General features: G+C 45.6%; 1 pseudogene; it reads left to right on the forward strand.

The window, feature by feature from the left end:
• Positions 1–4,550: 4,550 nt before the first annotated feature.
• Positions 4,551–117,335, forward strand: LOC144148304 (uncharacterized; annotated as a pseudogene).
• The last annotated feature ends 26,844 nt before the right edge of the window (positions 117,336–144,179 follow it).

Below are 144,179 nucleotides of genomic sequence, written 5' to 3' on the forward strand. Positions count from 1 at the left end.
CTGTTTCTGTGTACATGACCTTGTTGCCTTGGTAAGACGTACCTGAATACTCAAGCATTAGTTGTCTGCTGGAGAGTTGGAGCATTACCAGTATTCAGGCAGGAATGCATCGCTTTAAAATTTTGATCAGGTTCACATGCACATTGTTGTATCCATGTTCATGGAAATAAACTGACTGACCATACCTTTTTAATGTTACGAGGGCCCCGTCACCAATGGGTTCTATCACTTCAAATGAGGTGGTCATGAATAATTCCCGGCATTTTATTGTGCTCAGGTAGAGTGCGAACAATAAACAAGCGAAATGGAGGTCACCGTGGAAGCGGTAGCAACTTTCCTACAGTGAATAAGAATCTGTTAACGGTGTTCCGTGACTCTGCGCTCCCGTTTCTCGAGTTGCTGCAATGGCATTAGAGGTCAGTGCTGTAAATACACTTAAAATCATTCAAACAAAAATTTAAATGCGTGTACATATAATAAATTTAAGAGAGGCATGCTTGTGAGTTATCCACATCATGTTCATATGACGGCACACAATGAAGGTACCAAGATCTCAGGCTAGAGAATGTGTAACGAAACGTAAACAGCAGATATCAACGGAATAGCTGCTTCATCTCGCGTCGCCAAAGAACAAACCGTTAGAACATGCCAACCTGCAATTTCCATAATCAGTAGCAGGAGCCCACTAGTTATTACCCAACAAGTGGAAGTTTGACCCTGCCCATTTGTAAAGCGAAAGCCTTCTTTGTGGGACAAATGGCCTGACAGGTGGCCTGTGGGACAGATGCGGCGTTGTGTATTTTTTTCTGTGGGCGAACAGGCTCCCAGACAAAACGGGTTGGCAGCTACGTCTCATCAGATTTCAACTCCTTGTTCACAGCAGAGTTTTATTAACCTTCTATAGGATGCATAACACCCTTCAGGTTGTTCCTAAATATGGCACGGTGGATGCGAACACGCTATTGCGAAATCGAAGACGTTATATTCAGTCCCTCACAAATCGGAATTAAAAAGAGCATTCATAATACAAACTCGGCGTGAATAGTCCAAACAATGTATTATCCTGCATTGGAAAACTCACGCAAAATTATTGCAAATACCAATCGTGAAGACGTTAGCTCATATGCATATTGTATTTGGGGCGGTCGATTAATAAACGCAGTGTATTAGCGTATATAACATTATCTTTAATAACCACACCCCTTATTGGTTCAGGCTATTGAAATACCTATGGCAAGCATATATTTCCCTTCTGTGAAACAGAATTCGCGAATAGAGGCCACAATTTTAGCCTTTTTGTTACCGTTCTGAGAGGTATCTCCAAGGTAACAAGTAGGATACGCAGAGTCTCCGAGACCGTCAGGGGCAATAATAAGATATAAGTGGTCATGAGAACGATTGTTTGCACTTTGAATTTCACCCTCTAGTCACAAGCGATTAGTATGATGAGTAGAGCAATGTCGTCCATGCAATAGTACACCCTTGTTTACCATGTGTTATCGTTTTTCAGGCGGTTGAGCGCCTGATTGGCGGGTAATTTTTTACGAGTGCTTTAGGCTCATCTTAGTTCTCGCTGATCTTAGTTCTCCCGTGTTCACGCGCACTAACCATCCACGCGATTTTGGGGGCTATGGACGTGCGCAGTCATCACTTCCTCCTAGACAGGATGCCTTCCAGCAATCTCGGCGCAACAACTCTCCGGCCTCTGAGATGAGTGCACACCCCCGACTTAGTGCGTACGGTGGTTCCCTCTCCACAACGTCGCTCGCCCCCGCCGGGAAACTAGCCGGCGAAGCCGATGGGGTTGAGGTCGCGGAACAGTCTTCTTCGGAAATACCTCTTCCTGTCTTAATTTAAAGAACAAAGTGGACTTTATAATTGATGGAATTCCCGTAAGCGCTTTAGTGGACATTGGGTCTACGGTTTCGGGTATGAGTTTGAGATTTAAATGGAGTTTAACGCCAAAGTTTATGTTTCATTGGGATCAACCGGTTACATTTCGTGGAGTTGGAGGCGAAGTGTTGTGTCCGCTTGGGACCTGTTTAGCAGGTGTGCATCTCGGTGGAAAGGTGTTCAAGGCAGATTTCACTGTACTTCCCCGTTCCATACAAGATATCATATTGGGTATTGACTTCCTCAAAGAGTGTAGCACTACTGGTGAGTGGGCGAATGGAGAAATTCACCGGCCAGACGATGTTCCTTCACCCCTGTGGACGACTGAACTGATATCGCCACTCTTTCTGGGTTGGAAGGCTATGCCATACTAGCGCTTTCGGAAATAATTATGGTTGTCACTTCGCCCACGATCCTTTCAGGCCCTTTCGAAACCTTGGTGCAGCCACTATATGAAAGCCGTGCCCAAATGAACCTACTGGTTCCGGGCAGTGTCGTCTCAGTTGCCGGTGGCCGTGCCAGATTTTGGATGGTGAACTGCTTGAACGAAACCACTGTGATTCCCCAGGCCATGAAAGTTGCTTGGTACGAAGAATATGCCAAACCGCAGTTTCTGCACTGACCGATGCCCTTCATTCTCTGAATCCTTCTCCCCATGAAGCAACGTTCATTGGAATGATTGATAAATCTCTCCACTCTGACGAACGCCGGTATCCCTAGAGGAGTCGTTGTCGGTACCCTGCTGTATTTCATTTTTCCCAGACCCGCTCCATGCTGTCGTTTCCTAAATCCCGGGCGCATCACGCAATAAATACCGCATCAGCAACACCAATTCGCCAGAAAACTTATCGAGTATCACCATCTGAGCAGAAAGTTAATAATGACCAAGTCGGCGAAATGTTGAAACAATGCGTAATTCTGGAGTCCTCGAATCCTTCGGGAGCCCCCGTTATTTTTTGAAGAAGAAAGACGTCTCCTGGCGGTTTTGTGTTGACTACCGCCTCCTGAATGCTGTCACAGAAAAGATGTATATCCTTTACCACGTGGTGACGACGCGGTTGACTGCCTCCACTAAGCTTCTTACTTGTATTCCTTCGACTTAAGATCCGGATACTGGCATATTCCCATGCATCCAAGCAGAAGAGAAAAGACGCCTTTCGTCACACCGGATGGGCTTTACGGATCTACTATTATGCCCTTTGGCTTGTGTTATGCGCCTGCGACCTTCGAACGGTTCATGGACACAGTTTTGCGTGGTCTGAAGTGGAACATACGCATTTGCTATCTGGATGAAGTCGTCATTTTCGGTCTCACTTTCGACGAGCGTAATGCTAGCCCAGCTGTTGTGCCTGACTACATACAGAACGCAGGCCTCGTATTGAACTAAAAAAATATCGCTCCAGCGAGTGTCAAGCCCTTGTTTTAGAGCTTTTGGTTGACAAGGATGGTGTGCGACCAGACCCGCACAAGACTGAGGCTGTCGTGTGCTTCAAAGAACCAGAGTCTGAAAGGGTTTAATTTCTTGGCCTCTGCTCGTATTTTCCACGCTGATGCCATGACGATGCCACTGTGGGCCACATGGAACTTGCACGGAGGCTTCACCGCACGGGGCAGCGCTTTTAGTGGCCCAAAATGCGTCAGGTGACGAAACAATACGTCGCGGGTTGCCCCGAATAAGAACAGCACAAGACTCCTGCACCAAGGCCACTTGGCCAACTGCAGCCGGTAAACCCACGGCACTCTCCATTTGAGAAAGTTGGTATCGACCTGCTCGGCCCATTCCCATGGTCATCGCACGGTAACCATTGGATAACTGTCTGCGTGGACCACCTTTCCCATAACACAGAGACAGCTGCTCTCCCATCTGCGACTACCACCGAGGTCTCATACTTTCTCTTGCACCGTATTCTGCTTCGCCATGGCCAGCCTCACGTCATCACGAGTTACCGTGCGTGGCAATTCACCGCTGATGTTGTCGAAGAACTACTGCGGCATTCTTTCTCGCAGCTTCGGCACTCAATCCCTTATCATCCGCGAACGAACGGCCTCACTGAGCGCACCAATCGTACACTTAAGAGCATCATAGCTATGTATATTGATTCCAAACACAAAAACTCGGACGTCATCTTGCCCTTCATTACGTACGCATATAATACCGCTCACCACGAGACAACAGGATACAGCCCTTTCTACCTGATTTGTGCGTGTCTACCGTCGACAACTTTGGGCAAGATTTGTGTGTTTTTTCTTAACGATGTCCCCAGCGTAGCCAAGGCTCTCGGCCTCCCTGAAGAAGCCCGTCGAATCGCTCGGTTACGTACACTGGCATCGCAAGACCGGTCGAAGTTGCGCTACGACAGCTGCCACCGAGGCAAGTCGTTCAGAAGAGGAGATTCTGTGTGGCTTTGGACCACCCTCCGCAGACGCGGTATTTTGTCAGAAGCTGCTGGCACACTACAGAGAGCCATTGGTGGTTCTGAAGCGTATAAGCGATATGAACTACGTCATCTCACGGCTTCTTAGAAATGGCAGACAAAGCAACAAGTCTCACACAGTTCACTTCTAACTTCTCAAATCCTACTAGTCTAGCGACATGCCTTGAGTGGCCCTGAGGGCAACGTCTCCACCGGGCGCAATGCTGTGTACTCACGGTCCGCATGGTCAAGGGACCCAAAGAATTGTCCAACAAGTTTGAGAAGCTGCTGTCAAGGCAGAGGAAGGTGAGGTTGCAAGCGTTCGCGGATGCAGTCGGAAATACTGAGTATGGCGGAAAAAGTTTTCTGAAAGATCGAACAAAATTGCTAGCAATATCTTTTGATAAAGCATAAGTAAATTGCGCGCACCAAGCAAAAGCCAGCCATCTGTAACAACATAAGAAGCCACCGCTTCGAGCACCTCTGTGCCGGCGACTCGCTGCCTTTGCGCTGCGAAGGCTATCGGGTTTCTGCAAACCACGAGGGGACACTCCAAACAGACGACGGCCGTTCCAATCACAACAAGGTGGGGGCTGGTGTTAGTCATGAATGTTGCTTCTTGTGAAAACTTTACCACTTAAACGCACCGTAAGGAAGTTTACAAATCGCTACCGAATCCAGACTACTCAACGTTCCAGAAACGTCAGTAGCCGAAACGACGACGCGAAAGCCTAGTTACGAAAAAACGTTACTTAACTTTTTGGCACGCCTACCAAAAGTGACAAGCAGTGGCCATGAAATATTGAAAAAATACAAAATTCAAACTGGGTCCTATGTGCCTTGACCTGGACAATGAAACGTGTGTAAAAATGCGCTTTCTTTGTGGGACCACGGTACTCATTGCGGCAACGCAAGTACTTAACATGTGCAATCGTTTTCATTTTTCGCCTGGATCCAAAAACGGCGTTCGCACTGGGAAACCGAATCCTGTCAATAAAGCATGTCAAATTTTCCGTACCATCCCGAATATCGGAGAACGGTTTTGGCGCGGGCTTCTTACTACGACGAAAAAGGCATAATTTTGTGGCTCTTACTAGTTGCCTGGAAAGACTAATTTATAGAGTTTGCCACCCCCCCCCCCTACCCTCGAAAAAATAACAAGAAATCCAGGTACTCGCCTATCCGTTCGTGTTCAACCGGGCTATGCGCGCAATAGACACACCAGCCCGATTGGCATGGCGCCGCTGCTTGGCTGGCCTTCCCGGTGGCCCTAATAAACCCATCGCATTCGCAGTTGCTTCCACTTTTACACCGACCTCGAACCACACATTTCATGTCAGCGGGAGCGAACGTGGTCAAGAAAGTGTGAACGCCCGGAACTGAGCATGAACTACACAGAGCAAAAGTCAAAGCGCGGGACCCTAACTTGCTACACGCTGAAATTCCTCCATCTGCGTACGTGCGCAATAGAGACAAATCACCGGACCACAACTCGCCGCGCGTAAACATTTTTCCACTCCTACTGCGCATGTGTGCGGAAGATGTTTTAAATGTTTTTTCGGCTTGCTCCGCGTCGTCGGGCGCGCAGCGTCGGCCACCGCGAACGAAGATCGCGGGCCATTGTGTAAGGAGCAATACGCGCACGCGCCGCAAGCCACTCATATCGCTCGGAGCTTCACGATTGCCTCCCTTTTTTACTGCAAAACAGCATAGGTCGAACCCACCTCTCTGCCCCCCCCCCCTCCCCCCAGCTTTTATTCCGGTGTCATCGATTTACTCGGCGCCGCTTCGGGGCTCCTCCTCACCATCGCTGGGACGTATTTCACAACTATTTTCCCCTCGGTTCCACCGATGCCCCTTTGGCAAGTTGCGCAGTCGTCAGAGCTAACGGCGGTATGCGGTTCAGATCATTGCGAAAACTAACGGAAGTACGGATGGGCGTGAAAATGCACTACACTCCCTAATATGAAATTTGTGTGCAGCGTGAGCTGCAGTCTTCTCCGTCACGCTGCATTTTTGCTGAGTCTCAGGAAGGGTTCGCGTGATCAGCGAACGTAAGGCGGCGTGCGCTACTCTGCTGATACTTCGCAGTGCACTACCACCGCGGGCCAGCATGGTGCAAATCGTATTTGAACCTCCCGCGCAAATGTCATGTGGTTGGAATTAGCCCCGCACAAGGGACATGTTGATTGATTGTAGGTTTTGACGCGCCGGCGCAATGCAGGCTATGAGTCGCGACGTAGTGAAGGGCTTCGGATTAATTCTCACCACCTGGGGATCTTTAACGTGCGCCGAAATCTCGAACATAAGGGCGTGTTTGCTTTTTACCTCCATCAGAAAATCGGCCACCGTGATCGGGAACCGAACCCGCACAAGAGACCAGCAAGCATGTTGTTGCATATCGTGTTTGAACCTCCCTCGCAAACGTCGCGTAGTTTGGATTGGCGCAGAATGAAACAGCGTCTGGGGAAAGTGTCAGGGGAGGGCACTCCTTGGTGGCAACACATCAAACATGTGTGAGGGAATGGCAGTGACAGAGATGACTCCGTAGCCGCAGATGTCGTACTCCACTTCATCCTTCGCTACAGGCTCCTCTCCACTTCCTTCCTTACGTCGCTGGTGCATTCCTCTCTCGGTAACGCGGTCATATAAAGACGATGCTCCCGCGAAGACGAGATAACTGCTGTCGAACGACTGCTCCCTTAAACAACCGAAAACCGCCGTCGCCCTTTCACTCAAATTCACTTCGCCAAGTAGCTGCGAATTCCTCCCGGTAGAAGAGAAACTTCTCTTGCTGGAACACCGGCTTGCACCCATATTTCTTTTTCAGATTGGAAGGCCTTCCGAGCGACATTTTCGCGGGTGTCTTTCTTGCCTAAGTATGCGCCATCATGGGTTGCCGGTTTATGCGCGCAGGGTTTGCGGGTACAAAAAAGGCGCGTGCACGCACAGCTAGCCTTCATGGACCAGATTTAGGGGAAATCCCCAAGGTGGAGTAAGTTTCTGTAAAGGAAAGTTTGACATCCACCTAAATGCAGCCATACGGCTACAAAGGAAAGCTATACAGCTTTCTCGGAAACTTCGCAGTTTAAGAAAAATTCGTCCTGGTCCCGCCACGGACAAAATGACAGTTGTGCTTGTATTTAGATGTCGAAATCACATGGCTCACTGCAGTTATTCACCTGTCCTCTTCAATCGAGTGGTTCGGGTGTGGGTCGAGGTGTTGCAGAGACATCTTACACACACAGTAAGCTGCATACGAGGTGGAGGGAAAACGGACAGCCACATGCTTGTACGCGAGAATTGACCTCAATGGCTTCCAGATTTTAAATCGGTATGGGATGGATGCTTGCCGTTCGTTTGGAGGAAGAAGATGAAGAATCGAAGCGTTTGCTCGAACACAAGCGCGAATGCGTGCAGAAACAACGGAAAGCTGCTGGCACCGCCGTTGCCGCCTGAAGTTCTGCCCGTGGAGTAGCGACGAATCATTCCCGGATGAACAGCAACTTGCCCGCAACTGTCTGCTTCCGCCCTTAGACAAACAGTAAGATATTTACGGCGCGGGAAGGACACAGGCAGTTCCATGTTATGGGCAAGAACAAAGCCTGGATCCGTCAGAGGTTCATTGAGCTAATTGGCTAGGAAATATGCTCCATCGCAAATTAATATAAACGTGTTTTGTTTCGTGCACTCTGTGGACTGGGTCAAGCTTTGCAGGTAATCTTTCTTGATAAAGTGGAAGGGCACTACTTTTTTCTTTATTTTCTGGCGTCAGGCTGCATGCTAGTTTATAGCCGTGACAGGGGTCGTTGGCGCACCCTATAAGCGTGCTGCAACCACCTGAGGTTTTGTTACGGTAAAGAAGTCTCTCAGGCCTTCTTATATCACCTTATTGAGACTGCCCACCACCTAAAAATAGGACGCCTTTCGGGATGCGACTCAGGGTGTACCGACGTGTGGGTTTGGGTGCCCTGAATTAAAAAAAAAGTGTTTTATAATGGCGAACGCGTCACGCCGTATTTACCTTCCAGCTTCTCGAATTCAAGTACTGAAGATAGGCTTATTAACACCTACTCGTTCACTCCCTTTGTCCTTCTTCAATTTCCTTCGCAATATGCAGGAGCCGAACCTCCGCACTCGTGGATTAAAATCGGCGAAACCTAATTTTCAGGTGACCCGTAGAAACACACCGCGTAAACTTTACTTAATGACTCAAATGTGAGCCGAAGCGTTGTTATGCTTCTTCACACTAGAGAGACGGTGAGTGTTTTTCTGTTTTTTTTTTTTTGGGGGGGGGGGTTGTACCGTGGCCCGCCTAAAGTGGGGCTAGGCTTTATGGTTACAGTTGGAAAAGCTGCTTCTTGTTAGGCAGCAAGAAGTGGGCTTCATACCTGGAATACTTGATAAGACCATGAAGTGGTATTGGATACGCGGCGTGCAACATTGCTGGCCAGAAGCATCGGTGTTGAAGAGAATCTCGTTTCTCTTGTCTATGAAGGGAAGAAATGAGCGTCAATGCCTTCTTCTTTTCAGTATTTAAAGGGGAGATGCTTTGGTATTAACGGCCTTGTTAGCTCTGTGCACATCTTTGTCCAAACGCCGCGCCTTCATTCCTCAGCGCGTACAAGAATTGTTGTAGTGGCTAAACTCAAATTCAATGTGTAGGCAAAAAAAAGCATTAAAGCCAACACCGAATAATGTAGTGCAATGTGAATCGGTAACGAAACGCATACATGTCCTAACAATAAAGGCGACCACAAATGCTTTTTCACCAACTTCGTCATTATAAAAGTAAACCAACGTAAAGGCCATCCTACCGCAGCAGTGAAGCTTGTTCCAAAAATAGTTTGAGTGCCATCAACTTGTTCTTGCATGGTGTCACAAACTTCTTTCCCTCTAAACCGACGGAGCCAGTGCGACTACAAAGTTCAAAACGCCAAAGTGCGTTGTGGCTTCCTTGTACCTTAGGCTTTTTGCATGTGTAGCGCCACCAACCTCCCTCCATTCCGTTCAGCGTTCCATCCGCCCTTGATAAGAAAAAGGGTTTTAAGGTCAGAACACTTTTGTTATCTGCAGGAAACTGACTTTCTCGTGGTGTTAAAGTGAACGTTCCTTCGAAGGAACAAAAGAAGTGAAAGCCATCAGGATACGTGTGCCCCCTTTAAGAAAGAGAATTACAACCCACCAAAAACATTTAAGTGTCTGGTGGGGCCGGTGGTGTAAAGGCAAAACACGATAGAACGGAAACGTAGATTGGCATACCCCTATACCTCCGCTACCACCCAAAAAAGGTGTACACGTCTGTTAAACCAAACTGGACACGCGTGGTGAACGATAACATTCACGTGTTTCTAAGATACCGTAATCGTGAATGCGTTTATGTGGCTTTTTTTCACTGGCTGTCACGCTCCATCATTTTTTATCATCACCCTCATTATCATCATCACCAGCAGCCTATCTACGCCCAATGCATGGAAAAGGCGTCTTCCATTATTCTCAAATTATCCCGGTACTAAGCTGATTGCGACCAATTTATCCTAGCAAACTTCTTCATCTTATCTGCCCATCTAACCTTCTGCCGCGCCCTGCAACGCTTGCCTTCTCTAAGGATCTATTCTGTTTCCCTTAATGACCAACAGTTATCTTGCCTTCGCAATACATGCCCTGCCCACGTTCATTTCTTCTTCTTAATTTCTACTGATATGTCCTTAACCCACGTTTGTTCACTTGCCCACAAGGCTTTCTTCTTGTCCCTTAATGTTAGACCTATCATCTGCCGTTCCATTGCTCGCTGTGTCGTGATCAATTTAATTTGAACCTTCTTAGTGAGCCTCCAAGTTTCTGTCTCGTAGGTGAGTACAGGTAAGATGCAGCTCTCGTACACTTTCTTCTTCTGGGACAATGGTAAGCTGCCATTCATTATCTGAGAATGCCTGCCGTATGCACTTCACCCCATTCTTGTCCTTCTAATTATCTCTCCCTCATGGTTGGGATCCGGGGTCACAGCTTGGCCCAAGTAGATATATTCGCTTATCACTTCCACTGCCTCGCCACCTATCACAAACCGCTCTGCTGTCCCGAGGTTACTGATCATTACTGAACTTTGCTTTTCTGCACATTAATATTGAGGCCCATGGTTCTACTCTAATTTGTCAGGTGCGGAAAGCATGCTTTGCAATTTGTTACCCGAGTTACTTAGCAAGGCCCGTCATTTTTAAAGTGTCGCAAACACGCCAATTTTTTACGGTGTAGAGAGTTAAGCATGGCATTCACCAAGCAACTACACGACCGCCATCGCCACTTAAAAGCACAAGCAGGCAAAAATGCAAACATGAACAATTCACTTCATTAGGCTCGGAACTATTGCAGTGACCCTAAAACAAACTTATTTTGCAGAAACACTACCTTTTGTGGAATCTTCCGTCTTCCCATTGTACGCATTCCCGTACATCGAAGCCAAGGACCACTAGCACCTCAAGGAGGTCCTATACGAGGCGCAGTCGATTGTTCTCTCAGTAACCTTGGGCAAGCGGGACTGGTATTGTGAAAAGAGGTAAAGACGGAAAAAAGCTAGTGACAAGACCTAAAGGCCAAACGCGTCAGTCTGACCACTTCTCCACAGGGAACGTGACGACATAAAGAATCGGTCGTCTGGCGCATTTTTCATGCTTTTCCCGCCTGCTACGGCCGAGCAGTCCCACAAGACCAGCTACTAACACTCCGGTGCCTTGCAGCGTTCTGTACACGCGGCTGCTAGAACAACACAGCTCCTCCTTCTGTCTGTTCGAACGCCACTCCGACGACATAACTCCACGGTACTCATTTTAGAGAAATATTGTTGCCAATTGCGTTGTTTACTTCTAACATTCGCCCACATTGTTTTTTGTGTGGATACAGAATTTTGGATTCCCTTCGTATCTTCAGGGGGTTGCTTCGTTGGTATAACGAAGAAAAAAGCGTCGCTTCTTCAATACTTCACAGGATTCTCCTGTAGGAAATTTTCTTGGTGTTTCTTCCTTTGTTAGGTTTACGGCAGTCCCTCGCGAAATACTTCGCAGGAGAAAGAAAAAAGAAGCTCGATAAACGGGTCCACGCTACACCGTCAGAATTCACAGAGCAAAACTTTCTTCGCAAATCACGGAACGGTCCCGAAACTTTGGAGTCGTATTTAAGCTTCTCTCGCTCCTCCGAGGCATTAAAACTTCGATAAGGCGTTCCATGCAATGCATTTCATGAAATCTTAAGTCACTGCTATGGTGTCCTTACAAAACATCGAAATTTTAAAAGGCTCCAGTATTCCCCACTGTTTCGCGTTCTTTGTTTCCTTTCTTTTGAGTTGCTCCTGCTGGAGGCGGTTTATCACAGCCCCTCCATTTCTTCTCATCTGACACACGCCGGCTCAGGAATTCAGGGCTTTTCTCCCCAAGTGCTACAACGTGAATACAAAGGTCAGCATAGTTTTTTGTACCACGCCTGTTATGCATAAGAGCCGCGCTTGTGGGTAATCGGCGTGTAACGCAGAAGTGAGAAGCGGAGTTTTGAAAATATTTTCTAGTCGTTTTTTTTTGCGAGGGGGGGGGTGTAGCTCCATGCAAAATGTTTTCTTTATGACGGGGGATTCAAAAAATGTTTCAAATACTGGAAATGTCACGCCGCTTGGAATTGTAAATTTCTTTGGCAGATCTGGAACAATCATAGTAGTTTCCAAAGTACCGTCTTAAGGAGGGTTTGATAGGTCGATCGTAATAAACAAACAAAATAACTAATATGTCACAATACCCCTAAATATTTCTCTACAGGTGCAAGCCAAATCGCTAAACAAAGATACGCTCTACATTCATTAAAAAATGTCAAGGACATAATAAATTGGAACAATAAAAATATTTAAAAGCTATCCAAACTGGAATACGGTGAGAGCTGGCGGCCTCGCTCCCGTTTTCGGAGGAGCGGCAGTTACGCCAAACATTTTTTCTGTTTTTTTCAGAACAAAACGGTAAATTCTCCATGGCTGGCAGGGACTTATCGCTTCTTCGGCAGGCTTTCACGCCTGTCACAAAGTGGACCGTCCCAGTCGAAAGACACAACAGGAATTTCTGTCGCACAACAGAAATTTCTGTCGCACGACAGAAATTTATGTCGCACGACAGGGATTTCTGTTGGGACTACAGAATGGTCTGTCGTGCGACAGGAAGTTCTGTAGTAAAACTACAGAAAATCTGTCGTACGACACGCATTTCTTTCGCACGACAGGAATTTCTGTTGGGACTACAGGGTGGCCTGTCGTGCGACAGAAATTTCTGTAGTACAACTACAGGAAATCTGCCGTACGACAGGCATTTCTGTCGTACAACAGGAATTTCTGTTGGGAATGCAGGATGGTCTGTTGTGAGACAGGAATCTCTGCAGAATGATGACAGAATTTCTGTCGCACGACAGAAATTTATGTAGTACAAGAGACATATCTATCATGCGACCGACATTCTGCAGTCCCCACTTCAAATACCTTTGTAATAGAACTACAAAATTTCTGTCGCATGAGACATTTCTTTTGTACTACAGTTATTGTGCAACACCCTGTAGGCACTACACAAACTTCTGTTGGCCCACAGACTGTCCTTCAGCCACTACATTCAGCATTCCGTAATTACCATTATTATCTGCCATGCGACAGATCATTTTCTAGTCCCTGCAGATTTTTATAGTGTGAAAGAGAAGTTTAGATCCATTGCGAAAGTGTCACATGACAGACCGTTCAGTATTGCTACAAAATCTCTTGCTTACCCTGTCGGAAAACCCCGCGTTTTCCGGCATTAGGAGAGCGATGGGATAGCCCGGAAAGAACGTAATACACAGGAAAACGCCGCGCTGAACGACAGCAACGCGGGGAGGTTGCTGGAGAGCATCGAATAACATGGGGACATTGCCTTTGGGGACAGGGCTTCAGCCAATGCGGAAGGGATAGCACGAACGGGATAGTACGGGATGGTATGGTGCCGCTGCTTGGCTGGACACGGGAATGCCGCGCGCGGCGATCGACGCAGATGCTCCGAAACTTGGTGTTTGCGGCCCGTGCGGTGCCGCAAAATCCCACTTTTTTAGCGTGCGCTGCACGGAAACAATGCTGCGTGCGAGTGACGGTCATCTCGTTCAATTGCATTGCAAGCGTCTGTTGTAATGAACGTTTGTTGCATTACGGCCATTAGCATTCCAGCCGTATTGGAAAAAACGTTCGCTACAAATTTGCAATTAAGAACACAACTTAGCACAAATCACACTAATGTTGGAGCATCTAAGCGTAGCCCCATAATGAAAAAAAATGGATACATAGAGAACTTCGGAAATTCCTTGGGTTCTTTGAGTGAATTGCAAGTGCAATAATTGTACTGTGGACAATGTTTGATAAAAGAATCAGGCAACAAGGGTAGCCCCTCGGCAAAACGGACGCATAAAAAACAAGCAAGATGTGCTTTTTGAAGACGTGGTGTAATAATTGCAGTGCACATTCTGACATGTATTTCTGGGTGTCTTTGAGAGCCCCATTGTTTCATTCTGCGTGCTGTTGTTTTATTTTTTTTAGCGAGCAATTTGTTTATTTTAACGCGAAACATGTGTCCAATCAAGCCGAACTAGTTAAAATAATATTTTAAAAACAGCCAACCAGTTGCCGCTACCTGTGTGAAAAAAAAAAAGAAAAAAAGAAACGGCGCCAGTGAACTCGCTGCATTACCGAGATGTGTTAAAAAAATCAATGTAGAAAGAAAGAAAACGCGCGCCTTCCCTCTAGCCCGGCCCTTCGGAAGAAGTTCGGGGAAGCATCGTCACCACTGAAGGCATGTCGCGGCGCGGCAGAACTCGCGGGACAGGGAGACCACAATACGAAGAATCGAGAGGGGTGCGGAGGGGTCGCGAAACAACTTCTCGTGATCGGCCGGTTCCCTCCTTACCCTTCCTTTGTTCCCTCCTGCTTTTCGTCTCCCGGTCAAAATTTGCGGTGGCTGCGTGACCCAGTGGCTCGGCCACATTTCACATCGGCGCTTTGCCTAGTTGAAGTTAGGCTTAACTTTTTTGTAAAAACGTGCATCTTATGTCTCCGCGGAGTGTCAGCAGCAACATTTGAAGCTTCGGAAGCTGTGGTAAAAGCAAGATCAGTGGTCCGGATTTCAAGCATCTCGATGTGAGGACTCCTCCAGGGACGACTAACCGGGGTGCTTGCGATAATTGGCACTTGAATATGAGTGAATGCGACGAATCTCGCAGGCAGCGTGATTTGGAATACGTGCGATGTGCTTCGACAATCGACTGAACTTGCCACGATCCCTGCGTGACTTCGGCAGGTATCGTGCGTGCATACTCTTCAAGATAGTGCAACACCACAGAGACGTGCGCTTTTCGCCACAGGATACCCTTCCACGCCTTGCTGTGCGAATGCAACGGAACAAGGTTCACAAAGGCAAGCATTCCAGCTAAAGATTGACTTTCCATTTTAATTTTCTCACGTTCGCTCACGTTTTGCAGTGTAAAAGAAATATTTGTTCACTTGTGTTTTCATGGCGCTGACTAATAGAAGGAACGAATTTTCGAACGGTTATTGTCGATGCTCGTTTAATATTTTTTTTTCTATAGAATAAATTAGCTTTTATGAACAGGTTGAGCGTCATTGATGGGACGCGATTTGGCCCTGCTTCCGAAGCACGGCCAAATCAGCTGAAAAGTGCCCAAATGAGTCTGGGTAAATTTTGTAGCGCTACTGAGGTTTCCCTGAAGGAATGACTTCTGTATTTCTTGTTAACAGCTACGCGGGTTTGCAATTACACGGCTATTAAAGAAAAAAAGGCCGGGCGTGTTCCAGCGTTACGTTCCAGCGGCTGCTAGATCCACGAGTTTCGCCGACCGGCGTGTACCAGCGTCCAGGTTCCCGTGAATTTGCAGCAGGCGCAGTTTCGCATGACGTGTGGATGAAAGCTGTTTTGTACTAAAAGAAATTATAGTTCTGACCGTTTCCAAGTCAGCACGATCATGGAGCATACAAATAACGCGCCCTATTTTGTTTTTATATTTGGCAATAAAATAAATATTATTTGTTTGGTTTATCAGCAACATAAGAGGGCAGTAAAAGCCTCTCCATGACAAAAAGTGAAGCCACGGTAGTGCCCAGGAACAGTGTTGTAAAAAGAGGAAAATAAAATGGATAAGCACCGCAAACTGCTTTTTCTTTCGGACTGTGATCAGGCATGTGCAGTCTGCGTAACATCAAACTTTTGTATTGCATGCATGAATGTACCACTAGTTGCATTGCTTAAATGCCTTTTGGTACAGCTTTCTGAAATCAGTTATTCACTGAAAACAATTTCAAGCTTGTACCAGAAAGGCAAGAATGACCCCAAATGCTTATGTTTGTTGGTCATATTTTAATTGAAATTGTTATTGAAATTTTGAAATTGAAATGAAATTTTATTGAAATCCTGCATACTTCAGGTACTTAATAGAAAAAAACATCGCGGGAAGTAAATTTCTTATGCCAAACAAGTTGAAATTGGAGACATGACAGGATTTACTACAGACTACAGAACAGGATTTACTACAGACTACAGGGCAGGGATTTACTACAGGACAGGATTTACGAGAGACTACAGGACAGGATTAACTACAGACTACAGGACAGGATTTACTACAGAATACAGGACAGGATTTACTACAGACTACAGGACAGGATTTACTACAGACTACAGGACAGGTTTACTACAGACTACAGGATGTCCCATTCCCTCACAGGATCATTCTGTCGTATTTTTCTGTTGTGTTTTTCGACTGGGGTGCTGGCATGCGCAGAACCCGCGTCCAAGTAAATGGCAAGCGCCGAGTTTTGCACCCAAAGACAATGATGTGCGCCAAGCATGCGATGACAGCTCTTTCACGTTCACGCCGGCTTCATATCCCAGTCGAAAAACACAACAGAAAAATACGACAGAATGATCCTGTGAGGGAATGGGACATCCTGTAGTCTGTAGTAAACCCTGTCCTGTAGTCTGTAGTAAAGCCTGTCCTGTATTCTGTAGTAAATCCTGTTCTGTATTCTGTAGTAAATCCTGTCCTGTAGTCTGTAGTTAATCCTGTCCTGTAGTCTGTCGTAAATCCTGTCCTGTAGTCTGTAGTAAATCCTGCCCTGTAGTCTGTAGTAAATCCTGTTCTGTAGTCTGTAGTAAATCCTGTTCTGTAGTAAATCCTGTCATGTCTGTTTTCGTAGTAAATCCTGTCATGTCTGCAATTTCAACTAGTTTGGCATAAGAAATTTACTTCCCGTGATGTTTTTTCTATTAATTACCTGAAGTATGCAGGATATGCATAACAATTTCAATAAAAATATGACCAACAAACATAAGCATTTGGGGTCATTCTTGCATTTCTGGTAAAAGCTTGAAATTGTTTTCAGTGAATAACTGATTTCAGAAAGCTGTACCAAAAGGCATTTAAGCAATGCAACTAGTGGTACATTCATGCATGCAATACAAAAGTTTGATGTTACGCAGACTGCACATGCCTGATCACAGTCCGAAAAAAAAAGCAGTTTGCGGTGCTTATTCATTTTATTTTCCTCTTTTTACAACACTGTTCCTGGGCACTACCGGGGCTTCACTTTTTGTCATGGAGAGGCTTTTACTGCCCTCTTATGTTGCTGTTACACCAAACAAATAATTTTTATTTCATTGCCAAATATAAAAACAAAATGTGGCGCGTTATTTGTATGCTCCATGATCGTGCTGACTTGGAAACGGTCAGAACTATAATTTCTTTTAGTACAAAACAGCTTTCATCCGCCCGTCATGCGAAACTGCGCCTGCTGCAAATTCACGGGAACCTGGACGCTGGTACACGCCGGACACGGAAACTCGTGGATCCAGCAGCCGCTGGAACGTAACGCTGGAACACGCCCGACACCACGCCGTGTCTAGCGAATAGCGTGGCCGATGCTCGCGCTCTGCGTTTTTTTTTAATAGCCGTGTAATTGCAAACCCGCGTAGCTGTTAACAAGAAATACAGAAGTCATTCCTTCAGGGAAACCTCAGTAGCGCTACAAAATTTAGCCAGACTCATTTGGGCACTTTTCAGCTGATTTGGCCGTGCTTCGGAAGCAGGGCCAAATCGCGTCCCATCATTGCGTTCCGTCAATGACGCTCAACCTGTTCATAAAAGCAAATTTATTCTCCCCGATAGAAAAAAAAATATTAAACGAGCATCGACAATAACCGTTCGATCCTTATTCGTTCCTTATATTAGTTAGGGCCATTAAAACACAAATGAACAAATATTTCTTTTACACTGCAAAACGTGAGAGAACGTGAGAAAATTAAAATGGAAAGTCAATCTTTAGCTGGAATGCTTGCCTTTGTGAACCTTGTTCCGTTGCATTCGCACAGCAAGGCGTGGAAGGGTATCCTGTGGCGAAAAGCGCACGTCTCTGTGGTGCTGCACTATCTTGAAGAGTACGCACACACGATAACTGCCGAAGTCACGCAGGGATCGTTGCAAGTTCAGTCGATTGTCGAAGCACATCGCACGTATTACAAATCACGCTGCCTGCGAGATTCGTCGCACCCCGGTTAGTCGTCGCTGGAGGAGTCCTCACATCGAGATGCTTGAAATCCGGACCACTGATCTTGCTTTTACCACAGCTTCCGAAGCTTCAAATGTTGCTGCTGACACTCCGCGGAGACATAAGATGCACGTTTTTACAAAAAAGTTAAGCCTAACTTCAACTAGGCAAAGCGCCGATGTGAAATGTGAACGAGCCACTGGGCCACGCAGCCACCGCAAATTTTGACCGGGAGACGAAAAGCAGGAAGGAACAAAGCACGAGGGAACAAAGGAAGGGTAAGGAGGGAACCGGCCGATCACGAGAAGTTGTTTCGCGACCCCTCCTGACCCCTCTCGATTCTTCGTATTGTGTTCTCCCCGTCCCGCGAGTTCTGTCGCGCCCCGACATGCCCTCAGTGGTGACGATGCTTCCCCGAACTTCTTCCAGAGGGCCGGGCTAGAGGGAAGGCGCGCGTTTTCTTTCTTTCTACATTTATTTTTTTAACACATCTCGGCAATGCAGCGAGTTCACTGGCGCCGTTTCTTTTTTTTTTTTTCACACAGGTAGCGGCAACTGGTTCGCTGTTTTTAAAATCTTATTTTAACTATTTCGCTTGATTGGACACATCTTTCGCGTTAAAATAAACAAATTGCTCGCTAAAAAAACAAAACAAAACAACAGCACGCAGATTGAAACAATGGGGCTCTCAAAGACACCCAGAAATACATGTCAGAATGTGCACTGCAATTATTACACCACGTCTTCAAAAAGCACATCCTGCTTGTTTTTTATGCGTCCGTTTTGCCGAGGGGCTACCCTTGTTGCCTGATTCTTTTATCAAACATTGTCCACAGTACAATATATGCAATTGCAATTCACTCGAAGAACCCGAGGAATTTCCGAAGTTCCCTATGTATCCATTTTTTTTATTATGGGGCTACGCTTAGATGCTCCAACATTAGTGTGATTTGTGCTAAGTTGCGTTGTTAATTGCAAATTTGTAGCGAAGGTTTTTTCCAACACGGCCGGAATGCTATTGGCCGCAATGCAACAAACGTTCATTACAACGGACGCTTGCAATGCAATTGAACGAGATGACCGTCACTCGCACGCAGCATTGTTTTCGTGCAGCGCACGCTAAAAAAGTGGGATTTTGCTGCACCGCACGGGCCGCAAACACCAAGTTTCGGAGCATCTGCGTCGATCGCGGCGCTGGAATACAACCAGTCCACCCCTAACCGGCGCGCGGTATTCCCGTGTCCAGCCAAGCAGCGGCACCATACCATCCCGTACTATAACGTTCGTGCTATCCCCTTCGCATTGGCTAAAGCCCTGTCCCCAAAGGCAATGTCCCCATGTTATTCGATGCTCTCCAGCAACCTCCCCGCGTTGCTGTCGTTCAGCGCGGCGTTTTCCTATGTATTCCGTTCTTTCCGGGCTATTCCATCGCTCTCCTAATGCTGGAAAACGCGGGGTTTTCCGACAGGGTAAGCAAGAAATTTTGTAGCAATACTGAACGGTCTGCCATGTGACACTTTCGCAATGGATCTAAACTTCTCTTTCACACTATAAAAATCAGCAGGGACTACAAAATGATGTCGCATGGCAGATAATAATGGTAATTACGGAATGCTGAATGTAGTGGCTGAAGGACAGTCTGTGGGCCAACAGAAGTTTGTGTAGTGCCTACAGGGTGTTGCACAAAAACTGTAGTACAACAGAAATGTCTCATGCGACAGAAATTTTGTAGTTCTATTACAAAGGTTTTTGTAGTGGGGACTGCAGAATGTCGGTCGCATGATAGATATGTCTGTTGTACTACATAAATTTCTGTCGTACGACAGACATTCTGTCATCATTCTGCAGAGATTCCTGTCTCACAACAGACCATCCTGCATTCCCAACAGAAATTCCTGTTGTGCGACAGAAATGCCTGTCGTACGGCAGATTTTCTGTAGTTGTACTACAGAAATTTCTGTCGCACGACAGGCCACCCTGTAGTCCCAACAGAAATTCCTGTCGTGCGACAGAAATGCCTGTAGTACGACAAATTTTCTCTAGTTGTACTACAGAACTTCCTGTCGCACGACAGACCATCCTGTAGTCCCAACAGAAATCCCTGTCGTGCGACAGAAATTTCTGTCGTGCGACAGAAATTTCTGTTGTGCGACAGAAATTCCTGTTGTGTTTTTCGACTGGGAAGGGATCCAGTTTTTATTCCGACAGCGTTAACCTTTTCTTCAATTGGTGGCTACTATTACTTTTCGCATCCACTGCTAACTCCATAGCCTTGACGCATTTTGGTTGGCAAATTGGGGTGATAGCCTGTCTCACAGCGCAGATGTTTTTCCCCGCGATTAGTCCTAGAGGCGCTGGCTACTACCCTAAACCGCAGGAAACAGGTACCCTAAATACATACCCCAGAAACTGGAGGGGAGAGAAGCCCCAAAGGCAGCGTAGTAGCCATCGTACCAGGCAGATATTCTGGAGGCCGTGGGTTCGAATCCTACCCACGGGTCATTTTTTCTCCACTTTTGTTCTGTCTTTCCAAATTGGTCATCTGTTTCGACGATAATAAGTAGCCTACAGCATTCTCGCCTTTTCTTTCTATGAGATTCTTGACGGTCAACGGTAATGCCAGTCTTAATTCAACGACTCCTCATTTCGAATTGGGATTCGGTGCATGCAAAGCGAGACTTTTTTGCTCTGGCAGTCTTGGTACCATAGGTAGCTCAGGAGGGTTCAAAGAGGGTCAACCCCTCTTGATATGTCGTAGGCGCTTGAGTCACGCCCCGAGGGTTAAAAAGGAGGTCCCCTTCACCGCAAGTAGTCCAAGTGGCACTGGCTACCACTCCCAAGCGCAGGAAATAAATTCCTTAACATGAATACCCAGAATGGGGAGGGTAGAACAGCCCTACCGTTAGCGTAGTGGTCTTCGCACTGAATTGCGTAATCTGGAGGTCGTGGGTTGGGATCCCATCTGGAGGGCATTTTTTCGGCACTTGCTGTTTTTCCTAACTCCTAATCTGTTTCAGCAATAATAAATAACCTGCCACATTTTCCAATTTGCTTTCCTTGGCTTTCTTGACTGCCCACCCTTATTTCTGCCTTCATTCAAAGAGCCTCTCATTCCTATTCTTATTCACTACATTCTGGCAGTTTTGGTGTCATGGGGAGCTTAAGAGGGTTCAACGATGGTCGAACACTCTCCACATGTCATAGACACTCGGGTCGCGGCCCGGGGGTTAAAAAGAAGGTCCTTTCCACCCCGAGTAGTCCGAGTGGCGCTTGCGACCACCCCCAAGTTGAGAAAAAAAAACCTTCACATAAATACTGAAAAAGTGGAGGGCAAATAGCCCTTTCGTAACGTAGTGGTCATCGCACCAGACGCGTATGCTGGATGTCGTGGGCTGGGATCCAACCTAACAGGCATATTTCTGCAATTTATTTCTGTCTTTCCTACTTGTTGATCTCTTTCAGCGATAATAAATAACCTACAGCGTTCTATTCTTTGCTTTATTCGGCATTCTCGACTACCCACCCTTATTTGGGCCCTAATTGAACAAGCCCCTCGTTTCCGATTCCCTACAAGCATTTCCATTCCATACAGGCATAGGGAGGGTCTTTGCCCTGGCAGTCTTGGTGCCATTGGTAGCTTAAAGGGACACTAAAGTGAATTTGTCAAACTCCCGGTTTTGCTTGCACTGCGTAGACTCGCACAAATTTACACACTTTTCATCGTTTATCCTGTTGACCAGTAGTTAATTTTTTTATAATGCTGGAAAGAATAAAAACTACCATGCGCGGTCTGTGGAGGTCGCGCCACCTAAAGGCTCTGACGACAGGAGGAGATGCACTTTGATTGGACGAGGTCGAAGGTTAGCATTCCATAAGGTTTCGGTTTCGGTTTCGTGAAACTGCATGCTTGACATCCGACGGCATCATTGGATAGGCATTCTCGATATCTCAGTAAACGTCGTAACGCGCTTCTGCCATGTTATCGGCTGTAAAATGCATACGATACGCCTCCCAGGGCGGCTTGGAATCGTAGCAATCACTAGCCGAAGCCTACACAGTGGATGAACGCGCAACGCATCCCCGCAGACGCTTTAATGCCATGCGCTTTTCGCGCATATTCGGAGCTTGCCTCACCTATGCCTGTATCGTAAAAAGCGTGTTGGCACCAGGCCAAGGGCCTGCTGATTTTGGCTTGTGCCCTCTTCCCGAAAGTAGTCGCTGCTTGTGGCAACAGTACGCCAACGAGGACTCGCTAACGCGTCAGTGTCCATCCGCGCGCGTTCGGCGAACTCGCTCGTGGAGCAGTGAACGTTACGGCCAAAAAATGGTATACTCAGTTTAGAAAACATGAGCGGCTGAAAAATCAACTTACCAAAAGAAAAAGCTTGTACCTTCGGGGATTCCAACTTGCGACTTGTAAAACAATATTCCCAGCGCTTCAGACCACTCGGCCACCAGCCAGCGCTGCCGTTGATGGATATCTAAGGTATATAATGTACAACCAGTTTACACTTTTATTTAGTGTTATCATTTCAAGTACCTTAGGTCACTATTTGTTGTATAGCGCTCGTGCAGTAAGCGTCCCCCGAAATCCCCCGATATCTCACGTCAAGCAATTTCATTTCTTAGACGGAAGAGCGTTCGCAGATGTGTGGTCGTGCTCCTTACCGCTGTGCTTGTTCACCCAGCGCAAAAAGTAATTCCTGTGCCCCAGTTTCCCGCTGTACAGTAAAGTTTTCAGTTGACTTTATTTCCTTAGTACCTATATTGAATCACTGACTATTCTTCCGCCTTCAACTGGCCTTAGATTTTCCTACTAGCGTACCAGTCAGCGAAGCGTCGCATGTATACTTCTGCAGAGGTTGTGTTGAGCGACACGGACTAGGAGCTTGATACAGTGTAAAAACTAACAAAGTAAAGAAAGGCACATTCTTTCGTTCACAAACGTGTTGTGGCTTGTTTTCAACTGGGCAAGCAAATTTCGACGACCTGTCGACGGCCGGTGGCCCAAAAGCTGGGGCGACTGACTATGTCGCAAGGCCGGCGAGCCGTGCGGTAGCGCAGCCAAATGCCAACTCATGTCCTCATGACGTCACATGAAAACGACACAGAAAATGGTTTAGGGTGCAGAGAGGAGGACAGCATTTTCACATTGAATTTTCTAGTAAATAAATTCGCGTAAATGCGTTAAGAGTGGTCGAAACATGGCCTATGGACTCCGGACTACAAATCGCGCTAGTAATCCCGCAATGTTTACAAATCAATTCAGTGTCCTTTTAAGAGGGTTCAACGCTGGTCGACTCCTCTCTACTTGTCGTAGACGCTTGAGTCATTGCGGGGGGGTTAAAAAGAAGGTCCCTTTCACCTCAAGTGAAGGGACCAAAACAGCTTTTTCACGGGGGTGCCCGCTGCTTAAGGTGTTATGCATAACTTCTGTGAGTGGTAATTCTGCTGGTGCGCGTCACGAAATGTCTAACGGAATTTTGTGCAGCAACAATGGATTGATATTTTCAGGGTTTAGCGCACCTAAGCTACACTGGAATATGAGGGCTGGATTACTGAAGAGTTCCAGAATATTTTCCACAAGCTGGAGATCTTCAACGTGTGTGGAAATATGTGCACACGGCAGTTTCCCTGTTTCGCTCAATCCGAAAAGAAGCCATGTCGGCTGGGATCAAGCCCCCATTCTTTGTCTTACACGCGCAAGGCCTTTCCAACAGGCCCAACACGACCTGCGCCCATAGCGGAGGGTACGCAAAATAACTGGGAGCTACTCAATTTTTTTGAAGGTAGACCACATACCGTCTTCGAAACTGCGCATGCCGACTTGCAATGCAATATTTGCGCTTGTAGTCAAAAGACAGTTCTTGATTCAAGGCCGGTCAATTCACCGCAACTCAGTACTCCTGGTTCATTTATTTTAAATAAGTTTTCCATGACCACACTGTATAATAAACCGGAACGTTGTAGTACACATATTCTTCTTTTGTTCGGCAGTCATGATTCAAAGCGCAGTCAAATGACTAAAACGGGATCTCGAAGCATTTTTTCACGGCTAAGACAAATAAAATCACAATATAAAGGTTCAAACGATGCTGTAAAAAATCTAACTTAGTCGTTTCACTTCTTTCGAAAGTTTACAGACTTCTGTGTCCCTTTCCATAACTCACAGTGCATACGGAAGTTTCAATGGGGCTCTATATTGTCACCATTGCAACTTCTCTGCCCTCTCACTAGGGTTTAACCAAAATTTCATATGTTACCACGTTTCTTGCTACCCATTATTCTCTCGCCGATGTTTCTTAGTCATTACACCAAGCACCGCAGGATACGACGTCAAAAAGACTATAATTACTGTGAATTGATTCGCGTCGTTTAGATAACCCCAAAAGTGATTTCAGCGGGATTTTTCTCCACTGACCCAATAGAAGCAGTTTCTCATTTTTCCATGGTCAACCTACCCACCTCTTGATGTAGCTCGCACGAAAAGGTATCAATCTACAATGTAATCTTCAGGATGCTGCTTGCAACATTTGCGATATAAAATAAGAACTGGTACGTTGGCCCGGACTTTACGTCACAATTTTTGTAGAGCGCTTCATTGGGTTAGTCCTCCCCAAAAACATTGCATCTTTCTTTACGATAAATATAATCCAGTTCCTAACATAGCCGCTACGTCCTCACCTCCACCTTCGTTCTGCTCCATGCATTGGGACTAGAAATTGCAGTCATGGAATTGAGAATATCCCAGAGTGGTGCTCTCTCACTGTCTTACTTTTGTCCGTTACAAGTTCGCTTTCTGTGAAGTACCGCTATCGTCTTGGTATTCGGGACGCCGACACAATTATTAATCGGAAATCCTTTTTTCAGTAAAGCTGTCTACATACCAAGAATGACGTGCCATCCACAAAGTATCACTTTTTCTAAAACTTAAATCAGGTTATGCGTGCCCGAAAGTGCTCAAAAAGGAAGAAGACTATCATATATACTTTTTCCACTCATAATTGTGCAATTTGCAGTGGTTCCCACTAGCGCGCCCGGAGACACCATTTTAGGACACACTACGTAATCCTAAGAGACGTGTACAAACCTTTTCCTGTATAACCGCACTTGATAAGTCGCACAACACTTGTACATTTTGGAGAATGGTTACTCTACAGTTCAAGTGTGTATTCTTTTAAGCTTAGAATATCAAACATATTTACAAATATGCCCAGTACCAGTGCGGTCAGCACACGTATACAACATTGCTTAACTTACAAGTAGCCATCACCAGCTTAATAGAGACGCCTTCCTGCTTGCTTGTATTTTATGGGGCGGCTGGTGTTAACGGAAACACAGTTAGCAAGGTCAAGTCGATAATTGCGACAGCAAAACGAATTCTGCATCATTGATTTTTTTCTTTTCCCTTACAGTTTGGACAGAAACCGACCGTGTGCGGCCAGCATTCTGTGCACTTTTCGTTTGATGAGTAGAAATGTCCCAAGCACACTTTCGAGGCTCCTTGTCTGTTGCAAGCGTGAAGTGCCCCTAAGAGCAAGGCGTTGCCACGCAGGTACTTCTACTCGGTAACAGCTAGATGTTGCGGTCAATGCAATAAAACGTCGATAAGGTAAGGCAACGGAGGAATGCAGCCAATAGAGCGAGCGGAACCGGCAGCGATATTTGCGATCGCCATCAACTTTACAAGGCATCGCGGTGAGAATGAGAAGCAGCTACACGCAAGCAAGGCGGGTCGAAGCCATTCGAAAGCGTTAGGCGGCAGCGTATCGGCAGTTCACCTTTCGCGTCGGTGGATCTTCTGTCTCGTTGTACATTCAGACTGGATTGGACTCCCTCTCGGTGTATCTTTCGTCTCGCCGTTCATGTGACGCATTGGACCTTCCGACTCGGTGGATCTTTCGTTTCGTTGGACATTCAGGCTACAAGCGTTCCAAAGAATTAGGCGGCAGCGCATTGGGTGAAGTGGCATAGGGTACGAAACTTGTTGGTAACATCCGCTGGTGTGTGAAGTGCCACAACCCATAATTTACGCTTTACTATTTTCCCATTCACGGTCCTCAAGCAATGCTTAGCCGCCCGCGTACTGTCCGGGCTTCACGGGTTCATTTAGATGACGCTACACTAGGGCTGTCGAGTGTGGCTCTTAACATTAGCAGGGTAGAGAAGTGGGCAACAGGGATAGATAGTAATGAAAGAGCATGGTACCAGCTGTCGTACTAGAACCTGTTAGGCTGATCGAGTGTGCGCCGTCCTTTCCTTTTTGAATTCAATGGGATATGTGTGGTGTGGCAAACAATTCGCTTACCATTCCACACCGACACGGCCCAACCGACCGCCCGGCGGTGTAGATGCATCGCTTTACATTATACAAGAATATTTGTGCAGTTTTGAGCACGCTGATTTGTGGGTATCCCTGTCGGGCGTTGGGACCGCTCTGAAATAGTGACGATGAACGCAGCCATAAAGCATTAGTTTCTTAAATGCCCCTTTATACCCTTTCTCTTCATTTACCTTCGCACGTCTCTATAGACGTGAAGTTTTATCGAACCGAAAACACAGGTCATTAGGAAAGGTTGTTTTTTCAACGTTGTGCGCACTGGACACTAAACTCGCAAAATAGAAATCCTCAAGTAATATTATTTTTCGTAAAAAGCAATATGCGCATCAATGACAACTTGACTATAGCAATTTGCATCACGGAATGATGCAGTTCAAAAGCGTACGAAATGCTATTTAGAAACATTAGGTTGTATAGGACACAGAAAATGCAAAATCTTCTCAAACGGTGTTGCAAAACATGTTACAAATATATATTTTTGAACTTTCGTTGAATAGCAAGTTTGTGTTTACATTTTATTTTATTTTCAGACTAAGCGAGAAATGTACTAACAAGCTTATGTTTAAAATTGTCTTCGGGAATTTTAAAAAGCTCAAACCGTTAGAGCTGTAGAGTGTGAGACTGCGGGACAGCTTCGAAAACATCGAACTAATGTCCAAAGTACAAAGACAGTTTTATAAGGTTGAGTGGAAAAAATAAATCGAATAGTTATTATCTCACACAAGCATTGAATAATTCTCTAAAAGTGCATGCCACATGCTAAACAAAGGTGTGCGCTACATTTACCCCGAAGATATACAGGAGATAATCAAATGGAATACTCAAGCCATTTATTGTATCAGAAGTAAAATAAAGCGAAGCATTGCAAAGAAAAAAATTGACGCAGCTTGCACAAATGCGATGAGGTTGGAGAAAAAGCAGAGCTGGCCAGCCCTCTCCCGTCGCCTTAGACGCGGCTGCTCCTCATTCCTTTTCCAGCAGATGCATCTGAAAGTTATGCATGACTGGCAGGCCCGGATCGTTTCGTCTGCAGGCTTTCACAGGTCTCTCAAAGTGGACCGTGTTTGCACGCGCAGAACCCGCGTCCAGTTCCACAGCCCAGCGCCGAGTTACAAATGCAAAGCTAATGTTGTTCGCCAGGAATGCGATGATAGCTCACATGGATAGACGCCGGTTTCGAAATGCACGGGATTCGGGTTTCATTCCGACCGCGGAAACCTTTCTTTTTCCCAAATGGCTCCGTAAGTTACTGTTCGCCGCCGCCGCTAAATCCGTTACCGCGGAGCTTGTGGGCATCAAAGTGGGTAGGTTGCCTGTTTAACGACGTATATCTCCCGGATTAAAAATTCCACGATCGTCTTAAGCGCATTTTTTTTCTGAAGGCACGCCCTCCCAGCCCCTGTTCGTGAGCTCTTTTCCCCTCGCCACTTTGCCTGGCACTTGGAGTTGCAACGAATGCATAATGTCCCGCTTGAGCAGCTCCGCTGTTAAATATTAAAAAATAATATGCAAAGAAAAATGTTAAGGCTATTAGATCTCATAGGCGAGTGTCCGCTGAAGCTCACCAAGCACAAACACCAAAATATGAAAACTACGTAAGCACAACCAATTGGTGAGCAAATTGGCGACATTGCGCGTGGTCTCATATATAAATTCAAATTTAAATTTATTCAGAAATATACAAGAGGGTAATTCCATTAGGGGAATTTACATGGACGCACCACCTCACCACAGATACTCTAGATGACCCCCCGCCTCCCACATACCATATTAAAAGGTACTTACTCCTTAAAACTGTTTTTTATGCAAACTGAAGTTCGTAGCATTAGAGGATTTTGCTATAACGAGGAAATCGTATTGTTATTAGAATTTGCCCTTACCTACCCAGGCAGCACACGACTGTTCGGCCTAACTCAAGCCGGTGTACTTCGGCCGGGGATTTTATGTCAGAAGAGAAAAGGTTTGGGCGTGTTGGTTCATCGTCAGACGGAAAACAAGCGCTAAATAAAACACAGGACGAGGAGTGGACGGGACAAGCGCTAACTTTCAACAAAAACTTTATTGCGGAACCAGCGCTTATAAACACGTCAGACAAACAAGTCAAAGAGTAACATTTATAAACACGTTATAAACACGTCAGACAGTAACATTTACCTGCAAAAGCAGGGTGTTTGTATTGGGTCGTGCATTGCACCAGTTTTAAGTGATTTTTTAGCCCGTTGTGACCATGCCCTCTTTCAGCAGCTAGGTGAGCTTAAAGGGTTTAAAATCTTCAGATACGTCGATTACTTTTTAATTGTTTTAGACACTTCATGTTTTATTGACCCTTCAGCCATGATCAGCTTTGATGCCGCTTTATCATCATTGTCTTACCCTGTTGCGTCGCGTATCTTAGCCGCTTTTAATGCCTGTTTTACGCCACTCATTTTTACGTGAGAATTGCCCGATCATGATAGAATCAGGGTTTTGGAATTGCAGCTGCGTTTTGAAGATGATCACGTGTGTTTGGTGTACGAGCCTACAGCCAACAAGCCGCCCCTGCCGTACAGCTCGGCACACTCTAAGCTGGTCAAGAGGAGTATTGTTTTGTCTTTCCTGTCTGGCGCTTTCAGCCAGTCATGCCAACACACGGTGGATGAAAGCCTTGGCAAGCAGGTGGTACGTTTGGAAGCCGCGGGTTTTCCAGGCAGGTTATTGCTCCCGTTGCGGTAGGCTTGCATCGCAAAAGAAAAATTCACCCTCGTTTGAGCGATGAGCAGAAGGCAGAAAACCAGAGTAAGGACAAAGAAAGAAGAGCCAAAGAAAAGATAGCTGTTATCCCATACTAACATAAAATCTCGCTTAATCTCAAGACAGTTGGCCAACGTTGAGGTGTCAAGGTCGTTTTCACGGCTCCTAACAAGCTTTTGGCTTTGAGCAGTTGAGCTGTCCCACGCGTGCGCGGAAGCCGATTTGCGCCATCAAGCACAGAGACGCCTTTGTGAAATGCTGACATAGCGTTGTGTAAAAAATTCCTCTGTCGTGTGGCAGACACTATATCGGCCAGACCGGCCGATGCTTAAACGTTCACCTCCAAGAGCACAACAACAAGGTCAGGAGCATTGCCACCGACGGCCAGCTGGCTGCCCACTGTAAAAAATGTGTCTCAGGAAACCTGTGTGATCCTCTGTGCGACCAAACAACCGTCTTGTATTTTCGACGCTCGAGCCTGACAAGAGAAATTGTGGAAGCGGCCGAGATAGCAAGGTTGGGGGATCAATGCGTCAGCAGGCCATCTGTAGCTTTATCGAAACTTGAATTGGATTTCTCGTCATAGGCGGCACGTCACGGTTTTTCTTGTTGTGCCCACCGTTTTTGATGTTTCCCTTTCCTTTCCCCTCTCTTCCTCCTGGCCAGACGTGTTTATAAGCGCTGGTGCTGCAATAAAATGTTTTTGTTGAAGGTTCGCGCTTGTCCCGTCCACTCCTCGTCCTGTGTTTTTATTCAGCGCTAGTTTTCCGTCAGACGGAAAACAAACCTTTTCATGTCAGGCCTTTTTCCGGTAGCAATGTTCGGCCCGTGTCCAAATGTGGGCCTTTAGTCCATATACGGCTGTACTCCCATTGCTTTTCAACAACCAGTGTCAGTCGGCAGTCGACCGGCTTACATTCATACGGCCACATTCAAGCCGTAGGGCTCCAGCCACTCCAAAGCCACCTGTGTGCGGCCGAAGTACGGCCACCGGAGGACAGCCGAGATGCGGTCGTCGGACTCTAGCCGGACTAAAGCTGCCGGAAATACGGCCGTGCTACGGGCATGGGAGTTCAGCCACAGTAGGTTAATTTTACTGAGGCCGGTCCCTGCATGCCGCCCAAGCAGATCACTCAGTTGCTCTGTGCAGCAGCGCGATTGGATCCCAGCATTTTTGGGTCCACTTTACCCACATCAACGTGAGCCCGCGCGCAACCACCAGCCATCCAGCCTTGAGCGCTGCCTTTTTTATTTATCAGCATCAGTTGACACCAAAATTCATTTATTATATAGTGCTCACAATTGGTCATTTCTTTCCCTGCTGTGCCTCTTTTACTGTCGAATACAGAAAATATTCAGTTTGTAGAGCTGGAATATATGTATTGTCCAGGTCCTGATATAAACTGTGGGGCGGCTTACCTGTAATAAACGGGGAAGGGTGGGGGGACGGAAGACTGTTGAATTTCACAAAGGTAAAGAGCTGCTTGTAGCCAATTTCATTTAGGACAATCTTCCGGAGCACTGTCATGCTCTGAATAAATCAACTATTTTTGCAACAGTTGCTTGACCAGTTTTGTTGTATATAAAACCCGCACGAATGTCTTTACGAAGCGTTTTGGTACTCCACAAAACACCGAAGAACATTCAATATAATTTCCTTTAAACAAAGTACGCCCAGTATTTCCCCATTTTTCTTGCAAAAAAAGTTTCTACTCGATCAACGTTTCTTATGATCTTTCACAGGGCTGATCCTAGGAGATATCGGACAAGTACTTTCATTTTCAATTTATTGTTTTATGTTTCCCGAGCATCCCACTTATTACCCCAAAGAACTTAATTTTCCTTTAAAGTCGAGCTACGTTAAAACAGTCTAGATTCGTTGCTAAAGAGACCCTGCTTCAGATGGCCGCAGTTGTTTCCCTCTGTGTTCACGCAAGGAAAGGCGTAAGACTAGAGTTTCATATTTTTGTTTGAAACCAATAACATAGCAATGGTAGTATTCATACAGCAAACCTTGCATACTGAAATGAATAAAACAATATATATTTCATTGGTGAAGTTTGAATGCGTAAGGTTCTGAACCCTTCGGAGGCGAACTTGCGGCTTCACAAGTTTATTTATTTATTTGTTTATTTACTTGATACCTGCTTTTCTTTGCATGCATTAAAGCAGGAAGATACATAACACTCAGTATCAAATATGACACCAAATAACAAAATATTTCTACAAAGCGTGGTGGAAACAGTCATTATAAACAGTGGATACAATACTACGTGGAAGGTAATTACACTCTCGTATTGAGCTCAGTAAAATGAATCGCACAAGGCGCCACATTTAGGGAAAGTTAATAATTTTCTGTAATGTAGCGGTCCCACTGTGGGATATGTAGAATGGCGCTTGAATATACTTCTCCCCTTCTATTCCAGTTTCGAATGATATAACGAAAAAATTTCAACCTGAGGTTTCGTCTGTGATCTTTCCCGTCTTACCATTTAGGTTTACTCTTACTTTCCTTCATGCTAAGTTGACAGTGCCAATTACCTAATACGAATCACAGTGCCCTATTCTGTATGTTTTCGAGCGTGTCAACCAGCTCTTTGGTGTACGGATACCAGAAAACACATGCATACTCCAACATTGCGCGCACATGAGTGAAATACGGTCGTTCTTTTAAGGTATATCGAGGTTCGCTGAAGTTTTACCTCAGAAAGCCAAAAACACGTGCAGCGGTAACTTTTGTGTTGTTAACGTGCCTATTTACTTCTAACCACTCGTTAAATAAACTCCAAGTTATTTATATTCCGCGGCCGTTCTTAAAGCAGTGTAATTTACGGTAAACGTATTCAACTGGAATGAAGGTTTTCTTTTAAAGGTGACGTTGACACACCTTTTAACATTCAACGACTTTTATGAGTCAGCACACCTGGATTGTATTCTAATCGAATCAAGCCGCAGGTATTCGGAATCACGTTCATTTGCTATAGTCCTGTAAACTACACAGTCATTCGCGAACATTTTGAACAAAGTTTTGAGAGCAATGTTAATGACTTTTTTATATAACAGAAACAAAACAGGGCCCCACACCTAGCCTTGGGGAAATCCTGTAGTCAAGTGAACATATCCGGACGAGCAACCATGGAGAGCGACCGACTGCTGTCTTAGAGATATTCTCGGCTATCCATGCAATAACCGATTCATTCCGTTTATAGCCCGCAATGTACTAAAAATAAAGTGATATGAAACACCGTCAAATGCCTTTTTTCAGTACAGAATACAGTCAACTACTTTAAGCTTATCTATTGGTAGAGCCAAATCGTGCGTGAACTCTAGAAGCTTCGTTGAGCAAGAAAAACCAGACGAAATCCGCGTTTGCTAGGCTGCTGGCCATTACGTTTAACCAAATGAGTCATATCCAAAGTGCAGCTAACATCACCTTAAACCACCGCAACTAAATTAACATCCAGGCTTCGTCATTCACAAGACTGTCTTGTTATTGCAAATTTAAAATAACAATTGTTTCTAAATAGGCAGTCATAAAATACAACGAAGAAGGGCAAGAAGTTTAGCCTACCAATGCATGAGCTTAGCCTGTTCTACATTTATCACCAAAGAAATAGCGCAACAATGTTTTCTGCAGTATTATTGTAAGAAGAATAGCCGCAAATTTGCGCTTTTGCGCGCCCTTGCCTTCCTTTGGTGGGGTGTACTTGACATGGCACTGGTTGAGCTCCTGCGTGGTGGCCGCTTTCTCGACGCCCTTTAAGGCCTCTGATTTTAGTGAACCACAGCCATCTCGGGTCGGACAACTCTGCAGGGTAGATGTCTCCAATGGTCTCCATTTCTTGAGGGGGCGAATAGCCTCGAGCTGATGCCTCGACGAAGCCGACGGGCGAGGCGTTGTAGTGGCTATGACTGTGGAGGCTTAGCTCACCCGTCGGTGTGGCACAGTCTTGTTGTAACAATATATGGTATTCCGATGGCATAAAGGCTTCCTGGTATTGTCAAGTGAGTCCTTGCACCTTGCCCGTTTACCTATAACCACTCATTACTGTTTGACAAACGAAGTTCGTTCATTCAAAACGTAGAAACACTGAGCCAATGAAAAACGCGTCTGCGTCATTCGGTTCCCTAACGGCTCTTTCTTCACCCAGGAAAAACCGGTCCTACACCGGTGGGTCTCCTTCTAAACACGTCTGTGCATGAATTCTCGGCGCCCAGACCCAGGCCGTTGTTCGGCTGTACGCCGCCTACCGAAAGAATGACGTATAAACTGAGACCATACGTAGGCTCGTGTCCTCTTGAACCCCGGTTGCCAAAAATTATGCGGCCGTTCGCCTGCAGTAATTCGGCTGAGGACTGCTCACCGAATAAAAAACGTACATTAATGGGGCCGTACGTGGGCTGGTCTTTTTTATTACACGGGTTGCCCGAAGAAAACTATTACTCTGCCGCCGGACGTGCGGTTCACCGTTGAAAAACCGAATGCGCAGCAGCAGCGCTCCGGCCGGTGTCCGTTCGAACACCAACTGCCACAAGATATGATACTCTGTGCCCGTGGATTGCCGTGCTTTTTCTGAACACCGCTTCCCGAAGGAAAAACGGGTGCCCTAAAGTCGTACTTCGGCGGTTCTCCTTCTTAACAATCAGCAGCCAAAAACTATCTGAATATCTGGCAGCCGGGTAGCTGCCGTTGTGCGTCTGAAAATGGGCGGCCGGAGAAATACCGAAGCGCTGGTTGCCGCATGTCGGCCGTGAATCGCATAATCAGTTGCTGTCAGAACCTGGATGCTGGCCGGACATGCCAGAAAGCGGGCATAGATGGGCCGGTTTTGGGACACTTTCTATGTCGCCTGGGTACTTTGAGAAGGTGCTACAGGTTCTTTGTTGTGAGGTAAAGCGTGGATTAGTGAAGTTTTGTGGACGTAAATCGACAAAGGTCTGAATAGAGAAGTAAACCTTAATCTGGGGATTAGAATTCATGCCCCGGGAATTATGTTTCATTCTATCAAGGGGAGTTGTGAAGACATTCGATATCCCGGCTTATAAAGAAGCATAACTTTTGAGATGCGAAGCAGCCTATGGTAGAGCCTGTTCCCTCCGCCGTTGCGTGGGCGCCGTTGTGCGGTGTCCACACCCCCACTGCGCATGCCCGGCCAGGCAGCGTTGATGGTTGTGGCAGGATGCCCCTAGGGATTAGCCAACCAAAGAATCCATCACGAGATAGCTTCGCGTTCAACCACCGTGGTCATCTTCAAGTAGGGGAACCCTGAGTAGTATGTGAGGCATTCCTCCTCTTCTCTCCGACGCTCCTCTCCTCTCCGGCATTCCTCCTCTCCTCTCCCAAGTTCCTCTCCTCTCCGGGATTGCGCAAGAAATGGCAACCCCTTCGGCTCCGCACGCGATAATGCGAAGCAGCTTAGGGTTAGAGACGCCACGGTAGCCGCTGCATACTACGCTGGGGGCGCCAGTGCAGCTCCGCGGTATAAATGACGCTCGCGTGCTGCGCTTCCCTCATTCTCCTGTCGCAACGCCGCGATCAAACTGAAAACTAATTGGGACTTGAGGCGCCGCCACGGCTGCTTCGCATACTACTCAGGGTTCCCCTAGGGGAAGATGGGGAAATTTCTTGGGAGAGTAATTTTTTTTCTCAATAATGTGCCCCTCCATCAATATAACCATGGAAAGGACAAGTTTCTTTCTGTTTATGACAAATGTTCTACAGGGTAAGACAAAAAACTCTATGGCGTTGCAGTTCTCGAAAACTGGCATTTACCACACGCCTTTTGCGGCCGACCAGCGGGGGTTCCAGCGCTTCGCGTAGGATCGGCACCGCGCACTCGAGGTATCTTCAAGCTTAAACTCAATGTTCTCAAATTTGGGCTCTCAGATGCGGGCAAGCACGTGATTCCGAACTCTTTCCGAAGCAAGGCAGGATTTGAGTTTACCTCAAATCTGCCTCGCGCACAATAAAGCGCGATTTCACACAAACCAAACTTTAATCTTGTTCGCAACTGCATACCATGTGTGAGAACCATCGCTGTAATATTTTTGTTAGAATATATGACGCAGCAACAACTGTTCGGTGAGAGTCACACAAAGTGCCATCTACATGCCTCCCAAAGGATTTCTGAGATAAACCGGTGGTATATTTTGAAAAGAGTTTCTCAAAGCCTGGAATGAAGTCAAGGGTTTGACGGACAACCGTCTGGTCGGGAGGGTACATTTGAAAGAGAAAGAGGGCACCGACCAAGCAACAAAAAAGAAAAACGTAAAAGCCGTTTCGGCTCCCGCACGGGAGCATTGTTCACATTGTGAACAAAGGAGCCTTGTTCATAGGCTCGTCTGAAATTCTCCCGTGAGGGAGCCGAAAGGTCTTTTAAGTTTTGATTTTTTGTTACTTGGTCGGTGCCCTCTTTCTCTCTCAAAAAGCCAGGAATAAGCAACATTGTTCGGGAGTTCAAACGTGGTGTTGACGGCGTGCTGACGTATTTATTAGCAATGCAGTCTAATCGCGATAGTTCAAACTCGAAGGGACCCCAGGATATTGTTTGAATTACCCGAAGTTTGAATAAACAGAAGTTCTCATATATATGACTCCGGGTAAGGTGACAGCTGACATAACGAATACGCGTTGTTTTAATGACATTTTTGTAACTCCTAAGCGTTTTTATACACTAACTGCTCAAAATAAACCGAAAGCAGGAGTGTAATATGCACAAGCGGAATGCCGTGCACGTCATTTTCGTAACCACCGCGTCGTTTTTTTTTTATTTTGCTGACCCGCCACTCGCCAATGAGTGATTGTGCGTTTTTCGTTTTCTTTTTGCGGCAGCGGCCCGCGTGCTTTTGGCCGCTTAGACAAGTGTAGGCAGTCAATCATGTTTGGACGTGCTCTGAGGGCTGTTCGGTGCTTTGATTTCTAATTCGCATCGTGAAAATGGTAAAGAAGGCTAGAAAACTGAGAAACGTCTTGGTCTAGCTTACTTGTGTTTCGTTTCAAACGTTTGTTCAATAGCGACGCTTTTTTTCTTAAGGACTTCAGGCGCTTATTTTTCATTTTTCGGCTGTTATGATAGATGTATAAACACCCAAATGTTCAAATAGTTGCGGGAAAGCAGTCGCTATTTTCCAATGTGGAGACGCAGAAAGTACGAATTAACCAAATGACGGAGTTTGAATTAAGCTGCTTTTCAATACAGTCAAAGGGTAGCGCGCCAAGCTAAAATTTTATTTTTGTTTGAATTAACCGAAAATACGAACTATCACAGTTTGAATTATCGCGAGTCTACTGTATTTCGGTTGAGCGATACAGCCAAATTTAAAATATATCCATTTAGACGGCTGTGGAACACTTCGTAAACTGGAGCATATATCCCTTTTTCTAACTATGCAGCGGCGTCGACAAGTGTAGGTGGCTGCACAAGTGCGCATGGGTATGCCTTCAAAGAATCTGGGGGGAGGGGGGGGTGGGACAGGAGGTAAAGAATAACGTAAGTTTGCGCCTTCGCATCCACCAGTAATTCCATATGCCCGACAACTCCCCGAAAACAGAGAATAAAGAGCCTTCTGAGCTATAGAGTCAACAGAGTTTTGTCCATAAAATTTCAAAGTGATTGGGTCCAAGTACACGCATGCTATATGTCTGCGAAATCAAGTTGATTGCTGCCTTTCGAACAACATTTTGCACACATGCTGGGTAAATGAAACATTAAGCAATGTCGATTCGATATAGAATGCTTTCCGCGAAGCGCATGAGCCTGGAGCTGCAGCGGAGTATCCCCTGTATGTACCTCTAGGGGACCTCGCAATCGTTTTGAGGGTTTCGCACATTTGGAGATTTTGATCGGTATGATAGAAACGATTCCCTCTAGTATTATAGCTACTTAATGCTTGTTCTACGACCTCACCTCGTCCGCATAGTAGCGGTTGCTTCACTAATTAGTCCCTATACTGTGAAATTGTGACCCAACGCACGTATTTAAAGGAGCCATGAAGAGAAAACACAAGTTTGGTTCATTCAAAAGAGTGTCTCGTTAGAATCATACTGACAACACTTTTAACGTAAACTTCGCTCGAATAAGCTACATAATTAGGAAAAACGGGAATGGTCATGTGACCCACCAGCTCATTTTCCGCAACAGAACCTATGATGTCACATGAGCTAAGCTCTGCGATTGGCGGAGGCTGGCAGAAGCAAACGCAAATTAGGTAGAGCTTACAAACTAGACGAACGAGCGATTTGCGCTTAAAGTTAGGGCACATTCTTTACAAAGCAATAAGAATGATGGGACAAACAGTGGAAGTTACGAAAGGACATGTAAACATAGAAGTACTGATGCGTTCTGCTGTTCGTACTGCGCACAGCATGCTTGGTTTAGCTGCACAGCATTAGGGGGCTTGGGGTTGTCTCAGACGACACTGGCCGATTGATGCAAGCAACGATGTCTTACGTGACCCCATTTGTCGAGCGAGCACTGTTTCAGGGAACGAATATTTTCTCCCAGAACAAAAACAAGCCAAGTTTAAATGCGGGCAAAAACAAACCAAACGCTTGCCACGGTATGGTGGCGCCATCTAGGTTCGGGTAACGTAAAGAAACGCGGTAACAAACCAACACAGCTGTACAGGGTGGAGACAACCTTTCAACGGTCCCGTGCAACCGCAATTAGGCCAACGGGCTCAACGCGTTATTCTTTTCGTTTCCCACGAGACCTAGCAACGAGAAACAGACAATACGATTCAAACTTCTTCAGTAAACCGCGTTGCGGTGATAATTTTAGCGCGTTTTTGACACAATGACTTGCTTCAGCGGCGAGCGAGCAACTAAAAATGGCGGCGCCAGCGTATACGTGTCTCTACCCTGTACGGCGGATGCGTGAATGAAGGTACTCTAGGCTGCAGAGCGGTCGGTTCCCGTGATGTCATTTGGGACCACGAAAACGCACGATTGAGCGGGAAAATCAAATTTTAACTTAAATTGTTTAATTTCTCAGTGAATAAAGCATCTTTTGTATCCGGACAAGCGCTGGGGGCACTATAAAACACGAAATCTTTCGAATAAAACCAACTTGCATTTTCTCTTCATGGCTCCTTTAAGCTCATACTAGTACCGAAGTAGGGAGTCTTTACAGTTCATTTTTTAAAGGAAAGTCACTACACCCGCTGCCACCGTATTTTTACGGCCGTCCATTTGACATCGCCACAAACCTCCGTAGCGTTGGTAGTACACACCGAAAGCTTCATCTGGACGGATAGCCCTGTGGGATGTACAGTTCTAGGAGTACGATTGAAATGTGACAGTTGCAGCTAGCCAGAAACAACTTTACCATAATGCCATCAATGCCATGGAGTTTCACTGCATTTCAAATATTGTGAATGGCGTGCTTTTGTGTGAGTAATATTTTTACCCTCTATGCACTTTAAGCTGTCCAAACTCCCGTACCAATTCACTCATATCTCGCTTCCCGACGTTTCGCCTGGATATGAGTCTCTGCTTCTGTTCTAGCCAACTCCCAACTTCATGATTCGCCTTAAGTGGTTCATACAATTAGCAAGTATAATTCAAGCAATCACATTCATGCATCATGCATTTATTGAAAATCAGCAAAGAATGCTTCTACAGAGGGACCTAAAATAGTGTGTATCCAAGTGATCATAAAATAGTCGTGAATGTCGTTGTTCATTAATAGACGGTGCGCTTAAGTGCATTTCACTTCTCTCTGGTTTCCCTCTTCATAGAGGCACATGTGCGAATTCAAGTGACATCGCATAAGCAATTGTATGTATCCTTTGGAGCATTGCCTTTCAACTACATGCACAGGGTGAATCGCTCCGCATTTTTTTATTCCCACAATGCGAATATGCTGGCTATAGAACGAGTTTAAAGGAGAGAAAGAGAGATAAAAAGGCGTAACATATCTACTTCCGTGTTCTGGACATGGAAGCATGGCGACACCTAACCACGTGCGCTGTAGACGGGGACGTCCACGTTCTAACCATACTATTGGTACATGCACCTTACTCAAGGGTTTCACACGCTAATAAAACTGCAATGCTATTTTGCCGTTTCGCTTATTTACTGTGTCAGCGCCATATGAATGTCCAACCACGCCTACCTTAATGACACCACATTGCACCTTTATTTTTCTTAATTCCCTTCATTTACCTCGATCCACAGTAGTCTCTACGCATCAAGCTTAATCTACTAAATCCCATTTCTACAAATTTAGCTTCATCAGCTGAATTAGAAAGCTCCGCTCCACATTCGACAGTACTCTCTCTTTAACCCCAATCATCATCAGTATTATCAACTAAATTATCAATCTTTTCATGTCCACTACAGTACAAAAGCCTCCCTCAAAAGCATCCCTGAAATGTTTTTAGCCACTTCTACTCAGAGTTCGCTTCGTGCAACATTTTCTTTTGAATTTTTTTTACTTAATATCCCGTCGCAACTTTATTATTTCAGTTTTTAATTTACAGTCCTTGGGAAGCATTCTGTTAAACAAATTGTAACCCCCTGTTGGCCCACACTCCCACTTTGTGACCTGCCCTATCCTTACTTAAAAGCATACCTTGAAAGGTAACCACAAATGAGGGCTCTGGCTTTTTATCTCTGAAAATTACAACAGCAATTTCATTCTCCATCGCTTGTTCAGCAGCTCCCCGTTTGCTCCCAACAGGCGAGTGAGACCCCGAGAGTCCACAGCACATATCATCAGATTAAGTACAGAGCGTTCCGGTCTCGCTGCCTTGAATAACAAAGGCTATGTACGTCCTAAAATTTCCGCCTGCATCACAAAAGCATCCCGCGTTTTTTTTTCTGGGGCATCCTACTCCATCTTAGTCTACTTCAATAGTTTTTTTTAATCGCCGATACTTACACATCAATACAGAAATTGGCCAAGCTTGCACTGAGTCACGCAATGCTTGAACCACAGCACAAATGGGCGATTTCTTTTATGTCAGCAGTAAAGGATACAACACAGCGCATTGCATTAGCTTTGAAATTGTTTAGGTAAATTTTCCGTCATCGATTTTCCCATAGGTAGTAGTTGTCAGCATTTTCCTCATGAGTGAGTGGTGGTCCCGTATCGTTTTGTCCGAAGCTTTCACATTTCTCCCAAAGACGAACGCGTCATCACGCACTAGAACCACCGTCAACCGGTTTACGAACTACACGTCTGCAGCGCGAGCTGTCTTGTGCGCTCTCTTGATACGAGCACACACGTGATCTGTTTTCTTTACAGTTTTGTTCAACAGCACGGCGCAAGCCTGGATGGTATTGGGCGCTGCTCGAGAGCCGTGTGCTCACGAGCGTCGTAAACGGCGGGAGTAACTATAACCCGGAATTTTCTGAAGACGCAGCGCACATTACGGCGAGCAACAACAGCTCCGCTTTTAAAATGGGCTGCTGTTAAATCAACAATTAAAATTGAGTTTATTCTACTATAATTCCTCGTAATCCGCCTTAATCTTGATTGTTAACCTCACTCCTTCCTTAGTGCGGATCAATATTATTCATGGATAACTGGTATCTAACACTACCAACAGTGACGTTGCCAGAAATATGTTTGGAGTGTGGGGTGTAATACGCCACCCAAAAATGGCGCCGGTGCCGGATGCCCCAACAATGTCATTTTTGTGCCTGCATAAATTTTCGGAGTTGTTATTAACCAAACCTCACCCCATTTCCATGACTGCGACGATAGCTCTCAACCATTAATCATCTCAAATACACGCTTGAACGCTTTATTGTGCCCCTGGCCTTTTTTTGGGCACGAGGCTGTTGCTATCATTTGAGTCCACGCTGGAATTTTTTGGGTTCATTTTCCGATTACACATGTGAGTCTTTCGCCGTAATTTTAAAGATCGAATGTGGGCTTCAATAAAGTTAAAAGAGATATGCCAGTGCAGGGTTCAGATCGTCCCCTACAATATTACCAAAAAGCGAAGGGCCGTGTGAACTAATATAATTTAACTATCCTAAGCTTTCACCAGCTTGCAACTCTAAACGACAAAAACTGTAAACATTAAAAATACGCCAACGCATGCGAGCCGGCCAAATGAAGTTTAAACCACCCGAAGAACCGAACCGATAAAAAGGAGGATTGCCTAATCTGGTAAATGGGAACCCGTCTTTTCGGCTGTAATCACCGGAACGGCATTTCTTTTTTGGAGATCCCAGAAAGTATTGGGTACACTTTTTGAGGGGAATATCACGAGATTTAAAGACGGGTGCCCGCATTCAAAATTTCAGTTATTGTTAATTCGCTGTCGATGAGTAGAGGCCAGGATTTGAGTGTTCTGTGGAAATGTCAACACCTCAGACTTTCGGGAAGAAAGCAGCAGGAGAGAGGGAATCGATTGCTGGGTTTTTACAGCAAATTAACATTTTCTTGTTCTGCACACGTCAATATAAGTCATCGTCGCTTCCATATATTGTGGTGAGGGATACTTGGGTTTATACACATTCAAAGAAATAATGATACATAATTAGTCATATGCCCTTCATTGCGGAGTGCGTATGTAAGCCAGATGATTCGCATATCCGTGCGGTAATCGGATCACCTCGTTTAAACATTCGACTATAAATCACGTATCGCATTCGCCTACCTGAGACAATAGGCGTCGATAAGTACGAAATGCCTACCAAGATATCGACCTGAGAAAAAATTCAGAAGTGGCGTTTGGGTAAGTGACAGTATTTTATAATGCCAGTAAAATTTCACTATCGGTTTAGTAATGGAGACTATATTTTTTCATGAATGCGCTAAGTACCAGTTAAAGTGCATACATTTGCAGATACTGATATGATATTCGGCTCATACTTGTCACACTATTTAAACTTTATCAAAATTCATGTTCCTTTCATCCATAAGAAAATAAACAAACATAAATTCACGTTTCTGTAGTCATGGCTGATAAAATTAAGTTTCTCCCCGTGTCTTTACTCCATTGATTGTTACTCTGCAGTGGCACATGTGCCTTCTGCTCTCCAGCTGACGTACGCTGGAAGACTACACCTGGCAATCCGAAAGGCGACACAGCCAAAGTTCATACTTCTTTGTCCGTATAGTCCTGTTCGTTGCTTTGTTTTTATGGCTCGTGACTTGTAGTTTGTTACTTGCCTTTAAAGCGTGCGCTTTATGGCAATAAATGTCCAGTGAATGCCTTTCAGCTGCTTAACCTCCGTAGGGTAAAAAATCGACACATAATTTATATTTGCGGTAGCTAGTGCAAGAGCACAAAAAATGAAACGAAGTCTACCACCTCCATAGCGTGATGTATTGCTCCCAATAAGCACGAGCATTTTCGGAGCCGTATGACATGGATAAGTTTAGGCCAACAGTGAGGCGAATACTGTTTGTGGTCTTCATAGTTCTTGTTCTTCCACGCGTGCCTATTTATATCGTATATTTTCTTTCCGATAAATTTATTACAGCGCTCATGTGAAACCAGCGCACGGCTGCCATCACAGACCCCTTCCTTCACAGAGCAAACTCTTTCCCAAGTCATTTACGCCTTGGAGGCGAGATAGAAACCCGGGTCGTGCATAATTGATGGGTTCTTGGATACTTTTCAATGAAACGACTGATGTTGAAGATCTTATGAATTTTATGGGCATAGTGGAAGCTGTGTAATGTGGGTTTTGGAGCATTCCGCACTATATTCTGCCGCCTTGCCGCAGCTCTCTAGAATGACACGGTTTCCCAGAAAACCACACGTTTATTAAGATCCGAGCCTGTCTTCACACGGCCGATTTTCACTCAATCGGTAATGCCCCCGCTTAATAACGCGAGAGACCCAGGTTCCATTCTGACCACGGAAAGCTTTTTTTTTTTTTCAATTTCCCGCACGTGTTATTGTTCCCCTCAGCTGCAAAGCCGGACGGACCCCTCCGACCTTTGGGGTCTGCCAGTGGTAAGGTTGCTTGTTTCATGCTATGAAGGAGCCAGTTGTGACACTGGAACCTCCCTAACCACGGTGTTTAAGACGGATGTATTTGCGCCGGTCTACACATCTCTGCTGTTAAAAGTCCCCTTACATGTTCTCAACGAAGGCCTCTAAAAGGTGTGTGCATGTTTCGCAAGATGTCAGTCTTGATATTATTGATATGAAGAAAATTATCACACAATTTGTATGGTACGAGCGTCAATTGGTAATTATAAGGTAACGACTAGCACTAAGCTTCTCCAGTCATTGGTACGACAAGTGTGCTACTAATTGGTTTTCGGTGATGACATATGGGGCAGGAACTCGGGCATCTCTAGGTACATTAAAAAGGAGCCTAAGTGAGCCACCTATCCCTGGGCAAAATGGTGCTCTAGCTAACACCTATGCATCATCTAACTGTGCTGCCACTTAGCAAGCAACCTAACAAACGGGGGTCAACGACGCTTTACGTCATGGTATGTGTAAGAAGTAACAGTAAGCAGGTAGAGTAACGGGACGAACGGATAACCATGCTTCATCCGTTTACACAAGAGGGTAACCAGGAACATAAAAGGAAGTAAAGGGCAATCGTGTCCTCTCGCTTCTATGCAATCGAACGTTTTTAAGTGCGAATGCACTTCTTAAGCGAGCCTGAAGCGTCCGCCGCCGTCCGCATAGCAACAGCTGCGGGTGCGCGCGCTCCTCGTCTTCCTTGGCAACGGGGGGAGATGGGCGCGCGCTGCCTGGCCGCTGACATGGCACATACCCACGTGGGGGATTGGCCAGGAATCTCCTCGTCTTCCTTGGCAACGGGGGGAGATGGGCGCGCGCTGTCTGGCCGCTGACATGGCACATACCCACGTGGGGGATTAGCCAGGAATCGGGCGTGAGGAGGGCTAATGCACCCGCTTAAAGGAGTACTGACACGAAATTTCAAAGCTGAGATCCGCTCTAGCAATCAAGTACAACGACAACACAAATTGGTGTCTGTGAATAAATGCATCGTTCTTTCTTTGTAGTTGTGTGTGTGTGTGTGTGATCTCTCTTTCGCGAACATTACCGAACCGCGCAAATTCAACTAGTGCATTCGCACTTTCACATTCTTCCCCTCGGGGAAATGCGGGGCATTTTTTTTAAGAGCAGGCATCACAGCCCTAAAAGCTAGTCTTAAGGAGCCGTTTTTTGCGCGAGGACGCAAAATCTTTTGCCTCAGCCAATTTCATAAAAATTTCAAAATCCATCCCTGCATAATGAGCTCGTTTTGCTTACACAGTATCAGCTGGTTCGGGTCATTGGAATAAATTAGGAGTGCAATTTGTGAGGGGCGGTTACGGTTGTGACGGCGACAACGGCGACAACATCGCGGATACATACCCGCGGAGTACTCGTGCGAGGGGTTATGTGGTTGCGCCGAGGCCTTCTCGAAAAAAACGGGCGCCACCGGCGCCTTACAGCTCCGCAGGGAATCCGTGGCGCCAGGAGCATTTCGTGGGCGAGGGGGTGGGCTACTGCGCATGCGCAGATTGCTTCGAGGGACAAGGGACAGGCAGCCCTGTAACCGCCAGAGCATTTCGCGCGGCGGTTTGCAAGCTGCGCATCAGGGCGCGGTCCGGCCAGAAGACACAACACCGGCTTCGAATCTTTTTGATGACAGCGTAGTGACATTCGTTTTATTTGTTCAGGTGAGTACTAAACCCATGTGGGGTGTTGTTTTTTAGGTTTTTGAATCAGTTTGTAGAATATTCAGTTTGTAGAGCTGGAATAGATGTATTGTCCAGGTCCTGATATACCCTGTGGGGTGGCTTACCTGTAATAAACGGGGAAGGATGCGGATACGGAACACTGTTGAATTTCACAAAGCTAAAGGGCCGCTTGTAGTCAATTTCATTTAGGACAATCTTCCTGGGCACTTTCATGCTCTGAATAAATCAGCTATTTTTAAAACAGTCGCTTGACCAGTTCTAAAAGCGCCGCGAGTGTCTTTACGAAGCGTTTTGGTATCAAACACCGAATAACAATCAATATAATTTCTTTCACACAAAGTATGCCCAGCATTTTCCCATTTTTCTTGCAAAAAAATTTTCTACTCAGTCAACTTTTCTGATCTTTCACGGGCTGATCCTAGGAGAGATCGGACAATTACTTTCATTTTCCATTTATTTTTTTATGCTTCACGAGCACCCCACTTAATACTCCAAAAGAACTTAATTTTCCTTTAAAGTCGTGCTACGTTAAAAATTCTAGACACGTTGCTAAAGAATGCCTACTTCGGTTGGCTGCAGTTGTATACATCTGTGTTAACGCAAGGAAAGGCGTAAGACTAGAGTTTCATATTTTTGTTTCAAACCAATAACATAGCAATGGTAGTATTCATACAGCAAACCTTGCATACTGCAATGAATAAAACAATTAATATTTCATTGGTGAAGTTTGAATGCGTAAGGTTTTGAACCTGTCGGAGGCCAACTTGCGGCTCTGCAAGTTTATTTATGTATTTATTTATTTACATGGTACCTGCTTTCTTTTGCATGCATTAAAGCAGGAAGATACATAACACTAAGCATCAAATATGATACCAAATAACAAAATATTTCTACAAAGCGCGGTGGAAACACTCATTATAAACAGTGTATATAATACTACGTTGGAGGTAAGTACACTCTCGTATTGAGCTAAGATAAAATGAATCGCACAAGGCGTCACATTTAGGGGAAACTTAATAATTTTCTGTAAGGTAGCGGTCCCACAGTGGGATATGTAGAATGGCGCTTGGATATACTTCTCCCCTTCTATTCCAGTTTCGAATGATATAACGAAAAAATTTCAACCGGAGGTTTTGTATGTGATCTTTCCCATCTTACCATTTAAGTTTACTTTTACTTTCCCTCATGCTACGTTGACAGTGCCAGTTCCCTAATACGAATCACAGCGGCTTATTCTGCATGTTTTCGAGCTTATCAACCAGCTCTATAGTGTAGGGATCCCAGAAAACACATGCGTACTCCAACGTTGCGCGCACATGAGTGAAATACGGTTGTTCTTTTAAGGTACATCGAGTTTCGCTGAAATTTTATTTCACAAAGCCGAAAACACGTGCAGCCGTCCCTTTTGTGTTGTGAACTCGCTTATTTACTTCTAACCACTCGTTAAATAAACTCCTAGTTATTTATATTCCCCAGCCGTTCTTAAAGCAGTGTAATTTACGGTATACGTATTCATTTGGAATAAAGGTTAACTTTTAAAGGTGACGTTAACATACTTTTTAACCTTCAACGACTTTTATGAGTCAGCACACCTGGATGTTATTCAATTCGAATCAAGCTGCAGGTATTCGGAATCACGTTCATTTGCTATAGTCCTGTAAACTACACAGTCATTCGCGAACATTTTGAACAAAGTTTTGAGACCAATGTTAATGACTTTTATATATAACAGTAACAAAACAGGGCCCCACACCTAGCCTTGGGGAAATCCTGAGGTCAAGGGAACATATCCGGACGCGCAACCATAGAGAGCGACCGACTGCTGTCTTAGAGATATTCTAGGCTATCCATGCAATAACCGATTCATTCCGTTTTAGCCCGCAATGTACTAAAAAGAAAGTGATATGAAACACCGTCAAATGCTGTTTTGCCGCACAAGAACATAGTCCGCTACTTTAAGCTTATCTATTGCTTGAGCCAAATCGTGCGTGAACTCAACAAGCTTCGTTGAGCAAAAAAAACCAGACAAAATCCGCGTTTGCTAGGCTGCTGGCCATTACGTTTAACCAAATGAGTCATATCCAAAGTGCAGCTAACCTCACCTTCAACCACCGCAACTAAATTAACATTCAGGCTTCGTCATTCACAAGGCTCTCTTGTTAGTGCAAATTTAAAATAACAATTATTTCTGAATAGGCAGTCATAAAATACCACGAAGCAGGGCAAGAGGTTTAGCCTGCCAATGCATGAGCTTAGCCTCTTCTACGTTTATCACCAACAAAATAGTGCAACATTGTTTTTCGCAATATTATTGTAAGAAGAATAGCTGGAAATTTGCGCTTTTGCGCGCCCTTGCCTTTCTTTGGTGGGCAGTCCTTGACATGGCACCGGTTGAGCTCCTGCGTGGTGGCCGCTTTCTCGACGCCCTTTAAGGCCAATGATTTTAGTGAACTACAGCCATCTCGGGTCGGACAACTCTGACGTTTAGATGTCTGCAATGGGCTCCATTTCTTGAGGGGGCGAATAGCCTCGAGCTGATACGTCGATGAAGCCGGCGGGCGAAGCGTGGTAGCGGCTATGACTGGCGAGGCTTAGCTCACCCGTCGGTGTGGCACAGTCTTCTTGTAGCAATAGAGTGTATTCCGATGGCCTAAAAGGTTTCCTGGTATTGTCCAGTGAGTCCTTGCACCTTGCCCGTTTACCTATAACCACTCATTACTGTATGACAAACGAAGTTCGTTCATTTAAAACGTAGAAACACTGAGCGGATGAAAAACGCATCTGCGTCATTCGGTTCCCTAACGGCTCTTCTTCACCCAGGAAAAAAACCGGTCCTCTTTGTTTTGCCTGACTGTTCTCGTTGTCTGATATGGCAATCCAGCGAGGTCTTATTTCTATAATCCAGATAGCGACGCCTTTTACGTTGGAATTTATATTCCAGCATTTTAACACTGAAGTATCAGCCTTGGCATTGTTGTGGCGCTCCTATTTACCCAATACGGAACAGAAAAACCGCACACATCAGAAATTTTAGGATGCAAACGTTTCCATGGATAGTGTGGCAAGTATTTTGTGGTCTGCCAACCAAACTCCACTGCACTGTCGTTTAGGGACAATATGAAATTAAACAGGCTCGGCTCCCTCACCTCTTTTTCACTCTAGAGAGCTTCTGGGGAGCGTATCATGTTTCAAACGGCCTGTGATTTCGGTGGTGGCCGAGCAGTCATGGCACACACTGCTCTGTTCGCTTTCCTCACTGAAGGATCAAGCTCGGTGTTGTGGCTCTGGAGCGGCACCACGCTTCGAAGGCCTCGAGAAATGATTTCTTCTGTTGGTTCAGCTTACTTACATGATAAAGTATTGAGTGCTTGAAAGACACATAAGCTATCTTTATATGCATTTCTGTGGTTGTGCAAAAACGACATGCGGTAACCTATGTTTATTGCGAACGCTGCTTCATAAAACCGCTGCAAGTTTTTTTTTTAGTATAATTTTTCAAAAACCATTTCACCACAAATGGCCGCCAAGGGGACTGAATCATTCGGATGAATTTAATTTATTTTTCTTGCCTTAGTACTTCACAGAGAAGATGAAAATGTTGCGAAATTCTTATAAGCTGCCAATAAACGCGATTTACTTGTAAGAAAGGAAACAAAGTTTATTCCAAACAATTTTACTTCTTTAAATTTTTTTAATAAACACAAAGCAGTATTTCCTAACATAAGCAGTTTTTTGAAACTAAAAACAATTCGCAGACCACACATGACAATGCAAAAGAGGCGTGCTTTATAAAATTTTATAGTTATGTATTTTAGTACATTGATGTAATTTTTAATGGTTTGTTAAGACACGCTGTTTAATTTAACATAATACAAATTAGGCGTTGTCATTGGTTACAAACATTAACTCCTCCTATATCACTCCTGTTTTTATCTATTCTCTACCTTGATGTCATTTCTAAATTTTTTGTAAACACAGTCTGTTAGGCTTTAAAAAAATACAAATTAGGCATTTTCATTGCTTGAACACATTAAGTACTCCTACATAACCCTCATTCCACTTTATTTCACGTGATGCCTCGTTTAGACATTTCTAGAATTATATCTAGATATGTTCTTTTTTTGCTGCCTATTTTTCCATTGCGGGGAACAACTTCATGTTTCCCTTACGTTCGGCGCCACAGAATTCCGAGCGTATACTTATCACTGTTATCCGGTATTTTTGTAGGTGTTCCACGGTTCAGTTACATTGTATCTTCGTGCGCGTATGAATCACCGCAAAAGTAGTATACTTGCCTGTCTTCTCTTATCGATCCTGTACACTACCCACTGTCGTTTCCATCATCAGTTTGGTGTATAAAAGTTGAAGCTTAGCAGTAGTTCATGTGCCCAACGTGATGCTTCAAAAAATTGGCAACTGAAGTCGGCTTTTGTCCTTGAAGACGGCTGCCAGCACCATTGCTTTAACGAGTAAGAGTAGCGAAATGCCTAATCTTTGAATACTGGAAAGAGGAATAGCTAGCGGGCTGTATTCTATGCGGCCATAACCTCCGTGCAAGCTGCCCGACTACGGCGTCGTCCTCATCTTGCTTGTTACCTTCGAAAGGTAAGGATAAGTAAGGTGAGGACGCCTTTCATGAGAACTGTCTTCATATAACAGAGCCCGGCGCGCCACTGCACCCGTGGCTAAATGGATGTACTCCAATATTAATGCTTTTTTCTGAAACGACTGACATGTGCTTGTTAGATTCATTTTACCTGCTTCGGTCTCACCGTTTCTCTTTCCTTTCGGCACGCGAGGCAGCCTTCTGTTTAGGCAGCGGGTACATTTATCTTGCTGTGTGTCTGGCGTCAAGGTAGGCCAACGCGCTGGCACTATGGCACGTTGTTCTCATTATACGCAGCAACACCTACTAGTGCACTTTCAAGATACCTGGCCGTACCCATTGGCACAATTGGAATGATCCATAAACTGGATATTTCGCATTCCAATAGCCTGATTTCACTCTGTAAGTCCTATCGAGCCCAAGTTGAAACCGTTTTTATATCAACTGCCCGTTAATATTTTACTGCTACCACGGAGCGTCATCTTTTGCAAGTGAACTCGAATTTATTCACCAATACACAGCAATACGTTGAGATCTCTGAAATAGTCGTTGAGTTCCTTATTGCGCCAAAATCAAAGTTTATGGGCCGCGTTACGTGTGTAATTATAAACTTGGCTCAACATTAGTGACGAGTAGTTCATGAGCGCGCAGTAGTTGCTGTATTCGAAGCACTGGGCCAGAAGCCAAGGAGCCACCCTTTAGTGCTGCTCGCTCGTCACTAGCCAGGTAAATATCCAGCCCCACCCTTACTCCTAACTCATGTGCTCCTACCACGAAGACCGCGAAGTATTCCATGAAGGCTATTTGCGGATCCACGTTGGTGAAGCGGATTATGTGCTCGTTCTCTAGAGTGTAGCCTAGCGCACTGAGCAGACATCAGCCAGATCGCCGACACTAAATATTGTGATTTTCAGAGTAGAGGGCAGGGCAATGAACGGGACCAAGCGAAGAAGAGACAAACACAAGCGCTTATTAACAACCAAATGATTTATTGCATCTGGGCAAAGCTTTATTCATGCTGGTCGTCCACTAAAAGCAAGAAGCACGAAATACGGTTGGTGGGGGTGAAGGAGCAAGTGAAAGCCGCACAAAAGTGATTCCAAAAAACGCACAGCAATTGTTACAGGATTTACGTGTCGTGTTTTGAGATAATCTCTTTCTCGATGAGCGAGCCCATCGGTGTACTAACACAGTCTAATCCACTTGTAGCAATATCCCAGTGCCAAGAAGATACCACAAGTTTTAACCGATGATTGGTATATGCAGGATGCTAAATACAAAGTTGGAGCAGAGCTCAAAATATTTTATTTGCATTTAAGCAAGGTTGTACTGCTCCCTATTTCTGGAAAACAAGCCGTACTCGGGCAGCTTTGTTCGCAGAACATGAAGTGCAGGTTCGCTCCAATAAACTTGTTTTCCCCGAAGACAACTGCGTCGTCTTTGGTTTCGGGACAATATTATTTGTGAATGGGGGACGAGTGTTCGCCAACCCATCCCTATTGTGCGGGGATTTCACTCTCGTGGTTGGGGTCAGCACTGGCCATCTGTCGAAGCTAATTGTATTATTTTACTTTTGTTTTGTTCCCGAAGCGTTTTGTTCCCGAAGTTGAACAGGAAGTTTTTTGCATGCTTATTCCTACTTGCTTTCGGTTTTTCATATTTATTTTTTGCCCCACGGCTGTGGTTTCTCTTTGCACCCTGTCCGAAATTCCACCACGCCGGGCATGGCGGAAGCCGCTGCCAGCCTGAATAGTTAATTGTTGTAGTGGAGTGCCACCATGCCAAATGGCGGGCATTATCGGGCGCGCTGCTATTGCGAGCAAGGTGTACAGCTGGAGGTATACCCGTCACAGTGAGAATGGTAAAGCAATAGCGGGCATACCGTCCCGGGACGATAATGGGTCATGACGTTTCCTGAAATGGCGGCCGTCTTGACAGAATATTCATGGATGCATGCGCGGCTGCCCAGATACTTTTGCTGCCAAATGTGCAAGAAGTAATGTCAAACCCAATGCTCTCGCCACAGCTTCATTTTACTGTGCAGAGACCCTCGTTTCATGGTGGCTCGCTTCTATAAATAATCACCACAGGTATTTGAGCTTATAGTTGACGCACGTTTCACCAGGCGAATTTGAATGTAAAAGGTAGACCACATATCTGATGAAGGAAACACAAAAAAGCAAGTCGCATTTGCTGCTTCACACCATTCATAAATAAATCAAGTGCCTTCGAAAAGGATGAAGCAATGAACACCATTGCCATGCAAAATATTAGGTGAAAATGTGATTCACCGGGCAAATTTTCCGCATTTAATTCACCCCGGCCACCTAGGGCCCGGAAGCACGCTCCTTCCAGAAACTGAGGAAACTACAGACCTTCCATTGCGCTTTTTTGCGCAACAAAAAGTTTTGCTTCCTTCTTATTAACATCTAAAGTCACCTCCCATTACTTAAATATGAACTCAGCCAGGCCTAAGGATTAAGCAATGAATACTATCATCATGTAAACACTACGTGCAATATTGTTCCCACCCAAAAACTTTTCCTGCATTAAATTAACGTCACTGATCGTTGGTCGACTTGGTAAAGCAACGCGATGAACGATAGAGCATGTTACAGAACGCGATAACAGAAAGAGGCCACACACAAATGCTAACTCACAAATAGTGCTTATTAGGAAACGCGAAGAAAAAATGCAATGGCGCACGTGCAAAGATGCAGAAAAAAATTGATAGAGCTCGGCTAAAAAAAATTCACCAAAAAACAAGAAAACGCTGAATAAGGCATGTGCAGAATGCCTGATAAATCTCTTGAGTACAATCTGGACTTTTTTGTGCAGCGTAACCAATGTATGTCTTACGCAGTCAGCGTTTAAAACATTATTGTAGGCGGTTTCGGGTATCCCTCTAGCCTTTCAATTTCTATGCTTGAAGTACCCTAGGGTATCATCGAAACAGGGTTGGCTTCCACATTTTACAAGTTGGGGGGAAATTTGCATACGTGCGATCTTCGATCGTCCCTGAGTGCTCTCCTAGTCTTATATTTAAGAATTGCCCCTTCTTCCCCATGTACACTCATTCACAACAGCGGTATCGGGTGGAAGACACACATTTTGCAAGGCACAAAAGCACACGTGTTTACACCAGATGTGTAATGGCTAACACGAGGTGGAAGTTCCTTTTTTTTTTGTCTACCAATGAACAATAAAATGCCTGCCTATAATATTTTCTGAGAAAAGGGCTGGCACATTATATTGGGAACCAATATATTTCAGCCTCTGTTCCCTCCTGTGCATGTCGGGCATGACAACCCAGGAAAAGAACTGGCTAAAAATGTGCGGTCATACCCTACATGCACAAGGAACATGGGCTGAAAAATGGGGGTCTCGATATGGTGTACAAGTTATTTCAGAGCTAAGAACAAAATGGGCAGGCATTTTTTATCGGTGAACAAAATGGAGCGTCCAAATTATTCCAGTTATACAACTTGCAGTGTACAACGCATGTTGCTTTACTGCCTTGTAAAATTTGTGTCGTTTACTGGATAGTGCTCTCTTCTGTAACAGTGTACGTGGGGCAGACGAGGTGCCACACGTATGCAAATTTACCTACACAGTTGAAAAAAGTGGGCATGCCAACCCCGATTCGGTGACACCAAGGTGCTCTTCGAGAATAGAAACCCGGTGCTTAAGAACATAGTACATGCCTTCTACATTAACCTTAAACACCAAAATATTCCGACACTGCCTGGGCTCCATCGTAAGGGTGCTTCCTGTGGGTACTGCGGACAGACCAAGCGCCGCCCCAGCCAGGTGACGCCGCTGACGTCGGAATGCTTTTTGTGCATTTAATAAGGCTAAAAAATGGGCCTTTGCATTTGATATGTCCTCATGCCACAGTTTACTTGCTTACCTGAAAGCACATTCAAGGAAAACAAGAACTAATTGTTTTGCCAGGCTTGACCACGCTGCACACAGATGCAGCATGTAAAGCGTGTCGCGCGTCGTGAATGCAGCGTGTCAAGCGTTGTTCTCGCCGCAATCACGAAAATGTGTGGTTTAGTTCTATAGTGCCAGCGTTTCTGAGGTCAAGGTATTTACGGCTTCGTGCCTCCTTTGCAATCCCCACGTTGTAGTCCCGTGCTCAGACTGAAATTCACATGTACGGAGGCTATCCGTTCGAGCATGACAGCGCGGCTGTTGACTGGACTAACAAGCAACGCAAGCTCAAGATATTTGTGCAAAAAATATTCCGGTGAAATAGGCGTATAGACATACAATGGCACAAGCACACACAAGCAGAAGAAAAAAAAAGAAACTCTGCGCTTGCTTATTTTCCTTCCTACAGTCCCACTGTGCAATGCCCTACTTTACTTACGCGTATACATATGTGAAGTCCCATCAACCTACACATTTTCGAGAGGCTCACAGTGGTGTGCAACTGGTCATCACTGCTGGACTGAAACACTTTAAATCAAGCAGTTTGGCACAAATAGTAAACAAAAAAAGTGTGGTTGCATGTTGCTTTTAGAAACCTGTTAATGACCCCCTGGACGTTGCTCATCGCAAACTTTGGTAATCAACAAGCGTGCTGTTCATCGTTCTCACGGATATTGTGGCCTTTTACGATCTAGTTTGCTACACTACCCTTTTGTGGTAGACTGAGGTACTTGACTTTCCTGTACCCAAGGAATTAGCTGCACACTCGCCCCTCTCAGATAGACTCGCTGCAACACAAGCAGAGGGTCCATTTGCGCTGTCCTTGGGCCCATGAAATGAACAGAGCTAATTCTAGAGAGCCCTAGTTTCTAATTGCAAGTGTAATGGTGGTCAATAAACGGGCTTCTTAAAGTGGCGTGCCATACCTTTTCTTTTTTTCTGCCCGCGCCAAGATGCGCGATAGAAAATACTTTCAGTTCAATTTGACGACCCATTTGCGCGGCGCTGCAAGCCCCCAGAAAATTTCTAGGGTGATTCGACTTCACACAGCTACACGCCTCTGTAAAGTAGTAAATTGGGGAAGTTGGTGTAAGTTCATTTGGTTCAACAGCGAAAACACAGAGACAGATGGTAGGAAGAGCTCGCAAGCATTCTGTTCCTTTTCTTTCTTATGCTTTTGTGAGTTGCACCATGGTACGATGTCTATCCGCCTATTTGTTCGGGATGGTTCTTACGTAAAGATCTTGCACCTGTGTTGGTTGTTAGTGCAGTCAACAGCACCAAATTCACTCTTGAACGAGAAGCTCCCATACATGGAAATTTCACGCAAGGCTTAGATTTAGGAAGAAAGCAATGAGCTGTAATAACCCGGGTAAAAGCGTAGACATAAAAAAGCCTGGCACTACAAGAAAAAAGCCTCACAAGTCATAATTTTGACGAAAACAATACCCCACAATCTGCATTTGCATTCTGTGTGCAGCATGTCCAGCCGGGCATAAGAATCAGTTCTCGCTTTTCTTGAATGTGTTCTGTGGTGAAGAAGTAAACTGCGGCATGGTACATCAAATGAGAAGGCGCTTACTAATTTTCAAGCCACATGAGACGCACGATATCCAGTCCAACAGGACCGGTGGCACACTGCTGGGGCAAATGCTGGTGTGCAGGCAGTTTCCCACGAAGCGCTTCCATGGCAGCGCCCTGGAAGAGCCACACTATGATGATCCATAAAGATGACTGCGTAATCCAGAGATAGATTTCGCCTCACACATACACAAAAAAGATAGTTGGCCGTGTGCTCATGTGAGTTGTCAGCCCCATTGCACACGCCTTTTCCTCCGATTCCTGGCCTTTTAGCGCATTATCGTATGTGAAACCGCATCAGCCTTGTCGTCTCACTCTGTACATGTGTGGTTTCAAGCTATATGCATATTCTTTCTGTTGCCTAATATACGCTAGTTGCGATTTAGCACTTGCGTTGTGCCCCTTTCGGTTGTCGTCTTCTTTTGAACCCTGTGTTTCCCTCAATGATAAATGTCTTAAGTCCCCTCCTATTTTTAACTATACACTACACCTCAGGCTGATCTAAGGATGAAGAGCTAGGAACGTGATTCTTTTGTAACTAATACGGCTCCCATGTAAAAGTACCAAACTCAAACTGATGTGTCAGCCAGTTTGAAACGTCATATATGCTCTAAATATCACATCAATCGACAATATATAGTTTACGTTTTTTAAAACACGCACGATACCAATATAAACGTTCACAAATTTTTTTCTAGTTCAAAATCGACCAAAGATGCTGTCTTCTTGTCGAAGGTCTTCCCTGTCACATCCTGTACAGCCGCTTCTAAAGGGTTGCCAGATCCAGGCATAATTCTCCATCGCATGTGTTTCGTATCAGCCACGTCCATTGTGCGTCTGCGTATGTTCTCCATATTTATAGTCGAGGAACATCTTTGCATCTTCATAGTAAAGGAACATCCGTATTACGACTTTTGATAATGTAACAGCGCCAAAAGTCTGGCGTGAAACAGAAAGCGTTGTTTCTGTGCGCTTTCCCCCAAGTACAATAACAATCATAATCACCATGTCGAGTGCCAGTTGCTAGCGCCACCCCAAAGCTGCAGTTTCATGTGCATTAGCCTTGCCAGCCGTGCCGATCAGGCCCATTATCTCTGTCATTCGTTTGTGTGTCAGTGCGTGGCCGGTCGGTGCGACGGTCACTCTTCACACTATTCATGTGTGTTGGCAGCAATTTCTTTGCTGTGAGGGATATCCGCGCAAAGTTTGTGCGAGATCTATCGTTTAATGCAGCTAGCGAAACAGCCACGAAGAAGCAAAAGAAATCACCATCTAGACGTCAACGAAAGCGTCCGGTGGTCACAGAACATAGAAGATCATATATTGTCGAAAATTAGTGTTTTTGTGCACATGAAAAAAGTCCACACTATAATCACTCAGTGAAATAATGTACCCTGTGAAGTATTGCGTCGAATGAGATTCGTCTAGAGGGCTGCACGTGCCGGAACAACATACTGATTTCTTGAAATAATGCTACTCTGAAGTGAATGCAACATTTTTATTTGGGTGTTTGCTCGTCTGCACACGCCTATACTCCCAGTATACTGCCAAATTTTCACTGCTAGGTTACTGCACTGAGTTACGGCCGCAAGGTTTTTATAACAGCTATATTTAAATAAGACGAACGATTTTGGACGGCTCGCGCATGATTAGTTACATCAATATTTGGCGGTAGTGTCTGTTTCTGAATGTTTTCTCTAAATATGTTCTTCGTTCTTCTTGCTGAGTGGCTTCATTCGCACCTCGGCAATGATTTCTTTGCGCATACTCGTGTTTGCTTCGCCAACCAGACAAGACAGTTGTAGGGACCGTGCATTTCTACTCGGCTCATTCAGCATTCAGTAATTACGTGCTGAAATTACTCATTTTGGTCTCAGTAAGTACGAACTAAGAAGCATTTCTGTGTCGAAGGCCTCAATAAATTTAATGGGGTCACCTTCCGTGAGGTCTATGTAGCGAACGAGCGGCGACGATGTGGCCATGGCATTCGTTTAGAATTCAAGCCAAATTCTTTTTGCACCGTGTTGGTTTCGACTGGTTTATGTTTTGTTTACGGCAGCTTTTCCGATCCCTTTGGAGTCGAACCTGGTATAGCTTTTCATATTAATGTGCCATTCTGAGTGCAATACGCTTGCCAGAGACGCTAGAGCATTGACGAAAAAAGTGATTTATTTGGCTGATAATAGGAAAAATGACCGACCTTCCTAACGAAAGTTGACAAGAGCGCGGACGCTGAGAGTGCGCACAACATTCAAAGAGGGTAGTTTCAAACGAAAAACCAGCCGATGCGAAAAATGTCTCACCCGCTAAGTAGAAGCATGCACGAGCTATCTAAATGTCTACCAATACGTAGTATATGAGATAAAAGTATGCTATCGCGCTTCATCCTCTTCATGATCGCTGCGTGGATTTTATGATCTAGAAGCGCTCTGTTTTCGAACTTTTCCAGCAAGCATTTTGACACAAAATGGAAGCCGGGTTTTATGCATTTGCCGGGGGTCCACATATCTGATCAGAGCTCATCAGCCGATTTTGTTCAACAACTGGCATAGGAAGTCCCTTGCCTCTGGCTTTGTAGAGGCTTTATCAGTTTGGATAATGCCGTCTGAACACCGATGTAGTGAAAACTTCCAACTTCAATTATTACAATTTATTGATAATTTGAACTTTACGAGTAGGTCCGGCTAAACCTCGATATGAGCCTGTACCTACGAATACCGTTATTTCGGTTAAAATTCAATTGAGGGCGACTCAGCGAGGAATGGAACGTAAGATGATAGCGGTAACATTAGGCGACAAGAAGAGAGAGCGGTTGGTCAGTGTATAAATGCGTGTGCAGGACATATTATTTGAAATTAAGAAGAAGAAATGGACCTGGGCAGATCCTGTAATGCGACGGCAACACAACCATTGATCATCAAGGGTCCCCCAGTGGATCCCAGAGGAGGCAAGCGTCGCAGGGGGCTTCAGGAAGTTCAATGGGAAGAGGAGATCAGGAAGTTTGCGGCGATCAATTGGGCGCAGTTACAATAGGACGGGGATAACTGTAGAATAATGGCAGATGCCTTTGCCTTTCAGATGGCGTAGATAGGCCTAGGACCGTTAATTGGAACCCAAGTAGGCTCTGCCACGCATAATTCAAACTACGCGCCAACTCGCCCGACCCTTGGCGCCTAGTACACAGCCAGAGAAACGCACTGTGTGACCACAAACGTGTCTGTATAAAACGGAGTAGGCAAAGTAGAGTAGAACCAGTTTAAATTTCACATGCCGGACTTTAGAAAAGACGCATTGTTAGCGAACTTGGCCAAAGGAAACATGAGTTCAGAAGTGTGTATGGTGCGCGGACGGTTGTTAGCGTCATTTCCATGGTCAACGTTGAGGACAGTTTGCTGCCAAAGACGGCAAATAGAACGAGGACGAAGAATAGTGTGGCCGTGCGCTAAAAACTCAGGGCCGGATGAAATGCCTTCCGTCTTTTATTCTGTTTTGAAGATGACAAAGATGGGGATTACCGCTACATTGGTTTCTTCGAGCAAAGCCTCCTGAATGGCGACTTTAAGGACAAAAGGCAAGCCGCAATACCACGCTTTTTCACCCATCAAAGTGTTGTCGTGCCCGACGGTTGACCAGTTGCAATATAACTGTTGTGTATCTACACTTTCGTTAGTTCAATCTTTCATACATTCCGAGCTAAGATGGTGTCCCCTAAGGGTACAAAAGTACCGAGCTTTTGGTGTATTCGCTTTTAATTACCGACAAGTCATAAACTTTTTATTGGTTTTACAATAACGCGTTTCTTACAGATGAATGAATATTTTGCCGATGCTTTCTTAGCAGTGTATTTTTCCCCATTAGGCATTACCAGAGCATTTTCTTCTAACGATTTCCGCTGCTGCCGTATACTAAATTTATGAGTGATTGATAGATAGGAAGCTACGAATTAGCGTATAGGGCACGCTGGTCATTGAAAAATCGAGCAGTTGGGATTCAACTGCCTATATACCCTTCAAATGCAGGAATATAATTTGGGATGGCACCAGCAGCACGAAGCTCACGCAGCTCGCTATAAGCAGTTGGTTACAAAGATCTGGTAGGGAATTACCGAAAGCAAAAATTGTCGAAGCTAGCACTAGTGGTACAAGAAGACATAAACCGCAGAGTTGGCGGCCAACCTCTTCTTCGGAGATATGGCTGAAGCATTTACATCGCCAACAGCAGCTCACTAGGTCCACTGCAGAGGGAAAAGCTCTCCCATCCACCTCCAACTCCACTGTCCCGGGTCACTCGAGTCCGTTTTTTGCCCCAATTTTCTTATTGCTTTCCTCCATGGAGTGATTGCCCTTCCTCTTTTTCTAGACTCGTCTTTACGTGTACACCCTGTCGCAGTGGTAGTCAAGCGATTGTGATTTCGCCTTATAACGTGTCCAGCCCAAATCCCTTTCGTTCTCTCCATTTCAACCATGATACCTTGTTCTCTAGTTTGCTTTCAAATACGGAAGCTTTTTACGGTCTGCAAGTTTTATGCCGAACATTTGTCCTGCAATGGCCCGTTGAGAAGAAACAATTAGGCTTTCAAGGCGTTAACTAAGGAGCCTAGTTTCCGCTCCACATGTCATAACCTCACATTGAATTCTGGACTTGCCGCTGAATGTTCGCAAAGACTGGCAGGTGGCGATGGTTTTTTGCCATGACTTTTATGTCTTTCCCAAAAATGAACCACGATGTCATGCGCTAGATCCCATGACTAAGTTCGCAGTCAACGCCCGCGCAATGAACCCCAATGAAATGCTATGCGCCAGGAATACCATGATAGCTCAGTTGAATGCATGCGGTTTTATACCGCGAGGGACTTAGGCACGATTCCCACCGCGGAAGCATTTTTGATGCCTATCCTTCCTTGCCGAGCACCACCACAATCAGGACTATGTTCCGCTCTCCACTTCCACGAAAATGCTGATTTGGTGAGAGTAACACCTGTAATCGCAATAATAGCATAATCGGACATATAGTTTCAAAACGAAAAAAAAAACGAGGACACTAGAAAAAGTTACTACAAAGTCCAACTGCGTCTTGCCTGCATTTGCACGCAAATGCCGATTTGGCGAACAAAAAAACCGGTAACAGTTACTGTATCATAGGTAGAAATAATTCGTACAAGAGAATGTTGCAAAGGGCAAAAATTATCAAAATGGAGAAAAATATTGAAAATTGCGAAGTGTGTAACTCCAGCTTTTCCACAAAAATGCGGATTCCGCGAAAGTAGCACCTGTAAACGTTGTGATAGTGTAATTAGAGATAATTTGCCCTAGAGAATTTTGAAAAGCCAATAAAAAGGAGTGTAAAAAAACCTGGTAGCTTTGACTCACAGTCAAGTGTTGAATAGCGAAAATGTTGAGTGTGAGCATTGCCAAACCCATTGCCAAGTGTTAGTATCCGATCTACTTTGCATAGTTTCGGTGCTAGAAATCGTCATAGTATGTATCGAAGATGTCTTCGCCTTCGCCGCGGCGATTGATGGATGCCGTTACTCAGCATTTTAGAATTCCACGAGCTCTTTTTCAATGACTCGAGGTAGCAGTAGCGCGATCTGCAAGTTGTCTCGGGCAGGAGCGGCACTATGTAGCCACGAATTCAGTTGTCCTAACTGGCTTTTCAAAATTTGGCCCCGGTGATCTCTGTCAAGCGGGATGATATTTCACCTTTAGCATTAGCTCTCGGGTGAGAGGGACAGACTGATAGAGAGAGAGAGAGAGAGTCACACTTTACTTAGATTTCTGTGGTCTAAGGTGCTGTTGTGGCGCCAAGCTTGTGCCGTTTGGCGCCTTCGGTGACTCTATTGAACATAGCGGTTTGGACCAGGTGCGTAGAGAGTGGGGCGGGAGGTGCGGCCTTACGAGGCTTCTGCCGCCCCCCCCCCCCCCCCCCCCCCCAAATTCTGCTGCGCTCTCATGCAAGACGAAAAAGGCAACCATTTGCGGTGGAAACTACTGTAGCATTTTGTCAAGAGCCCAAGGAATCCTGTCTAGACAGCGCACCTACTCTTCATTGGTGCTCCGTTTCCCTCTTGCATGCATAACCCCCTTGCAAGGCCTTCATCAACGGGGGTGTTCGGCGAGCGCGCGCTCCGTCACACGACGGCGACTCGGTGCTTATAAGAGAAGATTCGCGGGCGAAACCGCAGTCCCGGCTGTTTCCATACCTCCATGCGATGAGGGCTGCTGCCGGAACGGAGTGCTCTAACGACTCGGAACTTCGCCACACTCCCCTGCATGTTTCAAATTTACCTGAGAATTTGGTTCTGCTGCAGAGTTTGTGCGGCCGAACGCTGTATTGCCATCGCTGCAAAAACAGATAGTTTTGGCGCACGAGCGGCGCCACAGCAGCGCATTCGCTGGTTTTTTCATGCCATGTCGAACGGTCTCGTGGCAACCGTCTCAATGGTGTTGCATCAAGACCGCCATGGGAGCAGTCGTAGTTGATTTCACCCGATCGTAGCAACTGCTGCTGCTCTTCTTGAGGTGAAATTCTGTTTTGAAAGGCTTGAAATTACAAACACACCATTCGGGTAAGTTGAAGAGGATCCAAGAACGAAAATCTGGTGTGACATAATGTTCTCAGCAAGGGTGGAATTAGTGGTTCATCATGGCCGCGATTGGAGCAGTCAAAGTTGATTTCACTCACCCTGACCAACTGCTTCCGCTCAATGACTAGCCACAGTCACTGTTTATTATTGATAGGGACCCTGGCAACTCAGTGAGCGGTAGCGGTTTGGCCAGTTAGGTAAACATCAAGGCACAATGCTCCCATTCAGTACAGCAATCCTCGCTTTTGTCGTTTCTCAACTGCAAGTCACCACTGCGTCTTGATTTTACCCAGCCGGCCAAACCTGTTCCGGCACGGACAGCTACTATAACAGCTACTCTGGCTTGACAGTGAACAGAAGCGGTTTGTCCGGTTAGGTGAAATCAACTACGATTGCTCACACCGCTGCCATGCTGCAACACTAATTGACCATTGTCCGGGCTTCCTGTATAAACGAACACTCTGTTCCACGTGACAGTTTTGTTGCCCTGATCAAAAAATAATCTTCTGGCTTTTTTCACCACTACTGGGCATTTTAAGGTATTTATTGTGGTTAATGTCGGTGCAGTTATGTGTAGCACGCTATGCTTAACGGGCTGGGAGGACGCAATATAGTGCCAAAAAAAAAATTAAAAATGTCCCTGACGATGGTGAAAATGCTAACTTAAAAATAAATTTTTCTTTAAAACATTTCTTGTTTTATTGTTTACGACGCTTCTCTGCGTTTTTTGGTTTTAAAATACGTAGTTGAATTTTGTAGTGCTTGTAAAATTGAACGTTTTTTAGCTTATAAACTTATATTTTTTTTGCATTTTTAAACTTTCTTGGGTGTTGTGTTTTTTTGTCATAACAAAAGAAAATCCATAATGCAATAAAGCAAATAAGGGCACTACCGTTCCCCTCCGGATTAGTTTCTTGGTAGGTGTTTATTGTAAGGATGTAACCCTACCTTAGAGTTTCACATTTCACCGAGTTACAAATCTTTCCGTAACTAATGGATATCCCCTCCAGAGGGAAGAAATACCCGATTAAAAGTCATACTCAGATGACGGAAAGAATGATTCCTGTTGCCAAGAATGGGCGATGTTGTGTGACGGATGTTTGTTTTTTGTATTCGGTTCGCCTGCAAATAAATTTGACTAAAGAAGAAAACAGAGCCAGCATGTGCTGACCTAAGATGGTTGCCAGGTGAGTCCGAAGCAGGGCTGAAACCAGGTATACAACCATGGTTTTATTCGTGGGGTTGGAAATGCTCTCCAAAAAAAGTTATTGGGAAAGCCCGGAAGCCAAGAAAAACACTAAATAACAATTCAAAAAACAAACATCTCTGAAAATCTAGGGTGCCTGATTATGAAAGAAACCATAGTCGAATAATACTGTCCGTTGTCTTGAAAGAACTAAACATGGTGGTCAAGCTGATTATTTATTTTGTTTCTCTTTTATGTTTCTGAACAGCTTTCATACTAATAGAGAAAGCGGTGTTCAAAATGTCATTACTTTGTGCTGCCTAACTCAGCGAAAGTTATATCGATATCTTTTACTTTAAAGAGGGACCTTAATTCGATTTGGTTATTACGTCATTGTGACTCAGGATACACTATATGGCAACAAAAGCACATCTCACGCTTTCATGAGATAGCTCGGTTGCATCACATGTGTGGTGTGCATTTAAATATAACAAGTTGTTCCAGGACAATCCCATCGAACTCGTGCTTGCTGACTCCTTCTTAATTTTACAGATTGAGTGGTGTAAAAATTTCTTTTGTTATGTGGTCATCATGTCGGCGAAGAAAATGGCTTTGCAGAAGTAGAGCGTACATTGCCTGCACAACTGTGTATTCCGGAATTAACCATCTGGCGGTTGTACACAACGCAACCCCATTCCCGAAATATTGTTTTGAGGCCAACATACGTCCTGCGACATATCAAAGTTTCAAACATACGTCCTGAGACACTACTGACATTGAGAGTAGCCATAACTTGGATATTGTGCCTAATGACAAACTTAGTAGCTCTTTTCTCAGAAAGGAATGTCTATTTGCACAGGTTTCCTATTTCTTGAAGGTTGAAAGTTGCAACTTACATGCATGGGAATCACGTATTTGGTTATCATCGGGGCCACATAATGTATGGGAGGTTGCACATTATTTCCATTTTTTTTGTCCTTATGTCCTCACTGCTGTTCCGACCGAGAGCTTGATTTAGCTATCTCAAAATTCGCCCCTCCAGTGACGTCACCACGGGGAATGGATTGGAGGACATTTCCATCCACGTTCCTTGTGTATAAACAGTATCTCAGATCCAGCATCCACCTGAGTTCTTAGGGGTGTAGAGAAAGCACACCTTCGATATCGCTTTTATTTACAAGCTTGCAGTGGCCGGAAGATAACCAAAACACTTTTTTATGGGTGGTTCCTACAGTCAGCAAGCCAGGTTACCGCGAAAGAGATTGCTTAGTTGCAGCAGCAGGAAGGGATTTTTTGTGTTATAATTTCTGTGTCAACGTAAACGCATCAAACACTTCCGGAACACATTTAGCTGCGAATATGCTCACTGGTGAACGCGAATGTCTAAGGAGTCTAGAATCCCCAAACAAATGCTGCACTACAAAGCAAATTTTGGACTCCACCTTCTTAGGCATTTGCTTCCCGAGATTGTGCAACAACACGGCAGTGAGTGCAAGGGCTCTAGGAATTGCGCCTAATTTGAAGGTGGCATTTTCAAGTCTACGTAGCGAACGTATACAACAAAAAGAAAACGGGGAAGCGCAAAAAATAACTTTACCAAGACATTTGCCTCATTTGTAAACACTTTATCTCATTCAGTGTTGTATTCCCTTTCAGTAAGTTATATCAAACTGCCACAAAGTAGACATGGTGAAGCGGGAAGCGACCTTCAGGCCTAATCATTAGAGATATTATTAAGGAAATGCAAAAGCAAAACTTCGCACGCATGCATAAGCCCACCTTCAAAAATGTGTATAATCCAAGCACTCACTCAATTAAACAGCAGAGATAAATATCATGTAACCTTGCTATCTCGTAAAATTTTAGGAGTGTTTGAGGTAGCATAGATTGGAATTACTTTGAACATTTTAGCGCTTTTTGTTTTAATAAATCCCGTTGGCTGGCTGTGTTGTTGTGTCGGCTCGTCATGTCTTCAGAATGAAATCTGGTTCCGAGTTCACGGTAGTCCATTGTGCCTATCTTTCCAAATGCGGTTTTCTACTCCGTGTTAATCATGGATTGGCTAATAAACGTGCTACTTTGAGCGCATTCGTAATTCATTGAATTATGTTTTACAGCGCGAACAATTAAACGAAGGACGAAGAGAGTGGCTAGAGAGACAAGCGCTCTCCGTGTAGCCGCTCTGTTTGTCCTCGGTTTAATTGTTCGCCTTGTGAACAATATTTCAATCAATTCGAAACTAGCCTAAAGCAACTCTGTACCCAGTGATGTCAAAATGTCCATCTGTATTAGTGGGAGGAAACAATCGGAGTCAATTTTTTTTTCATTTTTGGCGTGTCGTGGCTAACTCTGTTAGTCGTACGTGTTGTGGCTAAGGCGTTGCGCTGCTGAGCACGAGGTCGCAGGTTCGATGCGCGGCATCAGCGGCCGCTTTTCTGATGAAGGCGAAAAGAAAAAAAAACACCCGTGTGTACAAGATTTCGGCGGACGAAAAGATCCACAGGTGTTTGAAATTAATCCGCAGCGTTTCACTACGGCGCTCTTTATTGCCTGCGTTGTGTCGGTGCGTTAAACACTAGAATCAATCAATCAATCAATCAATCAATCAATCAATCAATACTCGTATACGTTGCCGGCTCATTGACACGACACTTACGCTCAACATGATGTAGATTAAACCGCTGCGTTTACACCATTTGTTTGGTTAATAAGTCTTCCCCAGCATTTCGGCTCACGCCTAGTTCAGCCATCGGTCACCACGCGTTCAGGAACGAGGGCAACTCTATAGGCGTCATTTGTTTCGGCAGTATTGCTTACTACTTTGGAAAATATCTGCGATATTTTTATGAAGTTATCTTGGGAGTGAATACTACCAGTGTATAAAACATGGCTTTTGAATATTGGTTCCACAAGGTTCCTGAAGTGCTTAATGTGTGAGTATTGCGGATAATCTTCAGGCATTGCGGTAAAGCTACTCCTGTCCCTGGAGCTGGCCACGTGTTGATCACTCGGTGGGGGCTCTTACTCATCCTTGTAACACTCCGGGTTCCAAATGAGTCCAATTTCTTTCATGCCTAGGCGCGTTACAGGTGCGTTGTTTATGTAAGGGTTAAGCAAAGCGGTCGTGCGAGTTTTCAGTGCTGTTACAAATCGTCGGTGTGTAAGTGCGCGCTTGTGTGCGTGCGTAAGTTTGCGCCTGTGTGTGTGTGTGTGTGATCGTTTGTTCGTGCATGCGTGTGTGTGTGTGTGTGCGTGCGTGTGTGCGTTCGTGCCTGCGTGCGTGCGTGCGTGCATGCATCCGAGTGCGTGCATGGGCCGGCGTGGGCGTGCATGCCTGCATGTGCTTAATTTCATCCCTGGCTACGTTTGGTAGACCACGGAAAGTAAAGACGGCAGTGGAGCAGCGAGAAGAAGTAGAAGAACATGAAGCGCCTGTGAATGTCGTTGTGCAGTAATAGAAAGTTTCATTAAGTATATTATTCTTGTCTCTCCTTTCACACTTTGTACAGCCCCGTGTGCAAATTCAAGTGACGTCATATTGATATTCGTTGTGGGTTTTGCTTACAGCTTCGCCGTCCAACCACTTTCCAGAGTGGATTGGCGAAAACACTTTGTGTATTTTGCCTAATTCGATAATTAGTGTATATTATTTAGCAAACTTCGAAAGCAGCAAAGCTATAGTCAAAATTCAGATTAGAAGGTTGCAGAGCGGTTTGCAAAACTTCCGAATAGATTCTGTAGCATTTTCCTCCTTACTCACGCATGATATACAAAAACACTACGTGACATGCCCGCTTGCGCGCCATGATTGCAGTGCTCCAAACGTTAGGTGCACAAACAGTCACAGGCGTGTAGCCGCTTAAAAACCGACAAGTCAGCGACGCAAACGATAACCGTTGCCTGTGTCTATAGCTATAACGATTCGACGCGAGGGGAGCACATCGCTGGCATAAATGCACAGCGAAGGCCTACATCGCTGAACTGTTGCCTTTCAAGCGGCAGCACGCCGGTGGCTGTTTGTGCGCGAAACATTAGGGAGCCCTGCATTAAGGTCGCGCAAGCCGCCACGCACGTCATTTTGTTTATTTTTGTACTAAGCAGAAAACCACCGTTACTGATTATTATAGAAAGACTGCAACTGTTAATTCGGGCATCCTGCAAACCACTCTGCAATTAACTTTCAAATGGAACTTTTTGTTGCGTAGATCCGTTCCTTCAGAAGTTGGCTAAATAAGTATGACTGACTATCTGATTAGTAAAGGTGCAAAAAATAGGGTGATACAATACATATAAAATAGAGCAACACGTCTTGGTCGCGTCGTTTGAGAGTGTATCGGCATATGTTTAAATCAGGCTGAAGTTAGCTGAAACCCACGAAAATAAAGCACTGGATTGAACAATGTGCTTGATTTGAGGATTGATTAGTGATTAAAAAGCTGGGTTACTGACTGAATGACTGGTTGGATTTATGGATATAATAATGTGACAATGCACAGGGACATTATTTTGTTGCGAATATTATGAACTATTTCCTTTTTGCGGTCATATTTATATAGCGCCGGAAAGAGCCTTTAGATATGCCACCCATTTGGGTTGTTCCACTAGAGAAATGGCACCGTGCGTGTTTTTCGGCATACCGCCATTGGCGCAGCCGTTCTAATATGGTCGCAAATGTCCAAGATGTCTTCCGACATCGGGTAGGTAAAGCATAGGGTGAAAGTCTACCAAAAACTATGAGAATAGAATTTCGAGTGATTGATTGATTGATTGATTTTATGGTTTAACGCCCCGGCACAACGTAGGCGATTAGGCGCGCCGTAGTAAAGGGCTCCGGATTAATTTTGACCACCTGGCGATCATTAACGTGCGCCGAAATCTCGTACACGGGGGCGTTTCTGCTTTTCGCCTCCACCAGAAAAGCGGCCGCCGTGGCCGGAAATCGAACCCCCGTCCTCGTGATTAGCAGCACAACGCCTTTGTCACTGAGCCACCGCGGTGGGTGAGAACACGATTTCAAAATTATGTTAGCACTACACTGATTGTGGGGTGACCAAAAGTACGAAAAAGAAATTGTCGTAGTTAACTGTTCCGGCAAATCTTTCCGACTGCTTGATTACCCTGCATGCTGGAACGAAGAAGCCTATGTTGGAGCAAATCTCTCCACATACCGACTAGATCAAGTATCGAATATACGTGTGAACATAATTACATAATCTCACAGTACATTAGACTATTGGCTACAGCCAGAACGCCTAAAAACTTCGGTAAGATTCTCCTATCCGCAATAGTTAACAATACCTGGACACCTGTGAAGAAGGGTCAGGAAAAGAACGAAACGCCGAAGTAGTGGCACGTGAACTCACAAACCTTGGCTCTCGCGACTATGATTACCGCACTAATCGTGGTCGCGAGGAGCCATCGCTTATACTCAGCTGTTCCCAAAAAACTCTAAGTACATTTCCGCATCCTACTCTATAAATACGAACCTTGCGCGGGCAACAAGGGGTCTCGATACTGACGAATCCGAAAGTCTGTAGCTGACAAACCAACACAAGCATCTACAAAAATAAAACATAATAAATGAAATACTAGTCTTCATATCTGCTAAATTCGAGGACACATCCATCGTCGTCCGTGCAACCTAGCCATTTCCCAGTGAAGGCTATGGGGACAACAACTAAACCGCATAAACGTGTTTTCTAAGCACCCCTTTTTTTTCAAGATCATGATTCCCAGAGTGAGAGATGTGGTATAATTAGAAAAATCTAGATTTACTCCTTCTCCTGGCGCTCCCTTTCTTGTGGCCGCTCCCTTTTTTGTTGCCGAGGTATAATATTTTATTCAACAAATATTCAACTGAAAACTGGCTTCAGTGAAACCGCCACTTCTGAATGGCACCAGCTCATCTTCGCTACCATTCGAGTGGGTTGTGCCGCTTCGGCCGCCGCTTTCAGAGTTTCCCTGCAAATCGTCTTCTGTTCCGTTGAATTGATTTGTAATTTAAAGCTTCATAAATTAATTGGCCACTACATCGAATCCCTTCCGCTTCCACTCGAAATCCCCTTCTGATGCGTGATTAAAACAGGGGGCGCTTAGATTTGTATGCAAAGTTTTTCCCCAAAATATTTCCCAGAAATAAAGGAGGGTGCTTAGAGTCGTGTACACTCGGTATATTCCTCTCCTATCAATACATGGAAGGCAGCTTGCACTATCACGTTACCTCAAGGTAACCGCGAGCTGACTGAGAAGGCCTAAAGAGGAGCTTATGTTCCACCTTTGAGCTCTCTACCATCGGTTTACCGTATTTTCCTATGCTCTAACAAATTCTTCCACAATCAACATCTTCCCCCTCTCCCTATGCAAAACGGCATGGCTCAGTCCAGCCTAGACAAGGTGGCATAACACTACAAAACACTGACAATGTCGCTTTTTCCCTCAAACTGACCACTACCCAGATTTTCTCTTTATATTGACCACCACCCCGCAACAACAATATTATAACGGGGGAGCTGTAAAAATGTTTTTCCTTTCGTGTGGATGTGGCGAGGCACCCACAAGCAGGTGTCGAGAGCGCTTGCTTCAAGAAAAAAGTGTGGTTGGGGAGATGCGGGTAATTGAACCAGGCCCTTCGCGCCCTCAATCCGGCAACCTTGCCGCCGGCAAACCCCAGAGGGCCGAGGGGCATGGGGTTACTTGTGGCAGCTAAGAATAACATGTGTAGCCAATTGGAAAGAAAAAAAAATTCCGCTCGTAGTCGGATTCTAACTAGAGTCTCTCGTGTTAGGAAAGCGGCGGCTATACGATTGCACTCCCATCGCACTGGGACCGCAACGCCGTTCTTCGCGGTCATGGCGCATGCGTTAGCTCTGGTATTTGGCGTAGGTTAAGGGGCCTTTGGTTTCGGACTTTACCAGTTTGTGTTTTTAAATTTAGGATGGTGGTTTGTGGAATTGTGGATTGTGAAAGCGCGACCTGCATTAGTTTGAAGCGCTGGTCATACAGGGGCGTTGAGTTTGGGTACATAGCTTGTTTCGAGAATGGTACCCTGGTTACAGCTGTGCTTGGGGTAAACATGGAGAAGTCTTTGTGTGTAAGCGATAGTGCGACCTGCATGTGTGTTTTACCCTCCAAATGTGGCTGAATCGGTGTATCATTTTTCATTGCTCTGTCTCTTTGCGCATCATTGGTTGTTTGTGCAACTTAGTCCTGACACCGAGGAAAACCCTGGTCCTAACACTAAGCTGAAAGAGATACTCTTAGTTGTCACCAATCAAATCTTCCCAAAAAACTCTACACACTGGTCTACAGACTGCGGATACCGAAATTCCGCCCATAGAGGAAACTTTTGCCACACTAACAAGACCACGATAAGCAAGAGGATCACTGTGTCGAAGCAACAACTGCAGTTTCTTGTGAAGTCATGGAGAAGAATTAAGAAAAATTTGATGATTTAAATAATCCTAGTCGCCGGAACAACCTAGTAGTGTATTTGTGCTGTGGAGCAACGAGACGGGGGTTCGAGTCCGGGCTGCGGCGGCCCCTTTTCTGAGGAAGGCGACAAGCAAAAACGCCGTGTGTTCGATATTTCGGCGCCGGTTAAAGATTCCAAGGTTGTCGAAATTATTTCGAAGCCCTCAACAATGGCACGCAGCATGGCCCGTTGAGCGTTGGTGCGTTAAACTATACAATCAATCAACCAACCTAGTTGTGTACGGCGTAAATGAAAATGAGGATGAAGCTCGTGGCACTCTTGTGGGAAGTGCCGTGACAAACATCTTTGCGGGCGGGTTAAGGGTGAAAGTGACGTCGGTCGAGCGCATAGAATGCGTTGTCAAGAACAAAATGCCATGAGAGAGTGCCGTGTTGTGAATCGATTTTATGACTTCCCAGAAAAAATGGCAGGGCTACGGAACTGTTTCAAGCTGAAGGGTTCAACTATACCTGTTTCGGTATTTCCACTGGCTGTCCGAAGCTGAAGCTGAAGCTGAAGACTGAAGCTGTGGCAATTGCCAAATGTTAACCCTGCCAACAGCGATAAAGGCACTCTGGTGTCATCATCACCATCATCAGCCTCTTACGCCCACTGCAGGGCAAAGGCCTCCTCCATTATTCTCCAATTACCTCGGTCCTGTGCCAACTGTGTCCAATTTATCCCCGCAAACTTCTTGATCTCATGTGCCCATCTAAATTTCTGCCACCCCCTGCAACACTTGCCTTCTCTAGAGATCCACTCTGTTACCCTTAATGACCAGCGGTTATCTTGACTTCGCATAACATGCCCTGCCCACTTAATGTGCACTAATATGTCCTTAATACGTAATTGTTCCCTGACTCACTCCGCTCTCGTCTTTTCCCTTAACGCTACACCTGTCAATTTCCGCTCCATTGCATGCTGAGTAAATCTCAATTTAAGTTTCACCCTCTTAGTAAGCCTCCAGGCTTCTGCCCCGTAGGTGAGTACCAGTAAGATGCAGCTGTCATACATTTTGTTCTTCAGCGACAATGGTAGGCTGCTATTCATTATCTGAGAATGTCTGATCTATGCACTCCATCCCATTCTTATCCTTCTAATTATCTCTGCCTCATGGTTGGGATATGGGGTCTGTTACGAATCGGCCAGCGCTGCAGTACTTCTCGGCTGTGCGGCGAAGCCACTGTGCGCCTTTCTGCCGTCAAGCGCCTTCATGTCGGTGACAAGTTGCGTCAAGCCGCGTCAGACGCTTCGCTCTCGGCGCATTTCAAAACTTCGGCGGCTGGCGGTGAGGCTCGTTTCCACGCTATTCAAGGACACCGAGGCCCCGTGAACTCAGCGGAGTCCTCCTCTCTCCCCTCTCCCGGACTCGACGTGCGGCGAGGCTATGAACGGCTTACGAACTCTGGAAAGAGCGTTGTGTGTGTCGGTGACGTTCGTGGCGTGTTCCAGATCGTTTGCGTTTTGACCGTTACCGCTTTTGGGTATAAATAGACCCCCGCAAGCGTTGTAAACCATTCCTGTTAGAGCAGCGAATCGATGCTGTCGCTCTGCTTGAGTCCTGTATTGTAACCTCGCCCGTCGGGGCATTGTTCTTTGGCTTCGGCTCACCTCTCGCTATGAAGTAAACAGTCACGTTAGCCTACGGCTTCTGGACTTCTTCACAGCTGCAACAGCGGCTGGCCGCTCGCATCATACACGCTACCACTCGTATGTCGGAGGCCACGGAGCTCGGATCGGGTGCCCCCACTCGGTCGCAACAGGTCACAACTTGGCTATATTCTCTTACCACTTCCACTGCCTCGCAGCCTATCTCAAACCGCTGTGCTGTCCCGAGGTTATTGATCATTACTTTAGTTTTCTGCATATTAATTTTCAGGCCCACGGTTCTACTCTGCCTGTCCAGTGCGGTAAGCATGCTTTGCAATTCGTCCCCCGAGTTACTTAGCAAGGCAACGTCATCAGCAAATCCAAGGTTACTGAGGTATTCTGCATAAACCCTTACTCCCACCTGTTACCAATCCAACGTTCTAAATACTTCTTGTAAACAAGCTGTGAATAACATTGTAGAGAGTGTGTCTCCTTGCCTGACACCCTTTCTTATAGGTATTTTACTGCTCTCCTTATGGAGGATGTGGGAGCTCGGGACCCATTGTAGATATCCTCTAGTATTCTTACATAATGCTCAACTGCCCCCTGGTTCCGTAATACCTGAATGACTGCTAGGGTTTCGACCGAGTCAAATGCTTTCTCATAATCTATGAAGGCTATATATAGGGGTTCAGTATACTCAGCGCAGTTCTACATCACCTGATTGATCGTGTGAATATGGTCCATTGTTGAATAATCTTTACGGAACCCTGCTTGTTCTTTAGGTTAACTGAAATCTAACGTTGCAGAAATTCTGTTAGCGATTACTTTGGTAAGTACCTTGTAGACAACTGACAGTAAGCTGATCGGCCTGTAATTTTTCAAGTGCTTCATGTCGCCTTTCTTAAGAATTAGGATGATGTTCGCGTTTTTCCGAGATTCCGGTACACTTGCGGTCATTAGGCATTCCGTATACAGGTTTGCCTGTTTTTAAAGTACAATTTCTCCGCCATCCTTCAAGAGGTCTGCTGTTATCTCATCCTCACCAGGTGCTTTGCCCCCTTTCATTTCTTTCAAAACCTTCCTTACGTCTTCGGTCGTTACTGGAGGGGTGTCTATCTCCTCTGAACTGCTGTGTCGTTCGGCATTATCCTGTATGTCCCGGCTACTGTACAGGTCCCTACAGAGCTCCTCTGCCACTGTGACTATTTTGTCCCTATTTGTGATAACATTGGCTTGTTTTCTTTAAGCGCATACATCTGATTTTTCCCCGCGCCAAGACGCCTCTTCACTGCATTCAGGCTACCCCCGTTCTTTACAGCGTATTCGATCCTCTCCATATTACACATCCGTATGTCAGCGGTCTTACGCTTATTAACTTCGAAAGCTCCGCTACTTCTATTCTGTCAGCTGCGGTAGAGATTGTCATGGTTTGCCGTTTCCTAATTAGATCTTTCGTCTCCTGTGAAAGTTTACCGGTATCCTGTCTAGCCATAGTGCCACCGACTTCTGCTGCACACTCCATGGAAATGTGTGTATGTTGTCGCTGGCTTCCTGTGTCGTAAGCTCGGCTTCATCGGTGAGAGCTGAATATCGGTTCTGCAGCTCGATCCTGAATTCTTCTGCTTTACGTCTTACTGTTAGCTCATTTATTGGCTTCTTTCGTACTAGCTTGTTGCGGTCCCTCCTCAAATCTAGCCTAATTTGAGATCTTACCATACGGTGGTCACTACACCTTACCCTTCCGAGCACTTCCACATTCTGCAAGACGCCAGGGTTATCGCATAATATGAGGTATATTTCACTTTTATGCTCCCCATTTGGGCTCCTCCTGGTCCACTTCCGACTCTCCCGTTTACAGAAGAAATTATTCCTTATGCGTAGTTTATTCCGTTCTGCAAACTCAATTGGTAGGTCCCCCCTGCTATTTCTACAGCCCAGACCATAGTCCCAACTGCCTTGTCTCCAGCCTGATTCTTGCCTACTTTAGCATTGAGGTCCGACATAACTACGGTATAGTGTGTTTTTACTTTAGCCATTGCCGATTCCACATCGTCATAGAGGCGTTCCACTACTTGGTCGTCGTGGCTGGATGTGGTCGCGTAGCCCTGCACCACCTTGAGCTTGTACCTCTTATTGAGCCTAATTGCAAGACCTGCTGCCCTTTCGCTAATGCTATAGTGTTCTATGTTGCCAGCTATGCTTTTATTGACTAGAAATCCTGCGCCCAGTTCTCTTCTGTCCTCTAGACCGCGGTAACATAGGACGTATCCATTTTTCAGCACCGCAAATGCTTCACCTGCCCTCCTAACCTCGCTAAGCCCTATTGCATCCCATTTAATGCCCTCTAATTCCTCGAGCAACACCACTAGACTCCCTTCGCTAGATAAGGTTCGCGCGTTAAACGTTGATAGGTTCAGATTCCATTGGCGGCCTGTCCGGATCCAGGGATTCTTAGCAACCTCTGCTGCGTCACAGGTCTGACCGCCGCCGCGGTCAGTTGCTTCGCAGCCGCTGGGGACTTAGGGCCGAGGGTTATAATGCCTATTCATGGGAGGCTGTGGCCGTTACTACACCAGGGTGGCCAATCCTGCTCTGGTGAGGGAGTGCATAACCGGCCATAGTCGTTGGGGTGAGGCCACACTCCAAGCGCCTTTGTGTAATTAATTCAATGCGCGGATTTTTTTTAATCCGGTGGGAATTGTCCGGCACCGAGATTCGAGCCACGGTCCTTCTGCCCGTGAGGCGGATGCTCTACCTCTACGCCATCGCTGCATCGTGGTATATAGGCACCTAAACTAGAAAGCTCGTAGGTTTAGGTCCACGAGCAGAATTAGTTGGGGTTAACAAAAGAACCCCATTATGTTGTTTCTGCAGATGCCAGGAATTCCGACGCCAGACGCATCAGGAATGCTCCGCTTTCATTACTGTGTTTCAATGCGAGAAGTGTCGTCAACAGAAAAAGTAGAATAGTTTTTGCTGTACTCCCCTGTTATGGTTGTTATAACAGAAACATGCCTCAATAGTGGCTGCTTCTCAGAGGGCATGGGTGATACCACAATGACCCAGGTTGTGTCGCTTCTCTCATAAAAAAACTGGAATGGGTTGCAAGAAAGCGCGTCGCCGTCACGCGCGCGGCGCGTTGGCTGCCTCCGGTGATTGACGCGTTTCTCCCGACGTACACAAAGAGGGAGGGGCGCCGGTGGCAGTTGGTCGAGAGCGGCCAAAGCATCTGCGCCGGCCGGATTATGTTGGCACAGCGGGCGATTTTCGATTATCGCCGTTGTTAGAGACGCGTCCAGCAGTCTGCCGCGAAATTCATATAATTCGTTCCTTTCTACCATGTAGCACTTAGCTTGCGTAAATCCAAACATAGTGACGAGTGGTTGCGAGTTTATGTTGCCGCCGGCTGGCGCTGGTTCGGAACCGCTGATTAGCCATGTTTATCAGCGCGAAGAGTGGAAGCGAGCAAGTGGTCAAGGTCGAACCCGAGCGGCTGAGGGACGAACTGGTTGTTCCGAGGGAGAAACTGCCCGGCTCGAGATACGAACCGCGAAAGTTTCTCCCTTTTGCTACTTTTTTTTTCTTGGAGTGCACAAGTGTGAAGATACATGCAGAGAGAGTGGGAGAGCGAAAAAAAAGTGTGTGTGTGTGTGTCTGTGGGTGTGTGTGCGCGCGTACGTGCGCGTGTGTGGGTGCGCGTGCGTGCTTGTGTACGCGCGCGCGTGGGTATGTGGGTGTGTGTGTTTGTTTGTTTAAAACCTGATTCAAACAAAGTAACGTAATTTGCTAAGTCAAGTGAATAGTTTGTCCCCAAAAATTGTGAACCTATCCAGGTATTTAGAAAAAAACAATGTGAAATAATTCAAATTGGACTACAGGACGAAGGAATCAGATATTTGCGTTCAATTCAACTTGCGACGAAGCATCTCAAAACACTTTCAGTGGTAATTCTACAGAAGCCCTCCAATAGACAAATGTTAACATATATTAGTTACACTTTCTATATACCACCGTCAACAGACAAATGTCAACGTAAATTAAGCAGACTTTCCATGTAGAACAGTCAGCAGACGAATGCCAACATATATTCAATACGCATTTTATAGACAACTGTCAATAGAACGCAAGAGTATGTAGGATAGCAATTAAGTTGTAGGATTTCAGTAGAACATCTACAAAATGTAAAGAAGCATTTTTGTAAGGGTTGCGCTAAAAGTTTACACCAGCAATTCATCCCACCTTTTACCATGCAGAGATAAGAAATCAGCGCGTGGCACTCAGCTTATGCGTCCGGCGACAAAATCCTCCGGCCCAGTAAGCTGATCGGGCAAACGACTTCACTAGTGTCTTGCGGCAGGTTGGCGGTCGAATGCTGCGCAAATTACTTCAGCTACGCAGGATACCAGAGTAATGCGAAATACTGCTGCGGCTGCCCGCCCAAACAGTGCAGAAACTGCCCCAGTGAGGCGGTCACTTTAATCCCAGGGCAAACACACACGCGCTTTTAAGTTTGCGCCGTAGTTGAGATTGAATTGCGGTATTAGTTGTCACACCAATAACCAAACACACACGCTGGTCACTTAACGGACGAGAACGCGGTAAGCCCTACGTTATGAGATTAGTCTAACACACATGTACAGAAAAAGTGACCGTGTTGCGGGCACCCCGGCACACATGGCTGAGTCCCACGATCCTGCGCTGCGCACGGTTCGTACGCATGACGTCGTTGTAGCAACACGTACCGCAAATGCGGAAAATCCGCAGACGGGGGCGCAAACACAGTTGCCAACTTGCGCGCCACGGCAGTTAATGGTCAACTTCTCGGTAAGAGTGTTTTTTTTTTTTGCTAGATTCCACGTTTGGTTTTTACGCGATTTCCTACATGTTCAACCCACACGCCTGAAGCGACGGCTTGATAAGCTTGAAGCCTGACAAGTGCCACTTCCTCACTGCTAGCAAAGCATCAGCAAGAAACTCACCTAAAGGGTTCGTGTTACCACTGCTTTTATTTGGCCATCGTTTGTAAAAAAAGAATTGGCTGCGTATCTGCTCCTTTCGTTGCAAGTGCCTTCAAAAGACGATAGTCTTTATCGGCTTTTGCGAAGTAAATGTGCTTTAGCGCTCACCTCTCATGTTCCTCTTGCGTCGCGCTCCTCCCAAGGTAAACGCCAAATGTTTGCTTAAATCATTTCAAATTTCCCGCGTTTCACTGCTCCAAACCGGGTGTATCGATGCGAACGCTGCCGTACGGCGAAGACGCGCGTTAATCGAGGCACCCTACTTCAACGTTTATAGAACCGCGTTTCCCTACTCCACGAACGTTTCAAGCAGAACGTGGAAACTATCTAGTGGAACCTTGCGTAACTGTTGCCGGTTGATTTCTTAAAATGGCACCAGAAGCTATAGTGGCGCGGGCGACCGCAGGCGTCGGCGGAGGGAATTCTTTTTCTGCAGTTGATAAAGTATTTAATTTCGCAAAAGTCAAGCATGTTTGAATTTTTATAAAGGAACGCTGCAAATATCACTTCTTTATTGATTTGTTGTCTCACATTTGCGTAATCTCTTGTTCTTCTTCAACAATGTTGACAAGTATGAACATTACACCGGACATAGGCGGGTAGATTTAGCTGTGACTATAGAAGACTATTGCGCAGGCATTGTTTTGCTTTGGCCGGGTAGCTGAATCGAGTCACAGACAGACAGACGGATAGACAGACATACAGACAGACCAAAATTTGTGGGTTTAAGTAGCCCAAGAAAGACTATCGTTATTAAAAACATTCTTGCCGCTAGAAAAGACTAAATTTCTTGAATAGCTGCGGGCAGTGTATGTGCATCATATTTGTCCTTATTTTGATAAGTAATAACTAATGTTTTGCAATAAAAACACCTAACCTATTTGTAAATAGCAGCTGTCAAGACTTACTATATTCTTTATATAAAAAAATGTAAATAAACGTTTGTAAAGGCAAGCCTAACAATTTTAAATAAACAAAAAATAAGTAAAAATGTTTTGGATTTATTTTGCTGCTTTCTAGTTAACGTTTTCAGCCTAATGGCATAAGTTAAGCATTAACCCCAATCATACAGAAACGTAAATAATGCCTCCACGACTTGCACATAAATTTAGGTTGTGAAATTGCTCCCTGATTCATTCCATTTGTAGCCGTGAAGAAATTTATACTTCGTATAACGTATCCAAACCGGAAAAGCTGAAAGCTTGGAGATCACAATGTATAATTAGTAAAATCAGTGACTGCTCGAAATATTACCGTCGCAAATAATAACGAAACCAAAAAGCGGCGATAACATAATGACGAGTAACGGAATTACGTTAAATTGAAGGCGCCAACAAAAGAATATAGCAAGCTGAACGAAGGCTTTCGAGTAGGGTGTCATACAGATCCGCGTTATATCAAACTAGATTTTCGTTAGCAGGTACGTAGTGACAGGCAGATAAAGACGGTAACCAGAATTTGACTCCTGCTTAATAAAGAAATTTTAACTCATTTGGCAGCTTCATCCTCAACAGGATCAACAATTATTGCGCCTTATGACACGTCCTGCCGAAGCTAATTGAACATCTCTATTAAGTCAAATGAAGTGTTCAATAATTGGACATCGGTCCCAAGGTATCCGTTTGGCATTCGGAGATAAGTCGATTTTAGGAGAATTTCAAACGAAATGTTGTGTCCTCGTTCAACCGCCTTAGCTGCGTTGGCCTCGCGACTGAATCAACCGGTTACGACCATAGATGGGGCGCGTCTTGCACGCAGCCAGTGCAAAACCCTTGAACTTCTAATCATGCAAAATTATTCACGTTTTTATTATTTAATACTTGTAGTAGTGTCGTAGCAGTCTCACTCCGCTTTTGTCACGTGTGACTCCAGCAACAACCTTTCGAAGGTGTTATATTAGGTTCTATATTCATTTTTGAGGCAATGTTTTCTGGAGCAACTGAGCCGAGGTTTGCTCGAAGTGTTTTTCCATTATCGTGCGCTTCGCTGCCTGCGTGGCGTCGGTCAATTAAATCACATCTTAAATACGTCAACACTATTTAGATGCTCCCTTTGTTTTTTGTTTATTCTTGGGACACTGTTTACACAAAACGTTTTGTTTGGAGAATCTTCTACTTGCTTTTTCAATTCGCTACAACCGAGTCCATACTGCTCTCTTTTCTGTGGCACATACGTTATTCCTTGTCAGCTGTACATGTTGGGTTGTTCACGGAGCGTTGTTAGGAGGGCAGTTTCCTAGTATTCTTTAAATGCTTTTCCTCAGTGCGCGTTCCAGCTTCCTTTTATTCCAATTTATATTTAATTCCATGCCGGGATATTTAACAACCTCGAAGCCATAGAGTACTCGATTTTTTTTATTGATCGCTCACAATGACGCGAGGTAACGTTTACATAGAACAATAATGCGGGACGGCAACCAGGGACAGGTACGGGGTTTTGTTGGTAATTTGAAGGGTAATCAATTGATTCAATAGGTTAACACTTATTGAGAAGGGGCAGAAGTCAGTTGACAAAAAAGAACAAAAATGTGTCAATGAATAGGCTCCCGCCGCGGTGGCTGCGTGGTTAAGGCGTTGTCCTGCTGGGCCCAACGATGCGGGTTTCATAGAGGACCCTGTCACTGCTCTTCTGATCAATGCGAAAAGCGAATACCCCGTGTTTCTTGATTTCGATTCACTTTGGGAATCCCAAAGTGGTCAAAACAAATCGCAGGACTTCTACTACGGAGCGCCTCGAAGCCCCGGTGTTGCGTCAGGACGTGAACACCACTGTCCAGAAATAATAAAAAAAGGATATTGAACTTATACGTGGAGACATGCAGCTGTGAGGGAGGGTGATCTCCCCAGTCAGGGAAACCGAGGTCCACCATTCCAATCCGGGTCCTGCTCATGAGATTCGCTGGTCGGATGCGTCGGAACTTGTCTTCCACGCCACCACGTCTTATAACGGTGTTTGGGCTGAGGTGGTGGTTCGGGGTTTAAGAGCAATCGCGTGTATTAACATACCATACTCTAGAGGTTTCTGGGGGACGTGCAGGGCACACCGCAAGTAGTAATACTCTGTTAGGGTAGGATTTGTGTGCTCTTAGCGGAGAGTAGATGCTTCATCTCCTTGAGACCAGGATGTCGTGGCACAGTTTTATATCGTGGTTATGAAGTATTGAAGGGGGATGTAGCGCAGTCCGTCGAAGTTAAGGAAACAATATTCTATTCTGGTTTGCCAACCCTGCACCAAAATCTATCACGCAAATTCGTTTTACAACAACGTACATTACACAACTAACAGCTTTTATAAGCACATAATGTAAAATAACGCGAAAGTATTTAGTTATGCCCATGAGTGCACACATACTGAACCAGCCAGATTGGTAAGATCAGCGTGAAGAAAAATTTTTATATACAAAAATGATTATGCAAACTTCGAAGTCTAAGGGGCTTTTACGGTGTGTTAAGTAGGGAAGGAGATTGCTCATAGACTTTTTTCAAAGTGTTCTTTCCCTATACCCTATGCGAGGATATAACTCCCCTCTTTAGGCGGATGAATATAACTGGCTTTCCGACAGCAGGTTTATCTATTTTGTGTGATTACTGACCATGTATATTTAATTAGGGCTAACAAGCGCAGCGCGTTGTTCATGTAGCAAAACCGGAACCATCTACCTGGTTCAAAGTGCTGCGCGTGACAGCCGGAAGATAGCACTTATCTTTCTTTACCTTCAGCAACTAGAGCCAAATGTCGTGGCACAAACGCCACCAGCAATGCTGTGGAAGCGGGGCGTATAAAATAAATTTTCTCCATTACCGGCTTCAGTGATGCACATGTTAGTCAAGCCAAGTGCGCCATGCTCCTACAATTATGCACAGCAATTTCCATCTCAATTGCTTACTTCCTCAGCTAACGTTTTTATCATATGGTGTATGACTAGGACTTCGTATACTCGCGGTCTTGAAAAATGGGATAACGTATGTACTGTGCTGTAGTGGATTAACTAATTGTGAGAGGTTTACTATGGGCTATGCGGGAACAGGCAACTCCGGTGTGCCGGTTCGTGCTGGTGTAGAATATTGAAGCTTAACTATAGTTGTACGCCAATGGGTCTTCCCCGAAAGCGTTTTTGTTTAGTTTGCAGATATCGAGCAATTACGGGTTTAAGTCGTAAATGCGAGATTTTGGAGCCTACAGGAACCAGATGTAACTATCAATATTCGCACATGCCAATCCTAATCTTTTATTCAAAAATTTATTTATTTAGATAGTTGAAACTGTTAAAAGTTCACAAGAATCGAATCGATCTTCGCAAAGAAGTCGCATGATTTTTTTTGGATGGAAATTCACTGGCGTAGCGCAGTAGTCTTGAAATATCTTAAAACACATGACCGGTTGATCATTTAGAAAGGGGGAATACTTGCTGAATAAATAACCCGTTGTGTAAATGTTGTGTCGATACAACCATTTTTCCCTAATCCAGGACATGTAACTGTAGTTGCGATTGTAAAGTTCAAAAGCGACATTGAGTATTTGAGCCGTCTTGTGACACTGTCCTAGAGTCCTAGGTGCCTACATGGCTGTAATTCTACTAATACACCTGGAGTTCTTGAACTTATGTAAAAAGGTTTTAGGAAGGCTTGCCCAGCGTTCATGTGAGTTTTTGGTGCTGGCATGGTGTGATATGGAGGACCAGAACAAATTCAGTCAGAAAAATATCTTCAGCTTGCCCCATGGCTGAAGGAGATGTTTGATAGGTCAATCGATAAAACAAAGCAGTTAAAAGTCGTGGGAATAATGACTTTAAAAAACTGCGAAGTATTATTATTACATGTGATATGATCACCTTTTTATTGTTAACGCACCTGATGATTAAGGGACTGGGGCAAAACGATGTTTTTGTGACCGCCCGTGGACGTTTCCTTAGCTTTTACGGCTTGATAAGGCACCCTATGGCTTTAAACTCAAAAGTTCGTGAAAATTCGTGAGCTTTAGGAATGCGCTTTTTTATAATTTTGGCGAAGGTAGTGTCACCATTTTGTTAAGCTTACAACTTGATCAAGCTCGGAAGACCTATTTTCTTTCGTGTATGATTTATAAGATTTCAATAAACATAATACGAACTTTTAGAATCGGGAATGGGTTCGTGCATGTGTTACATTCTTAGTGTTGAATGCAAACAAATTTCTTTATTTGAAAATCCACTGCACGATGTTGCACTAAAAAGAAAACGCCTGCCTTAGCACATTTATGGTAAGCTCCTCAATGTAGGGTCGGGATCAGACGTAGACCACTGACAAATATATTCTGAAAGCATAAGTGAACTATTGGCCGAACACGAGGCACCCAAGGCGCACAAAATGGCTGCCTCAAGGCGCGTAAAAGGTGGTATGCCCGGACCACAGAAAGCAGGCAACTGAATATTCCGATTGACGATATATTTTCTGGAAAACCTTCTTACCCAAAGAAACTAATTGAGTTAAAAAAAACAATAAATAAGTGGTGCACATAATGGCTACCTGAGGGCGCACACACGCACACACACGCACACACGCGCACACATATACGAGCACACGAAGACATGTACACACGCACACACACGCACACACGCACACGCAGGTATGCGCACACGCGCGCACGAACAAAACCAAACACACCCATACACACGCGCCTACACGTACACACGCAGACACGCACAGTCATTCGCGCACCCACGCACACACGCACACACACACACGCGCATACACGCACACACGCGCGCGCACACACATGCGCACACGAAGACACCCACGCACACCCGCACACAAGCACGCACACACGCACACACGCGCACGCATTTACGCACGCACGCACACAAACGCGCACACTCACACAGGCGCACACACGCTCACACACACACACATTCCGACAGGCACACACCCACGCAGGCACACAGAAGCATACACAGGCATGCACACAGTGATAGGCACAAACACATACGCGATGCGCACGGCCGACCCGAGCCCTCACGCACAATGTAGGCGCACCATTAATGTAGTACTGACTGTACAGATCCTCTGGCGACAGCGTTGTCAACGTGACCCCGGGAGATCAACGTGACCCCGTTTCAGATTCACCTGGATAACAAGTCACTACCACCATGAATGGATGGGTCAGGACTCTGCTTCCCAAGCGTTACAAATTCGTGCCATCTACTAGTTTAACTATACGCCCGTTTGTAAAAACTATTATGCTTGCCTTTTTTGGTCACGGTCTATGTGTAGGCGCGCATAACTGTTTAATGGCGATGATTAGTGTAATTGTTTACAAGAATGCTTCACGGCTTTATAACTCTCTTGATTGGAGGGACCTTATGATGAATGTGCTAGATTATGTTTTTTTCTGCCGCGAGTCTGTGATTGCATTGTGTACTGAAATTTCATTTTACACTGCTCTGCTACAGTCTTCCAAGGCACGATACAGAAAATGTACGTTGCTACTGAGACAGGAAAGTGAAGTGGGTCGGCGAACAAAACCGGAGTTCTTGGCTGCACTAACGTGGTCACTGGACTGGTGTGCGCCACTAAATTGGTAGCAGCGTTTTTCTTTGTCGAAACATCACTGGATTTAGTTGTCCTCAGTTTAGTAAGCAAAAGCTACACCTGCGCAATGAGGCGTGCTGTAGTAGGGGCTTCGGATTAATTTCGATCAGCTGTGGATCATAAAAGTGTGTGGAAATCTGTACAAACGGTCGATGGCACTTTTGCCTCTATCTAAATAAGCCGCTACCGCGGCCGGCATTTTCTTCACGTCCCTTGGCTTAACAACGCAACGTTTGACCACAGCGCCACTCCGGCCGGTGGTCATACAAGCGCGTTGCAAATTAACTGGGGCCTTATCCACCTTTTATAAGGTAGTCCACATACATTTGTCGGAACCCCGCATGGCAATAGAAGATGTATGCACGTAACCAAATGCGGTTTTAGATTTGAATGCGAACCGCACACCGCAATCCAGCTGCCATTGTTGAGATATTTGAATTAGTTTTTCACGAATACACTCTACAATAAATAGTACCGGTGCAATGCCTTGGTAATAGTGCTGTTTTGGTAAGACGACACGAACCAAACGCAGTCAAAGCACGAAGAGTAGTAACTTGGAGCATTTTTTGCGGTAAAAGATAGAGTATCATAAGAAGAAATACAAAGGCAGAAACTATTCTGTAAATGTTCTGCACTAGTCGTTTTATTTTTCTTTTGTGTAGGAACAGACGTCCGTGTCTTTTTTTATACCGCACAGTGATTCTACAAATTTTAATTGTGCGTTATGTGTTCAGCATTGCAATTTTTTCGTCCCCGCATTCCGTTTTAACTCAAATATTTTGCGTTGTTGCAGCGTTTATCGATACCAATCATTCCACGCAGATGTTTCTACTCTTTATCCAGAGCACGTCAACATATAACGCCGGACATCATGCACTTAAGACGAATATAATCACGTCATTTAGCTAACTCCCAATGAGCTTTTTGTGCGCACTTTTATGTTGAACCAGGGTAAAACTTTTACTCTTAAACGGACCACCTTCAACTTCTTGATGTACCTTGCTCTAGGAGTTTTTCTTCAACTATATAATCCCAGGGATGTTGTTTGCATAACCTGGGGTCATAAATAACAACAGGTACATTGGCACGGACCTCCGCGCCACAGATTTTTACAGCATCAAAATGGTTTTTATGCACGAGAAAACGCTGCATCATTTCTGAGAAAAACTATTTTCCTTCCGATGACCTAACCTCATTCCCTACCTCAGCCGTATGTTTTTGACCCATCTCGCCTAAGTCATTGCTTGAAGTACAGGGACTAGAAAGTACTATAAAGACTAATTTAGAGTAATACCTTCTTATTGTTAGTTTGACATTCCAGAAAACCCTTCCTACTCTGTGAAATACCCCGTTCGTCCTTGGTGTCCGTACACCAGCAACAATCGGAAATCCTTTTGTTGCTCCAGGAGAACCGTGCTGCGCGTAAGCGAGGAGCAGTGACGTCACATGGCGCCTGGAACGTTGATCGCTACCCGGCATCTCCAACAGACACCCAACGCTCCCAGCGTCTTCGCTGACCTCGGTTCCGCACGTTGTGGTCCGGTCCACTTGATGATCATGCAATGGTTGGCCGAATGTGGAACCGATGGCTCGAGCATCGCAGCAACACCGCCGTGCGCTTCTGGATCCAGCTTAGCTTGGGGCGGTTGGTCGCGTTGCGCCGGAGCTGCTTGATAAATATACATGTGTCACATAATGCGAATACCGTGTGCCTGTCATTGAAGCAGCAATAAGCACTACACTCAAGGTAATCCTAGACAACTACGAAAGCTAAGAATAACCAGGTGAACCTTAGCTCAGGCATTGTACATCCTGCCATATCCCAGCTAAGCCACTACTATTTTTTTCCTTTACTATTCGCATAACAAGAGTGACTCTTCGTCCGCGTATGCATTATTTGTATGGGAAATAAAGTGGCGGTGTGCATACACCAAATTAGTGGAAAATAGGTACGCAATCATAAAAGCTCTCACCCGTCACACTTCCACCGTACTCAATGGTGGCCGAATGTACGATTGGCGTGCCCATAGCTGGCATTTTGAAATGTGCTGCATATTCTTTGAAAGAGATGTATACTCAACGTATCGTTTAAACTAAAACTTGATAAGTCTACCAAGACGACTTACCCATTTTCTAGTACTTTTATTTCACAACTCAATCATATTATTTTTACGCCGGAGATATCCTTAAAGCGTTTAGAAATACTTTAATTACCCTGCTGTCAGTCCACTTTTTTATCATATCGCTTCATGTAGCAATAGCCATTTGTAGACGTATCAAGACGCGTTCTTCTTATTTTAAATTTAGGGGGGCTGCTGGGGTAGTCGCAAACTCATTTATCACCAGTAAGTCGATAATGCGGCTACAAACTTCAGCGTTGTTTTCCTTTCTCTGATATTTTAATGGGGAGCTGTGTGTGCTTAGTGTTCCATATATCGTTCGTTCCATGTCCAAAAAAAATAACCAGGGATAACAGTTCGAGCCTAACCTTGTCTTTTAGGCGCGACGCACTCCGTAGTGTAGGCACTCCACATGCAGGCGCGTCAACTAAGCGGTAGCAAAATGTGGCTGTCAGGCATAATAAAACGCATATAAGGTAAGGCAGAACATAGGCGCAGTTAAGTGACCGAACAGACCGGCGCCGAAATCAATAAGCGTCATTACCTCTACGATGCAGGGCGGCAAACGGCAGAAGCCATTAGAAAGCGTTAGGAGGAAGGACGTTGTGACAATGGGCAAGAGTACGAAGCTTTTCGAGAACGCCCGATAGTGTAACTTAGTCACAAGGCTTAATATAGGCTTTAATTCTTTCGCATCTAAAATCTTTAAGAAGTTACCAGCTGACCTCGCACTGTCCTCGCTCCATGGGCTTGCTTGGATGGCCCTAGTCTAGGAGTTATAGCCCGTTTTTTTATGTCGACGGAGTTGAGAGCTAAGCAGTTGGAATGTAATGTTAGTGAAACAGCCCGGGAAAAGAGCTTATAATGTGTCGTCGTTGTCTGGTCATATGTGCGCTGCCCATACTTTTAAATTGCATGGGAAGTGCACTGATCGAATGGATGCGGTTGAAGGGTCTCGTGTCGGAAACGCTTATATATCCGTCCCACACATCCAGCTCAAGCGAGTGGTCGCCGATTACGTGCAGCGATTGCACATGATCTAAAAATGGGTGTGCAGTTTTGAGTGGGCTGATAAGTGTACATCACAATAAAGCGTTGTTACCGCCCCGAGGCGGTTAGGTCGCCATGAGTGACGCAATAACAGCATTACAAATTTCCCTACTATACTTCTATACGTTTGTTTTTTATTGACATTCGCAGGGATGGATAGCCTTCGAATTGTATAGTAGTGAAAACGCAAGGTTGGAAGCAAAGTAGTTTTTCAAATTTGGCGCAGCCCATTGTGTTTGCAGAAGCAAACGCATATCCTGGTCTACAAAAGTGACGTTAGAACACTCTACAGGGGAATTGCTAGCATATATTAACCAACTCAACCCATTCTCAACGAACTAACAAAGTGCATCACAACCTCAATAGAAATATTCTTTTAACACGCTAGTCCGGCTCTGGATATCAAAAAAGGAAAAGCGTTTTCAAGACTTCTCCTAAAAATAATTTTTACTCAAATTTCTTGAGCACAATTAAAATGACAGTTTACGTGTTCGCGTAAGTTCATATCGAACTATGTGGTGTAGGTTTTTACTACAACATAATCACTATAAGTGTCTTAAAAATAGTCACGGTCTTGCTGCTAAATATTACATAGACGCTCCTAGGGGCTCGGGTTGTGGCGCCTTCTGTCGTCGTCGTCGTATCTTGTATCATGTTGACACAGTACTAAAACACCTGGATATACGATTTCCGCATGCTCGCGCTAAATGTGTGCGGGTACTAAAAAGCACACCGTGATACTCGTTATCCGACGCCTCGCCCGAGAACGCCTGTTCTCTGTGGCCTAAAACGTGCACTAAAACAGACAGGGGCTATCGTTCACGAACGCATCACGCTAGAACGCTTCGGGCTTCAAAGGCACCGGACTTTTATAGCAAAGCTGTATACATCTTCCCCGTCCGGTTTCATCGCCTTTGGCAAAACCTCCAAGCCACCCAAAATACACTTACAGAATGCCCACTTCCCCCCACCCCAGATTTCACGTTAGTGGAGATGGCCCGAAATGTTTTTGTAAAATTGCGTGATCGCTCTGGCACCATTATATAACTCCCATTTTGAAAATCTTTAAACCTGCTTTAGTAGTAGTGCGTAAGGAAATAAACTCAATAGCTAATAGGTCACATAGCCACTCAAGAATGCTCGACAGGGGCAGGCTACTGATTAAAAATTTGCGCGATACATTTAGAACTTTCCAACTAATTATTTATACGTAGGGAACTAAGGCAAGCCATGAATAAAAAGGATAAGAGAAAACAAGGTTTAAACTTATAATTTCGGTGACCACCTGTCCGAAGAAGCTCCCAAAGCACATCGACCCTCATCTCAAACTACTACAAACACAACAAACTTCTACAAACACCACACGGGGCATGTCACTTACCAAACAAGGGCCGTCTTCCCAATGTATAAGCTCCCCGATTTGTACACAGTCACACTATCACCCTTCAGGCACTCGATAGGCGTGGCTGCAGATCTTTGGGAGAGACCATCATCTGCAGTGGACATACCCAGGGAGAAAATAGAGATAAACCATCATACCTATTTCACGGCATATAATCGGAGGAGTGAAAGTTCGTTTCTCAGTTTTCGCTGCCCTAGCATCAAAATGTTTGTGCGAACGACATATTTTTTTCTGTTTATTACAAGGGTTCTTCGGGAAAAAACAACATTCGCCCGGTCATAACATTTCTCCAAGGACGGCTATTAACCATACGCTATGTTGTGGCCAAGATTCCTAAGTCCTAAGCGAACTTCAGATTTAGCAAGTACCAACATCTGCCTTGCGCACAATATACTGCAATGTGCAATAAAAAATATTCTACCACAGTATCCTAACTGCCGGCCCTCTATGACGACCACCGTTTTATATCTTATGCGAGCATCAGATCATAGCAACAAGATTGATAGAAAAAGGAAATAGTTTCAACTCGGCAAATAAATACGCACCACGTTCTGAAATACAATGCGGGGATATTTTTGGCAATAGGTTTTAAATGCGGGGATCCAACAGCATGGTTCGGCAGTTCGAACTTGACGATGACTGCACGATATCCTTTTGTAAACAAAGTATTCTGTTTAGCAATCGACCCCTTTGTAAAATTCCTCCAGTTAGAGAGCTGCGAAACCGATGATAAGCCAGACCTAATATCCGTAAGGATATCTAGTAATTTAAAAAAGCGCTCGTGGCGCTACATCGGCACTTACTTTTTGTGCTGGATGAAGTTCAAGGGTAGCTAAGTCCAATTGCACTGTTCTGGGGTTGCAATCACTAGTACTTGCGTAAGTCCGACTTCTCTTTGACCACAGGAAAAAAGGATCCCGTTAAAGTGGCAGTCAATAGTCTTTCGCTCTTTAACATATCTGAGGGATTTGGCACCACTGCGCTGCTGCTATATTCATGTGGAACTAAGTTGATTCCATCCATTCTAACCGCATTTAGATATAATCTGGGTGAACAAAATATTCCCAAATACCGAATCGAAACGAGTCAGCCTTCCACTACGCCCGTGATCTTGGGGCTGTTGTGGAGTATCCACTGTAGTATCTCCACATGATTTTCTATAATTGTTGGCGGATTCCCGGAATTGGAGATTCATCCCTATTATTGCGACCGTTGGCTCGATTTATATGTGTACTTGGTGGTTGCTGTACGATCAATCCGCGTTCCTACCATAGTCTTTACTGTTTGCGTTACCGCCTATACTGACACATCTGAGAGCTAATGCAGGTACCTAGAGTTCACTAGTAGCAATTGCATCCCTCTTCACACTTCAGTTTTAAAATAAGTCCCTTTTTTTAACAGCTTGGTCATCTGCGCGAGTAGTACCCTTCGCAAAACCGATCGTACGTGATTCTTCAGATAGAACTACGTGGCCATTCTTGCACCCACCTTGTTTGAACGGCCGTGTATTTGACAAAGTCACAACCAGCCACAGGCTGTTGGTAGTACTCACCAAACTATCTGAGCGGACGGATATCCCAGTGGGCTGTACGCCTTCACAAAGATGCTTTAAATTGTATATTTGGATCTGGCCAGAAACAATCTGACGCCAGTGACGTCTCTCTTCTCCGGTTTCGTCATATTGCCTCCATCCTGACTGCAGACTCTGTTTTGTGACATGTTTTGTGACAGAATCGTATTGTATGTCGCCTCTCTAATCCGTTTCCTCACAATGTAGGCACTCGTTTGCCAGCTTTGTGGTGCTTACAAACCATGTGACATTTTATTTGTATAAACCTGTTTAGGCACAGCGGAGGGACATCGCTGCCCTGAGCAACCTTGTGCGCTGGCCAAAATTACTTGTTCGGTTGCTACCACTGCACAAGAACTCACCTACTTTACCTTAGTCTTGATAATTTTAATTCGCGGAGTGCCTTGAGAGCTCCTACAAACAACCAAGACAAGGCTTCAGTAATAATTTCAGGCTGCCCGTTTTATTCCCAATGGCATTAATCTGTCAGAGCCACACATCTGTCACAGCCACACGCTCGCATTTCGTAGGCATTTCTTCATCTCTGTTATTCTTTAGTTGGCGATTAGTGTAGTGAACAGCGTGTCCCCGTACAGATAGCAGCAATTCGCACCACCGCACTATAGCTTACTGCAGACAAAAACGTTGGAGGAACGCGCAGTGCCCCGATCAGGGTATTATGCTTGATTTCGGGCGCTTCGGCTGTGCATTGGATGATTGGGGTAGTTTGCACCTCGATAGCGTAGTGAATCATCACCGTCACCATCATCATCTTTAGCATACTGGTGTCCACTGCAGGAAAAGGGACTATGAAGTCAGTTTAGTCAATGAAGTCGACAGAATAACGCAATGTCGTCGGGGAAACGTAATCCGATTGTGTCTCGTTAGTTAGTGGTAACGTCGGGCGGGCGCAAGAGCGAATTGACAACATCCGGCACCCCACGCAACAAACAAGGACGTTTCATTTTCGTCATCTAGAAGAACGAACCACCAATGTAGTCGCTAATATGCCTCTCTTAAAACCGGAAAGTTTCAACAATCTGAAGCCCGAGTTTTGGCTTACACCTCTCGATATATCCTTAATACCACCACAAGAGCAGAGTGCATTGGAAGAACTGTAAAATTGGACTTACAAAATCCTGACCGGTGACATTTTTACGACTTCCAAGAATCAGGAAAATTTATAATACCAGAAGGGGGCAAAGTTAATAAAAAACAACTATTTGGAAAACAATGGAAGAGAGGATGCGACGGTACGGGAAAACTAAAGTTGTTAACCAAAGGGGAGTCCTTTTGGCTACCCAAGCATGGAAAGCGGGAAAGAGGTTTTTCTAGAGAAAGAAAATGTGCATACAAAGGTGGCCAATTGAGCCTGTGGAGCGACAAAAAAGTCAGTAAAGGAAACTACAAAGAAAAAACCACGGACGTCAAGAATGCCTAAAACGGGACCAGTAAAATAGTCAAATGTGTGATGAGAAATCAAAAAGCTTCAGCATCACAGACCCATGTAAATCTCTGTTGTGCAGAAATTGTTTCCTAAGGCATCACTTACTGCATAGGCAACATGGATTCTTAACAGATGAAACGAAAGAAATGCCATTCACCGACTGATCACATTGATGCATTTAACCAAGCAATTCATAAATCCCTAGGGCACTCTAAACCCCGTTACACTGAATGTTTTTGCAATGGTACGTTTCAAGTAATTTTATACGGCCTGACTAATGAAAGAAGTAGGAAACCGATACTAGAAGGCAGTCGCCGAGAGTTTTGGGCGGACATTTACGAAGCATTTATTCACCATAACTCTGCCTAGGAGCAGTGGGAAGGAACTATGACCCGGATGGTAAACAAGAAAATGATGATGATGGTTTGAGTTTTTTGGCGCAAGGCCAGCTGGGGCAAAGAGCGCCAAACAAAAGTATCTAAAAAAAATAGTGGCTACTAAAGCCAGAATAATAAAATCTATTACGGCAATGGTGAAAGGTGGTGTATAGGGCCAGATTTGATTATGCGTGATAGGAAATGAGGTTTAAAAACTTAATGTCTGACAAATACTCAAACACACGTTTGACGGAAACAATGGCATCGTCACCTAGAAACAGCAATGGATGTAGTGGGATATGTTGTCTGTAGAGTTCTCTGAAGTGTTTGTGTCGTGTTGCGTGAAGTGCCTTGCCTGTGATTAGTATATGCACCACGGATAGGGCCTCTCCGCACCTGCTGCACTGGGGTCTAGAAAATCCCGTCAGCAGATACGAGTGTGTTGCATGGGTGTGCCCTATCCGCAGCCTACGGAAGGCGACTTCCGTGTGTCTGTTGTGTGAGTCAGCTGAGTACCGTCCCAAGTGTGGCTTTATTACATGTAGTTTGTTGTCTGTCTGTTCATCCCAGTGTGTTTGCCTTGTTCTGCGCAGGTGTTGTCTTATGTGTGGCTTGAGGTCTGTGTAGGGTATCGTTGTAATGTCTACAGTGTTCCTGAGTGCAGCTGCAGCGGCCCTCACGTCTGCCAACTCGTTACCAGCGATCCCTGCGTGTCCTGGGAGCCAGCAGAGGAGCAGCTCATGGTTTTATGCATACACGGACATAATAGTGTTGAATGCAAGATTAACTATGTGGTTTTTGGAGGGCTTGTACGATGACAGTGCGCGAACAACACTCAAAGAATCTGTATAGATGAAGGAATTGGGAATCTTGTTCTCAAGAATGTGTTGTACAGTAAGTAAAATTCCATACACTTCTGCTGAAAAAATTGTTGTGTGCACGCTCTTGGTTCTGGCTGCATTAAAATTTGGACCATGAGCAGCGCACGACACCATAGTGCAGGTTTTAGAAGCGTCACTGTAGAATTCTGCACGTGGGTATTTAAACTGCAAAGAAAGAAAGTGCTGCAGTATTGCAGCTCGCGGTACCCGATTTTTGTGAAGTTTTGTAAAAGAAAGGTCACAGGACACAGGGCGAACTTGCCAAGGCGGTAAACTGTTTAAAAAGGATGACCTCTACACATCTAAAAACGAAGCGCTGAGATCCGAGGCTCGCTCTCTCACTCGAAGTGAAAAGGGCAGAGGAGCGGACGGGCGATTTACAAACAGCACAGATGTGGATGTATTGTTAAAGACAGGATAAACAGGATGGTTATTCAGCGATGAAATTTTAAAAGCATAAATTAAGTCCACGTACGTTCGCTGGTTCTCAAGGCTCTACTATATACATTCGACATACAGACTCTCGACAGGGCTAGTGCGAAAGGCACCCGACGCAAGCCGTAGCCCCAAGTGTAGCACTGGGTCAAGCATTCGCAACGCTGTTTTAGTCGACGACCCATATACCACACTGCCATAGTCTAAACGAGAACCAACCAAAGCAGTATAGAGCCGTAGTAGGAGTTCTTTGTCAGCCCCACAGGATTGGTGAGAGAGAACCTTAAGGATATTCATTGTTTTCATACATTTATGCCCAAGTTTCTTGATATGTGGGATGAATGTGAGTTTGTGGTCAAACACAACACCAAAAAACTTGTGCTCCTTGTTCACAGGAAGTTACAAGCCATTAAGAGTAATGTCTGGGTTATTATGGACCCCGCACTTCCTACAGAACACAATGCAGGAGCTTTTTACAGGATTCAACTTAAAACCATTCTTGTCTGCCCAGCTGGCAAGTTTCTTGACGCCAAGCTGGACTTGGCGTTCGCATATTGACATATTACATGATTTAAAAGATATCTGCACGTCATCTACATACATGGAGTAAGAAATTGTAGGCGGCAGTGCCTTCCCAAGGGAGGAGTTCATCTTTACTATGAAGAGAGTGCAGCTAAGAACTCCGCCTTGCGGCACGCCATTTTCTTGCACGTGTACCTTTGAAAGTGCAGAACAAACTCTGACGCGAAAGGTTCTCTCCAACAAATAACTAGCAAGTGTGTTAAACATATTACCAGAAACACCGAACGATTTGAGGTCAGTAAGGATCCCATAACGCCAAGCGGTGTCATGGCCCTTTTCTAGGTCAAAAAACACAGTTAAACAGAACTGTTTGTGAATGAAGGCATCCTTAATGTATGACTCTAGTGCAACAAGTTGAATGTTTGTGGATTTCCCCGCCCTGAAGCCTGCCTGGCAGCTCTCGAGAAGAGCGTTGTACTCCAAAAAGTACACAAGCCTCCGGTTTATCATTTTCTCGAGAAGCTTGTACAGACAGCTGGTCAGGGCAATGGGTCGATAGCTAGCGGGAGAAGAAGGGTCCTTCCCTTCTTTCAAGAATGCTACAACTATGGCATCCCTCCAAGATTTTGAAATGTGCCCCGAAAGCCATATCTTGTAGAAAAGGTGAATAAGTGTTACAAGATTGTCTGTGTGTAAGTTCTGTATCATTGTATATGTAATCTTGTCTGGGCCTGGAGCTGAGGGTTTACACGTGCTCAGAGCACCCCTCAGCTCATGAAGTGTGAACTCAGAGTTATAAGAAGTGGCTGACCTGTCATTGTCATGTAAAGGCTTCTTTTCGGCCACGAGTTTGTGTTTCATAAAAGTGCCTGTGTAGTGTGCTGAACTGGAAACTGTTGGAAGGGTTGTGCGAGTGTGTCAGCCTGGTCTTCGAGTGTATCCCCTGTTGTGCTGACCAGAGGCAGGCTGTGTGTTTGTTGTCGTTCGAGTTTGCGTATTCTCGTCCATACTTTCCGAGTGTCTGTGTAGGAGTTTATTGATGTTATGAAGGAACGCCAACTCTCTCGTTTTGCCTCACGCCGCACACGTTTTCCTAACGCCTTGGCCCGTTTGGACAAAATGAGGTTACCCGACGTGGGGTACCGACGAAGAATACCCCACGCCTTGTTCTGGGCCTCTCGCGCCCGCCTACAGTCCTCATTCCACCACGGCCTCCGCTGGTTGCGTGGGGCACCAGATGCGTGGGGAAAGGACTTTTCGGCGTCGTCGAGGATGTGCGCCGTGAGGAGTGGGTAGCTTCTTTAACGTATAGGTGTCCTATGGATGTGTGGTGTGGTTTGGATGTCTCTGTAAATGTATTCCAGTTAGCTCGTGCTTCAGTGAACCTATTATGGGAAGATGATCTGCTTGGACCTTTACCTATATATGTAAGTCAGGTGGGGAAGTGGTCACTGCCATATGGGTCAGTTCCTACACCCCATTCGAGAAGAGGAAAGAGAACTGCGGAGCCAATAGCCAAGTCCAGAGATGAGTATGTGTTGTGTGCTATGTTATGATATGTAGGCTATTTATTGTTGAAAAGGTATGCTCCAGAGGATGTAAGAAACCTCTCTATCAGGCGACCCCGGGAATTCGTAAAAGAAGAGCCCCGAAGAGAATTGTGCGCATTAAGGTCGCCTGTTAGAATGTACGGTTCGGGCAGCTGGTCAACCAGTGCCAGAGCTCAAAACTGTAACATCAGGAGGGATGTATATGGAGCATAGGGTTATCAACCTATTAAATATTATTAAGCGTATTGCTATAGCCTCAAGGACGGTGTTCAAGGTGACAGGTTGGCATGCTAAGGAATTGCGGGCGGTTATGGCCACACCGCCAGTAGAGTGTGTGCAGCCAACCCTGTCCTTTCTGTATATCATTTACTATTCAAGAAATTTGTGTGCTTGGAATTCAGATGTGTTTCCTGAACACACATTACACTTGGCTTATTGGCATGCAGAATCTCATGCACATCGTCAAGATTATTCAGAAGGCCTCTGCAGTTTCATTGAACAATGTTTTCTCTTCCCATTATTTAGTGTGAGAGCTACTAGAGTGTATATGTTTATGTGTCGTCTTTGGGGGCTGTAACTCTTGGATTGGGCTTTCTGGGCCTCTCTGTAGGCTTGGACGTCGCAGGCCGATCCTGCGCTGCGTTGCGGGCACGAATGGCACGACGTCCATCTCGCCGTCCGATGTCCTGGGTGTACCCGTCGAACCGGGCCCCCCGGACTTGGCCCCCCTTCGATGGCCTTTCGTTTGACCCGCCACCGCCGCAGGTATCGGAGGCACCAGAAGTGGCACGGGCGGTGTGGTGGCGGTGGGAGCCGGTGCGGAGCTCGTGGTGTCCAAGGCACCCTCCAACGCACTGGACGATGGGGAGGCAGGGACGGGAGCGGCACCGGTCCCGATGGAAGAGGTTGCCACAACAGCCGCTGCTGGCTCAGCGGGCGGTGCGGAGGCTGGTTGGGCTGCCAGAGGCAACCCAGGGGGGGGGGGGGGCGGGACCAAGTCCGCTTCGCGGTACTGGGTTCCGCCGAAACCAGACGCCGCTCCGCCCCCCGGCGAGCTCCGTCGGCGTACCTCCCCAGGGGGAAAGATGCGAACCTCTTTCGCGCCTCTGCGAAGGTGATGTTTTCCGTGACCTTGATGTTTATTATTTTTTTCTCAAGCTTGAACCGCTCGCAGGTTCGCAAATATACAGCGCGAGGTCCTTGGCAATTGGCACAGAGCAATTGATTCGATGAACAGTCATCAGTGAGATGGTGTTGGGCACATTTAGTGCAGGTTGCCTGGCCCCGGCACGAGTTAATACCATGCCCGAACCGCTGGCACTTGTATCCGCGACGTGGATTCGGGTTGTACGCTCGGACGGAGCACGAGATGAAGCCTGCCCTAAGCGATTCAGGAAGTGTGGAGCGGTTGAAGGTTAAGTTTATATGCTTTGTGGGGATTTCCTGCTTGTCTCAACATCGGTCTCCGAAATCACACCCTGAGAGCTGTTGGGGCTACGATGGGTAGTGACTCTGATGGCCAGATCTGCCATGCAGGTTTGCGACAGGAGGTTAGTGGCTTGTTGCTGCGTCTTGACATTGACTAGGACTTCACAGGTACGGAGTATCTTAGCATCGAACGATTTTCCGAGGATGCCTTCCAGGAACTTAGTTATCAAGAATACGGACATGTAAGAAACAGGGTTTGTTTAGTCAACTGCCTCGATAACCAAGAATCGAGGATGGTTGTCAGGTTTCGGAATGTGGATTGTTGGAAGGGATGGAAAGGAAACATTAGTGCGGCTCCTTTTCGGGGGCCGATCACGTCTGGGGGGGTTTTGAATTATCCATATGGCATAGGAAAAAGCAGGGAGACGGGGGTACTTTCTTCTTTGACCTTACCCTGGTAGCCAAGGAGGTCCCGGAGCTCCCTGCCTGGTACACAGGCAGGGAACCCATCGGCCGGAGCTTGACCAAGGCTCCGACGGCCACCGTTAGAGGTTTCTACCCTTCACCTTAAAACACGTCACCACGGTAGGTCACAGCTTATGTTGGGGGGCTCGGGGTCCGCGGTATCGCCAGTAACGTCACCCAGATTACTCAAGGTGCCCCGTGCGGGGGTAAACAAGAAAACATCCTTTCCGTCATTCTTTACAGCCTCCCTTGTGTGGAATTTGTGAAGCATGATGGGGGAGGCAAAGTTCCAATTTAATGGAGAATATTAGGAATATTTGATATTCCAGATTCCCACTGCCTATATTTGTAGGTAAGGAGGGGACCTGATACGGGTACTGTAGGAACTATATTCCACAGTCCGAGTCGAACCAACAAAGAGATCTACGAAAAAATTCTTTGCTATCGTTACTGGCGCGTACCCTTTCCACGAGCTTGCTAGTTAATGAATGCTAGAAGTTATGGGCATCGCCTCGGTGACCCGTTAAGAAAATAATCTTTGAAATAAGCCTATGTTTCAGAACAGCAATCCTTTCGCCATTGTCGTCTTCGAGTCGACTGATCTCCTTTGAGATAAGTTTTATTTACCCCAGCAAATGAAGTTGTCAACACTCGTTCATTAACGTAGTTTAAAACTAAGCCTGGAATAACATCCTTCGGGAATAAATTTGCAAACGGGCCACATTTTATGGCAAGATGATACTTTACCTGTCTGGATGATACAGACGTCGACAAATTGGGGCAACAAATTGAAAAGGATGCTACTATTACCAATGAATGCTACCAAATGATGTTACCAAATTTTTCTTTCTCGATGGTTCTCGGGGACAAGATGTAGTAACTTGGTTGCCGCGGCATTGCGAGAGCATAACCTACAAAGGAGTAGAGCAAGGAACAAGCACATATGCATCAACTTTAAAGAATGCTTGAACAAGACGCGGGTATACCTTTAACTGCCACACGCTCTCCCGTCGATTCAAGGAGCTCTCCTCCCACTCTGATCCTATGCCCATTTCCCTGAGCCTAATCCCTGGCTGGCGATCCCAAGTTTCGTCCGCTTCGTTTTCTGCACCTGAAAACCAGCATGCCTGAAACTCAAAGATTGAAGGTATCCACACCAAAATTGGGAGCAGCATTTTTTTACTAAACCGGAACAGCCACCTTGTGCGGAGAGGCGGGTTGCGGACGGGAAACGCTATGCAATGTTTTCTTGTCTTGCACTTTCTCTCTTAATAAATTTATTGATGCATAACTAGCAGAAAAATGCCTTATAGAATGTCTCTGTCGACTGCTTATTTCATTTATTCTGACACAATACACCAATTACCACCATCCCAGCAACGAGTTGCGCAAGGGAACCGATAATTCTAAAAAATATAAGAAGCAAGACAAATGGCCGAGCCAATGCCAAAATACGGATAGATTGTCCCCATCTGCATTAAAAATGGGATATTCTAAGTTCCGCGCCAGACACTGTTTTCGTCCCTTTGGCGTGTTTCCTGGGCCGGCGTGAATTACGCGATGGCTAGGCTTCATCTTAACGCCCAGCTGTCGCGTGAAAAAGATAAGCTTGGAAAACAAAACAAATAAAAAGAAACCAACGAAATAATTAAGTGGCATTACTCTCTCAGCATAGGAACGCCTCTTTTTTATCCAGGCCAGCATAGGTATGTTAAGAAACTGGCAGGAATGGTCCGCCTTTAATTATAACCCAGGCGTTTTAGAACAGTCGGCAGGCTCTCCAAAGTAATTTAACTAGTGCATTATTTTGGAAGCAAGAAAACCCCAAAGCAGAATTATTTTGAAAATAAATATTTGCGAAGCTTGCAAGACCAAAGTATTTTGCCTTATAGAGGCACCTTACGGTGAGTGCTAGTAGCCGCCTTGCAAAAATAATAATAATAAAAAAACTTCCGCTTGCGGAAGGAGCTTACCGACCTGCAAATCGCTCATATCCGTGAAACAGCGCCTCGTGTTTTCCCATGCTCATTCCAGAGTATGCATCGGCTGGCTAGGAAAAGAAACGGCTGAGTGAGGAACTGAAAACTGAGTGAGGCACCGAAAACGGGAGTATTTACGCATGCTGAAAAATAAAGTAGAACGCATGTACGGGACAAGTGCCTCATGCAGTGCTTGGGCAAAAGAGAGCAGGGGTTGCTCGCACCCGCAAGAACTTGAAACACCAAAAGCTGACGCCCTTTTCTTCACCTGAATGAAGTTTTGCGTCGCTGAATACATTGTGATTTGACTCCTGGCAGTTGTGGCGAAATTAAAGCTCAACTGCTTTAGCTTTTTCCAAGTGTCCGCTTATATCGAAATACCGCTTATCGCAAAATTTCTCGCCGTCCCACTGACTTCGTTATAACGAGGGATTACTGTATAAAAAATTGCATTGCCTTCGCGCATAAAACGTATGTGCTGATATTTTAGAAAGTTGGGCTTCGATGGTAGGCGCGCTCTTACCGCTAAGAGAGTAGAGAAAAAAATACATGCCATAAAATAAGAGAAAAGAACATGTTTTCTTATTGCAGAGGGTGTTCGGGTACACACGACGCTGGCTTTGAAAATAGTGTGTGCGTATGTTGGCTTGATGCGAACTACAGAGTAGGAACAAATCCTACTGTGTAACTAAATTTGGGGTTTGCTCTGAATTACAATGAAGATAGTTTGCGAGACGAATGTAAAGTTTTTCCGTTAACTCGGATGTGCAAAATGTTTTACGAAAACGTGAAAAAATCAATTACGAAGACACAAAGACTTGCGTGTTTATTTTCGTAATTAAAGTATTTAAATAATCGGCTGCGAGTTCGCTGGTTATTTTGCGGTGATCACATTATTTATTACGGCTTGCTGTTTACATAGCTACCAATCATATTGTTTCTGTTTAAAAACACAGAACACCATCCGCGTCTACCCTAACTTGCGTTTTTTGTTGTATTTTTTTTTGAGTGGCTATAATTTCTGCTGATTTATTTGTTATATCCGCAAGGAGACTTGGGACACATTTTAGGTTATCCAATAATAACGTCGGTAACGGCTTCTGCGAATCCAAATTTTAAAAAGATATGGTTTAAAAAGCTCCAGGGTAAAGCTGTAAGGATCTTCACACATCGAAATTACGTAAATTGTCTTCATAAAAACAGTGCTGCTTCAAACATGGCCCCTATATTAGGGGGGGTTTCTGAAATTTCCGCTCGCTTGATACTGCATAAAATGAGGCTCAGATAATTTCAAGTAATGCAAGCATGCCCCGGGCAATTAAACGAGACCTTCCAGGCACAATTTCTATGCAACCTTCTCAAGGTGAGACGACCTAAATTCGTACCTGTTGTCATGGGACTTTTGAGAATTCTATTACTGCAGTATCAAAAATAATTACAGAATCTCGGTGTGCCTTTTTGAAACAATTGCAAGGGCTCTTTCTGCAAGTAGAAGAAGATTATAAATGAAGCGATTCACCTACAAATGTCCAAGCGGTGTAAGACAAAATTGTTATAAATTTCCCGTGCGAGCATGTGCCAGATGATCTTGGGACTCAAGGTCTAGAGCGAAGGCGTTTTTTGAATTTACTTTTCCAAGTTGGCCAGAAAATACAAGCATATAATGAACCTTTTTTGTTCCCCTATATTCGTAATGGACCTCTTGACTGCACTTGAAAGCAGCAGTTGTACTTGGTTACTTGCAAATGTTTGTCGCCTGGTGGTTAGAAATTTCGCTTTACGTAGAGAGGTACAATGACTCTCGGTTGCCTAAAGGACCAGTTCAACAAGAAAAAAAATCGGGCCAATCCACCCGGTGAAGATGGTTGGAAAGCGATGCCGTAAACGACAACCACAACGATTAACCATGCGACGTCGATCAAATTAACTTGAATGCACGTCAATTGAATGCACTTAACCACACCCTTTTTTACTCCTAAGAGATACGCTTTGCTCATGATAAATCAATCCACAATCAACGAATGGTGGTTGGCTGAGTTATTTTGGTAAAGCACAAGTGGAAACTCTTTTGTTTAAAAATCTAAAAGAAGCTCAAACACGGTTTTAGGCGATCTCGCTTCATCTCCTTATCTCCCGCACCCAACGGAGGGACGAGATCCGCGGCAAACAGCCTATATAATAATCCGTCCCACATGTCGCCCGGGACTCAGCCGCTACCAGCCATCAGACGTAATGTCGATACGGCAATACAATCTGTCTTTTCATACCCTTCCCGCTTCCTCCCTAATCCCCATTTGGCGTTCTTGTATCTGATTCTTTCTAGTCGTATATTTCCCTCTATCCATGGCGTCGGTTCTCGGTTTGCCGGCATTTCGTACAGCCTGGTGTGCCCAGGCTGGAAGCGGCCTGGGTTCCCTAGGCGGCTTCCAAATAATACGATTAGGCAGCAGCACAGAGAGAGCAACAAAAATGTAGATCGGAAGTAAGAAGGCACTGAAAGAAGGCCCAAGGCTGAATTCGCAAAAATCATTAGCCAAACCCTTCGTCTGCGTAATTTGCGTTGTTGGAGATACCTTGGCTATACGCCAAGCGCACACCAGGCCGCTTGCGTCCTTGTCGCATAGATGAACGCATGGATGGACGCATAGCGGTGATGAGAAGAAACTGGGAAATGCTTGTGCGTTCCATCATAATTGTTGTGCCTTCCTCGTCTTCACCCCTTCTAGCAGACGACGCTGATCATCATCATTTTCATCATGCTCCTCACGAGCTGTCGCATGCTCTCATGGCAGCGCCGGTTGGCGCCTGCTTCTTCTAAGATTCCATCCCATCCTCTTCAGACGTGTCGCTCCCTTTTCTGAGCATTGTGCTGGAGTTGGAGAACCCAGAGCTCTAACACATTCTGCCGAGAGCCCGGGACTTCAAGACGATGCCAAGCCCATCGACGCCAGTAGCCGCGAAACCCGAGGAAAAGACGCCGCGCCTGCGAACTTGGCGAGTTCGTAACTGTGTGTGACCGAATGGAACGACAGCTTCGACGACGACGCATCCTACGGGCGTGAATGGATGGACTTCTAGGGGAAGCGGAAGGCCACATAAGAGGAAATAGAGAGGTGACGGCAGGAGCGGTGAGAGTACTGCTCCAGGGAATCGGCGAATTTGATGGCCATATAGAGGCGTTTGCCCAGGCCTTCTTTGATGAGACACCACATGACCTAGTTCACTGCGAGACGACAGACGAGGGACGATATCATGACCAGGTTGTCAGCACTACGATGAATCCTCGTCTCAAGCTGAAAAAGTTACATTTTTAAACTCCACATCCGACGACCATACGCCCATCACCTACTGGCAAATGCAAGCTTCCCCAGCTAGAGTTCCTCAAAGTTGCCGCGAACCGCAGATCGTCGCAGATCGTCGCAAAGTTACGGGTAATAAAAAAACAGTACACTGCCAAATCTGAAAAACAGCAGCCGCAAATTGATATTTTTGGGACAACAAAGCACAAAATAATTACAGAAACTCAACTACCGAGTCTAAGCTACCTGAACTTGACCTAAACTTTTCCTGAACTTCACCCCACAGAGAGGACATGAATGAGTTGCACTTGTGGCAGAGGAATAATTAAAGTACCACCACCCATACAAATCAAAATTCAGCGGAGGCGCAACACATGGACACAGAAGCTTCTTTTACAAGAGGACAAAGCACTGCACTAGGAGATCAGACAGCCCCGCTAGGTTAAACGTAGGACCACAACATCTTGATAAGTGTTCTAGCGCCGAGATGGTGGAGCGCGACACTGCTGTGATTGCCAGTAAAAGCTTATACAAATCCTGCACACTTCCGTTTTGGTTTTTTAGCAGTGCACTCCTCCTTGAGCACTGCGTCGTAACGGACCGAGCAACAAGACATCGAACATGTAGTGGAAAGGGTTAGGGGATACGTTCGGTGAAAAAAGGCGAGCCGCATACCGAGGCTGCGCGAGGCTTGCAGAGTGCGACGTCTTGGTGGGAGATAACGCCAGAGTAGCCTGCACCGTCTTGTGTCCGCTGATGACTGGATTACTTATTTAGATGCAGCTGCCATGCGGCATCATCGAGAAGAGTGCAGTTTGTGTGCGATCAAATGTCGGATTAGGAAGTGTTGTAACTGTCCGCCAACTTAAACCAGAAGCTTTAGCGCTCCCACCGCCGATGTGTGTAATAGTAAAACGTCATTCGGGAAAGCCAGATTTTTGGGACTCTAATAATAAATGATCGCGTGTGAAGTATAAAAAAACTCTTCACTCTCGGGAATCGAACCTGGGTCCACGGCGTTATCAAGCGGGCATATTTTAACTCGCTCCAATCATATTTGATTACCTTTTGAATAACCACAATACAAGTGAAGGCTACTCTAATAACCGCCTGCCAATCGTTAGCTCATTGCAGCTGTGGGCCCAGCACAAACAGGCTGAAGTGGCTGCCTCGCGAGATCCCTCGTGTGCGCCGGCTAGAATGCGTTTGCAACGCTTGACCGCTCCGGCCAGGCGACATGAGAAGCGCCTTTCACAGCAACGATGGCTTAGCTGGTGCGAGTCACTCGGCCCTTCGTCCACCACATCGTCTATTTGGCGCACTTTTCGGGCAATGGAATCAGGCGGCCGCACTCCGGATGCAGCAGCCTGTGCGTGCCTGGCATCAGGTAAGAACCCGAACCAATTTGCCTTCGATGTGGTTCGTGCCTTGTACCCTGCATTTGACATCCTCCCGGCTAGCAACCCGTGCCCGTTTCCTCTACCGCGCCACGTCGGTACCTCTCCGTCTGATGATGCAGTCCGTGGAATACAATTAGCTTTCACTATGGCAGAGTTCCTGGCTGCGATAGACCAGGCGAAACTTCGGTCATCTCCCGGCCCAGACGGCGTTGCGTACGAGGTTTATAAAAACCTCGACGATCCGGCTCTAAGCCGTCTTCTCGACTCCATCAATGAGGTGTGGCTCTCGGGCCAAATACCAGTCATGGCTCCGGGCAGATATCGTCGCTATACCGAAGCCAGGCAAACCCCCCGAGCATCTCCCCAATTTGCGCCCAATCGCATTAATGTGCACCTTGTGGAAACTGTTGGAGCGAATGCTGGCTACGCGACTTCAGTGGTGGATGTACACTTACCAGTGGTACCACCTGGCACAGATTGGGTTCAGACCTCGTCTGGGGACAGAAGATGGACTTGAGCACTTATAATCAATGGTGCTACTTGGTGGCCGATCTCACAAAGTGCGGATGTTGCTTGCAATGGACATTCACAAGGCATATGACAACGTCCGCAACAGCGCTATCCTGGAAGTTCTCCAAAGCCTACTTGTCCCGGAAAAGGTCCGCACTTTCATCCGGACCTTCTTGACTAAAAGATCATTTTCCGTACGGATTGGTGGAACTAGTTATGGCCATTTTACTGCCGTCCGTGGAGTGCCTCAAGGGTCGGTGATTTCACCCTTCCTCTTTAATGTAGGTATGCGGCCGCTTGTCTGGCATCTTGGCTCCATATCAGACACACACCTTCTGGTGTACGCGGACGATATTGCAGTACTGTCCACCCAGACCTGTCTCGGCAAGCCGCCAGCCTGCAACAAGCTTTAACGGACACACAGAAACGGTGTGAATACGCTGGTCTCTCGCTTTCAGCTGAAAAGACAGCCATTCTGTCCGTGGCCAATGCTTGGGGCCGTCGTAGACAGGAGATGTCACCGATCTCGCTACAACTCTCCGTCCAGCCTGTGCGCACTGCTACCTCTCTTCGTGTGCTGGGATTGGAGATTTCATCATCAGGGTCAGCTGCCTTGTGGCTTCAATCTGCCCGCCAACAAGCAGGTCAAATGCTAAACCTTATACGACGCATTTCACAAACGTCTGGAGGCTCCTGCTTCAAAATGGCCGGACTCTTGGTGCGGTCAATACTTCAGCCGCGACTTGTCTACCAGGCTCAATTCCAGCATATGACCCAAGTGGAGTGGGCCCGACTTGAAGCAATTAATAGAGCTTCAATGCGGACGATCACCTGCCTCCCTCAAATAACGCCTTTACCAGCTCTTCAGGCCGAAGCTCAACTTAACACCCTGGATGAGCTTGTACATCAACGCCGCTCCGCACGACAGAACAAACTAAATTTTGTTCCGGAGGCAGCGGCGTTGGCGATCTACATGGGCCGTTCTCTACTCGCCTTACCAGCCCACCCTGTAGCTAGGCCGCCCTGGCTGTACCATCAAGTGACCGACAACCGGCCTCTCATTCGACTCCACAGTCTGTCGATGGGAAACGCAGTCGAGCAATCCGCGGGTGTGCCATTACTAGCGACTGCGAACCTGCCTCAGGTTGTAGAGGCATTTTTGGATGCTGGGGCCAAAGACGGCGTTTTAACTACAGCGATCGTATGCCCCTCTCATCCAGAAGCAAACCGAAACTGTGCTTATGAAACACTCCGCACCTGGCCTTCTATGCTGGCTGAGCTTACAGCCATCCGGGACGGACTGCAAGCTCTCCTACCGGCACTTCTTGAAGCTCCTGGAAGTTTTACGGCACAAATTTACACGGACTCAACGGCGGCTATACGGGATTTGCGACGTGTAGCTTCCAACTCGTCTGTCTCAAGAGACATTCATGACCTCCTGGACACGTGGCCCTGCCCTCTCCGACTGCCATGGATACGGCGTAATACTATCACCGCTCATATTGCGGCAGATAGTTTCTGTCACGTTGCGTCGGTTCCACGGCCCCTGCCTTGCTGACAACTGACCCACATGACCAACTAAAGGAAGATCTGCGTCGCGCCACACGTGCTCTCATCCCACCGTGTGGAACAGACCTTCCCAGTGGGCTCGCTCGCTGGGAGGAGGTCGTGCTGCGCAGACTACGAGTTGGGGTGGCCCTCTCTCCTGCGGTAACCCGGGCGTGGCCACCGCGATACAATGCCCCGTTTTCCACGACCTGCCCCTTCTGTACGGCTCCTGCCGAAGACGCCGACACAACCACCTGCTATGGACGTGCCCTTCACTGCGTGCAGCGAGATCCCGACACCTTCGCGGCACAGGCCTGCATCCGGGGAGACCCCCCGAACTTCAGCGATGGCTGTGGGTGCCCCACCACCGCTGTCTTCTGGACTTCATCTGGGAAACGGGTGCAAACTTGTACCTGTAGGAACTTATGCAAAAGGGCATACTGTCACAATTAAAAAAAAAACTAAAAGAAACATCGAATGAACACAACTCTTAAAAACAGGGAAGCATTGGATATCAGGGTCTTGTAATTTGTACTATTCGTACAGCAGTTCGACATTTTAGGCAAAAGCAGCGTGTCGCACCACCTTCTTGAACCACCCAGTGGCATGCAGACCGATAACCATAATCAAGTCACACGGCGCACCATCCCCTTACTCGACAGCCCGACAGCGTGCGTCATAAGTTCAGAGGGACTGCGTTTTTTTTTGCAACGTTCTCCGCAAAACGTCGCAAAAATATAGCGTCCCAGCATCCGTGAAAATGTATTCCACGATTTTGTGTTTCACACACAACGTGCAAATTCTAGAAAAACCATCAGTAACCCTTCACCTCCCTTCACGTTTGGCTGGTAACATTCTTGTGTGGAACATAGAAAAGAAGGTTTTCACGGATGCAGATGGGGCGCCTTTGAATTTGGGACAGTACATCCTGGCCTTGCGCAGAACTACACATTTCACGGTAACTACGGACCGAGCGCAGCATCCAACACAATTTACTAGGTAGGGTATTAGGCGAAACAGTGGTCAAGTACACCATCAAAATGGGTAGAGTTGAAAATAATAAAGAATCCACCACTTCTTTTATGGAGCCTTTTAGGCCAACACAACTATCGTTCGAAGAAGAAACAGCGTACTAGCAACAGTAGCAAAACATTTATTAGCCTCTATTGCATGAAGCTTCGAGTAAATGGGTCACTTTGATTGCGGAAAACCTCCCAATTCACAAGTTGATAAAGAATATAGGCGGCACATGCCAACACCACCGTGCCTTACTCGACAAAAAAGGTTAATCTGGCTTGAACGCGTCCGCAAAGGTGACGAATAGAAAACGACGAATACTCATTGCAACCGGTGCACGTGAACTCGTGATCAGTAACGCACTTGAGGTTTGTACATATGCTTTGGGAAGATAAACAAGATGCATTCTGTTGCGTATGCAAAAATGGACACTGCGATATCCCCCGCCTCCCCCCCGCTTCATTGTGTTTCCGCACATCTTCGACGTCTCGGATTTCAAATACTCGCCGCTATTCAGATACCACTATGTTGTTGAACTGTGATGCACAGTAGAACTCCAATATAGCACGGTGGAAAGAGGTACACAACACGTTTTCTTATAGAAATGGTATTGACTCCCACCTCACGTAAAAAAATGCGCGCACCTTGTACGAAGAACACAGCTGTTAGTAACACTAAAAAAATCTTAAGTTAATGATATGGCTGCACTCCCGCTCTCCTCGTTTTAACATAAACCGCCACCTTATCCTCGTGTGCCAGTAACTTCACCTCATTCAGGTGTAAACAAAAGCCATGTACTCTGTTGTTAATTATTATTTCTAAAATGTCACCGGAAAATTGCGAACAGAACCATGACCGCTGGACACATTGTCTTAAAAATCCAGTACGGGAATTCTTTATGTGTCATTCCTACTGAGTCGAACTTGCGTGAACCAGCCAGGGTACGCCATGCGCCCTCCCTGCATGATAACATCACCATTATTTATTACTCCAAAATAAAAAAAAACGAATCTGTTGAAACAATCAGTCCACTACTTTGTCAAAATCTATTTGAAGGATAGCGCTGTATTTACGAAACATATCACAGGACGGAACTGAACTGCGCGCCACTTGAATATTTTTCAGTATACTTCTCCCCGTTAAGTCACATGTCTGATACGGCCCTAGTATATTTACGACATTTTGCAAATGTTGCGCTAAGATATTCATAAAAATGTTATAGTCGACTTTGGCCAATATAATTGCGTTTACCCAGTAGGAACCGAAGTTTAACAGTGTCTTCTGATTTGGGTATGAAGATAGAGTATCCGAGCGACAGACACAGGCAATAGGTTGAACTCGTACGCCTTGCTTAACACCATTATATAAGGGAGATACACTGGCGGACAACCTTTTATAAAATTTGCACCAAGCCCGTCAGGTCCCGACGACTTTTTCCTACTTCTAACTCCGACATACCCTCTTAATTCCACCCGGTGATACCGGACGCTTTCACTCGTCCTTCGCTTCTTTGTGTATTCTCGGCGTGGCTCAAGGATAATCCCACTTAAACTCCTTTGTTTGGAACTATACGGCTAAACAAATCTCTGTAATGCTCTTGCGTGCACTTTTTATTTTCCATTAGTTAAGGATAAGCATGCCTCACCAAAATATTTTCTCGATAACATTGCCTTTCGGTAACCGGGCTTCGGTCTTTATCGCTTTCTTTGTTGGCGCTTCCCCGCCGAAAAAGACTTCGGCCTTCGCACTCCCATCCCTCGCAGTTATCTTTCTATATCTGTGCCTTCCAGGTTTTTTATTCGTTCTGATTTATTTTTTGTATCTACCAGGCATTCAGCCTGGAGCATCAACATTTGTTGGAGATTAGGTCTGAGTTTGCTTTCTAGTTCCCTCTCTTGCCATTTAAGTGCTGTCCGCCTGTCCATCCCTAAAATTTTGGATTAATATGTGAATACCATTATTATTTCCCGCTAGCTGCTGATTTTTTTGCTTGCTTATTCCGGCTGTTTCCGGGACTGTTTCCGTAAATGTGGGTATTGCCATAATTTCACATGTATTTTTCAAAATTACCAGCTGAACGTTTTACTGTATTTCCCCGTTTCCCCCAACAGCAAAGACACCCAGCAGAGGTCACTGAATCAAACGCGATACATCCTACTCTTTTTGCACGCCGCGGCCTGCCCAAAATATACGTATGCACGATCCCGCCGTGCGTGGCTCGTTCTCCTCATTTGCGTGACCTTCAAACCACTTATGGTCACCGTACAGTGGGTTACATCAGCTAATTCACACTCTTCAATAACTTCTGTCAGGATCTCAGCACTCCCATATTTTACCTCGGCCACACATTTCTGTCTCTCCGCGCGCACAGGAAATTAAAGTCTCGTTAATTATTATACTTTCGTGATGCTTTAAATAAACAGACAACCCTAAAAAGTGCCCTATCCTGGGTGCATGGACACATAGTGCACGAAAATTAACTCTAGACTATTTGAAATCGCAACACACAAGACTGCCACTTTCGCTTGAAGTAAAGATTTGTACATCCATACGAAATAAATATCTAAAGAGAAGGCAACACCCACCACAATGTTCTACAGCATCACTCATGCAAACGCTGTACCGGCTATTGAAGGGGTGTTCCATACTCTCAGTGCTGCCTTCGCTTCGTATTTTTATCTCTTCAATGTCCCCTATATCTGTTTTTTTTTTCATCCTTATTTTTCGCTACTAATATTGCTTGCGATTATAAACGGGCGGTCTTACGTCTCAATTACCAATGCAAAGTGGGCTTTTTAAACAACGAATATTACAGAAAAAAAGCATGCCACGAGCCAAATACAACGAACAGATCAACGAACACTTGGTTCGAGTTCACCGACGGCAGTCATTTCTGGAGTGCTGCTGTGCCCTTGTTCTTTGTAGATGCTCAGCTCACTCCGATGACGGCTGTCTGTTGTGCTGCACAGCACAGAAAACATGAGGGTTCATTGTTAAAGGTGCAGAGACGCGTCACGTTAAGCATGCGTCACGTTAAGCATCCTTTAGCCTCTTGCGCAACTCGCTGTTGTTGTTAGGGTTCACTTTTACCCACGCTGGTCGAGCATGCGTTGGCCCCTTCGCCTGGGGTTCGTCACCGCTCGGATGGTTTGTACTGGATTGTTCTTGCATGCCTCTATTGAAAGCTTTGCAGACACAGAAGGAACCCTCGCTGCCCAATCTCCGCTCGTTTTTTACTTTCGCCTCCCTCCGATGAAGAAAGTGGTGTCCGTGCTACATCAGCGGTGTCCGAGACGATTAGGCTGTCATGATTATCCGGAGGTTTCTTGTGTGGGCTGTAATATTTTGTGTATTATGCGCCATAGTTCAGCTGAGAAAATTGCGACATATATTGCTGGTGAAATAGTAGAGCCCCAACGTGCGGTGGATTGTTTTTTGCCAGCGCCAAATTTATAGCGGCGGTCGGTTTTTAACACTCACAACAATGCAAAATGTTCGCACACTTACGCAGTTGTTTAATCAAAATAGCAATCTTTTTGCAGATTGCTTCAGGCAGTCCAAAGGGTTCTACAGCCGTGTAAGGGCATAACATCACGGACCAGGTACCCTTTGCAAAATTATCGTCACTGTTGTGTAAATGTCAGCCATGTTTGCTCTCGACAGGGTGTTTGGCGCTCTAGTCACGAGGCGTGCCTGGATGCACACCCGGTTCACAACTGGTTGCAAAGCGAAGTAGGTGCCCTGGGAACACTGGGCCACATCTTCAGCTTTTAGTTCCGGATGTCCATCCTGAAGGCCCGAGTGGCCGAGCCCTGTCAATAGCTCGTTCTCCTTATATTGTTTAGTGCTGTACTCAGTGGCTGCATTAGGTGAGGAGCCTCGGCCATGGCGTCAAGGCATCAATTCGAACACGTATTCTTGGCCATGCTCTGGCGCAGATTGCGAACTCATTACCAGTGAGCTACAAGGGCGTCTGTAACGTACTTGAATTCTGCAATAATACAGTAAGACATAAATTGCGATCAGCTATAAATCTAGGCGGAATCAAGAAAAAGGGCTAGGTGGGGTGTGAACAATTCCTCACGTGTCATATGTTACCTAAGCCATGGACGCTGGATGAAAGGCGCACTGACGTGTGGCCTGCCGTGTGTCCCCAAAGCGGTGTGAGTGCGCCTAGAGCCCAATATTGCCACCACGGCGCCACCGTTCCCGGACTGGTTGCGGCTAGCGCGGCTCGCGGGACGGCGGCTTTCGGGCCGCTTATTTCGAAGAGTGGGCTTATCATCGGCGTTCCACGCTCTACATAAGGCATTTGCCAGCACTACTGTAACGCCTGTTAAAAGACAAACAAGATTAGCGGCGGCCGAGCTTCATTTGGTCAAGATGAGTTAATTTCTGTTCGCAGCAGAAGCATTACGCGTTCATAGTGTGCCTTCTGTCTCGCATTTCCGTGTCGTTGAGTCTCACATCACCCGGCATTCTCTTTGGGACCTCACGCCCGGCAGAGATTTACGTTTTGTCTGCAAGCTGCGACTGCAAGAATATATTAATATTCCGGACAAACAGGAACAATGTTTTTGTTACGGCGCTTGTTATTTATGAGTGCCAACACTTGTAAATGTTTAAGACATAACCAACTTTTGTGTATGTTTTTCCTCGTGCACTAAATAAAACACCCCAATTCGTATTAATTTCACGGCACATATGACTTGATAATACGTTGTTTAGTGATGAAGTAATACTACAATCATATCTATGTCGGCCCTTTTTTATTTTATATACAGTGGAATAAAAAGCGATTCCAGTTTCTACCTGATATGTAGTCTTGTTCTCTGTAGCCTCGAAAAAAAATTAGGAGAGCAGGTGTGATGTCTGGGTCGACCAAACATTTTAAGCATTTGGCGAGCTAAAAGCTAAATTTTTGCCCGGACCTAAAAAAAGCGATATTGTACAGAAATTCTAAAAATTGACTAATAGTGCGTAAGCATTTCAACACCGCTTTTCCATTTCTCCTTTTCTCTTTTCTTTTTTAGTTTAAACCGAGAATCTTTATCTAGAATATCATAATTATTGAATTTTATAACTGCGAGAATTACGCAATTTTTGTAGCAGATACAAGACATTACACTTCTTGCATTACGGAGAGATTATGCTTGGGTACTAAAAAAAAAACGAAGCTGACGCATTAATAACGTATGTGAAAATTTCCCTACGCTAAAAAAGGTAATTCGAATTGAAACGCGGTGTGTTCGGAGAACAAAACTACGGCAACGTCTTTACAGCGCGCTAATTTCAGCACTCCAGGAGTCCGGCTGTCAACTTCCGGGATAAATGCACATGGGTTCTAATCGGCGACGAAATAACGGAAGAAATGTACCTAGCGCTAGTTTTAATCGCAAAGTTTAAAAAATGCTTAACAGCTAGGAGAGTGGACCGTACGCAGTGTGTCTTGAACACCACATGGTGTTTTTTTTTCTTTCTTTACAACCTCTGTAATCAAGTTCTCAATTAGCGTGTTTAATGGCGTTGTCGTGCGTGTGAAAATGAAAAAAACCCAAATCTCTATGCGCGGCAAGACATGATCATGCCAGTGTAAGAGTATCAAAAGGCACCCATAGCAAAGTGTCTACTCTTTTCAAATCCTTTTTCAAAGATCCTGTCGCGTGTCCCTGTTTTATGAGGTGCGCACTCTGCCCGCCCAACATGTTTCTGTAATAGAAGTGTCTTTAAGGCAAGCATTAATACGTCGCCGGCCAATATTCGTTGCTCTCCCCTTTGTTGACAACGCGTTTCCCGAGCAAAGTTGACATTTTCAAAATTTTGCACGAATAAAGTCCAACCAAATACCTGCCGATTAAACTGTAACTAATGAACTTGCGGCTTTAAACGGTCCAGCGTGGTTTACGTGCTGTGTGTGAGGCGTTTTCCGACAAAGCTAACCGGTGGTTATTATATTTGTGTTGAATTTTATCCTTTTTTAACAGTGTTGTGGAATCTGGAGCATCTTTTTAGATTTATTATATTGAAAATGCATTGCCTATATCTCACTCAAGAAATATTTTAAATTCTGGCTGCTTCAGTCACGGCCGGGCGGCTGAATCGCGGGGCATACCGACAGACATACATGCATACATACGTACATACATATGTACATACATACGGACAGACAGTGTTCGCGGTTGAGTAGCCCAGGAAGGAACACAACAGCTTTAAAACCCGTGCACATGCTGTGTCTCTCAGTCGCCGCAAACGCTCGTCTACGGGGACCGCCCCGCTCCATCCAGAAACCAGTCCCCGAACGCTAGCGTCGCGAGGGAGTCTAGCAGCGGCAAACGCAAACACCGCCACTCACGCCCCGCCCATTGAATTCCTGGCAACGCTGCAGGCCGCGCCTTGCGTGCGCTCTCATCCAGCAGCCGTGCCTAAGCTAAGTGTTATTGCGCTTGCTTTACTTACATCAACGTTAGCACACTGTTAGTTAATATAGTAGCCAAACCACCAAAGGTACAGAAAATCTTAAACCAACAATGCCTTTTACTGCGTTGTAAGTGCGAATGCACTTTATAAGCGACCCCAAACCATCCACCGCCGGCGTCGGTGGCGGCGTCGGCGCCCGCAGTGCTCCTCTATAAAGAAACAGCACCCGGCGCCAGGTTTCGATCCGCGGACTTTGCGGCTGCAGAGCGACGCTCTACCGACCAAGCCACAGAGGCGACGCTGATATCAGTGTTAGTGACGCGCCTTATATCTTTAACGCATTCAAATTACGTCGTCAGCGGCGTGCGTTGGCGACTCAGCGGCTTGATAACTGCGTGGTGTACACGTGATACTACAAACCCGATGGAAGAGATGGAAGAGAAGGCGGCGAGGCGGTGGGCTGCGGGGGCCGAGCGCAAGCGCCGCAAGCGGGCCGACAACCGTGCATTCGCACTTTCACATTCTCCCCCTCGGGGAAATGCGGGGGAATTTTTTTAAAAAAGGAACAGCATCCGGCGCCAGGTTTCGATCCGAGGACTTTGCGGCCGCAGCGCGACGCTCTACCGACCAAGCCACGGAGGCGACGCTGATATCAGTGTTACTGACGCGCCTTATATCTTTAACGCATTCAAACTACGTCGTCAGCGGCGTGCGTTGGCGACTCAGCGGCGTTATAGCGGCTTGATAACTGCGTGGTGTACACGTGATACTACAAACCCGATGGAAGAGATGGAAGAGAAGGCGGCGAGGCGGTGGGCTGCGGGGGCCGAGCGCAAGCGCCGCAAGCGGGCCGACAACCGTGCATTCGCACTTTCACATTCTCCCCTCGGGGAAATGCGGGGGAATTTTTTAAATTAAGCAGTGTGCTATATGTATATTACATATGTTAGTAGTCAACAGCAATTTTGAAAGTTCGCCTTTGGTATGTATTTAGGGGCGAGGATTAACGCGCTGGTATGCTCATAAGTGTGGTAAAATGATGGATTTGAAAAAAAGCGGCATATGTTGAGTGTTGCCTACCTTTTGACTTCACCGAAGCAATAACGTCAACCTTGGCATAATGTCACATTACACATAATGTGCAGAGCACAATTGTTGCTTGAAATGTGTGGTTTTCGCGAGCAGTATATGCCTTAAAATCCTTTAAATGCCAGCTTGTTGCTAAAGTGCTATTCTGCCAAATTTTTAAAGGAAGGATGGTACCCTCTTCTCACTCGAAACCGACTGCTGCGCCTGTAAAAGCGTCAGAATATGGTTGAAGAGTGTATTTGCGTTACATGAGTGCCCACCCTTCAGAAGAAAAATTGAAAACTCTTGAGAAACATTGACAAAAGAAACTACGATATCACAAGTTTGACCTAATCATTGCTTGAATACACCAATATACGGTAACTTTTAATGTGTTGAGAGCGAGCGAATTTTTGCTTTAGAGTTGCTCAGTCAAGAACAAAAACAATACGGTCAATTTCAAAGGATTTAGGGGGAAAACTGTAGCCTCTTAGGATTGTAAAGGTGCGACAAGAAAACAGTATAAACCGCCTGGGTAATACGATATTACGATCTGCTCTTCCACTGACATATTCCACATTTCCTCCAGACGAGGTTGTTTACGTTGAACCATAAAAATCGTTTTCAGGCTTCTGTATGGTTTACATGTACAAAGATTAGCCTGTTATATATTTTAATGGTTTGGTTGTAGTGAAGAATTCGGGAAGAGACAGTTTGGATCCGATGTCATTGCCTTACAATTGTAACAGGCAAATATCCGGAATTCAGCTTCTAGGGCAATATAGCATTATACTAACATTATGCACAGACGCAAGGGCATCCACTTTTGGCTCTGGGTTTCTTAATCAGTGAGCAATATGGTCGGTGGAATCTTTTCTCGAGTTTTTCTCTTTATTGATGTAGATAGATGGATGGACATATAGATACATTTGTTACTTTTTTCGTGTGGGCAAATTTACATGCGCGTGGTGATGTATAATGTCAAGCACAAAGTTAGAAAAAATGGGTAAGACCGTACAATTAAAAAAATGTTGCATATCTGAACTAAACGCCAGTATGGGGAAGAAGTAGAATGATGGAAGTGGCCATGAAAGCGCTATTGTGTATAGACATTGATATGAGATTTTTGTATAATGGGTTCATTTCTGAAACATGAGACTTATGGAGAAAAAATTTCAATTACATCGGGATTTTTTCCATTGAACTGAACAGGGTCAATACATTATAAAAAATGTTAAAACGGTAAAGCTACAAGCGGAAAGGCTATATCGTACAGCAGCATATGATTGGTTTCACGATTCCACCTAATCCCAGCTCCCCCGTTCCAGTATAACAGTGCCCTTCCATTCGCGGGCTTGCCCCCTTTTTAAACGTCCCGCGTTCTAAACTAAACGACTGTGCACGCCGCATCCTTCCCTCTTCTCCCGCAAGGGAGGGACAAGAGAGCGCCGCCCCACCGTGACTTATGGCGCTACGCTGTAAAAAGTAGAAGAAAGTGGTTGCTGGTCCGATGCTTGTTTTCGGTTCTGCGAGGAATTTTCAGGTCCGCGTAGCCGCAGCGCAGCCGTCACAGCAGAGCTGCAGGACAGTTCTGTGTTGCCCCCTTGGCCACAATGAGGCAAAGTGGCGACGCGTTTCAGCTAAGAGGTGGCTGCTTTGGCTAGGCTATCGGCCTCTTCATTGCCGTTCAGGCCGACGTGCGCAGGCACGGCCTCTTTGAAGTCACGTAGCTTTGTGGCAAGCTAGTGCACGAGCTGGGGCGGTAGAGGGATGAAGGGAAATGGTGACGTTGAGGCGGAACCTTCTGATTGTAGTAAAAACGGGGACCTACATCAAGAACACATCGAACTTTATTACGAAAGCGAAGGCTGTCACTCTGGAGGACAGTGATATCCTCGTGTCTTTTGACGTTTGCTCCTTTTCCACTAGCTTTCCGGTTGAACTGGCAATTTAAATTTGCAGGCAGAGTCTAAGCGAGGATCCATCGCTAGAAAAATGGACCACTTTTGACGTGGGGGAACTATGCCAGCTGCTTCGTTTCTGCCTGGGAAACACTTACTTTAGCTACAACGGTGAATTCTACCAGCAGACTTTCAGGACAGCGATTGGGGCCTCAATATCCGTGACGACGGCAAACCTCGCAATGGAGGCCATAGAATCCAAGGCATTGGATAATTTCCAGCCACGGCCAAAACTGTTTCTCAGGTATGTGGATGACTGCTTCTGCGTCCTGGACCGAAGGCACGTACAACGATTCCTGGAGCACCTTGATGGCGTGGAGCCTTCAATTCAATTTACTGTTGAAGAGGAGGCCAGTGGCTCACTTCCTTTTTTGGAAGCCATCGTTTCTGGTAGGGCTGAAGGTCCAATTTTCCGTGTTTACCGGAAACCGACCCATTCACAGGGCACGGCAGCACTGCCAGGATGCAACGTCTCAACCCGTTTGTTTATCTACCGCAGATAATTGGCGTCCTGCTGCTCACGCAAGCAGGAAGCGAAGACCCGGCTCTGCTATCTGGATTCGACGGCGGACCACTTCCCAGCCACCAAGCGCATCATGTGCGCATTGCGCACTTGGAATCTACGCTCGGCGATTTGCCTGGAAACAGGACTGCTTCGGTGACTTCATGCGCTGACGCAGATCGCCACAACGTGAAGACGGCGCTGCTGGCAGACTGGAGTGGTATAAAGACTGGACACCCCTCAACTCAAGCCACAGGGCACGGCAGCACTGCCAGGGTGCAACGTCTCAACCCGTTTGTTTATCTACCGCAGGTGAGCAAGCGTTATGGCAAATGTATTCGCTCAAACTACCTATGCCTAATAGTGCTGCCGTGCCCTAGGCAGATGTATGCTCAATTGTGTGACATGTGTGCCTGTATTAAGGAATTACTGTTGCTCAGTGGTGACATTGAAACAAACCCGGGACCCGATATGGCCAAGATCATGAAACAGCTTCAAGTAATTGCAGATGACCTAAAAGAAATAAAAGAAGAACGGGTGAAATCTATTGAAGCCAAACTAGAACAAGTAACGTTACTGGAAAACAAGATCACGTCCTGTGTCTCCCAAGTAACCAATCTTCAAAAACCGTTCACTACTTGGAGTTAAAAATAGACGACTTAGAAAACCGGTCTAGACGGTCAAATTTACTTATGTACGGTGTACCGGAGGAGGCAGACGAAAACCCCGAAACCCTCGAACAAACTATAAGTGAGCAGATACTTAAAAACATACTGAAGATCAAACCCGTTCCGATAGAAAGAATTCACAGGATAGGAAAACAAGACGCTCAAAAAACTAGACCAGTCATACTAAAACTCCTCGACTTCCGAGACAAGGCAACCATTCTTAGAAACTGCACAAAACTAAAAGGAACCGCTTTCTCCGTTGAAGAGGACTTCTCAAATAGAGTAAGAGACATCAGAAAAAAGCTTTGGCAAGTTGCAGAAAACAACAAAAGAAGCTGGAGACAAAGTATTTTTGGTCTATGACAAATTAAAAGTGAACGAAGATCTGTGCCGATGGGATGAGGAAACAAATGCTATTGCGCTCATAACCGTTGGCCGTCACAGCATCAAGGACGAAAAAAACGACGAAGCGGAAGCACCAGGCGAGCCACAACGCTGCAGCCAACGAAAGAAGTAACATTTCTTAACATAAACACCCGCAGCATGCTTAAAAAATTAGTACCGCTTGAATCCTTACTTCTTGGAATTGAACCGGACTTCGTAGCTTTGACAGAAACGTGGCTGACAATTGAGATAAAGGATTTTGAGGTAACACCCCCAAACTACGTTATCGTTCGTTAAGATAGGCCGACACGTGGGGGAGGCGTGGCCTTCTTAATAAAAAAAGACCTCTCTTTTGAAATACTTCCTGAGGTTACCGGAGTCGAGGCAATATTTTGCAAGCTTCTCTTCACTTCTCGCCCAGCATTTGTTGGCTGCGTTTATCGCAGCCTATCTTCAGACAAGGATAGCTTGCAAGCATCGCACGCGTATATGCATCGGCATGTACTCGGAGCCAGGCTAATCTTGCTCGGCGATTTTAATCTACCCGATATAAACTGGCAAACAATGCAACACCACAGCGCATGCTCGGATGTGCTCCTTGATATCATGTTGACATTTAATCTTTCCCAAATTGTAAACCAGCCTACCCGTGTTCAAGGGTGCTGTTCTAATGTACTTGACTTGGTGTTTTTAAGCGATCATTTTCCTGCAGATCAAGCACAGATCGTAATTCTTGAAGGCGTATCGGACCATGAAGTTATTCAAGTCTCTGTTTCTATATTTGACATCCCTATACCATTCAACTCCTTTACTACATATCTTGACTTTAACCATGCCGATGACACCAGCATACTTGATCATCTTTTTCATGAACTGGCTTCGTTTGAACTACTTGCGAATAATTCAGACACAAATATAGAAATCCTATGGACAAGGTTCAAAGCGGTCGTAACACACTGCGTTCTTAACTATGTGCCGGCTAAAACAAAGAAAACAAGGAAACATAACCCCTGGATAACGCGTGAAATTATTCATTCCAAGCGTGAAGTAAAACGCCTCAGAAAAACTTTGAAGGCAAACCCTACGTCACAAATTCGGAACAAGTTGAGTCAAGCCCTTAGTAACATGAAATCCCAAATAAAAATGTCTAAAGCAAACTATTTTACGAGAACGCTACCCAACTTTTTGAAAACGTCTCCCCAGAAGTTCTGGAACTACCTCAATCCCAAAAACCGTAATAGGCCCGCGGCCCCGGAAGAAAGCAAAGATAAAGCAAACACGCTAAATAACCATTTTCAATCTGTTTTCACGGTTGATGACGGAAATGTGCCTGATGTTGACATTTGCAACCACCAACATATTGAACCACTTGTTGTGAGAGTCCGGAGTGCTTAATTTGTTGTTAAAATTAGATACTAAAAAGGGTGCCGGTCCGGACAACTTGCTGAACGAATTTCTTAGGAGATATGCTGAATGGGTAGCCAAATACTTGTGACCCGCCGCGGTGGCTCAGTGGCTAAGGCGTTGCGCTGCTGAGCACGAGGTCGCGGGTTCGATTCCCGGCCGCGGCGGCCGCTTTCTGATGGAGGCGAAAAGCAAAAACGCCCATGTGTACGAGATTTCGGCGCACGTTAAAGATCCCCAGGTGGTCAACATTAATCCGGAGCCCTCCACTACGGCGCGCCTCATCGCCTGCGTTGCGTCGGCGCGTTAAACCCTACAATCAAATCATCAAATACTTGTGTATACTTTTCAATAAGTCGCTATCAACCTGTTCCCTCCCCCAAGAATGGAAAATCGCAAAGGTAGCCCCTGTTCATAAATCTGGTAGCGAAGCTGACCCATCAAACTTCAGACCCATCTCACTAACCAGCACAACCTGCAAACTACTGGAACACATAATTCTTAAACATCTAACATTGTACCTTGACCAGAATCACATCTTATCGCCGTTACAACACGGTTTTCGCAAAGGACTATCCACAGTTACCCAACTGGTTGAACTAATTCACGACATCTCCCTCAATGTAGACTGCAGAAAACAAACCGATTTAATTCTATTGGATTTCTCAAAGGCTTTTGATCGGGTACCACACAAAAAACTTGTAAGAAAATTAGAAGCAACAATAGGCACAGGTGCACTTACTGACTGGATAGACAATTATCTGAGTAACCGAACGCAGTACGTGCAAGTCAATCGCGAAAGTTCTACCATAGCCAAGGTTACGTCAGGTGTACCGCAGGGCAGTGTTTTGGCTCCTATTTCATTCCTGATCTTCATTAACGATTTACCTGCTGGGAGTGGTGTTAATGTGAGGCTTTTCGCCGATGACTGTATACTTTACCTAGAAATTAACGCCCCAGAAGATCATGTAAAATTGAACAATGCCTTGCAGTACATATCTAGCTGGTGTGCTCTCTGGCAAATGACCCTGAATGTTAAAAAATCTGCTCTCTTGAGGATAACCAGAAAAAAAACATGTATCTCATTTCGTTTACGTTATAAATAACTCTCCCCTCCCGGTAGTGATTGAACACAAATATCTAGGTTTAACTTTAACACAAGATTTTAGATGGGATATCCACATTAGCCGTGTCACATCAGCTGCGTTAAAACGACTGTTTTTTCTTCGTAGAAGTCTCGGTTCTGCACCCCATGAAACGAAAATTCTCGCGTACAAAGCATTCGTCAGACCCGTCTTAGAATATGCAAACGTCGCGTGGTTTCCCTTTACAAACAACCTCATAAATGCCCTAGAACGAATACAACGCAAAGCGATAAGATTTGTTTTAACAAGTACAGAATAACAGACTCACCCACAGAACTTTAAAAAAAAGCAGGTCTCTTAACAATAAAAAACCGCGCTAAACTGACACGTCAGAAATTCCTGTATCAATTAATTCACGAACAGCTAAACATAGACAGTTGAAAGTACATGTCATACGCAGAAACAAGGCCAATACGACAAAAGCATTCACAGACACTGAATGAATATTAGTGCAGTACTGACTGTCTGAAATATTCTTTTTTTCCACTAGCAATTAGTGAGTGGAATAATTTGCCAATCAGTATAACAAACAGTCAATCATTGGAAACTTTTTCATCCCTGCTCGAATGTTACTTATTGTCTTTGGAAGGACAAACTGAGTTTTTTTTGTACACTGTTTGAAGTGCTCACTATTCTTTTTTCAGTACTAGTTGGTATTGATGTCCTATGGTATTGATGTAGTTAATAATTGTAGTGATGTAGTTATAAAATGTATTGCAGTCGGTTTCGTTTCACTCCTATTGCAATATTTCAGTGAGTATCCTTTGTATAAATCTTGCACTTCCACAATGTATGTGCCCTTCCTGCAATTTTCCCTAATTGGGATTGGCAGTATGTATAAATAAAAATATATAAAAATAAATTCTGGAAGGTACCTGGATTTCAAGTCAGCACACCTTATCAGTCACAAGCGGTCAGTTGTCAGGCATTAAGAAATCGGGCCAGACGAACCTGCCCAGATGAAGCTGTGCTCCAGAAGAAATTGGCAACAATTGAAAAGGACCTAAAGAAGAACGGCTACTCGCTTTCGTTCGTGAGAAACACGCAGAGAAGAATTATTCCGGAGCGCCACCTACTCGAGGAAAATGTAACAAGCCAGAACACAGAGAAGCCAAAACGCGCCGTGGTGCCATATGTACCTGGGATCAGTGAGGCCCTGGCCCGTGTTTTCCGAAAGCACAATTTCCAACTGGCGCACGCACAAACACGCAAGCTGCGCAATGAGCTGGTGAATGTGAAAGACAGGCTTCCGCGTTGCAAGTTTCCTGGTGTTGTTTATCGGATCGCTTGCGCCGAATGCCCAGCAGTATAGATAGGCGAATCCGGTAATTTTTCTAAACGCATAAAGCAACACCAGTACGACGTGCGAAAGAAAAACGTATTCTCCAACGCCATTGCGGAAGACGTTGCGAATACTCAACGTGCGATAAACTGGGAACATTCCAAGATACTGATGACGGAACGCAACATATCTGCACCCCTCAAACGCGAGTTCTTGATTATTCAGACAACTCCGCACACCATCAACAGGACGGACGGCTGCATGAATCCTGACTACGCCAAATCTCTTAAAAGATTACAGGGGGCTATATAATTCTGCGTCTTCCAGCGGCCGTTTTCACTATGAACAAGGAAGCCGTAGCGCTCCCGAAACGTCAATTTGTTTTCGACTTGGTCAGTGACCTGTGTTTCTTGTTTTTTAGTTTGCTACCTGACCAGACGGTATGCCGTCCAACCATCGACTTCATCAGCTTACGCCACCAATACGGTCAAAGGGCCGCCACTGGAATCCGCCGATTCATAAGCAACTCAAGATGACTGGTAGCATTTTCGACGCACCTGCGTTTCAACTTGTCCTGCAAGAACAACCAATTATTTTCTCGATCCTTTCGGCTCGAAAGACCCGTCAAAACACGTTTTGGGCATCACGTTGTTGCGAAAGCGGAACGTCACCTTCTCCAAGCATGCATCGAAGAGTGCAAACTAACCAAAAAGCACCTGGAGACGGATTTATTCTTCGCCACGCCACAGATGGAATTCATCGCCCCCGACGCCTTCGCAAGCGTTCATTTGGTTGCGAATCACGAAATGCGTCTGAGAGAAGATCAGCATACAAATACCCAAGAAAGGAAGCTGCAGGCGCTATTAGCCACGAAGGAGAATGACCGGGCAACTCCATTGTTCGAAACCCGAAACCTTTCCTCCTACGTCCTGTCTTCAGCCGAAGAAACTGCTCAGCCGTGGTCTGAATTTTAACCAGGGGAAGCCACCTGACATACGCAAGGTCACGTGCGCTGTGGAAGGAGCTGTACGTTTGCTGGATCAGGACGTTCTAGATGAGGTTAGGACGAAAGCCATAGGTGTGCTCTCTCACATAAAAACGAGCACTTTTCGCAACCCCCTCTCAGAAGATGAGCGCCAATCCATCCGTAGCCTACGTTCCAACGACGACATTGCTGTCCTGCCCGCCGACAATGGCAACGTGACCATCATCCTTGACCGGTCAACGTACCACAAGGAAATGGTGAGCCTCTTGCACGATGAAGAAACTTAAAGCCGGCTTGCGAAGGACCCCACGTCTAGAGTTCAGACGCACTTGCAAAAATTGCTGGCGGAAATTTTCAAGGGATTACCGCCATCATACAAGCGACTGTACTTCACGCTGCTTTGTACCAACGGATCTGCCCGAGCCATATACAGGTTGCCGAAAGTGCACAAACCAGACGTGCCGCTCCGCCCAATATTCGACTTTACGTGGTCTCCTCTTAGCTCTTTGTCGGTGTACCTGCACGAAATCGTAGCGCCACTGCTCGGGAAGACGGGGATCTACATCAAGAACACATCGGACTTTATTACGAAAGCGAAGGCTGTCACTCCGGAGGACAATGATATCCTCGTGTCTTTTGACGTTTGCTAACTTTTCACAAGCGTTCCCGTTGAACCGGCAATTGAAACTTGCAGGCAACGTCTAAGCGAGGATCCATTGTTAGAAAAACGGACCCCTTTTGACGTGCAGGAACTATGCCACCAGTTTCTTTTGTTCCCGGGAAACACTTACTTTAGCATCAACAGTGAATTCTACCAGCAGACTTTCGGGACAGTGATGGAGCCCTCAATATCCGTGACGACGGCAAACCTCGCAATGGAGCCCATAGAATCCAAGACATTGGATAATTTCCAGCCATGGCCAAAACTGTTTCTCATGTATGTGGATGACTGCTTCTGTGTCCTGGACCGGAGGCACGTTCAACGATTCTTGGAGCATCTTAACGGCGTGGAGCCTTCAATTCAGTTTACTGTTGAAGGGGAGGCCCGTGGCTCACTTCCATTTGTGGACGCCATCGTTTATCCTAGGGCTGAATGTCTTGCTTTTCGTGATTACAGGAATCCGACCCATACTGGAAGGTACCTGGATTTCAAGTCAGCACACCCTATCAGTCACAAGCGGTCAGTTGTCATGGCATTAAAAAGCGGGCCAGACGAACCTGCCCAGATGAAGTTGTGCTCCAGAAGGAATTGGCAACTATTGAAAAGGACCTAAAGAAGAACGGCTACCCACTTTCGTTCGCGAGAAACACGCAGAGAAGAATGGTTCCGGAGCGCCCTTTACTCGAGGCAAATGTAACAAGCCAGAACACAGAGAAGCCAAAACGCGCCGTGGTGCCATATGTACCTGGGATCAGTGAGGCCCTGGCTCGTGTTTTCCGAAAGCAGAATTTCCAACTGGCGCACGCACAAACACGCAAGCTGCGCAATGAGCTGGTGAATGTGAAAGACAGGCTTCCGCGTTGCAAGTTTCCTGGTGTTGTTTATCGGATCGCTTGCGCCGAATGCCCAGCAGTATAGATAGGCGAATCCGGTAATTTTTCCAAACGCATAAAGCAACACCAGTACGACGTGCGAAAGAAAAACGTATTCTCCAACGCCATTGCGGAACACGTTGCGAATACTCAACGTGCGATAAACTGGGAACATTCCAAGACACTGATGACGGAACGCAACATATCTGCACGCCTCAAACGCGAGTTCTTGATTATTCAGACAACTCCGCACACCATCAACAGGACGGACGGCTGCATGAATCCTGACTACGCCAAATCTCTTAAAAGATTACAGGGGGCTATATAATTCTGCGTGTTCCAGCGGCCGTTTTCACTGTGAACAAGGGAGCCGTAGCGCTCCCGAAACGTCAATTTGTTTTCGACTTGGTCAGTGACCTGTGTTTCTTGTTTTTTAGTTTGCTACCTGACCAGACGGTATGCCGTCCAACCATCGACTTCATCAGCTTACGCCACCAATACGGTCAAAGGGCCCCCACTGGAATCCGCCGATTCATAAGCAACTCAAGATGACTGGGAGCATTTTCGACGCACCTGCGTTTCAACTTGTCCTGCAAGAGCAACCAATTATTTCCTCGATCCTTTCGGCTCGAAAGACCCGTCAAAACACGTTTTGGGCATCACGTTGTTGCGAAAGCGGAACGTCACCTTCGCCAAGCATGCATCGAAGAGTGCAAACTAACCAAAAAGCACCTGGAGACGGATTTATTCTTCGCCACGCCACAGATGGAATTCATCGCCCCCGACGCCTTCGCAAGAGTTCATTTGGTTGCGAATCACGAAATGCGTCTGAGAGAAGATCAGCATACAAATACCCAAGAAAGGAAGCTGCAGGCGCTATTAGCAACGAAGGAGAATGACCGGGCAACTCCATTGTTCGAAACCCGAAACCTTTCCTCCTACGTCCTGTCTTCAGCAGAAGAAACTGTTCAGCCGTGGTCTGGATTTTAACCAGGGGAAGCCACCTGACATACGCAAGGTCACGTGCGCTGTGGAAGGAGCTGTACGTTTGCTGGATCAGGACGTTCTAGATGAGGTTAGGACGAAAGCCATAGGTGTGCTCTCTCACATAAAAACGAGCACTTTTCGCAACCCCCTCTCAGAAGATGAGCGCCAATCCATCCGTAGCCTACGTTCCAACGACGACATTGCTGTCCTGCCCGCCGACAATGGCAACGTGACCATCATCCTTGACCGGTCAACGTACCACAAGGAAATGGTGAGCCTCTTGCACGATGAAGAAACTTAAAGCCGGCTTGCGAAGGACCCCACGTCTAGAGTTCAGACGCACTTGCAAAAATTGCTGGCGGAAATTTTCAAGGGATTACCGCCATCATACAAGCGACTGTACTTCACGCTGCTTTGTACCAACGGATCTGCCCGAGCCATATACAGGTTGCCGAAAGTGCACAAACCAGACGTGCCGCTTCGCCCAATATTCGACTTTACGTGGTCTCCTCTTAGCTCTTTGTCGGTGTACCTGCACGAAATCGTAGCGCCACTGCTCGGGAAGACGGGGATCTACATCAAGAACACATCGGACTTTATTACGAAAGCGAAGGCTGTCACTCCGGAGGACAATGATATCCTCGTGTCTTTTGACGTTTGCTAACTTTTCACAAGCGTTCCCGTTGAACCGGCAATTGAAACTTGCAGGCAACGTCTAAGCGAGGATCCATTGCTAGAAAAACGGACCCCTTTTGACGTGCAGGAACTATGCCAGCTGTTTTTTTTTGTTCCCGGGAAACACTTACTTTAGCATCAACAGTGAATTCTACCAGCAGACTTTCGGGACAGTGATGGAGCCCTCAATATCCGTGACGACGGCAAACCTCGCAATGGAGGCCATAGAATCCAAGACATTGGATAATTTCCAGCCACGGCCAAAACTGCTTCTCATGTATGTGGATGACTGCTTCTGCGTCCTGGACCGGAGGCACGTTCAACGATTCCTGGAGCATCTTAACGGCGTGGAGCCTTCAATCCAGTTTACTGTTGAAGGGGAGGCCAGTGGCTCACTTCCATTTGTGGACGCCATCGTTTATCCTAGGGCTGAATGTTTTGCTTTTCGTGATTACCGAAATCCGAGCCATACTGGAAGGTACCTGGATTTCAAGTCAGCACACCCTATCAGTCACAAGCGGTCAGTTGTCATGGCATTAACAAAGCGGGCCAGACGAACCTGCCCAGATGAAGTTGTGCTCCAGAAGGAATTAGCAACTATTGAAAAGGACCTAAAGAAGAACGGCTACCCACTTTCGTTCGCGAGAAACACGCAGAGAAGAATGGTTCCGGAGCGCCCTTTACTCGAGGGAAATGTAACAAGCCAGAACACCGAGAAGCCAAAACGCGCAGTGGTGCCATATGTACCTGGGATCAGTGAGGCCCAGGCACGTGTTTTCCGAAAGCACAATTTCCAACTGGCGCATGCACCAACACGCAAGCTGCGCAATGAGCTGGTGAATTTAAAAGACAGGCTTCCGCGTTGCAAATTTCCTGGTGTTGTTGATGATCGGATCGCTTGCGACGAATGCCGAGCAGTATACATTGGCGAATCCGGTAATTTTTGCAAACGCATAAAGCAACACCAGTACGACGTGCAAAAGAAAAACGTATTCTCCAACGCCATTGCGGAACACGTTGCGAATACTCAACATGCGATAAACTGGGAACATTCCAAGATACTGATGACGGAACGCAACATATCTGCACGCCTCAAACGCGAGTTCTTGATTATTCAGACAACTCCGCATACCATCAACAGGACGGACGGCTGCATGAATCCTGACTACGCCAAATCTCTTAAAATATTACAGGGGGCTATATAATTCTGCGTCTTCCAGCGGCCGTTTTCACTGTGAACAAGGGAGCCGTAGCGCTCCCGAAACGTCAATTTGTTTTCGACTTGGTCAGTGACCTGTGTTTCTTGCTTTGTAGTAAAAAGAATTCACTGGTATAGGGTTTATGGGCGATAAATGGCAGCCATATGGGCTACCAAATGGAACAATATCATACGTGATACGACTGATGCTGTGTAGTGCACGGTATGCGCATGATCAAATGGAAACAAATTGAAATTGCAAATGAACGAAAACAAATAACTGAAAATCACTATTAAAGCAACAGAATCTCTGTTTGGATAAAACAAGCAAAGAATATTCTGTAAACGGACGTTCCTAAAAGAGGCGTTCAATAAAGTGTCGGGGAACTTGGTCTGAACGGCCGATCGGTAATAAAATCTGGTCCATCTAACTATTTGGCAAATAGTTTTCTAAGGTAATAGTTCTGCTATTCCCTTAACAGCAAAAGCCATGGTCGTGGATAGAACAATAGCGGGAATTTACTTATTATGTTGTCTGTTGAAAATGACATTCAATCACAGTTGTATTGTCGGGATTCCTGTGAAACGAGTAATACTAGTGCTCTTGCCACGGTGATCTGACTGATTGTAATATTGATTAGCTGAGACCACTAATTGGGGTTACGGAAATCAGAAAAGGTAAGGTTGCAATATTACTGGGGGGCAAAAAAAATACGTGGCACCCTGTCTAAAAGCGTGGGTATCACACACACAAAAAAGCATTTCTTGCGCCCATACACCAAGAGATACGAGAAAAAAGAGCCGGCTGAAAAAAAATGATTCCGCAGTTTCAAATCAGGTACCTAAATAAAATTATTAAGTTTTTTTCACTGGCTGCACGCTACATCATTTTTAATCACCATCATTATCGTCATCAGCCTATCTATGTCTAATGCAGGGAAGAGGACTCTCCCATTATTCTCCAATTATCCCGGTCCTGAGCTAACTGTGACCAATTTATCCTCGCAAACTTCTTGATATCATCTGCCCATCTAACTTTCTGCCGCGCCCTGCAACGCTTGACTTCTCTAAGGATCCACTCTCTTACTCTTAATCACCAATGGTTATCTTGCCTTCGCAATACATGCCCTGCCCAAGTCCATTTCTTCTTAATTTCTACTAATATGTCCTTAACCCACGTTTGTTCCCTTGTCCACAAGGCTTTCTTCTTGTCTTTTAATGTTACACCTATCATCTGCCGTTCCATTGCTCACTGAATCGTCCTCAATGTAATTTGAACCCTCTTAGTAAGCCTCCAAGTTTCTGCCCCGTAGCTGAGTACAGGCACGATGCAGCTCTCATACACTTTCTTCTTCAGAAACAATGGCAAGCTGCCATTCATTATCTGAGAATGCCTGCCGTATGCACGCCACCCCATTCTTATCCTTCTAATTATCTCTGCCTCATGGTTGGGATCCGGGATCACAAATTGGCCCGAGTAGATACATTCGCTTATCACTTCCACTGCCTCGCCACCTATCGCAAACCGCTGTGCTGTCCCGAGGTTATAGATCATTACTTTAATTTTGTACAAATTCATTTTGAGGCCGACGGTTCGACTCTGTTGGTCCAGTGCGGAAAGCATGCTTTGCGATTTGTCCTCTGAGTTACTTAGCAAGGCCCGTCATTTTTAAAGGGTTGCAAACACACCGATTTTTTACGGTGCAGAGAGCTATGTATGGCATTCACCAAGCAAGTACACGACCGTCATCGCCACATAAAAGCACAAGCAGGCAAAAATGCAAACATTAACAATTCACTGTATTCGGCTTGGGACCATTAGCAGTGACTGTGAAACAAACTTACTTTGCAGAAACACTACCTTTTGTCGAATCTTCCTTCTTCCAATTGTACGCATTCCCGTACATCATTCCTCCCTCCACATCCAAGCCAAGCACCACTAGCTCCGCAAAGAAGTCCTATACGAGGCGTAGTCCTTGTTCTCTCAGCCCTCTCGGGCAAGTGCGACTGGTATTGGGAATAGAGGTAAAGACGGAAAAAAGCTAGTGACGAGACTTAAAGGCCAAACGCGTCAGTCTGCCCATTTCTCCACGGGGAACGTGACGCCAATAAGAGTCGGTCGTCTGGCACAATCTGCACGCTTTCCCCGCCTGCTACGGCCGAGCACCCCCAAAAGACCATCTATTCACACTCCGGTGCCTTGCAGCGTCCTGTATACGATGCTGCTAGAACAACACAGCTCCTCTTTCTGTCTGTTCGAACGCCACTCCGACGGCACAACTCCCAGTACTCATTTTAGAGAAGTATTGTTGCCACTTGCGTTGTTTACTCCTAACATTCACCCACAGTGTTTTTGTTTTGGATACAGAAATTTGGATTCCCTTCGTATCTCAAGGGGGTTGTTTCGTTGGTATAACGAAGAAAAACGCGTCACTCCTTCAATACTTCACAGGATTCTTGTGTAGAAAATTTTCTTGGTGTTTCTTCCTTTGTTAGGTTTACGGCAGGCCCTCGCGAAATACTTCGCTGGATAAAGAAAAACAAAGCACGATAAACGGGTCCACGCTACACCGTCCGAATTCACAGAACAAAAATTGCTTCGCAAATCACGAAACGGTCCCGAAACTATGGAGTCGTATTTAAGTTTCTCTCGCTCCTCCGAGGCAATAAAAACTCTGATAAGACGTTCCATGCCTTTCATCAAATCCTAAGTCACCGCTATGGTGTCCTTACAAAACATCGAAATTTTAAAAGGCTCCAGTATTCTCCACTGTTTCGCATTCTTTGGTTCCTTTCTTTTGATTTGCTCCTGCTGCAGGCGGTTTATCACAGCCCCTTCATTTTTCTCATCTGAGACACGGCGGCTCAGGAATTCCAAACTTTTCTCCCCAAGTGCTACAACGCGAATGCACAGGTCAGCATAGTTTTTTTGTACCACGCCTGTTATGCATAACAGCCGCGCTTGTGGGGAATCAGCGTGAAACGCAGAAGTGAGAAGCGGAGCTTTGGGAAAATATTTTCTAGTCGGTTATTTTTTTTTGGGGGGGGGGGATCAATGCAAAATGTTTTCTTTATTACAAGAGGTTTAAAAATGTTTAAACTACTCAAAATGTCACGCCACTGGGAATTGTAAAGTTCTTTGGCAGCTCTGGAACAATCATAGTAGTTTCCAAAGTACCGTTTTAAGCAGCGTTTGAAAGGTGTAGCGTAAGAAACAAACTGAATAATTAATATGTCACATTACCACTAAATATTTCTCTGCAGGTGCGCGCCACATCGCTAAACAAAGATAACGCCCTACATTCATTCAAAAATATCTGGGACATAATAAACTGGAATATAAATTACATTTATAAGCTATTCCAAAGTGAAGTACGGCCAGAGCTGGCGGCCTCGCTCCCATTTTCGGAGGATCGGCTGTTACGCCAAACGTTTTTTCTGTTTTTTTTAGAACAAAACTGAAATTTCTCCATGGCTTGCAGGGCCTTATCGCTTCTTCCGCACGCTTTCACGACTGTCACAAAGTGGACCGCGTTGGCACGCGCAGACCCCGCGTCCACTTAAAAGGCAACCGCCGAGTTTCGAACCCAAAGACAACTCTGTGCGCCAGGCATGCGATAAGAGGTGTATCACATAGACGCCGGCTTCATAATGCAAGAGATCCAGTTTTTATTCCGACAGCGTGAACCTTCTTTTTCAATTAGCGGCTACTATTACTTTTCGCAGCCACTGCTAACTCCGTAGCCTTGACGCAATTGGGTTGACAAATTGGGGTGGTAGCCTGTCTCACACGCAGATGTTTTTCACCGCGATTAGTCCGAGCGGCGCTGGCTACCACCCCTAAGTGCAGGAAGCAGATCCCTTAAAATCAATACCCGAGAAACTGGAGGGGAAAGAAGCCCGCGGCAGCGTAGTAGCCATTGCACCAGACACATATTCTGGAGGCCGTGGGTTCGGATCGTACCCAGCGGTCATTTTTTATCCACTTTCGTTCTGTCTTTCGAAATTGTTCATCGGTTTCAACGATAATAAATGACCTACAGCATTCTCCCCTTCGCTTTCTATGAGATTCTTGACTGCCAGCGCTAATGTCAGTCTTAACTCAATGACTCCTTTTTCCAATTAGGATTCGGTGCATGCGTAGCGAGGCTTTTTTCTCTGGCAGTCTTGGTACCAGGGGTAGGTCAGGAGGGTTCAAAGATGGTCAACCACTCTCGACATGTCGTAGGCGCTGAATTCATGGCACGGTGGTTAAGAAGAAGGTCCCCTTGACAGCAAATAGTCCCGGTGGTACTGGCTACCACTCCCAAGCGCAGAAAATAAATACCTTAACATGAATACCCAGAATGAGGACGGGAGAACAGCCCCACCTTTAGCGTAGTGTTCTTCGCAACAAACGCGTAGGCTGGAGGTCGTGGGTTGGGATCCCACCTCGAGGGCATTCTTCTGCGCTTTATTTCCGTTCTTCTTAACTCCCAATCGGTTTCAGAGATAATAAATGACCTACCACATTTTCAACTTTGCTTTTCTTGGCTTTCTTGACTGCCCACCCTTATTTCTGCCTTTATTCAAAGAGCCCCTCATTTCCTATTCTGATTCGCTACATGCATAGCGAGGGCCCCGGTTCTGGCAGTCTTGGTGTCATAGGGAGCTTAAGATGGTTCAACGATGGTCGAACACTCTCCACATGTCGTAGACACTCGAGTCACGGCCCGGGCGTTAAAAAGAATGTCCTCTTCACCCGAGTAGTCCGAGTGGCACTGGCGACCACACGCAAGTTCAGAAAAACAAATCTTAACATAAATACTGAAAAAAGGGGAGTGCAAACAGCCCCTTCGTAGCGAAGTGGTCATCGCACCAGACGCGTATGCCGGAGGTCGTGGGTTGGGATCCAACCTAACGGGCATTTTTCAGCAATTTCTTTCTCCTTTTCCTAATTCTTATTCTGTTTCAGTGATACTAAATAACCTACGGCGTTCTCTCCTTTGTTTTATTCGGCATTGTCGAGTACCAACCCTTATTTGGGTCTTAATTCACCGAGCCCCTCATTTCAAATTCCTTACAGGCATTTCCATCCTTACAGGCATAGCGAGGGTCTTTGCCCTGGCAGTCTTGGTGCCATTGGTAGCTTAAAGGGACACTGATGTAAATTTGTCAAGCTCCCCGTTTTGCTTGCACTGCGTAGACTGGCACAAATTTACACGCTTTTCATCGTTTATCCTGTTGATAAGTCGGTAATTATTTTATAAAGCAGGAAAGAAGAAAAACCACCATGCGCGGTCTGTGGTGGTCGCGCCACCTAAAGGCTGTGACGACAGGAGGAGATGCACTTCTATTGGACGATGTCGAAGGTTAGCATTCAAATACGTTTCGGTATCCGTTCTGTAAAACAACATGTTTGACATCCGACGGCATCATTGAATGGGCATCTCGCGATATCTCAGTAATCATCGTACCGCGCTTCTGCCATGTTGTCGGCTGTACAATTCCTAAGATAAGCCTCCCAAGGCGGCTTGGAATTGTAGCAATTACTAGCCGAGGCCTACACAGTGAGTGAACGCCCAACGCATCCACACAGATGCTCTAATGCCATGGGCTTTTCGCGCATATTCGGAGCTTGCCTCACCCATGCCTGTATCGTAAAAAGCGTGTTCGCACCAGGCCAAGGGTCTGCTGATTCTGGTGTGTGCCCACTGCCCGCAAGTAGTCGGTGCTTGTGGCAGCAGCACGCCAACGAAGGCTCGCTAGCGCGTGAGTGTCAATCTGCGCGCGTTCTGCGAACTCGCTCGTGGAGCAGTGAACGTTACGGCCGAAAGACGGTAAACTCAGTTTAGAAAACACGAGCCGCAACTGAAAAAAATTAATTACCAAAAGAAAAAGCTTGTATCTTTGGGGATTCGAACTTGTGACATGTAAAACAATGCCCCTAGCGCTTCACACCACTCGGCCACCAGCAAGCGCTGCCGTGGGTGGATATATAAGGAAAATAATGTACAACCAGTTTACACTTTCATTTAGTTTTAGCAAATCAAGTACCTTAGATGGATACTTGTTGTATAGCACTCGTGCAGTAAGCGTCCCCCAAACTTCGACAATATCTCTCGTCAAGCAATTGCATTTCGTAGACGGAAGAGCGTTCGCATATGTGAGGTCATGCTGCTTACCGCTGTGCTTGTTAACCCAGCGCAAAAAGTGCTTCCTGCTCTCCAGTTTTCCGCAGTACGGCAAACGTTTCAGGTGATTTTATTTCCTTAGTACCTCTATTGACTTCGCTTACTCTTCTTCCGCCTTCAAGTGGCCTTAGACTTTCCTACTAGCGTAGCAGTCAGCGAAGCGTCGCATGTGTACTTCTGCAGAGATTGTGTTGAGCGACCCGGAATAAGAGCTTGATACCGTGTACAAACTAACAAAGTAAAGAAAGGCACATTCTTTCATTCACAAACGTGTTCTGTCTTGGTTTCAACTGAGCGAGCGAATTGCGACGACCCGTCGGCGGTCGGCGGTCTAAAAGCTGGGCCGACTGACTCTGTTGGAAGGTCGGCGAGCCGTACAGTACCGCCGCCAATTGCCAACTCATCTGAGAGCACCTCTGCTCAGGCTGGCGGGGCGCAGATGGCTTGCGAGCGGGCTGGGGCCGGCGGGCGAGGAGGCTTGCAGATTGGAGTTGTGGCTACGGTGAGGAGCGACTGCGGGCTGTCACTTTGTCCACAGCGCGAGCACCAAAAGAAAAAACGAACAAATGAAGATAAAATATTAAAAGTAATTGCAGGGGGGGGGGGGGAGAGAAGGGGGCATCCGCTACAGTTCAGGAGGGCGGGCTGCTAAATAGTCCACGGCGCGGGCACCGAAAACAAAATCGGAAAAATCGAGTTAAAAGAATCAAATAAAAACACAATTGTGGGGGAGGTATCCGCTGTAGTTCAGTAGGGCGGCTGTCTCAATATCCTTAGCGCGCACATCGGCAAAAAGAATGAAAAGGAAACGTTAAAAGAATAAAAAACACAGTTGCGCGGGAGGCATCCGCTGCCGTTCAGTGGGACAGCCTGTTACAATGTCCTTGGTGCGCACATTGAAAATAAAAGATCCTTTGTCTCAGAAGCGCAAGGCCTTTGCAACAGGCACAACGCGACATGCGGCCCTAGCGGAGGGTACGCAAAATCACTAGGAGGTACTCAATCTTTTTGAAGGTAGACCACATACCTTTTTCCAAACTGCGCATGCCGACTTGCGATACCAGATGTGTGCGTGTAGGCCAAAGGCAGTTTTAGCTTCGGAGCAGGTCTAATCACCGCAACTCAGTACCCCTGGTTAATGTATTTTAAATACGTTTTCCACGTACACACTTAATAATAAACCGGAACGGTGTAGTACACATATTCTTCTTTTGTTCGGCAGTCATGATTCAAAGCGCAAGTCAAAAGACCAAAATTGGGTCTTCAAGCCTTTTCCCGCGGCTAAGACAAAGAGAATCACAATATAAATGTTCAGAGGACGCTGTAAAAAATCGAGATCTGTAAAAAATCTAGACATCTGTGTCCCTTTCCATAACTCACAGTGCATACGGAAGTTTCATTGGTGCTTTATTATGTCACCATTGCAATTTCGTTTATTTCTCACAAGGGTTTAACGAAAGGCTCACTTTCTTAACACGTTTCTTGCTACCCTATATTCTCTTGCCGATGTTTCTAGTCATTACACCAAGCACCGCAGGATATGATGCCGTAAAGCATATAATTACTGCGAATTGATTCGCGTCAATAAGATAACCACAAGAGTGGTTTCTGCGGGATTTTTCTCCACTGACCTCACCGCAGCGGTTTTTCATTTTTCCACGGTCCACCTACCCACCTCTTGATGCCGCTCGCACGAGGAGGTTTCAATGTACAAGGTAATCTTCGGGGTTCTGCTCGCAACATTTGAGGTATAAAATAAGAACAGGTACGTTGGCCCGGACTCCACGTCACAAATTTTCTAGAGCGCTTCATTGGGTTAGTCCTCACCACATATGCTGCGCCCTTTCTTTACTATAAATATAATCCAGTTCCTTAACGTAGCCGTTCTGTCCTCACCTCCCTCTCCTTTTGCTCTAGGCATTGGGACTAGAATTTGCAGTCATGGAATTGAGAATATCCCGGAGTGGTGCTCTCTCGCTGTCTTACGTTTGACCATAATAGGTTCGCTTTCTGTGATATACCGCTATCGTCTTGGTATTCGGGACACAGGCGCAAGTATTTTTTTGATAAAGCTGTTTGCATACCGAGCATGACGTGACATTCACAAACGTATCACTTTCTGCTAAAGGTAAGTCAGGTTGTGCGTGCCCAAAAGTACACAGAAGGAGGAAGGCTGTCACAGATACTCTTACCCCCCACAATTGTGCAATTTGCAGGGGTTCCATACGTGCGACTGGCGCGCCCGGAGACACCATTTTAGGACACAATACGCACTCCTAAGAGACGTATACAAAACTTTCCCCGTGGAACCGAAATTAATAAATCGCACAAGACTTGATGCACATTTTGGAGAAGTGTTATTGTACAGTTCAAGTTTATTATTCTTTTAAGCCTAAAATATCGAAAATATTTACAAATAAGCCAATAACACTGCTGTCAGCACATGATAAACGGCATTGCTTAGCTTATAAGTAGCCATTGCCAGTTTGATAGAGACGCCTTTCTGCTAATTTTATTTTATGGAGCCGCTGGTGTTAACGGAAACACAGTTAGCAAGGCCAAGTCGTAATTGCGACAGCAAAACAAAATTCGCATCATTGATGTTTTCTTTCCCCTTGCATTATAGGCAGGAGCCGTGTGTGGCCAGCATTCTGTACACTTTTCGTTGGATGTGTAGAAACGTACCAAGCAACACTTTCGAGGCTTTGCGTCTATTGCAAGCGTGAAGTGCCCCTAAGAGCGAAGCGTTCCCACGCAGGTACTTCTACTCGGTGACAGCTAAATGTTGGGGTCAATGTAATCGAAAGGAGATAAGGTAAGGCAACGGAGGGACGCAGCCAATAGAGCAAGCCGCACCGGCAGAAATATTTGCGATCGTCATCAACTCTACAAGGCATGGCGGTAGGAATGAGAAGCGGCTACACGCAAACAAGGCGGGTAGAAGCGATTCGAAAGCGTTAGGCGGCAGCGTATTGGCAGCGTACCTTCCGAGTCGGTGTATCTTCCGTCTCGTTGGGCATTGAGGCTCGATTGGACTCCGCCTCGGCGTATCTTTTGTCTCACCGATAATGTGATGGATTGGGCCTGCCGACTCGCTGGATCTTTAGTTTCGTTGGACATTCAGGCTACAAGTGTTCGAAAGAGTTAGGAGGCAGCACATTGGGTGAAGTGGCATGGGGTACGAAACTTGTCGAAAACATCCGGTGGTGTATGAAGTAGCACAAGCCTTAATTTACGCTTTAATATTTTCTCATTTATGGTCGTCAAGCAATGCTTAGCCGCAAGCGTAGAGTCCTGGCTCCATGGGTTCGTTTAGATTACGCTACACTAGGGCTGTTGAGTGTGGCTCTTAAGTGTAGCAGGCTAGAGAATTGGGCAGCAGGAATACATTGGTAATGAAAGAGCACGGTACAAGCTGTCGGACTAGAACCTCTTCGTCTGATCGAGTTTGCGCCGCCATTTCCTTTTTGAATTCAATAGGGTTGTGTGCTGGCTGAAGGTCTGAAGTTGAAGCGTGTGGTGTCGCAAGCATTTCGCTTACCATTCCACACCAATCCAGCCCAACCGATGGCCCGGTGGTGTACCTGCATCAATTTACATTGCACAAGAATATGTGCAGTTTTGAGTAGGCTGATTAGTATATATGAGTGTAGGCAGTTTGTACCGCTCTGAATAAGTGGCGATGAACACAGAAATAAAAGCATCACAATTTTTAAATACACCTTTATACCTTTTCTCTTCATCTACCTTCGCAGGTCTCCACAGACGTAAATTTGTATAGCACCGAAAACGCAGGTCATTAAGAATGGTTGTTTTTTCAATGTGCGCACTGCACTCTAAACTCGCAGAAGCGACAGCCTCCAGTAATATTGATTTCTTGCAAACCTACGGTCCCAGTCCAGAATGCCGTGCATTATTTTCTATCAATCTCGTTCGGTTAGCTTTTACTGAAAAAATAGGGTAAGGTAAGTACGCCGGACAAAATACTATTTACTAAAATTAGGTTGCTAGAGCGCACAGAAAACGAAGAAACCTTTGTTAAAGTTTTGCAAAAAATAATACAAAGATGATTTTTGTGAACATGCCAGGAATAGAAATTTATGATTTGCCTTTTTTTTAATTTTAGACAAAAGCAAAAGTTTTATTTACGAGAATACGGGTAAAAATGACTCTAAACGTTAGCGTCGTGGTATTTGTCGAACTGCGGGACAGCTCAGAAAACATCAGTTCTGTCTTAAAGTACAAAGATTCAAAGACAGTTTCATAGGTTAAGTGGAAGAAATAAACCGCAGAATAATTATCTTACATAAGCACTGAATAATTCTCTAGAAGTGCATGCCTCGTGGCTAATCGAAGGTATGCACTACATTCTACCAGAAGATATACAGGTGGTAAATGAAATATTCAAAACATTTTAATGTATCCAAAGTAAAATAATGCAAGTGATTCAAACCAAAAAAAAATGACGCTGCTTGCCCTAATGCCACTAAACTGGAGAAATAGCAGAGCTGGCGGACCCTCTCCAGTCACCCGAGAGGCAGCTGCGACTCCCGTTTTTTTTTTTTTTAGAAGATGCATTTGAAAGTTCTGTAGGACTGGCAGGCTCGGATCGTTTCGTCTGCACGTTTCACAGCTCTCCGAAATTGGGCCGCATTAGCACGCGCTGGAAACTGCATCTCAATCCAAAGCCAACCGCCGAGTTACAAATACGAAGCTAATGCTGTGCACCAGGAATGCGATGCTAGCTCATTCGATAGACGCCGGTTAAAATGCAAGTGATTCAGGTTTTAATTTTGACGAGCGAGATCCTTTCTTTTTCCAAATGGCTGCGAATGTTACTGTTCACAGCCGGCGCTGAGGACGTTCCCGCGGGGCCTTTGGGGATCACGGTGGGTGGGTTGCCTTTTTAACGAAGTAGGTCTCTCGGATTAGAAATCCGGGACCTGCCTCAGTGCAATTTGTTTCCTTTAAGGAGCGCACTCTCAGCCCCTGCTCAAGAGCTCTTTTCCCCTCGCCACTTCGCCTCTCACCTAGAGTTGCAACAGCTGGATAATCCTCAGCGTAAGCAGCTCCGCCGTTGTATAATAAAAGAAAAAATATGCGAAGACCAATTTAAATTTACTAAATCTGGTAGCCGAGTGTCAACACAAGCTCACCAAGCGCATAAACCAAAATCTGAAATCTGTGGAAGCACACCAAATTGGCGAGCAAATTGGCCACATTGCACTTGGTCTCATATTTGCCGGCATATCAGAAAAAAGAACAGAAAAAGACGCACCATCTCACCACAGATACTCTAGATGACCCCAAGCCTCCCACACCCCAAAATACTAGGCACTTCTTCCTTAAAACAGATATTTATGAAAACTGATATTCGTGGGATTAGATGCTTTTGCTTTACCGAGGAGCTAATTTTGTAGTTAAAATACGCCCTTACCTATTTCGAGAAAGTGGTACCGGTTCTTTGTTGTGACGTAAAGCGTGGGTTGGTGAAGTTTTGTTGGAAGTAAAACGGCACAGGTCTCACCAGAGAAGTTAACCTGGATCTCGGGTTTAGAATTTATGCCCCCGTAATTACGTTTCCTTTTATCAACAGGAGTTGTGAAGACATTGGATATTCTGGCTAATAAAGAAGCGTATCTGTTTGGGAGAGAAATTTTGTGTCTCAAGTTTATGCCCCTCCATCAATATAAGTGTAGAAAGGACAGATTTCTTTCTGTTTATCACAAATGCCCTACAGGAAAAAAACAAAGGGCTCTGTGGCGTTGCGGTTCTCGAAAACCGCAGTTTACCACACGCCTTTTTCCGGCCGAGCAGATGGGGTTCCAGCGCTTTGCGTAGGATCTGCACCACACACTCGTGCTATCTTCAAACTCAGACGCAATGTTCTCAAATTCGGATTCTCAAATCTCCGCAAGCACGCGATTCCGAACTCTTTTCCAAGAACGGCAGGTTTTGCGTTTACCCCAAGTCTGCCATCGCTGTAGTTTTTCTATGGAGTGTATGACGTAGCAACAAAGTTTGGGGACAATAAAAAAAAAATGTCAACTACATTTGACTCCCAAAGGATTTCTGAGATAACCAGTGGTATTTTTAAAAGAGTTTCTGAAAGCCTGTAACAAGCAACTTTGCTCGGGAGTTCAAAGGTGGTGTTAACGGCGTTATAACGTTTTTATTAGCAATGCCGTCTACTCGCGATAATTCAAACTCGAGGAACCACAGGATGCTGTTTGAGTTATCCGAAGTGTGAATAATTAGAAGTTCCCATTATAAAACTCTGGGTAAGGTGACAGTGGACATTAAAATAGGCATTATTTTGATCCAATTTTTAAAATTTTTAGGCGTTTTTAAACCTAACTGCCCAAAATAAACAGAAAGCAAAGGGGTAATATTAACAAGCCGAATGCCGTGCGCGTCACTTTTGTAACCGCCACGTCGTTTTGTTTTTTCTTATATTGCTGACCTGCCACACGCGAATGAGTGATTGTGCATTTTTCGTGTTGTTTTTTCGACAGCGGCCGGCGTGGATTTGACCGTATCGACAAGTGTAGGTTGTTAACCATGTTTAAGCGTGTTTTGAGGGCTGTTCGGAATTTTGTTTTCTAATTCGCATCGTGAGAATAAAAAATAAGTCTAGAAAGCTGATAAACGTCGTGGTCTGCTTCATTTCAAACGTTTGTTTACTAGCAACGCCCTTTTGCTTGAAGGCTTGAGGCGCTTATTTTTCATTTCTCGACTTATGATAATATATAAACAACCAAATGTTCAAATAGTTGCGGGAGAAGCAGTAGCTATTCTGTAATGTGGAGGCGCAAATAGTACGAATTCACTGAATGGCGGAGTATGAATTATGCCGATTTTGAATACATTGATATGTTAGAGTGCCAAGCGAGAATTCGATTTTTGTTTGAATTAAAGGAAAGTACGAATTATCAGAGTTGAATTATCGCGAGTTTACTGTATTTTGGTTTGGCGATACAGCAACTTTAAAATATATCTATTTGAACAGCTGTGGGGCACTTCGTAAACTGGAGCATATATCCCTCTGTTGAACTATGCAAAGCGTCGAAAAGTGTAGGTGGCTGCACAAGTTCGCATGAGTAGGCATTCAATGAATCTGAAGGGGAAGTAAGTCAAAACGTAAAGCTTCATATCCTCAAGTAATTACATATGCCCGAAATCTCCCCGAAAACAGAGAATAAAGAGCCTTCTCAGTGGTACAGTAAACAGTGTTTTGTCCGTAACATTTCAAAGTTATTGGGTCCAAGTACGCACATCCTATAGTTCTGCGGAATCAAGTTGATTGCCGTCTTTCGAACATTTCACAATAATTCTGGGCAAATTAAAGATTAAGCAACGTCGACTCGAAATAGGATGCTTTCCACGACGCGCACGAGCCTGGAGCTGCAGTGGAGTATCCCCTGTATGTACCGCTAGAGGACCTTCCACGCTTTTGGGGGGTCTCGCACACTTGGAGATTTTAATCCGTGTAATGTAGACGATTGTCGCTAGTATTATCGCTACGGAATCCTCGCTCAACGACCTCACCCCGTCCGCACGGTAGCTGCTGCTTCTCAACTTACTTCCTATACTGTGAAATTTCGACCCACCGCACGTGTTTAAGCTCATAGTACTACCAAATCTGTGAGTGTGGGCACTTTTATTTTTTAAAAGAAAGTCACTACACCCGCTGCCACCGTATTTGTACGGCATTCTATTTGACATCGCTACAAACCTCCATAGCGTTTGTAGTGCACACTGAAAGATTCATCTGGGTGGATGGCCCATTGGGCTGTACAACTCCAGGAGCATGATTGAAATGTGACAGGTCAGCTAGCCAGAAACAACTGCACGCTAACGTCATCAATTTTCTGGATTTTCACAGCATTGCAATTATTGTGACTTGCGGTGCTGTTTTATGAGTAATAATTTTATCCGTCATGCACTTTGAACTGTGCGAATTCCCAAATCAATCAGCTGATATCACGCTTCCCGACGTTGCGTCTTGAAATGAATCTCTTCTTCTTCTCAAGCCAACTCCAAACTTCACGCTTTCCCTTAAGTGGTTCATACAATTAGCAATGAAAGAGGGAGCAGTCATGTGCTTTATCAGAACAATTCAAACAATCCCCATTCCATGATCATGCATTGATTAAAAATTCGTAATCAATGTTTCTACAGAGCGACCTTAAAATAATGTGTATCTCACTGATCACAAAGAAGTCGCGAATGTTGTTTTGAATTATTAGAGAGTGCGCTTAAGTGCATTCCACTTGTCTATGCTTTCACTTTTGCAGAGCCACATATGAGAATTCAAGTGACATCACATGGGCAATGGAGGGTGTTGTTTACAGCTTTGCTTTTCAACTACATTCACAGGGTGAATCGGCCAAAATTTTTTTATTCACGCAATGAGAACATGCTCGCTATGGAACGAGCTTGAAGGAGAGAGGGAGAAAAAATAGCGAAACATATCTACTTCCGTGTTTTGGAGAGGGAAGCATGGCGACGCGTATTAACGTGGGCTGTACACAGGGAAGTCCAAGTTCTAACCATACAATTGGTACACCGACCTTACTCAAGCGCTTTGACACGCGAATAAAATTGCGACACTATTTTGTCAGCGCAAGATGGATGTCCAACCACACCTACTTTAATAACACCAATTGCAGTTTTACTTCCCTAATTCCCCTCATTTACCTAACTGCACAGTACTATCTACGGATCAAGCCTAATTTACTAAACCGTATTTACACTAATTTAGTTTGATCAGCTGAAGTATACAGCTCCGGACCACAATCGACGCCAATCTCTCTTCAACGCACGTAGTCGTCAGCATTATCACTTAAATTATCAGTCTTTTTATGGCCACTGCAGTACAAAAGCCTCCCTGAAAAGCTTTCAGGCACACCTCCTGGAAATTCATCGCGTCTAACTTTTTCTTTTGAATGTCTTTACTCCATATCTCGTAGAAACTTTAATATTCCCGTTTTCATTTGCAATCCTTGCAAGCATTCTGTTAAACGAATTGTAATCTCTTTTGGCCCACATTCCCATTTTATTACCTGTCATCTTCTTACTTTAAAGCATACCTAAAAAGGTATCCAGAAATGCAGGCTCTGGCTGCTTATCTCCCATAAGCAGCCAGAGCAGCCATAGTGGGCTTGGTTGCACCGAAACCGGACGGATGCTGATCAACTCTTTCTTCGTGATACAGATCGCGCTGTGGCGGAGCGGCTTTGTCACAAGATGGGACGACTACGGAAGGCGACTGGCCCATGCTTCGGTGCCTGCAGCCAGCGTGGTGAACGGCTTTTCATGGCAGTTATCGCCGAATCCCTTCCACAGCGTGGCGAGCCGATACCAACGCGTCGACACCGTGACATCACCAGAACTACCTCGGCTCGACTATAGGTACCGCAGCCATCCGGACGCGCCTTTCAGTGGGCTTGGTTGCACCGAAACCGTACGGATGCTGATCAACTCTTTCTTCGTGATACAGATCGCGCTGTGGCGGAGCGGCTTTGTCACAAGATGGGACGACTACGGAAGGCGACTGGCCCATGCTTCGCCGCCTGCAGCCAGCGTGGTCAACAGCTTTTCACGGCAGTTCTCGCCGAATCCCTTCCACAGCGTGGCGAGCCGATACCAACGCGTCGACACCGTGACATCACCAGAACTACCTCGGCTCGACTATAAGTACCGCAGCCATCCGGACGCGCCTTTCAGTGGGCTTGGTTGCACCGAAACCGGACGGATGCTGATCAACTCTTTCTTCGTGATACAGATCGCGCTGTGGCGGAGCGGCTTTGTCACAAGATGGGACGACTACGGAAGGCTACTGGCCCATGCTTCGCCGCCTGCAGCCAGCGTGGTCAACGGCTTTTCACGGCAGTTATCGCCGAATCCCTTCCACACCGTGGCGAGCCGATACCAACGCGTCGACACCGTGACATCACCAGAACTACCTCGGCTCGACTATAAGTACCGCTGCCATCCGGACGCGCGTTTCAGTGGGCTTGGTTGCACCGAAACCGGACGGATGCTGATCAACTCTTTCTTCGTGATACAGATCGCGCTGTGGCGGAGCGGCTTTGTCACAAGATGGGACGACTACGGAAGGCTACTGGCCCATGCTTCGCCGCCTGCAGCCAGCGTGGTCAACGGCTTTTCACGGCAGTTATCGCCGAATCCCTTCCACAGCGTGGCGAGCCGATACCAACGCGTCGACACCGTGACATCACCAGAACTACCTCGGCTCGACTATAAGTACCGCAGCCATCCGGACGCGCCTTTCAGTGGGCTTGGTTGCACCGAAACCGGATGGATGCTGATCAACTCTTTCTTCGTGATACAGATCGCGCTGTGGCGGAGCGGCTTTGTCACAAGATGGGACGACTACGGAAGGCTACTGGCCCATGCTTCGCCGCCTGCAGCCAGCGTGGTCAACGGCTTTTCACGGCAGTTATCGCCGAATCCCTTCCACAGCGTGGCGAGCCGATACCAACGCGTCGACACCATGACATCACCAGAACTACCTCGGCTCGACTATAAGTACCGCAGCCATCCGGACGCGCCTTTCAGTGGGCTTGGTTGCACCGAAACCGGACGGATGCTGATCAACTCTTTCTTCGTGATACAGGTTGGTGTAAAATACTAAACATATTCTATTCGAGACAATTCCGTTACGTTGACGGTGCTGCCAAGCCCACACTTTCTTGTTACCACGATGTTTGATTGTATAAGTGTTATCAAATTATTGTTGCTAACATCAGGTGATGTTGAACTGAACCCGGGGCCGTCCTCGGCCTCTGAGTCTGATTCTGAAGCAATGACTACGAAGCAAATGCTAGAAAAAATATTGAAGGAACAAACCAAGACAACCCAGACATTGAAGGAACTAACAAAAAACTTAAAACTTGTTGAAACAACTGTTGCTAACATCCAGGAAAGAATTAACGCGATTGAGACTGATATGGGTCATTTGACAAAGTGTGAAGAACAAATTGCGGAATTCGAAGAAACCTGTCACAGAACTAGTAAGCAGGTTCAAGATATAGTGGCAAAAATGGACGACTTAGAGAATAATCTTGTCATTTACGGAGTTACAGAGGGTCCGAGGGAGGATACCCAGTCATTGGAACAAAAAGTGAAGAAAGACATTTTTAAGGGCATATTAGGTATCGATGTAGCCTCCATAGAACGAATTCATAGAGTTGGTTACCCTCAAAGCGGGCGTCAGCGACCAGTCGTTCTCAGGCTTTATAACTTCGCCGAAAAATACAAAATTCTCTCCTGTTGCAATAAGCTCAAAGGTTCCGACATCTCCATTTCTGAAGATTTTTCAAAGACGGTTAGGGAAATACGCGAAAAACTTTGGAAATCGGCCGCGGGTGATAAAGTTAAAGGAGCAAAGGTATCGCTTGTTTATGACAAAATAAAAATTGACGACAAACTATATGTTTGGGATGCTGAAAAGAACTGTCGAATTGAACAGGCCAAAATTCGCGCGAATTCACAGAAACGCCCGGGAACTCCTGAAGGCAAATGACAGGAAAACATAAAAACTCTCCGAATTATCAGCCTTAATGCTCGCACCGTAGTAAATAAATTCGCACTGCTTGAAAGTGTCATCTTAACCCACAAC

The sequence above is a fragment of the Haemaphysalis longicornis genome, unplaced genomic scaffold (assembly GCF_048455015.1).
Source record: "Haemaphysalis longicornis isolate Haplotype H1 unplaced genomic scaffold, Haemaphysalis longicornis Haplotype H1 scaffold_8, whole genome shotgun sequence".
NCBI classification, from domain to species: Eukaryota; Metazoa; Arthropoda; class Arachnida; order Ixodida; family Ixodidae; genus Haemaphysalis; species Haemaphysalis longicornis.